This window comes from Artibeus jamaicensis, unplaced genomic scaffold (genome assembly GCF_021234435.1).
Source record: "Artibeus jamaicensis isolate MK-2021 breed Jamaican fruit bat unplaced genomic scaffold, CSHL_Jam_final scaffold_614, whole genome shotgun sequence".
Classification (NCBI taxonomy): Eukaryota; Metazoa; Chordata; class Mammalia; order Chiroptera; family Phyllostomidae; genus Artibeus; species Artibeus jamaicensis.
The window spans coordinates 6182494-6319255 of NW_026522050.1; the positions used below are offsets into that span (position 1 = coordinate 6182494).

At 52.4% G+C, this 136762-nt stretch overlaps 7 protein-coding genes, 1 long non-coding RNA gene and 2 pseudogenes across 26 annotated transcripts; 6 read left to right on the forward strand and 4 right to left on the reverse strand.

The window, feature by feature from the left end:
• Positions 1-2723: 2723 nt before the first annotated feature.
• On the reverse strand, positions 2724-12700 carry SERPING1 (serpin family G member 1). The gene is made up of 8 exons (XM_037163298.2): positions 12595-12700; positions 12013-12090; positions 9715-10273; positions 7934-8068; positions 6350-6550; positions 6072-6211; positions 4340-4559; positions 2724-3238 (listed from the first exon to the last, which is right to left on the reverse strand). Exons 2-8 carry the CDS (start codon positions 12064-12066, stop codon positions 2985-2987), a joined length of 1563 nt encoding a protein of 520 aa, XP_037019193.2. The 5' UTR covers positions 12067-12090; positions 12595-12700; the 3' UTR covers positions 2724-2984.
• Positions 12701-12805: 105 nt separating this feature from the next.
• LOC119062336 (uncharacterized) lies at positions 12806-17149 on the forward strand. The gene is made up of 3 exons (XR_005084964.2): positions 12806-13024; positions 15747-15939; positions 16617-17149. It is a non-coding gene; the product is annotated as an uncharacterized LOC119062336 (long non-coding RNA).
• A 13062-nt stretch (positions 17150-30211) lies between these two features.
• LOC128626511 (translation initiation factor IF-2-like) lies at positions 30212-33092 on the reverse strand. Of its 5 annotated transcripts, none has more exons than XM_053659134.1 (3): positions 32446-33092; positions 32206-32333; positions 30212-30837 (listed from the first exon to the last, which is right to left on the reverse strand). In XM_053659134.1, exons 1-3 carry the CDS (start codon positions 32877-32879, stop codon positions 30797-30799), a joined length of 603 nt encoding a protein of 200 aa, XP_053515109.1. In that variant the 5' UTR covers positions 32880-33092; the 3' UTR covers positions 30212-30796. The 5 variants fall into 5 exon arrangements, 4 of the variants coding, with proteins under 4 accessions (XP_053515109.1, XP_053515108.1, XP_053515106.1 ...); XR_008390475.1 differs by lacking the exon at positions 30212-30837 and adding an exon at positions 31284-31884 and having other exon boundaries at positions 31991-32333; positions 32446-32534; XM_053659131.1 differs by lacking the exon at positions 30212-30837 and adding an exon at positions 31284-31884.
• UBE2L6 (ubiquitin conjugating enzyme E2 L6) lies at positions 32693-42744 on the forward strand. Of its 7 annotated transcripts, none has more exons than XM_053659137.1 (7): positions 32700-32781; positions 33824-33962; positions 35253-35366; positions 35543-35638; positions 36006-36258; positions 40416-40602; positions 41922-42744. In XM_053659137.1, exons 4-7 carry the CDS (start codon positions 35622-35624, stop codon positions 42071-42073), a joined length of 609 nt encoding a protein of 202 aa, XP_053515112.1. In that variant the 5' UTR covers positions 32700-32781; positions 33824-33962; positions 35253-35366; positions 35543-35621; the 3' UTR covers positions 42074-42744. The 7 variants fall into 7 exon arrangements, with proteins under 7 accessions (XP_053515110.1, XP_037019198.2, XP_053515112.1 ...); XM_053659136.1 differs by having other exon boundaries at positions 35278-35366; XM_053659138.1 differs by lacking the exon at positions 35253-35366.
• A 1393-nt stretch (positions 42745-44137) lies between these two features.
• Positions 44138-69253, reverse strand: SMTNL1 (smoothelin like 1). 3 transcript variants are annotated; one of them, XM_053659130.1, is made up of 8 exons: positions 68511-69253; positions 49672-50282; positions 49309-49441; positions 49154-49205; positions 48248-48406; positions 47934-48048; positions 47631-47782; positions 44138-44282 (listed from the first exon to the last, which is right to left on the reverse strand). In XM_053659130.1, exons 2-8 carry the CDS (start codon positions 50278-50280, stop codon positions 44138-44140), a joined length of 1365 nt encoding a protein of 454 aa, XP_053515105.1. In that variant the 5' UTR covers positions 50281-50282; positions 68511-69253. The 3 variants fall into 3 exon arrangements, with proteins under 3 accessions (XP_053515105.1, XP_053515104.1, XP_037019197.2); XM_053659129.1 differs by lacking the exon at positions 68511-69253 and adding an exon at positions 53559-53636; XM_037163302.2 differs by lacking the exon at positions 68511-69253 and adding an exon at positions 53232-53316.
• Positions 59442-62053, forward strand: TIMM10 (translocase of inner mitochondrial membrane 10). 2 transcript variants are annotated; one of them, XM_053659142.1, is made up of 3 exons: positions 59442-59465; positions 60105-60217; positions 61623-62053. In XM_053659142.1, exons 2-3 carry the CDS (start codon positions 60147-60149, stop codon positions 61822-61824), a joined length of 273 nt encoding a protein of 90 aa, XP_053515117.1. In that variant the 5' UTR covers positions 59442-59465; positions 60105-60146; the 3' UTR covers positions 61825-62053. The 2 variants fall into 2 exon arrangements, with proteins under 2 accessions (XP_053515117.1, XP_053515116.1); XM_053659141.1 differs by lacking the exon at positions 59442-59465 and adding an exon at positions 59577-59823.
• LOC128625772 (transcription factor Dp-2-like) lies at positions 61967-63916 on the forward strand (annotated as a pseudogene).
• Positions 63911-64584, forward strand: LOC119062341 (transcription factor Dp-2-like; annotated as a pseudogene).
• Positions 69254-73606: 4353 nt separating the features above from the next.
• Positions 73607-96511, forward strand: SLC43A1 (solute carrier family 43 member 1). Of its 6 annotated transcripts, XM_053659092.1 has the most exons (16): positions 74001-74291; positions 75287-75453; positions 82394-82571; positions 82688-82743; positions 82874-82950; positions 85845-85937; positions 87605-87738; positions 88652-88821; positions 89947-90093; positions 90185-90220; positions 90431-90569; positions 92473-92614; positions 92868-92941; positions 94624-94747; positions 95505-95667; positions 95821-95911. In XM_053659092.1, exons 2-15 carry the CDS (start codon positions 75300-75302, stop codon positions 95637-95639), a joined length of 1659 nt encoding a protein of 552 aa, XP_053515067.1. In that variant the 5' UTR covers positions 74001-74291; positions 75287-75299; the 3' UTR covers positions 95640-95667; positions 95821-95911. The 6 variants fall into 6 exon arrangements, with proteins under 6 accessions (XP_037019177.2, XP_037019178.2, XP_053515067.1 ...); XM_037163282.2 differs by lacking the exons at positions 74001-74291; positions 95505-95667 and adding an exon at positions 73607-73992 and having other exon boundaries at positions 95821-96511; XM_037163280.2 differs by lacking the exon at positions 95505-95667 and having other exon boundaries at positions 74002-74291; positions 95821-96511.
• Positions 96512-103470: 6959 nt separating this feature from the next.
• RTN4RL2 (reticulon 4 receptor like 2) lies at positions 103471-118074 on the reverse strand. The gene is made up of 3 exons (XM_037163317.2): positions 117742-118074; positions 111727-112208; positions 103471-104355 (listed from the first exon to the last, which is right to left on the reverse strand). The coding sequence occupies exons 1-3, from the start codon at positions 117770-117772 to the stop codon at positions 103606-103608; spliced, it is 1263 nt and encodes a 420-aa protein (XP_037019212.1). The 5' UTR covers positions 117773-118074; the 3' UTR covers positions 103471-103605.
• Positions 118075-136762: the final 18688 nt, after the last annotated feature.

Genomic DNA, 136762 nt, shown 5'->3' on the forward strand with positions numbered 1-136762 from the left:
GATCCAAGGCCAAAGATCCGTGGAAGAGGCTGTACAGGCTCAGCAAAGCCAAGACTCATCACACCTTCCAGCTAATCAATCTTCCAGCTGAACCTGCCAGGCCCACACCAACTCAGTGACTAACGAGCTAAATCAATGTTTATTGTTTTAAACAAACAAACCAAACCAAACCAAATCAAAACACAGTGACACATGCCTTCTTACAAGAAAAAGCCTCAGAACAGAAAATTTACTTCACTTCCAGATTTTCTACTCACATGAATAAGAATCTCTTTCCCCTACCTGGATGTGATGATTCATTCATTCAATCATTCATTCCCTCAATAGATTTTTTTTTTTTCAGTGTCAGGCACTTTGTTAGGCTCGATGCGGGTACATGGTTCAGGGCACAGGAAAACACAGACCTGATTTACAACCTGGTTTGGGCAGAAAGGAAACTGTCCCAGCCAAATCAGCCACTGAAGAGTACATTGGAATTCAGACCTGGGATCACTTTACAGCTGTGTGACCTTTGGACAGTTCCTTAACCTTTCTGAATTTTCCTTTCCTTATCTCACAAACAGGGAAAATAACTGGCTCTGAGCATGGGGGAAGGGTCAAAGATTGGTAAAGCACTGTGCCCATGGGTCAGAATCATGTCCCACCCCCTGCCTTTGCTCAGTCACATCTCATCACACCAGGATCTCCCCCAGGAGGGAGCAGTTTTCCTGAATTTGGGAGGTGCCTTTGCTTTCAACATTTCCTCAACAGGAATTTGGCATCTTTCAGCAGAGATTGACATCAGGGGCACTGAGAAGGGCAGGGCATGCAGAGACCAGTGTGCCAGTCCAGCCTGATGTGAACTGGGGATCTCTCTGTGCCCCCAGAGCTACAGGTCAAGTCTGGGTAACTCTCGTTTGGTTCTCAACCTTGGCTGGGACAGTGAGCTGCAAGAAAGGCCTCAGACCCAAGACATGGCAGGCTGAGGTATCGCCCACATGGGCGAAAGTGGAAAGCAGGTTGACAGTAGATGACTGGGCAGGGGATAAGCTGCAAATAAGCCTCAAACCCCGTCTTCTTTTTCCCCCTCTCGGAAACCCCTGACCTCCACCAGAGCATGCAAAAACTAGAAAGAGCACACTGGGAGCCTGGGTCGCCTCCCATCTCGCACTTCGAGAAGCTGCACCCAGCCCAGGACGTAGAGAAGGGGACCAGCCCCTACGGTGGCCGCGAGCTGCCAGCCCAGCTGCAGTTGCCAGCCAGGCCACTGACTGCACTGCCCCGTGCCTCGCTTTCTCCTTATCAGCAGGCTATTCTGTGAGAAGGGGGTGGGGAAGCCAGATTCTGCTGGGTGCAGCAGGGGTGTGAACACATACCCTGGTGGCGGTGATTGTGGGCGGTGATAGCTTTAAGGGAAACACTCACCCCATAGAAACACTGGGCAGAACTAGCTTGACCCAAGATGAGACCCTCTATGGTAGATGCTTGAGAAGTGGCTGTGGACTGGCGGCCAAATCCCTATTGCCATCCTAGGGTGCACATGTTCCTCTAGTGCTGTTCGTGGTTGTGAACCTGAAGGTCTGGGTGTGTGAGAGCAGGGTGGGGGGGGGAGCAGTGGGGAGGGGAGCAGGGATGACAGGAACTGCAGCAGCAGGGGCTGAACCCAGAAATCCCAGTCAGCGTGTTTGGGTGGACAACCCTGTACCCAGGAGAGGGGAAGGGAGGGAGAGTACACAGACACAGTGGAGGATGAAGAAAAAGAATGACAGGGGATGGACAAAAAGATGGGATTAGGAGGGAGAAAGGGAAAGCAGGAGACAGCAGGGCTAAGGGCTGGAGCATCAGTAAGTCTATGAGGATAAGCTAGAAACGAGAAAAACACAGTAAGAGGCATCTTCAGAGGCAGGAAGAACACCGTGTGCTAAAATCTATCTTCCTATCCATCTCCCTCATCAAGCTGTAGGTTTTCAAGGTAGGCACTAGCTTACCTCATCTTTATGCCTTCTGTGCTTAGCACACGGTAGACATAAAGGCACTGTACTTGCTGGACAAATAAAGAAAATATTAGGAAAAAGCCAGGATTCTAAGATAGAAGGGCAGAGACAGATGGGGGCTCTGAGCTTAGACTTAAGAGCCATAGAGATGTGCTTTTGAACCCCAAGCCTGCCCTTTTCTAACTGCATGCCTTAGAGCAAGATTCAGCCCCTTCGATTGGAGAGTTTACCATATAAAGTTGTTGAGGATGAATGTCTGCAGAGATCTCAGCAGACTGCCTGGGTCAGCTGCCGGCAATGTCAGTTACTGACATCACTGCTGTCACAGACAGATAAGTGAGACAGAGACAGGAACAAGGGAACTGCACAAAAAGCCTCCAGTTAATGACTTTGCCCAGGAACTCTAGTGCCTGTTTGCTCCCACTCCAGGTCTGGCCATGGGACTCTCTTGCTTTGGCGGATGGGACAATGATAACCTTGACACCAGTAGAGATGCGGAGCTTCCATGAAAAAGCTTGTTTCTGACTCCTTTCTTGGGAGTCATCCAACCTGCCAACTATCACAGATGTAAAATTGAGCCCAGGGTAGCTCAGCCAGGTCCAGCCCACTCAGCCAACCCTGAGGCCTAGTTGAAAAAATAAATGGTTGTTGTTTTAAGCCACTAGTTTGGAGTGACCTGTTACAAGGCAAAAGCTAGCTGATACAAGGGCATGGTGACCCTTGGCCTTTAAAACTGAAAGGCAAATGAAGTCGTGGTTTGCCAATTTTTATTTTGTAGAGTCTAGTGAACTTGAACCAGAGAAAGCTGCAAAAAAGCATTTTGGAGAGTCACAGGGAAGGGATGCTAGAAGGCAGTCCCTTTACCAGACTCTGAAGGTGCCCTTCAGGTGGAGGACAGAGGTCACCAGAGGTGGGACGTGGCTGGAGACCAGTTCAGGCAGGCAGCAGGGGGTGGCAGGGGTGGGGGGCTGCGACCGGGTACAGCTGGCCCTGGACTGGCCCCTGCAGGTCTCAGATGCTGGGGTCATACACCCGCCCCATGAAGATGGGGAACCTGTGCTGCTGGTCCCAGAGCAGGAAGAGGAAGGGCTGCTGCACCTCAAAGACCATCAAAGAGCGGGCCACCGAGACAGCCGAGGCTGCAGCAGCCTCCACTCCAGCCTCCGTCAGCTCCAACGCCGCCTGGTGCTGCATCGCAGAAACCTGAAGGTCTGGGTCCTCCGTCAGCCTGCACATGTTGAGCTCATAGGAAAAGTCGTAGAATTCTAGGGTATAACCAGAGAAAATCACAGTTAAAGGCCAGCACAAAACCCTCAGCTGTTGGGAACATTCGTCCTGAATTTTCTGGGTTGGTCCCAATACTCTCTTCCTCCTCCTTGCTTATCAAAATGTGTATCATACCTTCCGGTCCACTTTCTGGGCTCCTCTGCCAGTGGGGCCATCTTCACTCCAACCACCGCTCGAAAGTGGTGAGAGGCCCTGTCCCCACCCCCCCAAAATCCTGAAAAATGATGTCCCTGCTTCCTTGTCAACAAAGACTTTGGAAGTGAGGTACTATATAAAAAAGAGGTAATATGTTATCAAATAAGGTCATATACAAGGGTGTGATGTCATATACTAGGAAACAAAGTTGTCTATTGGGAAGGTCAAGGTCTTTAACAGAAAATGAAGTGATCTAGCTGCAAGTGAGGTGGAAGGGCAAGAAATAGAGTCTCTGTTCCCTCTCCTAAACTCAGAAGCCTCTAATCACCTCTTATTCTGAGTGCTTTTTGCATAGTCCATGGGGTGGTGCATGTTATGAAATGTCTCTGGGGGAGGAGCATCCACGGCCCACCTTAGTCACCTGTCCCAATGTCACAGTGAACCACGATGCAAATAATCGAGAGAGGTGGACCTGGTTTCATGTTCTGATTCACTTATAACTGGCTCAAGGGACCTTGGCTAAGTCATGTAAACATTCTGGGTCATTTCCTCAATGATGTGACGAGATAACAGTGCCTGTCCTGCTAACACAGGACTGAGGGACAACCTGAGATTATAGATGTAAAAAATACTCTAGAGAGCCCTGGCTGGTGTGGCTCAATGGATTGAGCACTGGACTGTGAACCAGAGGGTCACCAGTTTGATTCCCAGTCAGGGCACATGCCTGAGTTGCTGGGTGGGTCCCCAGTGTGTAGGGGGCACCTGAGAGGCAACCACATCGATGTTTCTCTCCCTCTCTTTCTCCCTTCTTCCCCCTCTCTAAAAATAAATAAACAAAATCTTTTAAAAAATACTCTAGAGAGCACTAAATGCATTTTAGAGATGACCCCACACCCATTCCTCCTTTGATGGTCTGGGAGCAACTCTGAGCTGCCAGGGCTCACCCAGGCTCTCCATGATTGTCAGCATGTTCTGGTTGCTACTGAGTTTTAATCTGGGCATCGTCACATAAGTGGACTGGAACTTGGTCATCTCCAGCCTATTCATGATGGCCTTGAAGACAGCGGGGCTGAGGGCCTTTTCCACATCTTTGAGACTGTGCCTCATGGTCTGGGGTATCAGGATCACCATACTCAGGTTGTTGGACAGCTGCAGTTGCCCCACCTGGAGAAAAAGAGATGCATCTAATCACTGGGTCCCCAAGGCCGATCGTCAGTCTGCTACTCCGATCTGTACCATTTCAGCCAGCAACAGCCAGATTCTGACCAGTGTGGCTCAGCTGCTTGGAGTGTTGCCCTGATACACCAAGATTGCAAGTTCGATCCCCACCCAGACAGGGAACATACAAGAAGCAACCAATGCATAAGTATAACAACAAATTAATATCTGTCAGTCTGTGTCACTCCCCACTTTCTGTCTAAAATAAAAAAATCATTCTTTAAAAAACAAAAAAGGACCTCCTGTTGATACCTCCCAACCATACACTCTGAGTGAGAGCGATGACCTGAACGTGCCATATGTATTCACTCTTCTCTGCCTTAGACATGCTGTTCTGGGTTTGTTAAGTAGTTATGAATGGTCATATTCACTGAATGGGGAGGAAAGGGTGGAAAAGTGCATGAATGGTCAAAAGCAACCTCCTCTGTGAAGTCTTCCCAGACACACATACTAGCACCCTCTATGGAATTCATTCAACCATTCAGCAAACAGGCCATGCACACTTATTATAGGTGGCAGTGTTCTAGGCACAGGAGACGCTCTAGGCAACAAGACAGGGACGGCCTCTGTCCCCCAGGAGAAAGACAGACAATACTGTAATCAAATGAGCAAATAACATAATTTCAGATAGTGGTAAATACTATGAATATAATAAAATGGTCATGTTGCGGGGTGAGGAGGGGACCACTCCAAGGAAGGGGAAGGCCCCTCCACCAAGGCCATCTTTGAGCTGGCACCTGGGTGAGCAGAGGAACAAGGTGTGTGAAAATCTCAGTGAAGAAGGGTGTAGGCAGCGGGAAAGCTAAGGGTGGCTCCCAAGGTGGACACGAGCCTGGTGTGCTGCACGACACATCCTTCACTTCTCAGCCTGGAACGAAGTCACTGGGTGTCTCCCACTGTTTTCTGTCTCACAGGTCTGGCTCTTGCCCGGCTCAAAGGCAGAACTATCTGATCACTGGGCGTGAGACGCCTGACGAACGAGAATCTTCTGGTTTCCCGTATGGTCTTCCCTCCCTTCCGATCCACTGAAATAATACTGTTCGATTTCTGCTAAGGAACTTGAGCCATTAAACACACGTGCACCACACGTGTGTGCATGCACCACATGCACGCACACATAAGATATACCTATACATGTGTGTATGTGCATGCATGCTGTACATGCATGCCTATATCAGATGAAGAGAATAGAAACATGACTCACTTCTTGCCATTTGATGGAGTAGAGATGAATGAAGAAACTAGAATCCTGCTTTCCAGCCTAAAACTTTATAATGCGTACCTTGGCCAAGGCTGGAGAAGACAGAAAGAGAAGAGAACAGGGTGGAAATACAGAGGGGAGGAGTAGAAATTAGTAAGGGTGCGCCCCAAACCAATGGGGCTGTTCAAACCATAGCAGAAAAGAATCAGGACACGCAAGAGGCGAGTAAACAGGGGTGAGAAGAGTCGAGCACTGACCTTGGCCTTCAACGTCGGGTCAGTGAAATGGGCCACTGGGTACTTCTTGCTGATCATCATGGGCACTTTTATCACAGAGGATTTTAAGTGAAAGGGCTCCTTCTTGGTTTTTCTGTGTTCAAATGGTATCTTCCACTTGGCTAGAGGAAAGACAGAGGGGAAAGGATGTAGAGCTCACTGCCTGTTAGCAAGGGGTGGGACAGGTCATGTACAGTGGGGTGCAGTCATGAAACTTGGGGCCAGGTGGGCTTCAAAGGGGGGAGGGAGGACCCCCTTACCACTCAGGTAGACGGTATTGAGGAGGATCAGGCGGGTGTCGGAGGGAAGGCTGTCTAGCAGCTGCTTGATCTTGTGATTGGTCTTCTCCGCCACCCAGGCGTTGATGAGGTCCAGGTTGGCATCACTGTCATTTCCCAGAACTCCGGGGCTGCCATACACATTCTGAGAGGCATTCATAAAGGCATCCCTTATGGCCAGGTCTGTGGCGGGGGGAGCAGATCAAGAGAAGTGGGCATGAGTCCCCTGGACAATCCCCTGCCCCACCTTCCAAGAGCAGGCTTTGAGAGGGGGTGTGTTTCCCACCACTCTTCGGGCGCACTTCACTGCACGCTGGAGCAGGGGTCCGGGCCACTCCCCTAACAGACAGGACAGTGAGGCCCAAGAAGGCAAACCCTAACCTTGGAGCAGACCTCATCCTAGGCTGCACCAGCCTCTGCCTGCTGCACGAGCACGGCTGGGGGTGGGGGCAGGAAACTCGGAACGTCCGTTTGTCTGTCTTTCCCCCCCTTACTTTTCTTAATTCAAGAGGCAACAGAGTCTGCTTGCTGGCCTCAGCGTAAGTTTAAAATAAGACTCCTCGGCTTTTGCTCTCCAGAGCCCAGGTCCACTAAAGAGAACAGCGTTTGAAAGAGAAATGCTCCCTGGATTAAATAACTGATACGGAATGCAGTTGTATTTCCCACCAACCCGGCAAGGCAGAGGATAAGGTGGATTCCTAGCAAATAAGTAAATGTGACGCTGCTCAAACACCTCTGAGCCGCATTTTCCCATCCCTAAAAAGAGGTTTTTTTTTCACTTTGTGTTTTGGTATTTTCTCAGTTTCTACAATGAATACGTATGGCTTTCATCAGTTAAAAACAGACAAGAAAACATTTTCCCCCTTTATTTAAAGAGAGGGCCAAACTAGATCTGTAGTTTCCAAATCTTTTCCAAGAGCGGAGAACTGTGTTTCAAACCTGGTCATGTCTGAAGCCCACACTATGAAGGTCTTTGGTTGAGCCTGGGCGGCAGCTCGAACGGTTGACTCCACCTTCCCTCTGTCAGGACGGGTGCCCCCTCCCCACTCTGCGCCCCCCCCCCCCATGCCCACCCGCACCATGACTTCTGAAGCAGCTCTGCTGAAACCCAGGGCTCTGTGTACCAGACTTTGAGGAGAACTGCATTCCATCCTTTTGGAAGCTTATTGCCATTATTACCTGCTTAACAATCTAACACGTGTAAAGGACAACAAATGTGTATAATACAAAAAAAAGTACATAGACTAGGAGGCCCAAGACACTCCCGACCCAGATTAGCAGACATTTTTTTTGCCTATTTTATGTCTCTAGCTCTTATTCACGAACTATTCATAAACTCTTATTCTGAACAGAGTTGATGAATACGAAGAACTTGCCCAAAATCTCATGGGCTCTCTGGTGTCCCTGTATGTCTGCTGAGGCCACCCCCTGTTCTGCAGTCCATCCTGGGTATTTTAGCTCTGACATTCCCTCTGTCCTTCCCCCCCGTGCTGGGTCCCCCTCAGACTCCCCCCAGGACAGGACCCCACTCAGCAGTGGCCTCCCCGTCCCTGTCCCAGCACTCACCTGCGCTGCGGAAGATCTGAGAGGCTGAAGTGAAGCCTTTGGATGGGTAGGCCTTCAGCGCCTGGTGGACGCAGGCAAAATCCTCGGGGTAGGAGAGGATGGTCTCCAGGTTTTTCTTGGTGTTGCCCCCAGCCCCTACAACAAAGGGAGGAGATGAGGGCCAACTGCAGGAGATGTGGGGGACCCACCATCAGGACCACTTTTGAGGGACCAGGCTGGAATGGGGTGGGGAATCACATAACACCAGGGCCGGAAGCGTAGTTCTGGGAGATAGTGCGTATATGAGAGAGAGAGGGGGGTGGGAGGGATTATGAACATGGCAGTGAGGCTTTTCCAGGCCTTCAGACGCTCCCCTTCCCTATTTTTCTACCTAATACTCATTCCACTCATCAGTCAAAGCCTGGTCCAACCAGTGCCTGTTCCACATGAACTATATTATTTAGTTAGTTTAGGTTTACCCAGGTTCACCCTACAGGCAGGGCCACTAGATCACCATTAAGAGGAGACATCACAGAATCGTCAAAGAGAACGGATGTTCACTATCCTGTCAGTTATTCATTATTAAATATTCACCACACACACTTTCTGCGCAGTAACACTTCCTGGGTGGCACACACTGTAAGTGCTTTTCCCACAGTATCTCGTTGAATCATAACCACCCTTATACATAAGGACGATCATTAGCCTTATTGTGCAGATGAGGAAACAGAGGTTTGAAAGGTTAAGTGATCTACTTCATTTAAGATCACAGAGTTCAGCCCTGGCTGGTGTGGCTCAGTAGACTGAGTGTCGGCCTGTGACCAAAAGTGTTGCCGGTTCAATTCCCAGTCAGGGCACATGCCTGGATTGTGGGCCAGGTCCCCAGTAGGGGATGCATGAAAGGCAACCGCACATTGATGTTTATCTCTGTTATCTTCTCCTTCCCCTCCCCTCTCTCTAAAAATAAATAAAATAAAATCTTTAAAACACATCACAGAGTTCCTAAGTAGAGGCTGGAGACAGGATTCAAGCTGTATCTTTTGGGCAATAAAGAAATTAACTGAAACCAATAAACTGCACTGGCAATGTCTGAAGATACTTCGCTCGTCATAACTGCGGGGATGCTACCGGCATCTAGGGGGCAGAGGTTAGGGGTACGAGGGTTCTGGGCCTCCAGAGGAGCAGCTCTGACACAGGCTCACTTTGTTGTCTCCAACAGCCTTCCTGGAATTTCCCTCCTAGTGATCGTTCTGTCTCTGTTGCTTGTAGCAACTTGTTTGTGTCATTCCTAGAGCACTCGAGAGTGACCCCTCAGGAAGGGAGGGGGATTACCGTTTTCCGACCTCCCATCAAGCCAGGCACTGGACTATCTGCTTAATTTTCTGAGGTAAGTAAAACCACCTCCACTTTCTAAGGGAGGACTCGGGCTCAGAGATGTTAAGTGATCGGCTTGAGGCCACACAGCTCAAAAGCAGCAGCCTCACAATATTATTCTCCTTCTACCTCTTTCAGTTTCATCTCCCTTATCATCTGAACTCAGGCCATGGTTGGCGGGTGGGACCCTGTTTCATACGTTCTTGCACAGTCCATCTGGTTTTATAAGCGAGAGTGCCTGTTAAATCATTGTGGCAGGAAGGAATACAGAAAAGTTCAAGAATAAAAAGATTACATCTCCCCTCCCCTCAAATATAGCCCATTTGTATAGCTTCCTCACCGAGGCACAGCTCTGTAGGTATCTGGGTTGGGGACCCTCCTGGGAGGGTCCGACATACAAGCTGGACAGGACTCAATCAGGGTCTTACCAAGCAGGACCTGTGTGAGCAGGCTGGCAACGCTGAAAGGTGAGAAGACCATGTTGCTCTCGGGCTTCTTCACGGACGAGAAGGCATGGTAGAGTTTCAGGGAGAAATCTACCAAAGCCTGCTGCAGCGTGGTCCTTACTGAAGGGTCCTCCGAGTTAGGACAGTAGGTGTCAGGCTCCGGGCAGAGGGGCCCAGTAGTGGGCTGGGTAGTTGGGAGGGTAGGTTCAGTGGTTGACTCAATGCCGGGCTGAGAGGTGCTTTGCAAAGTGCTATTGGCTATGAGGATGGCTGAGTTGGTTGTTGGTGTGGGAGAAGAGCCCACGGTGGGTTGAATGGGTTGATTCTCAGGAACCTCTTCCTCTAAGATTTCTTTGCCCCCGGTGGGTTGAATGGGTTGATTCTCAGGAACCTCTTCCTTTATTTCTTTGCCCCCGGTGGGTTGAATGGGTTGATTCTCGGGGATCCCTTTCTTTAAGGTGTTTCTTTTGCCTTCCTCTGGCAGGCTCTCTGCATCTGCAGGGCCATGGTCAGTATCCTTCAGGTCTGAGGAGGCTCTGCCCTGTAGTTCAAGAAACTGTGTTTCATTTTTCTATGAGGCACAGGACCCTCCAAGACTCAAAACAGGAAGAGAAGGTGGGGATGTGGACAATGTCCTGTACCCAAGATAATTTCCAAAAAGGCCTGGTGGGTGAGGGGCCTGCTCTGGAGTCATGGCCACAAATTCCTTCAGAACAGGGGTCAAGGCAGAATATGGGTGGGGGAGGGGGTTGGGACATTCTCGGCAGAAGATGAGGAGTAGTGGGCAAGGACTCTGCTGACCACTTACTGCTAGCTGTTTCCCACACTTGGGAGCTGAGTGTTAACAGGCACTTATCTGTGTTCTTGCAGTCTAAAAAAGAAAATATCTGGCCCTGACTCAGTGGGTTAGGTGTCGTCCTGCGGAGCAAATGGTCTCCTGTTTGAGTCCCAGTCAGGGCACACGCCCAGGCTGCAGTTCCACTCCCAGTCGGGATGCATAGGAGAGGCAGTTTATCGATGTTTCTCTCTCACATCAATGTGTCTCTTCCTCTTTTCTTCCCGCCTCCCTCCCTGAATAAAGACAGAAAGAAAAGGAAGGAAGGAAAAGAAGGAAATGAAAGGAAGGAAGGAAGAAAGACTTTAAAAAAGGAAATACCTTCCTGCCCACTATAGACATTTGAGCTTGTGGCCTTTGCTTTAGCACGAGTGGATTCTCATATTGTGGGCTGCAACCCATTAGTGGGTGTTGAAGACAACGGGCATCCCAAAAGTAAGGAAGAAAGGAAGGATGGAGGGAAAGAAGGGGAGGAGGCGAAGGAAGAAAGAAGGAGAGGGGGAAGGAAGGAATGGTATTGACCAGTGGCACTCAGTCACAGTTTTGACCCCGAGGATGTGTGGCCATGTCTAGGTGCATGTTTGGCTGTCATAAGGGAGAGAAGGGGGGTGGGCAGAGATGCTACTGGAATGTAGTGGGTGGAGGCCAGGGATACAGCAAAACTTCCTGTAACACACAGGACAGCCACTCACACTGAGGAATTATCCGGCTCCAAATGCTGAGTGTTCTGGGTCGAGAAACCATGCATTTACCCCCATTTCACTGATAAAAGAAACTGATGCTGAGTCATACTAAGAAACCGGCCCACAGTCTCGCAGAAGCTGGAGGAAAACTAAGAGTGCAACCTCCGTCTCAGTCCAGGTCCCTGCTCATCACGGCATCACCGGTTGAGTCTCGAAGGGCACTGCTCGAGCCACCTTCCACACACATGAACACACATGAACACACAGGCCAGGGCAGCCATCCACCTCGCTCCTGTTCAGCCCTCACCCCTGCCCTCCCGGGCCACCGGGACCTCTCACTGTCGTTGATACCCACCCAGCCCCAGGTGTGATTGCTCCTCGGTTTCCACTGAGGAGAACCTGTGTTTCAGCTGCCAGCCTCCACCCAGCTCAGTGTGCACAACAACCCTTGCTTTTATATCGCAAAGGGCTGTCCAGCTCCTTGCCCTGTGTGGTCTTTCTCCTTCATTTTCCACTTGATGAATCAGAACAGTTAGGCTCGAAGCACCAACCTGCTGAGGGCCATCACGGCTGGTGCCTGGCAGGTCGGACCCAAACCTGCATTCGTCTGGGTCCCCGGCTCTTCCCAGGCCCCCTAACAATGGGGCAGCAAGGACCACACTACACTGGCTGATCCTAAGAGGACCTCTCCTCATTCTCCGGGGCCTGAAGGGTTAATCCCAAACACACACCCCTGCCCCCTCCCTTGAAGGGGCCACTCACCCCAGCCAGAAGCAACAGCAGCAGGAGGGTCAGCGAGGTCAGCCTGGAGGCCATCTGGGAGGCAACGTCAATGCGGACCTGCGCAGCCAGCCAGCGTTGGAGCCAGCTTGGAGGACCCCGGGCCCACCCCAGGGGGGCCCACCCTGGGGCCCGCCTCATTCCATTCCGGCCCTAGCCCCTCTCAGCAACGCCCTCAGCCGCCCTCTCCCGGCCACTTTCTCCCAGGCTCCTCCCTCGGTTTTGTTTTCCCAAAACTGCTCCCCTTTCCCGGCACTGGCTGGCTCTGCCTCCCCCCCCCCCCCGCCCCCCACAGGCCCGGGTCTCAGTCCATCTGTTCCTTCCTGGGGGTCCTGCTTTAGCCAAACAATGAGGCCAGAAGCAGGGGGAGGAGGGGAGGTCCAGAGGGGGCCAGGCACCAGGCACCACGACCCAGGAGGGCAGGGAGGGGGTGGGGGAGGCAGAAGTCTCCAGCGGAGGCAAGTCTGTACAGACTGCAGAGATAACAGGGGGGCAGGGAAAATGGGGGAGGGAAATAGGGAGATGAGAAGACCCCCTCCCCATTTCCCCTCGAAAGAACCAAACCTGCTTCCAACTCCCGGTGACTGGGTTGCTTCAGTGCAGACCGAGTGGATAGTCCCACGGGATCAGGGAGGGTGGGGTGTATGTGTGTGTTGGGGGGGGTCGGTCTTCGCTATTGGCTGGCCCAGGACACTGCCCAGTTACAAATTAAAGATGATTGATTGTGGCGTGAGTTCCCGTAAATCCGATGGGAGGCACCCCTTGGTGGGCTTTGGGGGCCAGAGCAGGGATTTAGCCCAAAGTTCCTTGGGAGCTTGGGTGCAGCTCCCAGCTCTTCTTAGCAAGAAAGTTTAGCACATTCATGGTTCATGATAAACATAGCCACAGAAGTGGCTCCACAATCCATGGGCAACTGGGTTTTCAGAAATCGGTAATCGGAGCTGATCTTCAAAGAAACCCTTTCAAAACAGACCCCTCTGTGCCCACTTGATAGGTAAGAGACTGAACCTCGGGGCCTTTAGTGTCTGGCCCAAGGGCGCCTCACTGGGAGATCAGCCTGGACTGGGCCTACAGCTCCGGACTGGTCCCTGCTCTTCTGTGCTGGGGGAGTGTGCTGCTTCCCTTCTCTGAGACCTGGGATCAGTGACCCTTCTCATGTGACACAGTCAAGGAATGCGGACACTCGGCCCAGCTAGCCTTAAGTAAAAAACGGAAAGCTGGGTGTACGCTGGGGACAGGGGATGTTTGCAGTGGCCTGGGAACCAGCGGACCCGGCTGGGAGACCTGGCCTCCCTCTCAGCCCCTCCCCTCTCAGGGTTGCCAAATAAAACACAGGAAGCCCAGTTACATTTGAATTTCAGATACACAAACAAAAAAAATTTTTTTCAACCATGGTCCACACAATATTGGGACATAATTATACTAAGTTCCTTTTTGTCATTTACCTGAGATTCAAATTGAACTGGGCATTCTGTATCTTATTTGCTTCATCTGGCAACCCCACCCCGTTTGAAAAACAAGGCGGTCGGTCTCTGGTGGCCCGAGACAGCTCCAATGTTCTGTGATTGTCTCACTGCTGGGCTTGTCCACTTTGGCACATTCCAGAAAGTTGGCTGTTAGCACCAGAAGGGCTACGCACAGGGACTGACCTGGGATGGAAATGAGAGAGGCTATTTGTATGTCTCCTTGCGGGTCCTTGGAAATGACCCATAAACACTCTGCACCTGCTTGGCTGGAGTTTCGGTTCCTGAGCCCACTGGGGAACCTCCTACACCTGGGGACGTTCCTGCATGTCCATGCCAGAAATAAGATGGAGGCACTTCAGTCAAGCTGCTGAATTACTAACATCGAGAAGGTTGAAGCCTGAGGAAACAATTCTATTCTTGTTTTAAGTAACCTGGGGACTTGACCTTTGAGTTTGCCAGTCCCATGTCCATGCCTGGTTATGCACCAAACATCCAGATAACCTCTGATTACCTCCCCGCCGAAGGACTCGGGTATCCTGACCAGCTGACATCCAGCTGACATCCATCAACCAGACTGCCTGACATTTGACTGATACCCATCCTGGACCAGTCCTGGGGCTAAGAGTGCAGGACTGATTATTTCCAAGAATGTTCTTTTTACCATAAGAACATTTATCCTTTCTTTAATTTTTTGGGACACTTCTGGGTTTTTGCCTACCTGTGTCGCTGGTATGCAAACTCAAAGACCCTCGAGTAAATCTTTATTATTTATTCCTAGCAGAGCCTCCAGGCTGTTTTTGAGTTCCTCTCACACATAGTTGCGGCAGCGGCACACGTACTACTTCTCTATCCCAGGGCCCAACTGAGGGCCTCGAGGGCACGTTGAGCTTGTGGGTTCCGAGAAACAAACAAAAAGAAGTTGGTGGAAAACAACCTTACTCAACTTCTCCTTAATTCTCCTGACACATAGGAAGTGGGTGCTAATATTAATCCCACCTTAAATGGAAGAAAAAAAAGGAGACTCACAGAAGTTCACTGATTCATTCAACAGAGCTAGTAAGTGACAGAGTAAAAATATGGACCCCGTCTGTTTGACCCTGTATTAACTGTAACAGCGGGGCTGTTATTCATTGTATTAATTGTAACCCTGTATTCATTGTAATCCTGTCCCACCATTTCCTCTGACATTGTTTCTCTAAGTGCTGACTCTAACTAATATGTAGCTTGTCGATGAGTAGCACGTTTGTGTAAGAATCCTAGGAACTAACTTCAAAACACACAGACCCTGACCTTCAGGCATCCCAGCTCTGGGAGATGTGCTGACCTTTCTCTATGGAGCAGGTTGACGTGAAGTCAGGATGACTAAACCAGGATGACGCACGCCAGACCATCGCTGGCCTTATTGGAATGGACCGTGCTCCTCTGCACCAGGAGGACTTTGCAACCCCCTTCCTTGATCTCTTCATTCTCTTCTCCTCTCCCTCCTTACAAAAACCCCTGCCTCCACTGAGATGTGGAGATGGGCTTTGACACATGAGTCCCCCATCTTCCAGATGGCTGGCATCTGAAAATAAACTACTTTCCTTTACATCAGCACCTGCCTCTTCAGTATTGGCTTTCCAAGTGTCCGGCAGCCGGACTTGCATTCGGTTACATTAACCCATATAAATCACTGGCACACACCGGGGCTAGCCTGAAGCAGGCAGCAGACTGAGCCTCCTGGGCCCAGCTGCGGGGTCTGAGGCTCCGTGGACCCAAGTCTCAGGACAGACAAGGCCTGGTGGAGAGGTTTCCCAGCCTGCAGCTCTACCTCCATCAGCCGCCTCAGCTCTGCGGCCGAAGCCGTGCCTGCACTCTGGACATTCAGAGGGTGTGTCTGCTGAGTGGAGACTCTCCAGCCTGAAAACGTGGGAGCTGAAGCCGAAACTCTCCCTGACTAAGGCAGTGGCACTTCCTCCAGCAGAGTGGCTGGAGGTTGACTTAATTGAGGTGTTGGGGGAATTCCTCCCTAGTCTGGGTGTCCAGATAGTTGGTTTAGGGCTGCGCCTTCAGTCCTTCCCAGATCTTCTCCGGCATGAGAACCTTCCCTTCTGATGGGTGAGGACGGGGGAGCCCCCAGGGACTTCTCCTCCCGTGTTTTAGGTGTGCATGGCTTCTCCCCTCTGGTGCTGGATGAGGTTCTGGTTCTCACTGAAGCTCTTTCTGTACTCAGAACATTTTATCATGTTTTTCTCCCACTTCGGTCCTCAGATACTGAAGGTTCAAGTTGCTGTGGGTGAACACTTTCTTCTGAAGAAAAATTGTACAAAACTTGGAAATAAGGCAGAAGAAGCTGGGTCAGTTGACTCTCAGAACACAGAGAATCGTTCGAGTGATAATGTTCTCAGCGCTGGCACAGGCAGGACTTGGCTAGTGCCATCCAGACGCAGAGAGGTGTCGACTGGTGACAAGGATGGCCTTGGGCATCGGGGCTCAATCCTCTTTCCAGGGCCCTGAGCAACCCATTCTAGGGGAATAAAATGTGACTTGTTATTTATTATGGATCCGGGACCGGAGTCTGTCATGTCAGATGTACACCTGCCCAAATGGGGAAGATGCACATTTTCTTGGGGTGGGGGGGGCGGGTCTGGTAAAGACGAGAGTGAAATGGAAACATTTGGAAGAGATGATCATGATCACTCCAAGGCTGTGGCCTTGCTGTCCTGCAGGGCAGTAGCCAGTTTGTAGCTATTTAGCTCTATCTTCTCCTTTTCACCGGGCACACAGGCACACACACACCAGTTTCCCGCATCATTCCTTGAGTCAGCTTTGCCAGCTTGGTGTTCGTCTCATTCAGGTTCTCACCGTGTGTCTGTACAAGACTGTTGCTGCCATTCTGAGAGCTGCGTCTCGGCTTTCCCTTTGGCGGGGTTGTGGACGCTGCTTCACAAGACGGGCTGAGCCTTGTCTTTCATTTCCTGCAGACATAGCCCTCTCTGGGGGGAGGAGCACAGGCTTGGGGGCCAGGAGTGAACGGGCCGTGGGGGTTCCTGCTGCCAGTGCCCCCCCCCCAGACATCTTCGTTCATCCTCTTCCTCACAAGTCTGTCTCACCTGGGCTCTTTCCCATTCACCTTGCCAGGGACCGAGTCTTCCTGGGAACCCACTGGAGAGTGTCCATTCATAGGACCTTCCTGCTGACAACCCTCCTCTCAGGCGTCTGCACTCCCGTGCCTGCACTGTTCACCGGAGCTACAAGGAGGGAACAACCTGGATGACCATCACCAGATGAAGGGTAAAGAGACTGTGACTTGTACGAGCAGAGGAGGGCTACGGAGGCTTCAAAAACAAGGAAATTCTGCAATGTGAGACAGCCTATTGGACCTTGAGGACGTTATGTTATGAAACAAGCCAGACGCAGAAAGACAAATACTATGTGATTCCTAAAATAGTCAAATTTATAAAACCGGGGGTTGCCATGGGGGTTGTTACCAGGGAGTGCGGGGGAGGGCGTTTCTGGGGCGTCATATTGATTGACAGACGTACGGTTTCGGTTAAATAAGATGAACGAATTCAGATCTGCTGAACAGCCTTGTACCTACAGTCCACAACAGTGCACCGTTGACATTTGTTAAGAGGGTAACTCTCATGTTGTGTTCTCATCAAACTAAAATAAAATAGTCCCTCTGCTTTTCGTCTCCCTTCCGTCTTCTGGTAGCAGGCAGGTGGGAATGAGAGACAAAAACAGGAATTAGATCCGAGTAATTGTTCAGACACAAACACCACAAAACCCGCACTCACAATGCATCTGGAGGCCCCAGAAGGCCAAGGGCTACAAAAGTTTCCTGGGTAGCAAGAAACAGGTGATGAGTCTTTACAGGTATTTGAATTGGTCTCATTTCTTTCTTTCTAAGGAAATTTTATATTATTCTGTCAAAGTTATCATGACAATATCATATATATGTTTTGTAAAAATTTCTGGGCTACCGCCCTGGCTGGTACAGCTCAGTGGACTGAGCACGGGCCTGCCAATAAAAGTGTTGCCTGTTCGATTCCTAGTCTGGGCACATGCCTGGGTTGCAGGCCAGGTCCCCAGAACGGAGTGCAATTACACATTGATGTTTCTCTCCCTCTCTTTCTCCTTCCCTTCTCCTCTCTCTAAAAATAAATAAATAAAATACTTTAAAAAATGTCTAGGCTACCTAGACATTTATAAAATAGGAATTTATTCCAGATACAGCTGCTAACAGTTGCAAGCGTGTTCTTCCAGACCCTCCTCTGTGTATAAAATTGTGTGATTTTTTACACCTCTCCCGCACACATGGTTGTTCCTTTCTCACTCCATTGTCAGGGCGGTGTGCCCTCTCGTTCTCCCTAACAGCCACGTCACATCGCACTGCATGGCTGTTGCACACACTTTTTCTTTGGTCCCACACTGAGAGACATTTGGGTCGGCCCCCCAACCCCACAACTGCACGCTGGCTCCCAGAGGCTCCCTGGTGTGGGCCCTTCTCACTCAGCAGCGTGCTCAGGCTCTCTGCCACATTTCCGTCTCTGACCTTCGCCTCCAACGCCCTGTTGCCACCTCTCTGGACAGAAAACCGAGGTCTGGACTATTTACTCAGCTGTGAATTTAGTCCTGTTTGGATTGTAACTTCTGTTTTGAAACTTGTTTTGCTATACCTATCTATTGAGAGATCTCTACACATCCGTATGTAGCCGTGTAGCTACGTATCCATCTGTCAGCTATCTACTGTTGACGTATGTATCCATCTGCAGAGAAAGAGGAAAAGAGAGAGACGAGGCATTTGTTCTAGTAAGGCCTCCAACGGACTGTGTGAGGCCTGCCCACATTATAGAGGGCAATCTGTCCCATTCAGTGCCCACTGACTCATGTGTGTACATATATGTATGTATGTATACACGCACCCATCCTGTTGGTTCTGTTTTTCTGGATAATCCTAAGCTGAAGGCTCAATACTATGTGATGTTTTGACAGCCGGCGAACCCAGGAGAGACATGAATGGCCTCACTGCAAATCCCCTCTCCACTGTGCTTCCTCAGATCAGGTCCTGCAGCCAAATAACCTTCCTTATCAAGGGGACCAGGCAGAGCTCCTGCCTACCTCTGACTCTGAATTTTGGTTCCCTGCCAGCCTGCAGAATTATTCAAACAAGCCAATCACCTACTTCTTCCCAGGGGAGCCAGGGGGCACTGCGCCCTCTTGGTACCAGAAAGCCTGACTCCTGCAGCCCCTGGGTGCTGGCTCTCTTCCCGTGTGCTGCCGGCCTCTGGGTGGCCCTGTGTGGCATTGAAGTCCTCCTGCCTCAGGGTGGAAGCACATGTGATCAATAGCCAGCTGTTGTGTGTCCAATGTCAGGCGTCATGTGTTCAGCCACCCCCCTAATGACAGGGCAGGAATCCCTCCCTCACCAGTGGGATAAGAGGTGTTTCAAACAACAAGCCACTATCCCATCAAATTCTCCCAACTCAGGAGTTGTCATAATCTAAACATTTAGCCAATCTATTAATATCTCATGATGGTCTTAGTTTTTATCTCCTTGAATTACTCGTCAGATTGAGCACTTTTTCATGCTTAGTGTCCATTTGTATTTTTCTCTGTTGAACTATCTTGGGGCAGAAACTGATGTGCCATGTTCATCAAAGTTATTTCCTTTTTCTCCTCCTGGGCACACAGCTAGACTACGTTTCCCACCTCCCCTTGCAGTTCTGTGAGCCCCTGGCTGAGATCTAGCTAATGGAATGGGGGTGGGGGGGTGACAGGAGCCATTTCAAGGCTTGACCTTGAAAATCCTCCTACCCATGAAACTCTCTTTTCTCCTTCATCCGCTTGCTGGTATGTTAATGTCCAGGGTGCCTTTGAGGGCCACATACTGAAGATCCCCACGTGTCTGAGTCCTGGGTGCCTGAGTGACTTTGTGGAGCAGAGCCTCCTCTGGTGGAGAACATCGATTTTGGACTTTACCTGAGCAAAAAAATAAATTTCTACGACTTCTGTTGTAGGTGGCTCTGCTATAGCTGTTAGTCTACCTTAACTGATATTTGCCCATTGCTCAGTTGGGCTTTTCTTTTGTTTCAGAATTCTTTGTGGATACAAGTCTTTTGCCAGTTACACATGTTGGAAATACATTCTATGCTGCAGATGTACTCTTTCTGACATTCTTGAACACACAGTGTATGCACAACCATGTTTCCGGCTTTGCCTGTGCAGAAAGGTCCTGACCTACACATGCCGAGACCAAGTGTGCCTTGATGTTGAGGCACGATTTCCCCTAACGAAGATGGATTTGTTCAGGGACACACTGCTCTGAGGACAATCCCTGGTGTGTCCTTCTCATAAAATCACCTCGGAGCTGTCTTTAGTCTGGCCACTACTGAGCACTTGGACCAGTTTGGTCCCGTAACAAAACCCAGCTGAGTCTTTTTGTTTAGCCAGAAGCTCCCTGGGGCCTTTCTGGGCCATGCTTCAGGCCATGGTGACAGCTCTGAGCTCACAGAAGGACACGTTTGCCTCCCACCACCACTCTAACTTGCCATCCAGATGGCCAGCATGGAAAGCTGGCCCATTGGTGGATTTGGCTCTCCTGCTCGGCCTCCAGACTCTCTCCTCACTCAGCCTCTCCTCCACTGGGCTAAAATGGGAAAGGGAGAGAAAACGAGACCCTGGGGGAATGGGGTGGTCAGCACCCCCTTCTGTTTACCTCAGGGCATGTCCTCTGATGAGGATTTGGTTACTTGGGTGACGGAAGTGCTCGGGCCTTTGAAGAAGCCCCCTAGATAGAATGCTAGTTTATTCTTCTTCAAAGCTTCTTTCTCTCTCTTAACTTTCTTTTCTTTTCCTTTACTTTCTTTTTTCTTTTCTTTCTCCTTCCTTCCTTCCTTCCTTCCTTCCTTCCTTCCTTCCTTCCTTCCTTCCTTCCTTCCTTCCTCTCTCTATCTCTATCTCTTTATCTTTCCTTTCTTTCTCAAGGTGCTGCTGCCTGGATTTAAAGGGACTCTGCTTTCTTGGCCTTTCTGAATGGTTTTTTTAAGATAGTGTTCTGATTAAAACAAAATGCAGCTCTGAAGTCCTTTGGATACTCTCAGGAGGACACTGGGGATGCTGGGACCCCCAGGCCCCAGAGCTTGGCAAGAGCAGGCTGAGGGCTGGGCCCTGCACCCCTGGGCAGGCCTAAGGCCATGGGGAAGGGATCATCCTGTTCCTGGGACTGTGCCAGAGGAGCCCAGGTGTCTCATCACATGATGTCCTGAAGGGCGCAGAATGCCTAGGAATTCCAATCCTGGCTCCACAAGACCTTCTCTTCCTAGACCTCAGTTATCTGCAAAATGCATGGCTTTCATTTTTCCTGCATTCTCAGGCTATTATGTATGTTCATATTTGCTACGGACTGAATTGTGTCCCTCCAAATGCATATTTTGAAGCCCTAATTTTTAGTGGGTTTTTATCTGGAGATAGGGTCTTTAGGAGGTAATTAAGGTTAACTGAGGTTGTGAGGGTGGGGCCTGATGCAATGGAACTGCGGCTTTATAAGCAGAGGAAGAGACACACATTCTCTCTCCCCCCCCTCCCCCCACGAACAGAAGGGGCCATCTGCAAGCCAAGAAGAGGGACCTCCCCAGACGCCTACCATGCTAACATCCTGATCTCAGACTTCCAGTTTCCGTAACTGTAAGAAGATAACTTTCTATTGTTTCAGTAACCCAGTCCATGGCATTTCGTTATGGTGGCCAAGCTGACGAATAGAATAGTGTTTAATGGACTCATTTTGTTTACTTGAACACACTTACATAAAGAAGGAAACTTGACATCTCCCTTGTAAACGGAAAATCGGAGCCCTCACGATTAATAGAATGAATCAGGGCCCAGCAGACACAAGGCCCCAAACCCAGGATGCTTTTATGCATCCTTTAATGAAAATGCTTTAATTTTAATTACTTTTAAAATTTACAGAAGAAAAAAATAAATGTAGTAATGAATCTGATCTGGATGATATTCTTATTTATACCAATGCAATACTAAAATGTAATTTTTAATCTTTTTCATGGAAGGGACCCCCCCCCCAAGGCAAACCCGCCCAGGGCCCTGAAAGTCAGAATGCAGCCCTGTTATGAAGGCGCCTCTAAGAGAAAAGCTGCGAGAGGAGTTTGGTCCCCGGAAAGGAAGCCTCTCTAGGCTTAGGGAATTGAGGTAGAGAAGGGCTCCGACTGAGTAAATTGACAACCGACTTTATCATTTGATTAAATTCTTATTTCAGATGAAACTTGTATTACTTTTCCTGCTTGTGTACTGTTTTCCATAGAGTTGCTTTCATACAGACTATTTAGCAGAGTTCAAATTTCAGAGAACTGGTTTTGCTCTGTGAATTTAGGCTCTGCTGTGTTCCACCTTTTTGTTCAGGAAAGCTTATGACATTATGAAAACAACAACAAAAGAAGCTCTGGCTGGTGTGGCTCAGTGGATTGAGCACCGGCCTGCAAACTGAAAGGTCGTGGGTTTAATTCCTGGTCAGGACTCATGCCTCGGTTGCAGGCCAATGTTTCTCTCCCTCTCTTTCTCCCTCCCTTCTCCTCTCTCAAAAACCTTTGTTCCCCTCTCTGCTGAACCAAGCTATCGGGTGTGAGTTCCACCTCCTAACTTGGTTCTTCTAACACGAGTATTTGATTTGGGGTGGTGGTCCTGGTGCTGCTCCCGCCATGTGTCTCCTGAGCTTTGTGTGGGCTGCTGCCTCAAGGCTACAAACTGAGCAAGCAGGTGACACCTTCTGCTCTGCGTCAGACCACAAAGATGTCCTTTTGGCTATGTCTAAAGGGCAAGACCCACTTCCAGTTCCTCAAGGAGCCTGCTACAGGAAGCTGGGGACGCTGCTGTCGTGTGAGCAGCCCTTCTGTAGATGTGCAGCCTCTTCAATACCAAGGGCATCCCTGCTGGGTGAGAACCACATGGGGCCTTCTCAGCCAATGGGAGCACAGGAGTCCTCTGCAGAGAGATTCTGGAGGAGTCCTTTCCTGGAGTCATGGTCGACCCAAAGAAAAAACATACGTGCAGACATTAACCTAAATATATATGTGGATCTATCTCCCAATACTTGGGAGATTGTCCTAGTGTAAATCAGGGACAGCCTTCTCTTTTGGACGATTCCACGATAAAACTCAGGAACCAAAACAAAAGGAATTGGCTTTCAGACATCTGAGCCTTGCTGCCTATACAAGTGTTGATTCATTTTCATGTTCTTCATGATTTCCACATTGGCAGAACTTTTCACACTCTCCATGTTTTTTTGAAACGACTCGATTTTTTATTATTAAAAATAGCACATTTGAGCACATTTAGAAAAATAAAAATGGTAGAAATTGCCATTAACCTTGTGCATTGAATATGCAAGCAATGGCATCCCAGTCATTTCCTTGATTATTAATGAGGTTAAATATTTGTGTTTTTTTGACTACCTTTGTTTCCTCTTTGTTCAAATGTTCGTGTCCTTCGCCTTTGTAGTACTTACTGGAGTTGTTTTCATATCAGGTTATGAAATCTCTTCATATAATAAATATAATTTAACTGGCAATAAAAAAAGGAAGAAATGTCATGCAAAGAGAATGATGTTACTAGTTTCTAGCTGACTCCGCCTGCTGAAATCCTGGTACCTCCTCATTCCTTGTTGAAAAAGGAAATTTACATGTGATAGGCATGAAAGATGGACCAAGGCCAAACTGATACTCTGCCCTTGGGAAACCAAAAAAGTCACAAGAAACTGAAAAGGGAAAAGCTCTCTCAGTCTGTGCTTTATTATGATTTAGTGCCCTCAACTTGCCTGACACCTCCTCAGTGGTTTCACCCAGTACTTGGGGGCTACACCGGGTTTGATGGCGATGCTGGTGATGAAGATGAAAATGGTAATTATTACATTAGTGTGGTCCAGGGTTGTGAGTGCTCATGGTACAATGAGCCCTGGGCTAAAAATTTGCAAATTAAACACATAATCCTCACAATAACATTAGGAAAAAGGTATTATTATCTCTATTTTGTGGATACACTAAAGGTTAGAGAGGTTAAATAATTTTCCCAAAACAACTTAGAAAATGTCAGAGCTTTAAATCCAAATGTGATTGACCCTAAATCCCATGTTCTTCATGGCTAGGTTACACTTGTTACTTTTTGGTCCGTCTTTTCAATTCATTTTCTTTAAAAAAACATATTGCATTTGTTTATAGCTTTGAACAGATAGTTATTCACATGGTGGCAAATTTTAAAAGTACAAAACAGTTGAAAGAAATTTGGTATCCTTCCCTCCTCATCCCAGGATACCCAGTTTCCCTCACCAAATGGATAGGGAAAACTCAGCAGTTTTTTTAAAGTATATGTTATTGATTATGCTATTACAGTTGGTCCACTTTTTTCCCCTTCTCTCCCCTCTGCCTGGTACCCCTTTCCCTCCAGCAATCCCCCTCTTAGTTCACATCCATGGGTCATGCATATAAGTTCTTTGGCTTCTCCGTTTCCTATATTATCCTCCTCCTCTCTATTTTGTACCTACCATTTATGCTTCTCAAGCCCTGCATCTTTCCCCCCATTCTCTCCTTCCCCTTCCCAGCTGATAACCCTCCAAATAATTTTAATACCTGTGATTCTGTTCCTGTTCTTGTTGTTCACTTAGTTTGTTTTAGATTCAGTTGTTAATAGTTGTGAATGTGTTGACTTTTTAATGTTCATAATTTTGATTTTTTTTTACATAAGTCGCTATAGCATTTCATATAATAAGGGCTTGGTGGTGATGAACTCCTTTAGCTTTACCTTGTCTGGGAAGCACTCTATCTTCCTTTCCATTCTAAATGAGAGCTTTGCTGGATAGAGTAATCTTGGTTGTAGGTCCTTGCTTTTCATCACTTTGAATACATCTTGCCAATCCCTTGTAGCCTGCAAAGTTTCTTTTGAGAAATCAGCTGATAGTCTTATGGGAACTCCCCCATGGGTAATTATCTGCTTTTTTCTTGCTACTTTTAAGATTCTGTTTATCCCTAAACTTTGGCATTTAAATTATGCTGTGTCTTGGTGTGGTTCTCTTTGGGTCCAACTTGTTTGGAACTCTCTGCTTCCAGGATTTGTATGTCTATTTCCTTCACCAAATTAGGAAAGATTTTTATTATTATTATTTTTAAATAAGTTTTCAATTTCTTGCTTTTCCTCTTCTCCTTCTAGAATCTCTATGATTCGGATGTTGGCACTTTTGGAGATGCCCCAGAATCTTATTCTCTCCTCATTTTTTTGAATTCTTGTTTCTTCGTTCTGTTCTGGTTGACTGTTTATTTCTTCCTTATGTTCCAAATCGCTGATCTGAACCTCCACTTTCTTCCCTTCACTGTTGGTTCCCTGTGGTGTTTTCTTCATTTCAGTTAGTATAGCCTTCATTTCTTCCCTTATTTTGTTGCCACACTCAGTGAGTTTCTTGACCTGATGACCAGTGTTTTGAACTCCACATCTGATAGGTTGGCTATCTCTGTTTTCTTTTCTTTTTTTTAAATAAAGGATGAGGGTGTGGGTTATTTATTAATTTTTTTATTAATGTGTGGTTTCCTCTTGTACATCCCCTGCTGTACAAGACCCAGGCATGTGCCCTGACTGGGAATCGAACTGCGATCCCTTTATTAGCAGGCCAGGGTTATCTCCGTTTTCTTTATTTTTTTTCTGGGGTTTTATTCTGTTCTTTCATCTGGGTAATATTTTTTTGTCTCCTCAATTTGGCAGCCTCCCTGTATTTGTTTCTATGTATTAGGAAGGACTGCTCTGACTCCCTGTCTTAGCACACCTGTTAAGTTATATGGGGTGGAGCCTGAGGTATTCACAGGGGTAGGGCACCTGCTTCACTGTTTTGTGACTCTGTATGAGGGGGAAGCGTCGGAGAGGGGACAATGCCACTGCCTAGCTGCTGGAGGTTTGCTTGGCACTTGTCCCCCTACCCAGTCACTTCACCTACTTCCTGTATGCAACTGGCACCCCTCTTTGTCACTTTTATCAGGGCTGTTACCCTGGTGCTGGTTCCCAAAGTGGGTGGGGTTGTGAACATTCTGGGACCAGGCGGGCCCTTTAAATGGACTCTCTTGCGAGACTGGAAGCTTTTCTGCTGACCCCAACCCCCACTGATTTTTACAGCCAGAAGTTATGAGGCTTTATTTCCCCAGTGCTGGAACCCTGGGCTGTGCAGTCTGGCCTGGGTCTGGGATTACTCTCTCCCCAGGTAGCTCTCCTGATTTTTATCCCCCATCTGTGCACATGGGACTGCTTGTCCTGCAGGCCACTGCCACCGCCTTGCCCCAGCTGCTCGCTGCCACCACACTGTGTCCTCTCCACCCTGGCCCCCCATCCCCACCCCGCCTACCCATCTGGATGAACGACTTCTATAAATCCTTGGTTGTCAGTCTTCTAAAAGTTCGATTTTCTGGCAGTTCTGGGTGTTTTTTGTTTTGATTCTTGTTGGTTGTGATTCTTCTTATGGTTGTGCAAGAAGGTGAAGCATGTCTACCTATACCTCCACCTTGACTGGAAGTCCTCATCAGTCTCTTAATCAGCCTTACATGTTAGTCTACAATCATTAAAGATAATTCTCAGAAAAAAGGCAAAATCATGACTCTTGTACACATATCAAGTGGACATGAAATTTCCTTTTGCTCATTAATCAGTGAGGGAGCCAGGCAGATGTTAGGGTCAAGGGACTCTGCCCTGACCAGTGTGGTTCAGTTGGTTGAGCACCGCCCTGCAAAGCAAAAGGTTACTGGTTCGATTTCTGGTCAGGGCATATGCCTGGGTTGCAGGTTTGGTTCCCCACTGTGGCACAAGCGTGAGAGGTGATGTTTCTCTCTCACACAGATGTTTCTCTCCCTCTCTTTCTCCTTCCCTTCCCCTCTCTCTAAAGTAAGTAAATAAATATTAAAAAAGGAATCAAGGGACTCTGCAACAGACATATTTATAGATAGAGAATTAACATGAATATGTAAATGGAAGCAAAACTGTGTTTTCCATGGGGTGGGAGGGAAGTAGGTCAATTAAACCTCCACTAGAAAGAATTTGCATGTCCATATGAATTATTTTGCCAAGGGAAACAAAGGAAAAAATAAGCAAATGGGATTATAGCAAAGGAAACCACTAACAAAATGAAAATATAACCAATAAATGGAAGAACATATTTGCCAATGATACATATGATAAAGGGTTAATATCCAAAATTTATAAAGGACTTATACAACTCAGCACCAAAACTCCCAAATAATCCAATGAAAAAATGGACAGAAACATCTGAATAGACATTTCTCCAAAGAGGACATACGGGTGGCCAATAGACATATGAAAAGATACTCAACATCACTAATCATCAGAGAAATGCAAATTAAAACCACAATGAGATATCACCTCACATCTGCCAGTATGGCTGTCATCAATAAGTCTACAAACAACGAGTATTGGTGAGGATGTGGAGAAAAGGAGACCCTCGTGTAGTGTTGGTGGGATTGCAGACTGGTGCAGCCACTGTGGAAAATACTGTAGAGTTTCCTGAAAAAAATTAAAAATGGACCTGCCTCATGACCCAGTGATTCCACCTCTGGAAATTTATCTGAATAAATTCAAAACACTAATCTGAAAGAATATATGTACCCCTAAGTTCATTGCAGTGTTGTTTACAATAGCCAAAATTTGGAAGCCACCCAAGTGTCCATCAGGAGATAAGTGGATAAAAAAGCTGTGGAATACTACTCAGTCATAAAGAATAAGGAAATTTTACCTTTTGTGACAGCATAGATGGACCTGGAGAGTAGTATTCTAAGTGAGATAAGCCAGGCAGTGAAAGATAAACACCATATGATTTTGCTTATAAGTGGAATCTAATGAACAAAACAAACAAAATAGAAACAGATTCATCGATACAGAGAACAGAGGGACCACTGTGGGAGAGGATGGGGGCTGGGAGCACAGGTGAAACAGGTATATGATTATCTAACCACTATGCTGTACACCTGAAAATTAATACGAAGTAATACTGCATGTAGACTGTAATTAAATGATACAATTTAAAGTTCGTTTTAAAAAGAGAATTGTTTTGCACGCTGTCAGTTACTACAACCTATAGAGTTGTAAAATAAGACAAAGACAAGGAAGGGCAGAAGGGGACTCAGCTCCGTGCTCACCTGGGCTTCCTGGGCCTGGAGAGCTCACCTGAGTGTGGCCCCCGCCCTTCCCCCACCCCGGGTGCAGCTTGGAGACCGGCTTTCTCGGGGCAGCTGCTGCTGCAGAGGAGGAGAATGCTCGTGGTGAGCTGACGATGCCTTCCACGTGCCAAGCAGGGAGCTAGATCCTGAAGCTACAACTGTTAACATGACTTTACAGCTCTTCTTGATTATCGTATGTATGACAGATTCCATAACGAATGCTTGTGAGTTACTATTAAAAAAAAAAGGCAGACAGTCTGGAAAGGATGTGTGTAGACTGAGGCGGGACAGTAAGAAGCTAGGAAAATTTCTTGGTAAGTGGAATGAGGAAACTGAGACAAGACAATTAAACAAGGTGAAATAATCTGAACAATTTACAGCCAGCTAGTAACCGCATCTTCCCTAACCAAGAACACGTGAGAGCAAATGGTTTGCATCCCTCCTCCCTGACCAGAGAATACACAGTGTAAAGCACCCTGGTTGGGGAGATAGAGAGCAGAAACCAAATTAGTGCGTTTCTGCCAGCCAACCCCAAGGACAAATGGGCTCACGGAGGAGAAAAAATAACAAAAACCTGATTAGAGCCAGACCGAGCCAAAATAAAAGCAGGGCAGTGAGGCTGACCAGAGAATGATCCCATACTCCCCCGTGAGCTCATTTAGATGAGTCAACATGTTGAAGGATACACCTGGAAAACTAGTGAATATTCTGGTAAGACCCCTCCCCAAAACCTCCCCTAGGATTCCCGCCTGCAGAAGAGAGATAAAAAATTCTTGATGGCCCTGGCTGGTGTAGCTCAGTGGATTGAGCGCGGGCCTGCGAACCAGACAATAGCGGTTCGATTCCCAGTCAGGCCACATGCCTGGGTTGCAGACCAGGTCCCTGCAGGCCAGTTCCCAGCAGGGGACGCACGAAAGGCAACCATACATTGATGTTTCTCTCCCTCTCTCCTTCCCTTCCCCTCTAAAGATAAATAAATAAAATATTAAAAAAATAAAAATACTTCTATTAAAAAAAAATTCTTGAGACAAAGGATGCCAGCGTGGGCTCTCTCTGGAGCACACCCACGCCTTTTTTTTGGACATGAACTTTTTACTTTGTTTCTCCTAAACTCTTGGGGTCCCCAAGAGACTTGCAACCAGGGCAGCAAGGACCAGTGGGCAGCAGCAGCTCCTCCTGGGCTTACTCCCTGCATCTGCCTGCAAGGCCCCTTTTCCCCGACTTCCCAGGGAGCTCACGGCAGCCCCACTTGGCTCCCTTCTGTCACTGTGGCTTTTACTTCTCAGTGAGTTCATGCAGCCCGGTGTGGGCCACTCCTTTCCTACCACATTTCTAGGGAGACAAAGCAGAGCAAGGCCTGTTGCTTCTTTTACCCTATGCTCTTCCTTCGTTCCACTGTCCCCGGCTTTAATAAATATACTCTCAGAATCAGCTGGGCTTGGGCTGTGAAATTTTTCCTGCACCAAGGCAGGAACTCATGCACTACAGGCCAGCCTGAGGCAGGCCTGCTCTGGTTCTGGCCTGTTTTGGGTGGCATAAACAACTATTTTTTCCTCCCAAACTGATAACTACTCTATCAGGTTCTTAAGTATCCTCCAGGTTTGTCTCTAACATGCAAACATAAATGTATGTACTGTCATCTTTAAACATACTACTGAGGTGTCATACGGCCCCTAGTGTCTGAAGCGTATGCCCCCACGCCGACTCTTTCAGGTGGTCTCTGTGACATCCTGGCAATGACAGAGCTGCCAGAAAGAAACTTCCTGCCTCATCCAAAGGCTGAAGATGACACTGTTCCCTGTGAAGTCCCTGGAAGGGTCCTGGGAACCAGGCATAGTCACACCTTCCAGACAGGTACACATCTATGACTGCAACGTCCACAGCCATCAAGGGGCCTGGAAAACCCGGACCCAGGGGGAAGGAAGAAAAAGAGAGGTCCAAGAGATAGGAAGTTAGCAAGTGCAAAGACACTGAAGAGCAGGGGCTCCTTACAGGGCTAGGTGGCTAAAACAGCTGGTGAGGCTGGCCAGGCCAGAAGAAACTTGGAAACCTGGAGAGGCGAGGCCTGCAGGGCAGTGAGGCCTGCAGGGCAGCTCGACCTGCCCTCTTGCTCTACGGCAGCAGCTCAGACTTTGCTCCAGGCAGGCTCTGCCGCGAGGGATGGTGGGCCTGGTATCGCAAAGCCCTCATTTTTCAAGAATAAAAATGTCAGCCCTGGCTGGCTTAGCTCAGTGGATTGAGCACGGGCTGCAAACCTGAGGGTTGCCAGTTTGATTCCCAGTCAGGACACATAACTGGGTTGCAGGCCAGGTCCCCAGTGGGGGCCATGTGAGAGGCAACCACACACTGATGTTTCTCTCCCTCTCTTTCTTCTTCCCTTCCCCTCTCTCTAACAATTAAAAAAAAAACTATTTTAAATAAATAAATACAAACAAAATATTCAAAAAAAGAATAAAAATGGTAATGTAAAAAACCTTTTAATTTTAAAAAGAGAATATTGTTAAATGTAAATGTTCTCTGGTTTTGAAGAGGTAGTTTATTCACATTGTTCAAAGATTTAAAAGGAAATGGGGTTCATAGTGAGCAGTTTTCCTTCCCTTGCTATACTCAGTCGCCTAGTCGCCCTCCCCAGGGACTCAGGGGATGTTGAATCCCTCCAGACCTGCTGCAGGCACACGAAGGCGAATATTCCAGCATGATTATAACTATCACATATTGTCCAAAATCAATTCCTTACTCCATCCACTACCATTAGCCCCATTTTATAGATGAAGAAATGGAGGCACAGACAGGCTAAGGTTATTCAGACAATAACGGTAGAGCTGAGGTTGAATCCTGGTCATTGATACATGGGAGCTACAATTTTCAACGTTCTCCACTTCTGTGAGCTTAGCCTCCCAGCAATCCTGGGAAGCAGGTGGGAGGTTCCATGGCTCGCCCAAGGCCATGCCGCCCTGGGGACAGATGTGGAAGTGAAGTTCAGGGCTCCTCAGGGCTCATCCTGCCACACACTCAAAGGTCTGCATTGTGTCAGGACGAGAAGGCGGTGCACATGGGTCTCCCAGTTGTGTGGGCAGTTAGGGTCCATCCCAGGACAGGGAGGCTGGGCTAAATCCATGACTCTGAAATCATGTCACTTAGCAGGGTTTCTGGAAGAGGAAGGAAGGAGAGTCACAAAACTTTGGACAGACTAGGCTCCGCATATGGAGCTACTTTCCGGTTCCATGTGTACCGACCACCTCTACACCTTTGCTCACAGTTCCCTCGTCTGGGAACACTCTCGTCCCCAGTTCTTACTCCAGCTAACTCACCATGCTTTGCAATGCACCTGGGTTTTTATCTCTTCCAGGAAACCTTGCTCCTTTCTGAGGCTGCATCCGGTGACCCTCCAGGCTCTCCCTACATCCTCAAGCTTAGCACTTGGTACTAGAAATGCAGGGGCTGCCCTGGCTGGGTAGCTCAGTTGGTTGGAGCGTCACCCTCATGGTCACGGTGCTAAGGTAGCGGGTCCCATCCCTGGTCAGAGCACATACAGGAATCAACCAATGAATGCATAAATGAGTGGAGGAGCACATCTCTTACTCTCCCTTCCTCTTTCGCAAATCAATACATAAAGAAATAAATAAAATAAAAATGTAAGGCTGTGTTCTTACCCTCCTCAAGGGCAGGATGGGACCCCTCACTCTCATTGTGCTAATTCCCTGAAAGTTAGTGCCTGACACTCCACAGTACACAAAACGCATGTGAACTGAGGTGAGTGACCAGGGGTAGGGTCAAACACCTCGATTCCCTCATCACTACCTAGATTAAGGGACTGTGGACAGTGTGCTATTCATTCCTGGCATACAGAGGGTGCCTGGTTAAAGTTTATCGGCTTGAATTAAACAACTAATCGTTCTGCAAATACATCGCACATCTGAGCAGAGAAGTCATTCGATTTCAGATTCCACGAAACTTAGATAAAAACTACATGAGATAGTGAGCGCAGAACTCAAAATAGGGGCTCAAAACATGCCGAATTCTTTTCTCATCTGGACCGAACGAAAGCGCTGGGGGTGAGGAAGACGGGTTCAATCCTCCCAGTAGTCTCGTTATTACTAGGATATTCCTCCGCGAATGTTGCTCGGGGCTCAGGGGCTGCTCTTCCACTGTGGCCTCAGATCCTGGCTGGGGCAGGGGTCTCTGCCCTAGAGCCCCTGCAGGGTGTGAAAGACCGATGGTGAAATAGGGAGGCTCCTGAAGTCTGTCGTGGGGCTGCCCCCACCCAACTGTTTTCCCAGTTGGCACCTAGTAGGCACTTACTAAATATTAAACCTAATAAAGGACCCAAACCTCAAAGATTGAGGATGGGTCCAACAGCGTCCCCTCGCGGTGCTGTGCACAATCCAGCCGTCGCCTGGGAGAAATGACCCTGCAATTTGCCACTGAAGACTGGACCGCACAAACTGCAAGGGGGAGGGGCCCTTGGGGGGCATATAGCCTACATCGCCCCCCACCCGTTTTTGGAGGTGGGGTACGGGGCCCAGATGGGGGAAATGACTCGTCCAAGGGGCTCCGGGAGCTGGCTGGGGGAGCTCTCTGCGGCGATTTGAGGGTGGAGACGGCCGAGCGATCTGTCGCGAGCTGCGCGTGTGGAGCCAGCGTCCTGCAAAGACAGGCGAGTGAGTGTCTGGGGAGGCGGGAGATGGGGGGCTCCGAGCGCGGCCCTTGGCGACAGAGTGGAACCAGAACCCAGATGGGCGGACACCAGCGCGCACCTCCGAGCGCTCGCCGCTTGGTGCACGGCGCCCCCCAGCGGGACGCCCGGGCCCGGCCACGCTGCGTGCCCGACGGAGAGCGCGAGTGGCGGGGGCCCGAGCCCACCGCGCCAGAGAGCGGGCCGGGCCCAGTCGTCCCCCGCCCTCCGCGGCTTCCCGAGATCAGCGGAGAAGGACGGAGCGGGTTCCCTCGCCCCCGCGTGCGCGCGGGCGGGGTTTCCGGAGGTGGGGTGCTCGGGGCGGGGCGCGCCGGGCCGCGGGCGGGCGTACACCGCCGCTGAGTCGCCGGAGCGCACACTCGGACCCGAGATGACGGCGAGCAAGCGGGCGGCGAAGGTAACGAACTGCCTGTACACTGACCCTTTTCTCAAGGCTCCCCTCGCCCTCCCCAGTTCCTCCTCCCTCCATCCTTCCCCCGGGCTCTCCGACAGCATTTGTTTGTCCGGGTTCCGGGGCTGGCTGAACCCTCTTATCTCCTCCCTCTCCCGGTGGGTCTGCGAGTGGGGCCAGAGCAGGAGTTTTGGGGGTGTCTAGTGGCATATCGGGCGGAGGTGTCACTGGCTCCCTGAGCAGTAATGAAGATGGGGATGAGCCAGCTTCCTCCAGCTGGTTTTGGTTTCCCTTCACCTGCTAGAAACTTGTGATAACAATTGCTTGCGTCTCGGGTACTGAAGGGTTCCTCGGGTGAGGTAGGTGGGGTGGCGTGGATTATGAACCAGGACAAGGTCCTTGCCTTGGAATAGCCCGGGACCCGCCCTCTAACTTGGCACCTACATTACCGAGAATACCGAGGCGAAGTCCGGGGTGCTGAGTAGGAGTCAGGAGCATTGTTCCCTGGGTATTCTGGGGAGAAAAAGATGCCAAGGTGGACCTGGAAGGAGTCCTGGAGTAGGTGGCATGCATCCATTTGTTGTACAAATGTTGAATGCCTGCTGTGTGCTACCTCCTGTTCAGAGAGGAGCACACAAATCCTGCCTTCGCAGAATTCTCCAGAATTAGAGGTTCATAGCAAAACAGGTCAGAGGGTCATTCCAGCCAAGTGGGAAAGAGCAAGGTGTTATTTGGTATTGACCCCACTGGCACCATTAAGTGCCAAGCAGTTTACATTAGTTATTTCTTCTGATTCTCACAGAACCCTGTGAGGTAAGTCATAGACCCCCATTTTACAGATGAGGAAATTGAGGCTCAGACGGAACCACTCAGTTGTCAGGGTCACCCAGTAGGGAGTGAAGGGGTGGGATTTGAGTCCAGGGGGCTGGGGTTCCCACCTGCAGGTTCCTTCAGTGGTCTCTCGACTTTCATTTTCTGTTCCTCTGAGCAGGTGATTCCCCAACAGGCCTTACAAAAGAGCTGTGTGTCTTTGTTTGGATTTCCACAGTCTCGGGCCTGGGGAAAGTTTTGGCAGAACTCATCTATAGCAGATAAAGTCCAAGTGTGCCCAGTGTTAGTAAGTCAGGAAATGTCCATGCCACAGCTTCTCCATTCATCCCTGGCCTTCACTGCTGCCAGAGTCACAGGTAATGTTGGAACTAGAACTTGGAGTAGCAGGTGCTTCCCAGATAAGTGAGGTAAAAGGTAAGTGAGGATCATAGACTCTGGGCAGAAGCAGTTTGTTGGCATGAATAGAGATAGAGTATGTGCTGAATGGGGAACAGGGGTGTGCTTATACATTGGGGGGCAGGTAAAGTTCAGGTAGTCCACAGTGTTAAGGGACCCCTCTCCAACTGTGGATGGGCTTTGGGTAGCTTTCTCTCTGCCTTTGTTTACACTAGGGTGTCTCAACCTTGTCACCGCTGACATTTGGGGCCAGATCATTTTTTGTAGGATGTTCATGAGCATCCCTGGCCTCTCCCCGCTAAATGCCAGTAGCATCCCCATTCATGACAACCAAAATTGGATGTAGACCTTGCCACGTGTCCTCTGTGGGGAGGGGAGGATGGCTAAAGATGCCCTTAGTGTAGAACCAGAGGTTATACCCATTCTAGAGGATATGACCTGCCCTTGAATGTCTTTGAATCTTTAAATTGTCTCCCACCAAAAAATGTCTGTTGTCCCACAGGATGGCCCCTGAAAGGGAGAGGGTTCCGTGATCAAAATGCATTTTGAGAAGTACTGCATGCTGTGGGCTCCCATCCTGGAGATTCAGGGCCCACAGCAGCATATTAAAGACTTGGGAGTCCTGCCGTAGAGAAGTCTGTTTAGCCTAGTGTTTCCCAGTGCATTCGACCATGGGACCCTTTTCCTGTAGGTCACCACTGACCTTGCCTGAGACACACGTACACATTTGCTCTGATGGGGCCCTCTGCCTTGGGGCCTCTCCCTTCTCTGAAGGGAAGGGTTCCTTTTATTCTGCATGGCCCGGCTCAATGTCACCTTCCGTGAAGGTGTCCCCTCTTCTCCTTCCCCACTGTGTCTGCGCACATTGGCCACATAGTCACACCCTTAGTTCCTCCATTGCTTCAATGACGTTCTTGAGGATTGGGCCCTGTCTTGGTCAGGTGTTAATAATAGAGGGTGCTCTGGAGAGGGCTGCTGGGAGAACTCAGTGATGTCCAGGTGACTGGGCCACTTTTCTAGGAAGGCGAGTCCCTCCTGTCCCCTGGTTTCTCTGATGGTTGTGAGACTTCTGCTTTGCTGCGGTCTGTCTGAGCCTTCTCCCTTCCCTCGCCCTGGGGTGGAGGGATCTGACAGGCACAGGGTGATGTCTCTGTTGCCATGAGCCCGGTGGGGACACACCGTCCTGCTGGACCCTCAGTGGATGCGATGGAGGGAGGGGGGCAGGGTGTTGGAGCCTTGTGACTCTCTAGGAAAAGAACTGGAGAATGCTTTCAGGACAAAGGACTCCTAAGAGAGCTGACTCCCAAGTTGTAGCACCTGGAGGCAGTGACCTTCATCATCCCTCCATCTAGCCACCGACATTGGTGCGTGAGGCTCATACCCGATAAGTCACTTAAAGCACCAAGCACCAGGCCTGATGCATGCTGAGTGCTCAGTAAATGGGGGCTCCACCTTTGGGACTCAGGGCAGCTGTGCTGGGGTGGGGGAGGCAGCCGGAGTAGGGGAGCCTAGGCCCACTGCCCCTCGCTCTGTCCCTCAGGAGCTGGAGGACCTTCAGAAGGATCTTCCCTGCTTCCTGAGGAACCTGTTCAGTGAAGACACCGACGTCCTGGTGTGGCATGCACTTCTCCTGCCCGTGAGTGTCCCTGGGATGGGTGACGTAGGCCAGGGTCCTGGGTGGGGATGGGTAGGACTGGGCAAGAATTTTTTCTGCCTTAGAGTCCTTTTTTTTACTGCCTTTCACATTTGGTAGAGGGGGTCTTTCTCTGGATTGATTGTGTTCCAGTTTGAGGCAGAAGAAGCTAAAAGAATTTTGGACTTAGGAGGAGACCCCTTCCTTAAACCAGGAGCCATCAAGCTCACCACAGAAATTTCAGCAAAGAAACAGCATCCCCCCCAAAAAATCTCTTTTTTTGTAGCTAAATTTATTTGTTTTTAAAATGTATGTATTTATTAACTATATTTTTCAAAAACAGTTTACACACAGTATTACTTTGTATTAGTTTTAGGTGTACGGCATGGTGGTTAGATGAGAAGATCACAGGCTTTACAAAGGGCTCCCCCCGGGGTATTCCCAGCGCCCACCTGGCCCCACCCACAGTCACTACAACGTCACTGACTGTGTTTCCTACGCTGCACCTTCCCTCCCGTGACTCTTCAGTAATTGCCCACTTGCGCTCCTCGATCCCTTCACCATTCTCACCCAGCCCCTCAACCCCCTGCTCCTTGGCAACCATCCATCTGTTCTCTGGATCTGTGAGTGTGTTTCAATTTTGTTTGTTTGTTTTGTTTATTAGATTCCACTTATAAGTGAAATCGTATGGTATTTGTCTTTGTCTGACTTATTTCACTTAGCATAATGCCTTCTAGCTCGTCCATGCTATTGTAAATGGTGAGATTTTATTCTTAAAAAAAAAAAAGAAGCCCTGACCAGTGTGGTTCTCTTGGTCAGACACATACCACAAAATGAAAGGTCACCAGTTTGGTTCCTGGTCAGGGCACATGCCTGGGTTTCGGGGTCAGTCCCCGGTCGGGGTGCGTACAAGAGGAGGAAGATCAATGTTTCTCTCTCAGGCTGATGTTTCTCTTCCTCTCTTTCTTCCTCTCTTCCCCTCTCTCTAAACATACATAAATAAAATCTAAAAAAAAAGAATTCTTGGACCTTTCTTAAGGGATAGGGGTGAACTTCCTGTTTCCCTTGATTGGCGGTGGGTAGTTTCCCAATTTACGTGGACCTCCAAGTGTTCTGCAGGGGTTTGTTACAGCGAGACCGTCAGTGAAGCTGACATCTTATACGCAAGAGGCTGTCAGATTAAAGCACATTTCATCCGATATCCTGAAGGGGTCAGGGATAATGGACACAAAGATGCCCATTAATTATATTGGAGTAGTGTTGTTCAGATTTTGAAGTTCACAGAGAGGATGCCACAGTCCTCCTTCCATGAGGCCTCACCCTTGGCCTTGTTGGTGCCTGCCAGGTCCCAGCCCCATCTTGTTATCAAGAACACAAAAGCTGACACATTCCATCTGCCCAGTAGTCACCCCTGCCGCTGACTTCAGACACACCCAAGACAGCCGCTATGGCTTCGGTTTCACCTTCTGCTAAGGAGGAGGAGCTCTCTTAAAGCCTCGACTCTACTTAAGAATGTATGCTGTTCTGGCAGTCTCTGCCCTGTCTCCTCTCTCACTAAGGTCCTGAAAAGGTCTGGAGCTTGGCACCAGCCTGGAACGGGGCACCAGCTCCGTGCTGGGGTCATCCAAGCTCTGGGGTTCCTCTGTCTTGGGGTGTAGAGTGGTGTCCGTGTGTGGAGATGCAGAGTCAACAGTGCTGGGTTCCCGTCCCGGCACTGCCAGTGTGGCCCTGGGCAGGTTACTTACCTCTACTGAACTGGAGCTTCCTCACCTGGAAATGGAGGTGCTGACGGTCAGGAGTTTGCATAATACTTATCCTGATAGCTAACACATATGTAGTGCTTGCTGTGTGCCAGGCCCTGCCCTAAGCCCTCAGCATGAATTAACTCATTTAATCTTCACATAAGCCCTATGAAGAAGTAGTAGTATTCCCATATGGAAGCACAGAGAGGTTAAGTTACTTACCTAAGGTCACACAGCCTGTGAGTAGCAGAGCCAAGATTCACACCCAGGCCACATGGCTCCAGAGCCCATGTGACCCCTGCACTCTGCTGCACGGGCTAATGCGTGTCATGCCCTCCACACAGGGCAGCACAGAGTAGGTGCTCAGGCAAGCCTTTAGTTTGCTTAGACTCTGGAGGGTTTCCTGCTGGGGCCTAGCAGCCTCCAGCCCTTGGTCCCTCAGACCCTGCATGATTTAAAGCATTTCTTAATGTTTTAAATCATGGTAAATACCCATAACAGCATTTACCATCTTAACCGTTTTTATATGTTTGGTTCAGTGGCACTAAGTGCATCACATTCGTGTGTAGCCATCACCCCGTCCACCTCCTGAACTCTCTCATCTTCCCAAAACTCTGCACCCGTGAGATTCCCCATTCCTCATTCCTTCCTCCCCATTCCTTCCTCCCTCTCGTCCCTGGTAACTAGTTTTCCAGTTCCTGTCTACGCATTTGACTATTCTAGGTACCTCACAAAAGTGGGATCATTCAAAATGTGGTTTTGTGGGGGGGTCCAGCTTATTTCACTCAGCATAATGTCTTCAGGGTTCGTCCATGCTGTGGCCTTGTCAGATTTTCTTTCCTTTTTATATATTTTTTAAGATTTTATTTATTTTTACAGAGGAGATGAGAGGAAGAAAGAGAGGGAGAGAAACATCAATGTGTGGTTGCCTCTTAAGCACCCCCTACCGGGGGCCTGGCCCACACCCCAGGCATGTACCCTGACTGGTAATCAAACTGGTGACCCTTTGGTTCACAGGCCAGTGCTCAATCCACTGAGCCACACCAGCCAGGGCTAGAATTTCCTTCTTTTTTAAAGCTGAATAACATCCCATTGTGTACCCATGCCCTGCATTGCTTGTGTGTTCATTCACAGATGGGTGGGTTGTTTCAACTGCTTGCTGCTGTGAATCGTGCTGCTGGGCTCGTGGGTGTGTGAATAATACCTGTTTGAGTCCCTGCTTTCAATTCTGAGTGTATGCCCGGAGATGGAGTTGCGAGGTCATGTGGCAGTTCTGCTTAATTGTTTGAGGAATCTCCGTACAGTTTCCTACAGTGGCTTCCCTGGTTTACATCCCCAGCGCCCTGAATTCTTATGGTCCCCTCACTCTCCCTGTTTCCTTGCCCCAATGATGGTGTTCTCCTGTGCTTGCTAACAGAGGGAGTCCTGACACATGTCCTTCTCCTCCTCCATGGATGGGCCTTGAAGGCAGACGGGTAAAGACCAATAGTGTATGATCTCAGTTACACGAGGAGTCTGAAAACAAAGAACAAAAGACCCCAGACTCCCAGGAGAAGCGGTCAGACTTGGGTTACCAGAGGCAGAAGGCGGAGGGAGGGGGGAATGAACGGTCAAAACATACAAATGTCCAGGTATAAGATGGAAGTAAGTCCTAGGGACGCAACGCATGACATAATGTCTGGAGTCAACACTGCTGTGTGAGGTACAGAGAGTCATTACGGGAGTACAGTTCTCATCGCAAGGAGAACACACTTTTTCTTTTTTCTTCTTTTCTTTTTATTGTATCTATATGAGAAGATGTGTGTTTGTGGGGGCGACTTTCCTCGCAAGTCCCCCCAGTTGCCACGGATGAGAGTAAATATGACCGAGACAGGACGTGATCTGCTTGGGGAGGAGAAGTGAGCAGTGGCCAGTTTCTCCGAGGAGAAAAAGGCCCTGAGCCCCCTTCTCCAGGGCCTTTATTGGGTTCTAATACACAGGAATACAGGGTGGCAAGGATCAAACAGTAGATAACATTTCAAAGAAATCTGAGGGCTTACTATGAGTCAGAGTCTGTCAGGAACAGAGTTTTAGGATTTCTCACTTGAACCCTTAACATATGAATGAAAGCAGAGCAGATTTCACAGGTTTATCAGGCAGTCTTTGTGACGCCAGATTTTTCCCCAGGACACACTCTAGCAAGGCAAGGAGCTGCACCTCTCCCCAACAGGTATTCAGGCTTAGTTAAGGGGATTAGAGCCAGGAAGCACTTCTTCCAGACAACATGGGGGCTATGTTAAAGCAGGGAGCGGGGCGGGAGAGTCTATTGCTCTTTCTTTGTTGCAGCTCCCCCCCCCCCCAGTCCTTCCATGAAGGCCTCCCAAGTGATCAAATCTGGCTTAGGTTGTCCCCCGCTGTGAGGGGTCTTACCTGTCATTGACTTCCAACCAAGTTTTGGGGGTAGGGAGAGGAAACTGAGGCAGCGTTTGCTACCAGAGACAAGCTTTGTCTTCTGTGGCTGGCACGCCAAAGGTCGTCCCTTGCCCTAAGCCACAAGGGGTTGAGATACAATTCCTAGAACCAGGCAGAGTGGTCTACAACATGTGTTAGCTGAACCTGTTATGGTAATTATTTCACAATATATGTAAATCAAACCATATGCCGTGTGCCTTAAACTTATACAGTGATTCAATTATTTCTCAATAAAACTGGGGAAAAGTTAATTACCAATAAAAAAAAAGCTGAGGTGGTCATTGGAGCTCATCTACTCAAATTTTACCCATTTTTCAAATGAGGAAACTGAGGCCTAGAGGTGAGAGGCCCTGGCCTGGGTTACACAGCAAAAGTCAGGATTAGACTTTTGGGACTCCTCCCCCGCCTAGTTCTTTTCTGATTCCAGTCTCCCACTAATCCCTGAATGCAGGCATGGAGTAGGGGAGGCCTGGGACCCTGGGGTTGGAGCAGGAAAGGGGGAAACCTGACCAAGTCTCCGGGAGAAAAACATCCTCCTGGGCAGCCCTGCCTCGGAACAGAACATCTTCACCTTTTTTCTTGTGCAGGAGTTGCCACCCTACAACCTCAAGGCCTTCAACCTGCGCATCAATTTCCCCAGGGAATATCCGTTAAGGCCGCCCACAGTGATATTCACAACCCCAATCTACCACCCCAACGTGGACCTTGAAGGTCGGGTGTGCCTGCCCATCATCAGCAACCAGCACTGGAATCCCCGAACGAAGGCCTCCCGAGGTGGGCGGGGCCGTGCCTGTCACGAGGCCTTATCATGCGGGAGGGGTTACGGGACTGGAGATAGAAAAGTTTGAGAGAGAGGAGGTTAAATGTATGGGTCTCAGAGGAGTGGGGGCATCAGATAGGAGGGATGTACCCTGAGACCCCTGCTCCCGCCTCTGGTCTCACACCTGGGCAGGTGTGTCAGCACGTGGGTTGGGAGAGAGAAGCAGTGGGGCCACTGGGGGCAGGGCTTCGAAAGGAAGGCCACTGCTGCGTGTGTGGGCCTTGGCGACGACTCCGCTCCTTCTCAGGGCTCTGCGCCCTAAATGGCCGTTCAGGGGATTGCCCAGTGATGAGAATCCATTTCACTTAATTAAGCCCTTATGCCTTCACCCCCCCTGACTTCATTTAGTACCCCGAGCAACCCCACCAGATGGTGCTCCCATTCGCCCCACTCAGTAGCTGAGCACAGAGGGGTGAAGCACTTCCTACTTTCCCTGTAGCTGGTGGGGGGCAGCACGGGATGCAGAGCAGGCTTGGCTGATGGGCGAGCGTGGTGCTAGCCAGCAGGACCCCTGGCTGTGGTGTTGTGTGGCTGCACTGTCCTCTCCCATCAGGGACTTTCAGTGCTTAGCCACACGTGGCTTTTGAACACTTAAAATGTGGACAATTCGACCAAGGAACTGAGTTCCTAATTGTAGTTAATTTTAATTAATTTAAATTTAGGTAACTGTCTGTGGCTGGTGGCTTCAGTTGGTGTACCTCTGCACCAGCTCAGGAGTCCTTAGCCGCGGCAACAAGGACCCTGGGCTGGGGGTCAGGGTGGGAGGTGCTCCTTGGATGGCCTTCAAGGTCAGACCTCACAGGGTCTGTGAGGCTCCCATCTCAGAACTGTGTGCCTGTGCACGTGCCTGGGGAGCCGCCTTGTCCACACCAGGTTCCCAAAGGCGTCTGTGAAAGATTGGGAGCCATGGGCCAGTAGCGGTTTCCAGTCTTTAGCCTCAGAACCCTTTTGCCCAAATTAAGTTTATTTGGAATCTTAATATCAAGCAGGAAAGCGAGGGGTTCCTATTGAAAAGGGAGTGGGACCAAGACACCCCACCAGGGAACACAGTTTGAAAGCCACTGGTAGAGCCAGTCAGGGCTTTTGGCATCTTCAGCCAGGACAGTGAGAGGCATTTGACTTGGTTGTAGTCATCCTGAGAGATGGAACCTCCTTGGGGGTCCCCCAAGCAGTGCGCATAGAGTTTCAGGGGGATCTGGGGCTGGGCAGTCATCAGCTTCTTCCCAGAATTTTTCTCTCCATCCTGATGTCCTGACCTGGCCTCTCTCCCCAGTCCTGGAAGACCTCAACTTGCTGGTGAACCGCCTGGACCTGAACGAGCCCATGCGCCTGGAGCTTGCTCAACAGCTGAAGCAGACCCCGGAGCTGTTCTACAGGAGGGCCGAAGAGCACACCCTCGAGTTTGGAGAGCATCGGCCCTCCTAGCTCTGGTCTGCCCCACTGTGGGCATGATGGATGGACACACCACATGGCCTGGGGACAGAGCCCCTTGGTGGCCCATTCCCTGCTGTTTTTAAGGGCTTTTTTTCTCCTTAGGTTGTTACTCATTAGTCGTGTGTGGTATGTGCCGACCCAGTTCTAGTTTCACCTGGCCACAGGTGTGCTTTCCCACTCCCTGTCTCTGCCCCAGAGCTGGGCTCTTTAGGTTTGCAGAATCACAGGCCAGCTCTCCAGTGTTCTCTGACGTGGGGATCCTGGTCTTACTAGTTGCTCTATCTTGAGCTCACCTTCCAGGCCAGCTCACAGGAAATCAGCCCAGCAGCCAATACCCCTGGGGGCCTGAGGGGAGTGGGGGGGGGCAGGGCTGGGAGGCAGGGCCCATGGCGGGAGTCATTTGCAATTGGGTGATTGTTGATTACATGATTGAAATCAGCCAGGCTGCTGTTAAACCTTTTCCACTGATCATCACTAAGCGAAGAATCTGATCTCCGTGCTGGAAGTCTGACTACTTGGTTTTCCAAGCCACTTGGAATCTCATTAGGTTGCCCCTCCCTGGGGGCCGGGCCTCAGGGGGGACGCAGTGGCACCTCCAGCTTCCAGTCCAGGGGGCTCACAGAAATCACATGTTAGTCCAGCCATTAAAGCCACAGACAAGCTGCGAAGTCTGGCTCAGTGTTCGTGGACAGGGTGGGGGTAGGGGGAGAGGGGAGTGGTTTCATCGGAGATGACCCAGCTTCTCGTGAACTGACGGCCTCCAGCCTCGGGTAACCCCAGCTCTTGTGGGGCCACGAGGGACTAGGCCATCCTGGCCAGAGGGGCAGTCAACATCCACCCAGGGGTAATGTCCCCATTTTACAGATGAGGCACTGGAGGTACCGGGCCAGCAGTGGACCACCAGGTCACCTCCTGCCTCAGCACCATGCCTGCTGGTTTTTGTTTTTGTGTTTTTCCTGGGCTGTTCTTATCAGCACAACATTCTCCGAATGGCTGATAAAGCCAGACAGGATTATTAGCAGGACCTTATAATCAGCTCAGTATTGGGCAATGAGAGAACAAAAACAAGCCACACCTTCCTTTGGAGTTGGAAGGATTAACTCCACCTGAAGGAAGAGCTTTCTGGGGGCAATGGTTCTGAGCCACTGGGAGACCACCTGCATTTATTTATTCACTTATGTATTTATTTAGAGAGGAGAAGCGGGGAGAAAGAGGGAGAGAAATGTGGGTGAGAGAAGCATCGATTGGTGGCCTTTTGTATACGCCCCGACCAGAGACTGAACCTGCAACCCAGGCATGTGCCCTGACTGGGAATTGAACCTAACCAGGTGACCTTCCGCTTTGTGGGTGACACCCAACCATCTGAGCCACACTGGTCAGAGCCCACTTGCTTTTAAGAGTCAGAAATGGGGGGTATCTTGGAGTCAAGTTCGGGTGAGATTTCTAAAGCATGTTCTACTCCAGCCCCTGCCCCGCGATCTCTAACTTGGGACGAGTGTGGAAAGAGGGAATAGAATTGAGAAAAATGCCACCAATAGCTCAAAATGTAAGATTTGTCTTTACTTTTGGCCACTGCTTATTGAACACGTATGCAACAGGTACCAGGCAAGACTTTTTGCTCATTTTATTAGTTCATTTAACGCTCACAGCATCTCCATGAGGTCTGAACTCCTTTTATCACAATCAGATGGTAAATAGGTTCAGAGAGGTGAACTCACTGGCCTAAGGTCACACAGCTGGTTAGTGGTGGGAGCCAGGCCATTGTTCTTCCCAGATGCCTTTCATGCTGTAGAAAAGATTGTGTCAGGTGAGGAAATGCCAGGTGAGGAATCCTGGCGGCTATGGTTTATTATCCCAGAGTAAGAGGTTCCTGGGTGGGCGAGGGAAGTCGCCAGACAGGATTTTGCAGAAATACTTTCAATGCAGTTAAGACTGATGCCATCTGCCTCTGCCCAGGGCCCGGCTCTCTTGTCTCTGGTATAGAAGGGAGCTTCAGGGCCGTGGCTGGTCAGTTGGGCACCCTGGCCACCTCTGCCCGCGGGGCCAGTCAGCTCCTCATTTCTTCTTGGTCTTCACCAATCCCTTCTGCACGAGGCTGCGATACAGCTCTTGGATGTAGGTGTAGACGCACTTGGAGTCGGGCACTGCCAGCCGCACCATGTCCTCCACCTCCAGCAACTGCGCACAGTCGGCCAGTTTCCTGAGAGGCAGAGGTGGGGCGGGGTGAGGAGCTGAGCGGAGGTGAAGAACATGGGCGCTGGGGGAGGGGGTGGGGGCAGCCCTGCCAGGACAAACTGTGTGTGTTGGAGACGGGAGGTCATCTAGGTCAACTATCCCATTGCACAGACAAGGAAACTGAGGCTCTGACAGAGTCAGAACTCACCCTTGGCTGATTCCAAAGCCCACGTTTTCATTGCATTGTGGACTCATGTGGAGCGGGCCCCTTTGGTCTCTCTCTAGCTCCACCTTAACCCACCCCTCCCACGAGCTCCTCTTGTATCTGTCCTTTGGAAGGCCAGGCCCCTCAGCAAGAGTTGAAAGGACAGAACTGCCATCCTAGCCAGAGTGTTGGCTTATGGCTGCACCATCTCCATTTTCATTAGGCCTCTGTGTATTTACGGAAGGAACCCAGGCTTCCCTGCTCTCATGTCACTGACATTCTCGTGGCAGCAGACAGACAGTAATGAAAGAGACGGTCAGGTGGTGAGAGGCACGATGGAGGAAAATAAGGCAGAGGAGGGAGGCAGGGTACGTTCCTGTGTTAGCAGCATTTTAAAGACGGTGCTCCAGGAAGGAGGTCTCCCAGAGAGTGAACTGTGCACATGTCTGGGGAAGAGGATTCCAGGCAGCAGAAATAATGCCTGCAAAGGCCCCGAGGCTGGCACGTTTGATGTGTTTGGGGAGCAGCATGGAGGTCAGCTGTAGGTCCTCTTTTTCTAGCTTCTCAGCTGCTCTGCAGGGCAGTGTGCCACTCCTGGCTTTGCTAACGCTGATAATCCAAGCTACCCACTGTCGGGGACTTGCCACTGGGTGCCAAGTGCTTTATTGAGTGTTTCCCTTTAAATGGTCTCATTTACAACACTCCCACCCCCATCCTCAACCAGCAGAAGAGGAACTGGAGGCTCAGAGCATTTTGGTGACTTGCCCAAGGTCAAAGTAAGTGAGTGACATAGCTGGGACTCAACCCCAGGCTGGCCAGGTGCCTCTGGCATCTTTGTCCTGCAGCCAGGCCTCAGCAGCCCCAGCCTGCCAAACTGACGCAGGTGCTGGCAGGAGGAGAAACCAGGGTCCCAGTGGAAATCCTCTCTTGGGGCTGAGACAACTGGCCTGAAACCCAACTCAGATTGGCCTGGGTGCTGGGGGAGGAGCGCAGACTGGAGGATTTTGAAGAATGGGACAGGCTCCGGCGCAGTGACCTCAGTTCTGGGTGTGGGTCCTGCGAGCCTACACAGGAGAAGGGGCCAGGCTCCTCTAGACCCACTGGGGATCTAGTCCACTGGGGCGCCAGCACGGGCAGCTCCCCTCTGCCATCCCAGGACTCCACTGGAGTCAGAGGAGAGTTCTAGAGTGAACTGATAACCTTACTCGGCACACTGAATCTTCGCCCTAACCCATCAGGGTGGCTAAGTCAGCTGTTGAAGGTCACAGAGCTAAGGAGGAAGGAGGCAGCATTCGAATTCAGCACCTCAACTTCTGTTCTCCACCCTCCATCCTCCACCCCCATGGTCCCCACCGAGTCCCCTGTTTTTCACTGCTGCCTGATGCTTCCTGTCAGCCCGTCATCATCATCGTCATCATTGATTAGTCCTCCTGCTTTCCTGTGGCTCAGCCTGGCTTAGAGGAGGACACTGGCCCATGCCCCACGGGCCGGGGACAGAGCGGCATGCCCTTCTGATGTTCGCTCGGAGCTCCCAGTCCTGACTAGGGGCTCACTTTCAGGTCCCAGTTCTGCCACAGCCCTCCTGTGCGACCCTCAGGTGTCAAGGACCATCTCTACCTGTGTCCACACTCTGGGGTTGCTGCAAGGGTTAAATGGGATAAGCCAAGGAAAGCACTGGGCAGAATGGTAACCACCCTCAGTTCCTGTGGCTCGTCATCGTCCCCAGAGGTGCTCCGGAGCGCCCCCTCCAGGGCACTCATCCCTTCCCTTGGCAGGCTAATGCGAAACTGGAAGGGATCTTCCGGAACGTCATCTGGTGGTTCTCCAATGTCACTCTTGGTGCCCTGGGGCCCGGCAGATGTGCCGCAGGGACCTTCTTGGGAAGAGTGGTTGGGTGCTAAGCTCCAGGAACCCCCCCAATCTAAAAAGATCCCCCTTTAATCTGTTTTCTATGTTGGGCACTCAACATTTTGTTTTAGGAATCTGCCACAGCGGGAAAAACCCGCCCATTTGAAAAGCACAGATCAATACCCAGTTCTCTCGTTTTGCCAATGGGAACACACAGGCCCAGAGAGGGGAAGGTTGTCCCAGGCTTCCCGACAAGTTGGTGGCCAGGCCTGGACAGGACCAGAGGGCTCAGCCTCCCAGGCCAAGTGCTGCTAACACCCCCAGTGACTTCTCTGACCAGGGCTCTAGAAACGCCCCCAGAGTTGCCCTCACGGCCGCACCCTCGACACATCTCTTTCTCCACCAGGTGGCCCGGGAGCCTCTCCCTGGGGCCAGAGAGAACAGGCACTCCTGGCACGAGCTCTTCAGGAGCCCCGAGGCCAGAAGGGATTCAGGGTTGGTGGGTATCGACGGGGGAGTCTGGCTGAGGCTGGCTTTCCTGCTTCTGTGGAGGCAGGGCCTCCCCCTCCCCCACACAGCAGTCATGTCCTTGCCTCTCAGGTTCTTCTTGGGCCACACTGTTCCTCACACCCTTCCTGCCCTTCTAGTACCATACACTTTTCCATTACACTGCCACGGAGCTGTGTGCGTCTCAGCAATAAAACCCTCAGGTTCCAAAGTGAATAATTATGAACAGTTGTGATATCGTTCATCAAAATAAAGGCGCAGCAGCTAAGACTCTTTTGAAGTTTTTTTCTGCAGGTTAGGCACTCTTATAGGGGCCTTACTTAGTTATTTACTTAATTCTCACAACAGCCTGTAGAAGAGGAAACCTCATGCCCCGTTTAAAGATTGGAACATGGAGGCTCAGGCAGGCAGAGAAGCCTGCCCAAGATCACACAGCCAAACAAGTGGCTGAGTAAGAATCTGACCCCAAATCTCTGTGCCACCCCATCCAAAGCAGCAGACTGACCCTCCTCCCCTCTGTCCCTCACCCTGCAGGTATCAGCATCATCTTTATGGCACCCAACCCCCTGGCTCAATATTTGGTATAGGTGCGTGTTGACGATCTCTCTCCCTCTGGAGTGTAAGCCAAGCACACGCAGGGCTTTTGCTGATTCACCCACTGGTTTGTCCTGAAATCGTTTCTGGCCATCACAATCTGTCTGTTGGCTACACCAACATGTGGCCACACGTTCTGCGACCCCTGTGGGGGCGGCCTTCACCTTTGGGACCTGCGCCCCGGGCCCCTGTGACTCTGCTGTCCGGGCTGGGGCTTACTCTGCAGTGGAGAAGGCCAAGGTGAAGTTGTGCCGGCGCTTCGTGGGGTCCAGCTCAGCGTAGTCAAAGGCGTCTGGGAAGAACTTGTGGATGAGGGCGCAGAAGGCCATGCCGCTGCTCCAGCTTGACGAGAAATTCTGAATGTCCACATGCTGCGGGCCATTGGGGGAGGGGGCGGCCTCAGTGAGCCTCTGGCCGTGGGGCCTGGACTTGGCCCCCTGAGCCTCCCACCCTCTGAGTTTTGCACCACTCAGACCCTCCCCCGCACTGCTGCCCTGGGAAGGGTCCCTGTCCCCTGCCCACCTCGTAGTTTCTCGTCATGGCCCGGCACCACTCCAAGAGCATGTTCTTGACACTGCCGATGGCAGCCCCGGCAGCCTTAGTGTTCCGGAACAGAGCTGTGGGGCCCGAGGCTGCCCTGTGAAGGGAGGGGAGGAGAAAGCCAGGCCAGAGAGGTGGGAGGCCACTGAGGGTCCCACTGGGGAGGAGCCCCAGCCCCTTTGTCTGTCGGCGCTCCCACCTAGGCCTGGGCCGATCCCACCCTCTCAGGCCTCCGTCCCGCAGACCCGTGTTCCCTGGGAAAGCCCAGCCCAGCCGGCTTGGTGCCTGCATCCTACCCGCCAAACTTGTCCACGATGGCTTTGCGGTTCTGCGCGTGGACCCCCCGGGGCCGGGCAGGGGCTGACACCCTGCGTTCCGGTGCCTTCTCCTTCTTCTTCTCCTGTGAGGGAGGGGGCTCCGTGGGACTCGAGGGCACCTCACTGGGTGAAGACTCACTACATGGAAAGGTTCAGAGACCAGTGAGGGCCTGGGACCAGCCAGTACAGGGTTCAGGGTGGCTGGGGCTGGCGGGGGGTGGGGCCCCTGCAGTCGGAAGGCGTGCACAGTCAGGGCGCCCGCTCTCAGCAGGCGTGTCCCCTGTGCCTGCACTGGGAGGGGCTGGAAGGAATAATGAGGCTCAGTCTAACTTGGGGAGCCAGGGGTCTGGAGGGATGTGAGGATAGAACTACGGCAAGTCTGAGGTCTGACCTGAGTGTGAATCCTGGCTTTGCCTCTCATTTGCTGTGCGACCAGGCACTGTGCTAAGTGCCTTACACACAGCACACCCCAGCCTCACCATAATTCTACGAGGGAGTCACGGTTACAGTATCCGCTTCACAGAAGGGGGGGCGGCGCAGTGACATGGCCAAGTTCACACAGCTGGTAAGAGAGTCATTGTCTAAACTCAGGCTTTCTGCTCTATGGACGGTGTTGGCACCATGGAAACATGCGGAGTGGGAAGAGGAGGGCCTCTGTAAGACCTGTCGGGGAGGCCTGGAGGCCAGTGATGGAGGGAGGGAGGGGGACCAGGTGTGCTGCACGCTCCCTTGGCCCAGGATCTGGCTCTTTCAGTTTCCTGGGCTCTGCCTTGGGAAGGGGCCGAATGCCAGGAATCCTGGGATTCTTGAGATCAGGTGAGGGTAGGCTTTGAAGGGGGCAGGTGTTAGGGGAGGTGGAGCCAGGGCCCCAGGGTTGGACATTACCTGGCTGAGGGGCTGGTCTCTCCCGAAGTTGTGGTGTCTGGGCCCAACCCATCTGTAGGAAAGGAGCAGGAGGAGAGAAGTGGGGGGGCTGCTGTGACTGCACGCCCCTCAGGGGAGCCCCTGCAGCAGCCCCTGGGCTCCTGGCTCTCACTCACCTGGGCTGAGGCCTTGACCCTCCTCCGTGGGGCTCTCGGGCCACTCCTCGGGGGAGCTGGGGGTCACCTCTGCCCCTTCCTCCAACTCTCTGTCCATACCCTGGTCCTGCTCTTCCCTGGGACCACCCGAGTCCTGGAACCGACACGATCCGAGCTCACAGTCACACAAGCGCCTGCCCAAGGCTTTGGGAGGACTCAGCCTGGGATGGGGAGTGTGGCAGCACCCACCCCGGCTCTGGATATCTGTGGGAGGAAGACTGGACTTTTCCCAGGAGATAGAGCAGAGGGGCCTTGCCTCCCCAGGGGCAGGGGACTCCAGAGCACTGATGGGGCCTCCTCCCTCCTCTCCTCCGCCTCACTCACCGCCTCCTCCTTCCTGTCTCTCTCCTGTGGTGCAGCCTTCTCCTCAGAGTCCGACTTGGCCTCTGGGGCGCTGGCTTTTGCCTGAGCTTCAGCCTCAGGCTCCTCTGGCTGGTTCTCCTCCTGAGTGGCCCTTGTGGGCTCCTGGGCCCCACCAGCCTGCTTCAGCTCAGCCTTGGCCTCGTCCTCCCTGTCGGCTTTCTCCCCGGATTCGGGCTTGGCTGCTTTCTCCTCGGCCCTCTGCTTCTCTTTTCCCTTTGCCTCCTTGTGTTCAGATTTGGTCTCTTCTTTCCCATCAGTCGTCTCCTGAGGAGCCTCTTTGGTCTCTTCCTTCCCACCGCCCTCCTTTGGAAGTTCAGCCTCCACTTTGGACTCCACCTTGACCTCATCCGACCCACTGGCTTCCTCCTGGAGTTCTGCTGAAATGCCATCCTCCGCTGCGGCTCCTCCCTGCCTTCCTGACGCAGATGGAGGCCCCTCTGTGACGATGCTCTCCTCCGTGACTTTGGCCCCCATGTCTGCCGAGGCTTCACCCACCGGCGTCCCCGGGGTCCCTGCATCTGGGGAGACGGTGTTCCCATCCTCAGAGGGCTTCCCTTCCTTGTGCTCCATCTCTGGGGAGAGAAGACAAGCAGGCCTGGTCATGCCCCTTCCTGCACGAGGTGACGGCCCATCCTCAGACAGCGGGGCCCAGAGTCTGGAGGCCTGGGGTTCAGTCCTGGACCCTTCCTACTTGGACATGTGACTGGCGCACTCACTCCCCTGGCGAGTGAGGGAGGGGCAGAACTCTCTTCCTCAGAGGTGCCCTGCGGGCCCTTCGGCCTCGATGCTGGGTGGTCTTCACCTACCCTCCCTCTGCAGGCTGTGGCTTGGGCTTTAATGAGTGTTAGGTCACATAATACCTTTTTGGTGATTTTTGCCTTTTTTCTGATTAATCTGTGGCATGGTATGATTCCATACGAGCATTCTGCAGCACGGTTGGGAGAGCTGGCCTTGGGTGCAGAGCCCGGAGCAGGCAGGGGCACACAGACAGAATTTAATAATGCCTCTATTAGAGATTTAGTATATCTCTAATAGTGATAGAACATAAAAAGAAGCACTTATTGAATTGAAAAATAAGTTAATTCAGAGGAAGACATTCGGGAAAGCGGAACGCAGATGGTACAGAGGAAGCTACATCGCAGAGGTGGAGTGGAAAGCCTGAGCACTGGGAATCCCCGGCCGGTCAGTCCCCGGGCCTCCGCCAGCTCACGGAAGGTGGGCCTGGGCACGGAGGAGCTTCCTTTGGTGGAGAGTGGAAACGACTCTCTCTAACCTCCGCAGGAAAACCCGATCCTCCAGCTGCCTGGGGTCGGTGAGGAGACTGGGGTTTCCTGGTCGAGTACCGTCTATACTCTGGGACCTACAATGACAGACAGGTGGGTGGGGGGTGCAGGGCCAGCTCCTTCAGCTCCCTGCCCCTCTTGGGGGTCTGTTTACCAAGAAAACAGTCCCCAAATAGTGTTCAGGGCATGACTCAGGCGCCAAGAAAAGCAGACTCCCCTGTCACTGGCTAAAAATACCTCCTGCCCTTCGAGTGCCACGTTCTGGGTGATTGTACCCAGGGCACTTGGGCAACTGGAACAGAGGCAGGAAAACAGGCAGGAAAGGGCCAGGACTCTGTTCCTGGGTTTTCCTGCCTCCAGACCAGGGTCCTGAGGTCTCTGGAGTTTGTGCCCTGGATTTGGGGCATGTGCAAGAAGCAACCAGTTGATGTTTCTCTTTCACATAGATGATTCTTTCCCTCTCTTTCTCCCTCTCTTCCCCTCTCTCTAGAAATAAATAAATAAATAAAATATACAATGTCATTAGCACTTCGATACTCCAATTAAAGAGACTTTAACATTGCTTAGCCTTATTTAACTCAGTTTTCCCCAAACCTCTTTGGCCGTGGATTTTTTTTTCTTTCTTTCTTTCTTTTTTGCTGTTTTTCCTGAGGAGCCGCTGCCTCCCCCTTGAGCAATGCCATGTTTAGCAGAAGGATGTATGGACGATGCTGGTGTGAGGGACCTACACGCCCCTTCCTGCCCTGTGCTCTTGTTGGGAAGGTGGTGAAGTGTTGAAGGTCATGGATTCAGGGGTCTTCCTGTGCTGGAATCCCAGCTCCCACTGTGCACTCCTGCATGACCTGGAGCAAGCAGCCTGCCTTCCCAGTGTTTTAACTTTGGGAGGTGAAAATAGGTCCCGTACAGGGACAGTGGAGGGTTAGGGAAGGCAATGCATAGGAAGCAGTGTGAGGCCCACCTGGTGTGGAGGGAACACTCAGTACACATCGGCTCATTCGGTGTAGGTTGGCCTCTGCCCAGCCTTGTGCCAGATTAAAGCCCTTGCCCGGCCACGAGAGCTTTTAGTTGGACAGACAAGGCAAAGAGAACTGACGCTGGTAAGTTGATAACAAGCCCTTTTTAACCTCAAAGTGTCGTAGCAATTGGCCAAGACATAGCAAAGTGCTGCAACCATTTTCCCTTTGTCGACATGCTACACACTTAGGGGGGTGGAGGGGAAGGACAGGTGTGTACACACACCCACACACACATGCACACACCTCAGCTTCCCACCTTCCAGGCGTGTCATAAGTAGACAAGGAGTGAGGAAACTCAGAATGCTCAGAAACCAGGATAACACCTCTGACCCCCAGCAGTAACATCTCGAGCGGCTCACAGCTCACGTAATGCCTCGCTTTACCTTGCTTGCTTGTCCCCCACTCTGTAACCCTTGGGAGCCTGTGTGATTGTTCCCAGTGGGCGCATTAAAAACTTGAAGCTGGGGGCGTTGACCGAAATTGTAGGACAGTGAAATGTCCAAACTGTACCTAGAACCCAAGTCTCCTGACAGCTAGCCTGGAGCCTGTGTCAAAGATGCTACTGCCACTGATCCACAGCCAGTGCCCTTCCAAAGGCTCCAGCCCAGAGGAAGGGGCGAGAACAGTCAGGCATGGCTGAGGAGTTCAGACCTCTTTCTTTCCCTCCTTCCTCTCCACTTTCCTTCCCCCTTCCTTCCCCAGAAGCCTCACATCATCCTGGTCTTGTGTCTGAAACAGCACTGCAGACAGCTCCTCTGTCCTCCCAGGAGCCCAGATCCGAGCCCCAAATTGTGTAGATGACATTTGACGGGTCTGCTGATGCCTCCAGACCCACTGTCACCCATCTGCTTTCCCGTGCTCGAGGCTTGCACCGCCCCCCCATCCCAGCCAGGCACCAGCCTGTGGAGAGGCCGCTTGACTGCTTAGATAATCTGCCTCCCCACCCAATCCACTTGGTGAGCCTCTCTGCTCCACCAGGCCCCCTGCATGGGTGGCCACCCGCAGGCTTGTCTAGGTAAATCTCGGGTTGCCCAACCCCCAGAGGCTGAGCCCCTGAGCTCTGGAATCTAAAGAGAGTTGACACAGTGATAGTGAAAATTAGAAAGAAGCCTGGATTTCTCCAACTCTGGGGTCCTGCTTGGAGGTTCCCATCCTTGGAAGGTGGGAGAGGAGTTGACAGGCAGAGGGAGGCCCTTAGACAGGGACCCAGGGCTTGTCTTACCTGTGGGGCCGTTGCCTGGGGGGTTTGAGAGTTGTCTCCTTCTTCCAGCGGAGTGGCCTCACTCCTGAGCAGCCTCTAGCCCCCAGCAATTCTGTCCTTGCCCCCCCTCCACCTTCCTCTCTCCTTCCACCCCACCCCCATTTCAAGAGCCTTGGGTCCCTGAAGAGCATTGTTTACTGCCTGTTGGTACAACACTTTCCCCTGCCTGGGAGGCTCGGATTTCCCGTGGAGATCTGACAGGTGGCACCTTTCAATCACAGCGGGTCCCTCCTACTCTGACCCCAGTAGTGTGCATCCTGTGGTCATCTCGCTTCCCAGTGTACTTGCCTGGCCCTGGTGACCTGGAAAACCATCTGCAGGCCCATTTGGATGGTCACCAGCCCTCTGGCCTCCTCTGTTCATACAGAGCCCATACGAGGCCTCCTGTGCACCGCCCTCCCCTATGTCTTTAAATAGTCCGTTTACGCTTCCTCGGACAGAAGCAGCTGCTGAAGGGTGGGCTACGGAGAGAGAGAGAGTGGGACAGCTGCCCATGGGACCTCGGGGAGGATGTGTCCAGGCTCACACTGGACAGATTCGGAGGGAGAAGGGGAGAAGATTCAGGGGCCAAGGTGATGGATCACTGGGCTTGGAGTCTAGAAAATAGAAAGCTGAGTTCTATTTTGAGTGAAGTGAGTGGTACACAGAAGGCTCTGTACACATTTTTGTACTGAATTGAGGTTTTGCTCAGAAAAACCAAACACACCTCTACCTTCTCTATGTGTGTCCTGTGAGCTCAATAAGAAAGACACTACTTTTTGGAGAATGTGTGCTGGGGACCCCCACCCCCATTACCGAGGAAGCTCGGACTCCTTCAGCCTTCGCCCCTGGTCCCCAGCACTTCAGCCACACTGGCCTCCTTCCTGTTCCTGAAATTGATTCCTTGCCACACTCACACTCAGGACTGTAACCTCTTTGCTTTTGCTCTTTGCAGGATGAGCTCCTTCTCATTCTTTTGCACTCAGCTCAAATTTCATTTCCACAGAGAGGCCTCTGTGACCTTCAGTTCCGTGCCATCGTTCTAGCTTGTTTTATTTTCTTCTTACTATTTATCAGGATCCAAAATTACCTTACTATCGGACTCTCTCACTAGACTCTACGCTGCACGAGGCAGAGACTTTATGTACTCCGCTCATGGCTGTGTGCCCAGGAGCTAGCAAATGGCCTGGTTTGTATGAGCTGCTCAATAAATATACATTGAATACATAAATTAATTACTTAGTGAATAGAAATATGGAATTGGAGCTGGGGGGAAGCTGTGCTTGGGATGATCCGAGAGCGAGGTCTGGGCACCTAACAGTGGTTGAACGGTTCACCATCGGCCGTCGCTGGCTGCCTCTGGAGCTCACATGTCTCCTTCTCCCATCTAGAGTTTGCCTGCCCAAGATCGGTGAGGCTTTTCATGTATCTCTCTGGCCTGCTGCCCTTTTTAAAAATTAACACTAATTTCTCGTCCTACTCTACTGTCCTTAGGGATTGAAAACCACAAAAATATAAGATCAGCGTATCACCCATTAAAACTTCTCTTAGACAATTTCATGCATTCATTGATCAGTTTGTGTTTCAACACCTTGTATGTGCCAGGGATACAGCAATGAACACAAGGAAAAATAGGCAAAGCCAGATCGCAGAGCTGGTATTTTAGTGTGAGAAGAGGCAGCAGGCAGATCAATACACAGGGTATGTTACATTAGGTGGTGGTAGATTCCACAGGGGGACCTGTGGCAGAGAAGAGGATAAGGATGTGTTTTATTTTGGCGGGGGAGGGTGGGTGATACCCTTAGAGTGGTCAAGGAAGCCATCACTGAGAACACGGCATTGAAGTAAAGACAGGAATGAAGTGAGGGGGGCAGCATGCAGCTACCTGGGGAGAAAACGGTCCAGGCAGAGGCAAGAGCAAGGGGAAAGGTGGGCATGTGCTTGGCGTGTTTGATGAATAGAAAGGAGGCCTGCGTGGCTGGGCAGACGCCGGGTCACATGGGGCCTTAGAGGCCCTCGTAAGGACTTTGTCTTTGGCTTTGTGATTGGAAGCCATTGGAGTGTTTAAGGTTGTGAAGCGACATGATCTAACTTTACTTTTTGACAAGGTCACTCCGGCTGCTGTTTTGGGAACGGCTTGAAGGGGAAGCATGCATCAAGTGAGCAGACCAGTGAGGAGAGTGCTATGATAATGTAAGATGGAGGCTGGCGGCTTGGACCAGCTTGTCGTCAGCAGTGGGGCGAGAAGTGGCGAGGAACAGTGACCGCGGATGACAACAATTAAGACTGCGCAGGCTTTTTCTTCGAGCTTGTAGAACGACCACCCCGTTCTGGCCCTTGGCATTCCTATTCTCTTAGCTCCTGCTCGTCTCAGGGGAGTTCAGCTAGGTGTCCTTGTGCTCTCTCTACACCTCTCATGGTGGCCAGGGCCCATGTGGGGGGATCCTGGGTGACAACCCTTCCTCGCTTCCTCGGGGCGGAGGTGTCTCATCCGAGAGGAAAATACTGACCATGGTGAGTAACAAATAACCAACTCCCCTTGGGAGGCTGGGAGGCTGGGAAGGGGTGGACCACAGGACAGAGGGAGGGGCCAGAGCATCAGCGTGGTGCTGCGGGAGATCAGCAGTTTGGGATAATGCATCTGGATTCCCGAGGCCTTGGAAGGCTGGGGCTGTATAAACTGTCTTTTACAACATAAAACTTAGCAGGGACCATTTGAGATTACTACCTTTGGGTCCTCAAATCCACAACTAGAAAAGTGTAGGGAGGAAAAGATGCAGTAGTCTGTAACAACGTCATCATCAATCAGAACAGTGATTTCCCTGGTACGGGGGGAGGGGGAAATGTGGGGTTGCTGTGCAACGGGTATAAAGTTTCAGTTATTCAAGATGAATAAGTCTAGATAAGATCTGTACAACATTGTACATCTACTTAACACTACTGTATTGTGCACTTGAAACTTTGTTAAGAGGGTAGACCTCACATTGTTTTTGTTTTTTAAGACACATTACTTAAAAAAAAAGATTTTATTTATTTCTTTTTTTAGAGAGGGGAAGGGCGGGAGAAAGAGAGGGAGAGAAACACCAGTGTGTGGTTGTCGCTCATGCGCCCCCTACTGGGGACCTGGACAGCAACCAACCAGTCACTGCCCTGACTGGGAATGGAACTGGCAACCCTTATGATTCACAGGCCAGTGCTCAACCACTGAGCCACACCAACCAGGGCTCACATTGCTTTTTTTTTTTTTTGCTACTATAAAGACACTTTTCAGAAATTGGGGGAAATTGAATATATGCATTAGATGACATTAAGAAATTACTATAATTTTAAGGGTATGAAGATACTACTATGGAGAAAATACTTTATCTGTTAGGAATAAAGAGTAGATGAAGAGAACATAGTTAAATGTTAACAGTTGTTAAATCCTGGTGATGGGTATATGGAAGTTCAGTATCTTCTGCTCTCTACATTTCTGTGTATTTTAAATTTGCCTTCATAAAAGTCTAAAAATTAAAGAAAAGTTCAAACAACAATTTTTTATTATTGAGCATCTGCCATGGACTAAATGTTTTAATTACACTATCTTTTTTGTAACAATTTTGAAAAACTTTATTTTGAAATAATTATAGTTTACAGGAAGTTGCATAAATAGTACAGAGAGATCCTTGTGTGCGCTTCCCTGAACTTCCACTAAAGGTTAACTCTTACATAACTATATGCAATATCAAAACCAGGAAACTGATGTTGGTACAATGGTGTGCACAGTTCTGTGACGTGTGTGGATTTGCGTAACCACCTCCACTGTCAGCACACAGGACCATTCCATCACCACAAAGATCTCCTTTGTGCTGCACCTTTACAGGCACCCCTCCCCTTCCCCGTCCCCCCACCAACTTTAACCCTGGGCAACCATTAACGTCTTCTCCATTTCTGTAATTTTGTCATTTGGAGACTGTTATTTAAATGGAATCATACAGTATTTGACCTTTCATTACACCTAAAAAAAACAATCTTGTAAGAGCTCCTCTCCTTTTTCCATACAATTTCTTAACATTCTATAACATGTTGACTGTATTTTCAAAAGCAAAAAACTAGGGCAACATATGTCCACTAAAACACATGGACAATTATGTTCATAGAAGCATTATTCTACTAGCCCAAAACTGGAAACGACCTCCAAGTCCACCAACAGAAGAATGAATAAATGAATTGTGGCTTATTCATACAGTCAAATGCTAGACAGTAATAAAAAGAATGAATAACATACACAGAGCAATATGGATGTAACCTGGCAGACACTACGGTGAGCTAAAGAAGTCAGGCACAAAACAGAAAATAATGTGTAATTCCATTTACATGAAGCTCAGTGATAGGCAAAACTAAGAAGTCAGGATAGTGATTAACTGCAGGAGAGGGGGCATTGCCTGGCAAGGAACATGAAATAACATTTTAGGGTGCTGGAAGTACTTTGTGTCTTGATCTCAGTGGTGGTTATAGGAATGAATATATATTATAAGAATAAGCTTAAGATCTGTGTGTTTTATACACTTTACTGAATGAATATCACACTTCAGTGTTAAAATGTTAGGGCACAGGGTTTGATAAAGATGAGTCCTGAGAGCAGCAGTGAAGCTCAGTGTTGAAAATCTGGCCTTTCTGGGACAATCAGGGAGGCATCTGGTGACCAGCCATATAAAGTGTCCTGTGAGACACTTCTCCAACAGGAAGTGTACCCATGCATCATATCTTCTAAAGTTCATTTACTGGGAAATCCCTGGAAAAATCAAGGAATTGAGGTGGGTTTTTTTGCTGGAGGGTGGTGGTGGGAAAAACTAAGTCTTGAAAGATAAAGAGTTCACAAGTACCCTCCTTCTCCCATGACTAAATGCACTGGGTTAGCTCAAAATTGCTTTGTTTTCATGGCCCAGTGCGTCTAGCAGAAGTTGAATAAAACGTAAGTACACCTGTTTTGTCTTTCTGTGAGCAGAAACCATGCCTCCCCTTATCTTTGTAACCCCAGAGAAAGCTTAGAGACCTGTAGACTCGCAGCTGTATTCAGTTTCTTGGAGCACTGGTTCCCCAACTTAGTGGCACAAAGGAATTTATGTACTATTTATGAAACTTCCTGTAAACCTATAATTATGTCAAAAATCAATTAAAAAAATCATTACGAACAAGAAAAACAAGTGAAATAGATAATGTAATTAAAGCACTGAGTCCATGGCAGGTGCTCGATTAAAACCATTGTTCTTGCCCTGATGGGTGTGGCTCCGTTGGTTGGGCATCGTCTTGCAAAGCGAAAGGTTGCCCGTTCCTTTCCTGCCAGGGCATGTGCCTGGCTGCTGGCCAGTCCCTGGTGGGCGCCTGTGTAAGAAGCCACTAATCCATGATTCTATCCCTCTCTTTCTCTCAAAGAATAAATAAATAAAATCGTTAAAAAAATCATTGTTCGTATGTCTTTAATTTTTAGACTTTCATTATGGCAAATTTAAAACATACAGAAAAGTGGAGAGCACAGTATATTGAACTTCCATATACCTATCACCTGGATTTAACAATTATTAACATTTAGTTATATTCTCTTCATCTATTTGTATCTCTAACAGGTTTTTTTTTTCCACAGTGCCATTTTCAAACCCTCAAAATTACAGTAATTTCTTAATGTCATCTAATGCACATTAATGTACCTCTACTTCACCTGGGGAATTTAAAAGTTTACTGATATCCGGGTTCTACTCACTCACAAAGATTCTGGTATCACTGGTATGAGGTGAGGCCTGGGCATCGGGATTTTTAAAAGCGTCCCTGGTGACCTTAACGTGCAGCATGCACTGAGAACTGCTGTTTGAGGCAGTTCTTCCTCCCGCACGTCAGATCTGTGCTCACACACTAGCTCTCGGGGCGAGGTAGGGGCATGGAGGCGAGGTTCCTTGAGCTCTGTAGTCCAGCCACTTCTCACATAACCACTAAAGTCTAACCTCTGCGAGACCACAGCTGGGACTAGACTTCCAGGCTGCAGGCGCTCTGCACTCGGCCGGACCCTCTATGGTGTTTGGGCGACCTCTCTCGCATTGGCAAATCACCTTCGCCTTCAGCCAGGGCCCGCAGCTCCCTCTCTATGGTAGCCTAGTTCCCAGAGCTGCCTCGTTGGGGGAGGCGGGACTTCCTCCCGGAAGTGGCCCCACGTGCTTCCGCCTGTACCTACCTGTGTTCAGGGTAGGTTTTTAGCGGTAGCCCGAAGTTGGGCATTGTGACCGGCTCCAGGCCGTGGTGAGTGACCTCTGACCTCAGCATGACTCTGTTGGCACTGCCATTTCAGGGGTGCAACCCTGGGCGCGTTAATTTCGCACGTGATCGAATTCCACGGCCCCGGGCCGTTCAGACCAGCGGTTTAGTGGGTTCTCTTTCCGGTCTCGAAATTTGGGGCGAAGGTGACCTGGAGACGCTGGGCGTCAGCACCCCCGGGGCTCGATTTCCAGCCTCACTGTTGACGTGCGGTGTGACCTTGGGCTAGGCAGTGTTCCCCTTCGGGGCCTCAGTTTCTACATCTTTGAAATGGGATGGTTGAACTCAGGTTAGTCGCCCCGGTCTGATGCCCTATGAATGCCCTCTGCATTCTTCTTCTTCCTTTTTTTTTTTAAAGAGAGAAAGAAAGGGAGAGAAACATCAATGCGTGGTTGCCTCTCACCCAGGCATGCATGTGCCCTAGACTGGGAATCGAACCGGTGACCCTTTGGTTTGCAGCCCGCCCTCAATCCACTGAGCTGCACCAGCCAGGGCCCCTCTGCATTTTCAACCCCTGGGTTGGGAAAGTGAATGGGAGAGGTGGATGCTGACAGTAATACCTGCTTTCAGGACTAGGAGTCTGGAAGGAGGTCTCCACGGTGCAGGGCTGAGATGGATCCACTCAGGGCCCAGCAGCTGGCGGCGGAACTGGAGGTAGAAATGATGGCTGACATGTACAACAGGTAAGAGGCAATTCTGTGCTACCTTGTCTTAGGGAATGATCCTAGATCACTTTCCTAGGGTTGAGGTACATGACTTATGAAAAATGCCTTATTCAATTTAGGGGAGTCTGAGGCCTGTGCTTACCCTCCTCGTGTACCCCCAATCACTAATTCCCCAGCCCCAATGGTTAAAGCTAATGCTGACTGAGTATGGGGTCCCTAGAATAAGTTGGGCATTTAGATTGGCAGGGAATTGGTGATGAAGGAGCGGAGCAGGAGAGAAGCGTCAGTCCAGAGTCTGGTTGGGTTCGAAGACAGTTACTTGAACATTTTGACAGATGGGATCTATCCCATTTAATTAACATTTCTTAAACTCTTTGATTTACCTCAGGCACTTGCTAAGCATTTTACATGTGTTATCTTTTTTAATGTACAAAATAATCCAGTGGGTTAATTTTATTGTGAGGACAGGGAGGCTTCCAGAGGTTAAATAACATTCTCAGGGTCCACAGCTAGTCTCTAGTAATGTCAGGTCAGTACTTTGGCAAATTCGGGAACAATTCTTAGCTCCACCAATCACTGGTAGTATGGTCTTGGGCAAGTTACTTGGACTATTTGACCAGTGGTTTCCCTATCTGTCAGATGGAGGTAATACTACTCACGTCATTAAATGTTAAAACATTGACAAGCTCTTAGCATCAAGCCCAATACATAGTAAACAATTAACAAATGTCTGCTATTTTTTTTTTATTTTGGGTTTTATTTTTAGAAAGAGGGGAAGGGAGGGAGAGAGAGGGAGAGAAACATCAATTTGTGGTTGCCTCTTGCACACTGCCTACTGAGGACTTGGCCTGCAACCCGGACATGTGCCTTGACTGGAAATCAAACTGGCAAGCTTTTGACTCACAGGTCGGCAGTCAGTCCACTGAGCCACACCAGCCAGGGCAAATGGCTGCTACTTTTATTGGCTTAAGCTCTCTGGTGTCCTGTCTTGATGGGTTGGTTTGTTGGAGGCTATATGTCAGAATATTTCTTAAATGTAGGCTCTGAAGTTGGACTACCTGGGTTCATATCTCAGCTCTTTGTGGTCCTGAGGCTTTCTGTGCCTTATTTTCCTTATCTGTAAAAAGGGGATAATGATCATGCCTAACTCATAGGGTTATCATAAGAATCATGTCAGGTACTTAGCATGATGCCTGAACATAGCCATCACTCAATTAATCGTTTCTATTTAATTAATTATAAACATGGGCTTAGGCAAGGTGCCTGTTCTCAAGGACCTTCTAAGATAGTTGAGGTGACACTGAGGATTTACACTGCCTGCCTGGGAGGTGAAATCAGTAGCAGGTCAGGAATGGTTGAGCGTTTCTGGTATGCCACAAGGTGCTGCTGACCTGACCTTGACCTTGAGCTTTCTTCGCCTCAGAATGACAAGTGCCTGCCACCGGAAATGCGTGCCTCCTCACTACAAGGAAGCAGAACTGTCCAAGGGCGAGTCTGTGTGCCTGGACCGGTGTGTCTCCAAGTACCTGGACATCCATGAGCGGATGGGCAAAAAGTTGACAGAGTTGTCTATGCAGGATGAAGAACTGATGAAGAGGATGCAGCAGAGCTCTGGGCCTGCATGAGGCCCCAGACGGGATCCACCTCGAAGTGCACCCTGCCCCTTCCCACTTTAATTAAAGTGCCCCCATAAGGTGTCATCTGTGAAGACTGCCAGACCTAGGTGAAGGGTTTCCAGGAGTCTGGGGGCTTTCTCCCAGTCCAAGAATGGGTATGTGTCACATTGGAATGTGACTATATGTGTATGTATATATAAAAATATATATATATATAAAAAGTTTGTTGTTACCCTAGTGTGTGCAAAACACTGTGCCTGGCACATTGGAGTAGAGTCGAATGCAATGTTGAAAACTGTAGTCTGGTGTAATGACTCACGTCTGCACTCTGAGTCAGCCACTTGATGTATGACCCTGAACATGTCATTTCACTGTGCTTTAGCTTTGTGGTAAAATGGGGATAATCATACGGTTGTTGTGAAGGTTAAATGAGTTCAATGAGTGTGAAATATGGGGCATAGGATGTACTCAATAAATATTAGCCATATACATGGCTATATGTATTATATACTTAAATATACATATTTAAATAACAATATAGGCTGGGCAGTGTGTGGGCCAGAGAAGGCCTCCAGTGCTTCTGCCTGTGCCTGATGCCACTGCTGGGCACTCAGGGTGCATCCCGACCCTTCCACTTTGGGCAGGCTTGAGGGTGCGTGCACAGGCGGTGTCCAAGGCCTTCACTGGACAGGCTGTGAATCTCTGTCCCTGCCCCGAGTGTGAGTCTGCAGGGACCGCCGAGCACAGGTGCCCCAGGCTCATAAGAACAGCTAGCTCAGTGCAGCTACCTAGTCCTCTGCAGTTGAGTGGAGATGAAGAAATTGAGGCATAGAATAAAGACATTAAGGGTTTTTTTTTTTTTTTGTTTTTTAAGAATTATTGAAGACAGCCCTGGCTGGCAAATCTCAGTGGATTGAGCACGGGCTGCAATCCAAAGGGTTGCCTGTTCTATTCCCAGTCAGGGCACATGCCTGGGTTGCAGGCCAGAGTCCCAGTGGGGGCCATGTGAGAACTAACCACACATTGATGTTTCTCTTCTCTTTCTCCCTCCCTTCCCCTCTCTAAAAAAAAAAAAAAAGAATTATTGAAGACAGAGTTTTCTTAGTTTTGCTTTTTTAACGGCTTATTTTAAATCAAATACAATTTGACATGATGGCAAAAAAATATTGGTTTGACTTCCACAAATGCAGAACTAAGAGGATTTATGTAGATCAGACTCAGCCCAAGAAAATATGTTGTGTTTTTTACATTGAAGGCAAGACTCTTCAGCAGAAAGATTACAGCTCACTTCACTGCAATACTCTTGTGATTTGGACCTGAACCCTCAATATCTCTGAGATAACACTTAATTTGTTGCATTTTCAGTTTGTTGGTAAAATCTTTACCAACAAAGATTTTACCAAAAACCTTAGCACCAGTAAAAATGTGAAGGGTGGACCCCCAAGTGATTGTAAGCATAGCACAGAGACCAACTGGTTATGAAAGTGTTCTGACTGGGAGTCCGCAGCAGCCCCTGCACCAGCGGGGGTTACTCGGGCACACAGAGCAGAAGCTAGTGGATGGGTCCAGGTGGTAGAAAATGGGCCAGTGAATTTATAGGCTCCAATTTTTCAGACAGTAAACAGAGCCAAAGAGATAAACATGGAAAAGGCTTGAGACATTCTTCGTGAGGAGGTTCAGCAGAAAGGTACAATGCCATATAATGAAGTAGCTGATGAGCTGGTGTCAGAGTTCAGCATTTCAAATAACCTTTTGGTAGCTGATTCGGCTTATGCCCAGAAAAACACTAGGCAAAGAGTTTGTGGTGTTTTAAATGTGCTAATGGCAGTGAACATTATTTCGAAGGAAAAAAATCAAGTGGATTGGCCTGCCGATTCTGCTCAGGAGTGTCAAAACCTGGAGAAAGAGGCCCTGGCTGGTGTCGCTCGGTGGATTGAGTGTCAGCCTACAAACCAAAGGATCCGGTCAGGGCACACGCCTGGGTTGTGAGCCAGGTCCCCAGTTGGTGGAGCACAAGTGGCAACCACACATTGATGTTTCTTTCCCTCTCTTTCTCCCCTTCTCTAAAAATAAATAAAATCTTTATTAAAAAAAGAAAAACCTGGAGAAAAAGACGGAGAGGCGGACAGAACGGATGAAGAGGCAGTGGGCCCAGGGGCAAGAGCTTCTGCAGCCAATGGCTTTGGAAAAGCTGGTACAGAGAAATGGGCCAAACGAACTGCAGACCCAGGGCCCTCCGGCTCCAAACTCACCATTCACCTGTGTGTATAATCGCCACTATAAGCAAGAGAACAGTCATAAACTTGCATCTCCAGGGCCAAGTTTGGATATCTTTTCAGTTTCAACAGCACCTTCGAGATCCATGATGACACACAAATGCTGCAGCGGAGGGGACTGTCCTTTGGCCTGGAGTCAGGCAAACCCTCTCTGGAGGCCCGGAAACTCGCTGCATCAGTGGGTGCCAAAGGCTTTAGCAGGCTGTGTCACAGATACGTCCACAGGATCTGGGTCAAATCCGACTACGTTTGACCTCTACCCTGAGTTTCACATTTAGACCTGACCACTGGTGCCACCTGGTCTCAATCAAGTATAAACCAGGGAATTAGTCTTGGATGCTGAAGTGGCCTAAACAACAGTTCCTTGCCCCAAACAGTCACCCTTCCAGCAGTGCGGCCTCTCACGGAGTCACCAGATGGTGAGACCCCTCCCTGCTCATTCAATGACAAAGACGGGGAAGAGGAGGCGGGTTCCTCCTCCTCCCCAGAATAGAGAGAGGATATACTGAGTCCAGCACAAATAATGCCCCCTTTTTAAATTATACAATCTTTTATTACAAGATTATAAGTATGTAATTCTGTGAGAACAGTACCACCCTGAGGCACACTATATGACATTTTAGGTGAAGTGTTCAAATTAAAATGAACTACACTCATATTGCCTCACCAACCACACTCAAGCAGGCTGGACCCTGTATGTGCTGTTATGTATAAATATATTTAATATTATATGATTTATAAAATATGCTCTTATGTTTATATTAAATGTGTAGCTATAAGTGATTAATATAATTATTGATAACAAATATTTAAATAACAAAACTAAGTGGAGGCAGGCATTACAAACGATATAAAAAAGTATTTAGAGCCATGGCTGGCATAGCTTAGTGGATTGAGTGCCAACCTGCAAGCCAAAAGGTCACTGGTTTGATTCCCAGTCAGGGTACATGCCTGAGTTGTGGGCCAGGTCCCCCAGATGGGTGTGTGTGAGAGGCAACCAATGGATGTTTTCTCCCTGTTTTCATCCCTTCCCCTCTCTCTAAAATAAATAAAAAATTTAAAAAGTATTTAGAGGAGCCAGTGAAAGGTAGACTGACTAGATTTAAGAAGGAAGCAGCCAACCTTCTGAGGCCACACGGCAATACCAAGCAGGTGAAGGGACCCGACTTGGCCCATGATCCAGAGAGGACAAGTGATCACCATTGCCATTCAGCGTCCCCCTGAATCAGGGACAGAGCTCCGCACTCTCCGTACAGTATCCACCCAATCTGATCCACCCAGCTGGGCTAGGGGTCCTCTTAGGAGCAGGCAGCCCAGAGGAGCGGCTGCTTGCTGGGGTCACGAGCAGAGCAGAGCCGTGGACTGACAGCGGCATTTGCTGCCGCGCGGAGGAGGGGCTGCCACCACAGCTAGTCCCTGTCCTGAGGAATGCCCCTGGAGAGGTGTGCAGCCTCCAGAATGTGGGGGGCACTCACTGCACGTGGGATTTCGGTTGACACCAAAGCCACTGTGACAGTAGTCTCTCTGCAGTGGGCCATCTTGGTAGAGGGAGGTGTCTGGGATGTAGCCTCACCAGGTCACCCGGTGGGGAGCAAAGGAGACAGAGGCAGTGAGTTTCAGGCTTAAAGGTGCAGGTTCAAGCCAGACCGCCCGAGGTGACATTCGTAGCAGTGCGACGTTGGGTGAGGCATTCAACTGCCCTGTGCCTCAGTTGCTCCATCTACAAAATAGCAATAAAAGTACCTAACTCATTGGTTGTAAAAATTAAATGTGTTAATTACAGAAGCATTTAGGAGAGTGCCTAGCTCTCTCACACTAAGCACACAATAATCTTGGCTTTTAAATTTTTTTTTCTAAGTTTTGTATGGATAGAACCCCACCAGAAAACTTCAAAACTGTTGTCCACCACCGACATTAGTGGTGGGCAGAGAGCAGCGGTGGGCTTCTTTCTAGGTACTGGAGTTCAAGTGTGGTTCACCAGGTGGCGCTGTGTGCTCATGGGATTGATGGGCACTGCTGAGGCCAAGCCTACCATTATGTATTATTCGTTTATTCTATGCGGGCGTTGTGCTAGGAAGAGGGGAGAGGTGAGGAAAATGAGTACTGGGCTTGCTTTCAGGTTTAGCAAGGTACATCAGAAATCCTCTGAGCGCATAGCTGGAACCCCTAGAAGGGGAGGTAGTTGTGGAGACAAGAGCACTTGTTTTGAAGTGGCGGAAAGTGTGGAGGGTCCAGGAAGCGAAGCTTGGGTGTGCCTGGAGTGCGGAGTGTGCAGGAGGGTGGCAGTGAGGGATGGGGCTGGAAGGCTGGGCAGGCGCAGGTCCAAGAGAGCCTGGTGAGCTGCTAAAAGCGTTCGGATTTTCTCTTACTAAGGGGATCAGCAAACTGCTCAAGGATGTAAGCCGGGGCAGTGACGCTCCCAAATCTCTCACTTTAGAGGCTCCCTCTAGCTGCCAGCCAGGTGGATAGTGGTAGATGCTGGTTTAATCAGATTAAGCCAGGAGGAAAGAAGGGGCCTGATGTAAGTACGAACAGCTATTGAGTTGCTACAATGTGCTAATAAGTATATTTATTACAGTTAATCCCTACAATGACTGGGAAGCAGGCACAATTATTCTCATTTCATAGATGAAGAAACTGAGCCTCCAAACAGTTTGTAACTTGCTAAAGGTCACACAGTAAATGAGTAGCAGAGCCAGGATTACAATGTATTCAGACACCAATACCACGTTTTAACCAGTCTTCTGGAATTGGGGTGGGGTGGGGGAGCTCCTCAAAGGGACAGCGATTTCATATTCCATTCAATGATATTAATTGTTGGCCTGTTACTTGCAAAGGAGTACAGAACATGCCCCAAATGAACCAGCTGGGTCCCTCCCTCAGTGAATGAGGGCAGGGGGTGGGAGGGGTGGGTACAGGAGAGATGGAACAGACATGCAAAGGGTATTAGAATAGCTTGGGCTCTTTGTGCCATAGAGGAGAGTCCAAAACTAATCCTCAGACGTATTTTGCTAGATTAGCACAGTTTTAAAAATCAGGAAATATCTCATGAAAACCTGGACCGTCACTGCTTTTGAACACTTAGAAGATCTGACAAGTCAGCCTGCATTCCTGCTTTTGCAGCAGCCTGCTGGGGGCTGGGCAGTGGCTGGGCTGTCCACCACACCTCCTGCCCCTTGTTTCTTCTCTCATCGTTGTCTGCTCGACCTGCAGGCGTTGGGCCTGCGCCTTCTGCTCTGGGTGGCCGGATGAGCTGGACACTCTGTGGGAAAATGTGTTGCAGGCTGTGTCTAAGGGGGCCCTTCCTGCCCTGCCCACTGCTGTTCACCCCTCATATAACTCCTTTCCCTTCATGCCTCAAGGCCTTAGAGATTTGCTTCTAACAACACAGCAAAGGGGAGGGATACCACTTCTGAGGTTAAGACACAGGATTGTAGTGGCCATCTTGTTAGTGCTCTCTCTCTCTTTCTCTTTTTCCTCTTACTCTGGTGAAGCAAGCTCCCAACTGGGGAGCTGCACTGTGAAGAGGTCCAGGTGGTAAGGAATCGAGGGGTAGGTTCCAGCCAGGGAGGAGCCGAATCCTGCCCACAACCGCCTGAGAGAGCTCGGAAGCAGATCCCCTCCAGTCAAGCTTTCAGGTGACGGCAGCCTGGGCCAATACTTTGCAGCTTCGTGAGAGACCCTGGAGCCCAGGGAAGCTGCACCCTGACTCCTAATCTAGAGAAACTAAGATGACAAATGTTAAACTGTCACATTTGGGGGTAATTTGCTATGTAGCCATCAGTGACGCACACACGTACAGTTCTCACAGCTGTTACAACTGTCCATTCAACACATGCAGGACCGGCCAGGCACCATTCCAGGCATTTCGGACACATCAGTGGACAAAACAGATAAGGAACCTTGCCCTCTCGGAGCCCATGTTGGAGTGGGGGTGGTGTCACACAGTGGAGGTCGGGGCTGGGAGTGCTGTTCTGAAGGAAAGGCCACGTCCTTCAGCTCCCGGGGAGAGGTCCTTAATCTCCGTCTGGTCCTAGTCACGTCTGGAACTCCACACAAGCCACGGACTGTTTTTTAGAAAAATGTCCATGCACATACACTTTTACAGGCAAATTTAGGGGTTTTTGTAAGAATTCTTGTTGTCTGACCTGAGAGGAGTCTTGTGATAAGCATTGCTATAGGTGCTGGGACCAAGAGAGACAAGGTGGACACTGTAAAGGGGGGACATCAAACTCAGTGGCTTGTGCAGTCGTGCTAAGTCCACGAGGGATGTCCAGGGAGCTGAGCGGCTATGTGGCGAGACGTGCCCCCAGGTCTGCGTGCTCGGGGGAGGCTGTAAGTCACAGGCAAGTGAGATTTGAAGGACGAGTAGGAATTTGCTAGGTGGGGGTGGGGGGCACGGTGGGGGCGTCGTGTTACCTTGTGGAAGGAGAGCGGCGAGGAAGGTAGGCACAGGTCCCTGCCCTCTGGCCCATGTAGTCCATCAGAGGAAGCAGACACACTGTGGTGAGTTTTATCAAAGGGAAGTCCAGTTGTTCTGTAGATCAAAGGGATATATTGCTGGAGTCAGGCAAGGAGCTTTCCCTAAGGAAGTCACTGTTAAGTCAAAATCTGAATGAGTGGATAGGCCAGGGCAAGGGACTGTTCCATGGCCAGGAGGGACTTCAGGTGGAAGAGGTCACCAAGGCACAAGTATAGACAGCAGGGAGGCCAGAGGGAGGCTGGAGGCAGTCAGTGAAGCCCGGACAGAATCATGGGCATCGTTGGGACCTTGTACATTTCTCCAACTGTCATGAGGCACTCTCAAGGGTAGTGGCCTGGTGGACTCTGGGCTTTCAGTAGATGGTTCTGACTGGGTGGAGGGATCCTGTGCACAGGTGGAGTCAGAAAGGGCAGGTGGAAGGGGTTGCAGGAATCCAGCTGGGAGCAGATGATGACCTGGGCTTGAGGAACAGCAGGGGACGGAGATGAGAGGTCTTTAACCACAGAAACCACAGGTTTGAGTGTGAAAGGTGCAGCTGGGAGTAAGAGCTAGAATAACTCCAATTTTGTGGCGCAAGCAGCTGGCGGAGGCACCCACAGAGAAGGAGCGAGCCAGGGAGGAGGAAGGTCATTTCCGTCATTATCGAGCACTTCTTACTGTTTTAGAAGATCCAATACGATTGCTCTGTATCTACTTTTCCAGCTGCAAACTCACAGCAGCACCCCCCCCCCCCCGCCCTTGCTTCTGTGGGTGTCATCCACTCTCTGGTTCATTTCCCCCAATGTCTCAGGCATTCTCCTGTGGGGGAGCCCCTGCCTGTGCTGGGTCTTTGTCTCAGGGGACGATAAGTAACTGATTCAGACATGGAAAGCTTCAGGTTTAAGTGCAAGCAGCATCCTTAAGAAGTCCTCCCTGACCTCCAGTCTAGATCGCCCGGCCCCCTCACCCTTCATTCTCAAGGCACCACACCTATCCCCTCCACGGTGCTTCCTTTAGGAGCAATTGCACTTCACCGGTGACCACTCCACCCAGCTAAGCCTCTCTGCCACGGACTCTTTGTTCTCTGAGGGGAGAGTCTGTGACTTATTCACCATGGAATCCCTAGGGCCTGACACGCAGAAGTTTAAAATTTTAAAAAATCAAGATATAACTCACATGTCATAAAATGTCACTCTTGCAAAGTGTGAAATTCAGTGGATTTTAGTATATCCACAAAGTGGTACAACCATCACCACCATCCCATGGCACACCGTTCTCATTTCCCCTGGAAGAAGCCTCATACCCGTTGGCAATCTCATCCCATTTTCCCCTCGCTCAGTTCACGGCAATCACTAGTGTGCTGCACCTGCCTGTTCTGGGCGAGTCACGCAGTATGTGGGCTTTCTGGGGTCCGGCTTTTTTCACTGAGCATCATGTTTTCAAGGTTCACCTATCTTGTAACATGTATCCGTCCTTCACTCTTTTTTTTTAATGACCAAATGATATGCTGTGTATTATCATTCACATCTTTTGTTTACTCATCAGCGGACGGAAGGGTGGGTTGTTTGCATTTTTAGGCTGCTATAAATAATGTGGCTATGCATATTTGTGTCTAGGATTTGTGTTGCTGTGTGTTCTCCATTCTCTCTGGTATATACCTAGGAGTGGAATTGCTGGGTCAGAATGACTCTATGTTTAATTATCTGGGGGAACAGCCAAACTTTTCCAAAGCAGTCTGTCCATTCTTTTTACATTCCTCATGCAAAGGTGCATAACAACTATTTGTTAGGCTGAATAAATAATGTCTTGCATAGTAAATGGGCTGATATTTGAGATATTGTAAGAATATCTCAAATATGCGTGGTCATTCAGATGACCAAACTATATTTCCCAGCATATTTGGTCTTCATCCACAGTTCCTGGCTCACGGCAAGCCCAGACCACTGGGATTTCCTAAGTGTTGAGAATGAAACAGGTGTCTCCTGCCATGTGAATGAGGTGAATTCCATTCCGCAGTTCTGCAGGATGGGGGCTGTTTGCCAGGAGGAACAACCAGGTGATTCGAGGGTTGGAAGTTTTGGTTCCACCCTCCTTCCTCCTCTGACCTGACTCCTGATTCCTGGAGAGGGGAGAGAGGCTAGAGGTTGAATCAATTGCCTATGTTTAACGATTTAATCAATCATTTCTATGTAATGAGGCCTCCGTAAAAAAGAGGACGGGGTTCAGGGAGCTTCTGGGTGGTGACCACATGAAGACCTGGGCAGAGCAGCAGGTCTGGAGGGGGCGTGAACACTTCACGCCCTTTTCCACTTACCTTACCTACCCATCTCTTCCATCTGGCTGTTCCTGAGTTATAGCGCAACAAACTAGTGATCTAGCAAGGAACATGTTTTTCTAAATTCTGTGAATTGTTTGAACAAAGTAATAGAAGCCAGGGAGGGGGATGTACAACCTATGATGTACAGCCAGTCGGGTCAGAGGCACAGGTGACAACCCAGACTTGCGACTGGCATTCTGAGTTGGAGGAGGTCACCGGCACCTCCGGGCTATAGCCAGTTGGTCAGACGCCCCGAGAGCCTGGGCTTAGGGCTGGCGTCTGAAGTCTGTGTTTGGAGCCGGGAGATCTTGTAGGACTGAACCTTTAACCTGTGGAATCTGATGTTATCTCTGGGTAGATAATGTCAGAATTGAGTTGAATTCTTCTACGGCCTGCTGGTGTCTGAGAATTGTTTGTTGGTGCGGGGGTCCCCCCCAATGTTGGAATGGGGTCCAGGAACCCAGTTCACTATTATTTTTGGCACTTAACAGACCAGAAGAGGGTGGCTCTGGACGCCAGTGCCTTGGGTAGAATTGCTCAACTAATCAGCTGCAGAGCCGGGACCGGCCCGCGTCACCCCTGAGCTAGTGCTGTTGTGCACTGGGCCTCGAAGCAGCTGCGAGCCAGGAGCCCGCAGGAGATCCAAGGCGATAAGGCCTTTCTCCTCAGACTGCGGGTGGTGTCAGGGGACTCAGAGTCTCTCCTTTCCAACGTCCCGTCCCCCATTCATTAAACACACAAGCCCAGCTGTGTCTATCTCCTTCCTTAAAAACAAACGGAGCCAAAGAAAACAAGAAAACAAAATCCAAGATCACCTGTCTCACAGTATTGGGAGTCCTTGGCCTCATACAGGTCATTCCAAACTGACCTCAGCCTGCTTTTTCAGCTCTACTTCCCACCACTCTGTTGTATTTGTTTAACAAATGTTTGCCATGGCTTGTGACACACAAGGTCCTGTGAAAGAGTCACAAACACCTACGATGTGGTTCCTGCCCCTGAGAGACTTACGTATCATGGGAAGGGCAGCAGGCAAGTAAACTGATGGTTCTTCATCAGAGTGAGTGAGGGCTCCAGTAGAGTTGAGGAGTGTTTGGGGGCAGGGTCCCTAAGCCAGTCTTAGAGATCAGGCAAACTCCAGAAAGAGGTAAAACTTGAGCTGAGTTGTAAAGGATGAGGACCTTAGAAATGAAGAAGGGTCTCTGTCATCCCTGTAGGAAGAACAGGTGCAAAGGCAAGGAGGTGTGAAACCAGGAGGCTCCACACTCCATTCCACAGGTGCTCACTGGGTGCCTCCTGGATGCCAAGCGCTGTTCTAGGAGCTGGAGACACGGCAGTGAACACAACAGACCAGGCCCTTGCCCTCAGGGAGCTGACAGTCCACAGGGAACGCTGACCTGTGGGTCGGGGAAGGTCGAGTGTGATGGCCCTAGGGGGTCCATGGACTCCCGGAGCCTGTGGAAGACGAAATCTGAGTGGAAGAGTGTATGTGTGCTCAAGTTCACACATAACATTTTATTTTCTTCTCCAAGGGATCCATGACCACCTTGGGTTAGAACCCTTATTCTAGGGCCCCTTGTGCTAAGCTAAGGAGTTTGACCTCGATCTGGAAGTTCAGGGAGCCAGCAATGAATTTTAAGAATTGAAACCGTCAGAGCCTGACCCTGTGCTCTTGCTAGGGAGAACTCCTTGTGCCTTTTCCACTTCGAGGCCTTAGCTTTCGTCACCCTCCCGACCTGGAGGAGTGGCAAGGGCCACACACAGAAGCCGCACAGGTCTGAGTCTGCATCCTGCCTTTGCCCACCACGTTCCACCTGCCAGCCACCAGTCTTCTCCATCTGCAAAAGGCTGTGAGGTTTCAATGAGACCATGATGTTTTGAGATTTAATGACAATGTTTGTTTGGGAGGTGCCCAGTGTAATAGTAGTCACTCAGCAAATCTGAGTTCCTCTCTTGGCTCGGTGATTCAGCTGTTCAGAGATGCCCTCTTGTCTGACGTCTTCTTGGAACATCCTGGGCAGTCGCTCACATGGCCAAGAGCTCTGTGGCTATCACCAGTGTTGCTTTCGACACGCTGCATGAAGCTTAGCTCTCTATTGATTTGCCTCTGTTATCTCATCAATCCACACGCCAGTCCAGGTAGTGACAGCTTCCCTTTCACAGATGAGGAAACAGGCCCAGGAAGTTGAGAAATTTATTAGGAATCAATCAGTTAATCAGTGTCTAGAAGCATCCTATCACCAGGTCTTCTGAAAAATTATAATGATAGCAGCAGCAGCGACAATGAACATTTTTTATGCTTACTAGGTACCCAGCGCTGTGCTGAGCATTTCTGTACCAGAACCCCCAATTCCATCTGCCATTTTCCCGCAGGTAGGCAGGTAGGCAGGCAGTACTACGTTGTTATTCGAATTTACAGAGGACGAACCCAAGGCTCAGAGACAGGTAAAGCAAGTGGCCCAAGGTAACCCAGGCCAATCAGTTTCCAAACTCAGACCTCCATCTAATTCCAAAGAAACCGCTGTCGTTCTGCATCTTGAAAAACAAGACTTCCAGCTGCACAGTTAAAAGCCCCACCCAAGCCTGTCCAGCGTTCCCGGCCTGTCTGCTTCAGCCAAACCTCTGGTTGTTTTGATCAAGGATAGAGAGGGCGCCGCCTGATTGGTCTGGGGGCGGGGGGCGAGGGGGGGAGGTGGCCGTGTAAATTTTAGGTGCCGGGGACCAGAGCGCGAGTCACGTGTGTGTGAAACTCGACCTAGGAGGAGGGGAAGGGAAGGGAGCCCCCGCCCCTACCTCGGGGTGCAGCCCCGGACGGGTATAAATACAAGTATCAACGCTGCGGCTCCACTTCGTCCCTGCCCCACTTCGCAGACCTGTGTCGGACGAGGGCACCCAGCTCCCAGCTCCGCCACTGGTTCCGAGAGGGCAGAGCGGGTGAGCGCGCCGAGCTGCGGGGCTGAGCCCCCGAGGCGGCGGGGTCCCGGCAGGCTGAGAAGCGAGGGGCGCTCTGCAGGTCCCGGCTGGGCCCGCCGGACACGGGACCCCGAGAGCGTGCGCGCGCCGCCAAGGCGCTGCGCCCCACGGGCGTCCGCGGCTGCAGGAGGGGCGTTTGCCCCCCACCTGAGGTGAGCAGCGGGGAGGGCTCCGGGGTCCCCGGCCGTGCGTCCTCCGAGAGCCACCGTGGGCTGCCGCCGGCGCTTCCGGGCTCCCCCAGAAAAGCCCGTTACCTGAGAGCCCTCGGGTCCCGCGGCGCGTCGCCGGGTCTCCGCCGGCGCGTCCCGCCCCCCGTCCGCTCGGCTCCCTCCCGTCGCCCTCTGCCTCCGCGCCCCCTCCGGCCGCACTTCCTCTGCCCCTAGCGACTCTCTTGGGGATTGAACGGATCTGCCTGGGCGCCCGGACCTACAGTCCCATTTCTCGGATGAAGGTACTGAGGCGCCCAGAGACGCGACTGGTGCCCCCCCCCCCCGCCTTTCCCTGTCCCACTTCTCTCCGCTGCCCCCGGTCCGACCCCGCTGGCCGTTCCCGCCCCCGCGCCGCCCGAGTCCCGTCTCCTCCCGCGGTGGCAGCCGCGGCCGAGGAGGGGGGAGCTCGGGCTTCTTCCCTTCCTTTGGTAAACACGCCCGCAAGCCCGCCCGCCAGCCCATCAGCCGCCACTGCCCTTATAAAGTCAGCCGTCGCCGGACTTCCTGCCGGAGCCGAGCCCCCTCCCCGGGCAGGAGCCGGAGGGCGGTTTCCGAGGCGCGGTGCGTGGGGCTCCGAGCCCCGAGTGAGAGAGGGGCGCCCCAGGGCGCCAAGGGCGCAGTTGGGCCCGCCCTAGGTCTTGGTCCACGTGGCAGCTGTTGGCTTGGTCTGAGAGACTGGAGGGACGCGATCGCCTGGTGCGGGGCACGGGAGGGCTCGCTGTCGCCCCGTCCCCGAGGAGAGGAATGGTCTCACAGGGGCAACAGGAAGAGGGGTGTCTTCGGCCAGCTGCAGACTTCCCCTTCCTCCTCCCGCTGCTTCTGGGGGTCCTTCCTAGCGCGGGAGGCCGGATACTGGCCACTGGTGGCTTCGGAGTGCGCTCTGCCTCTTGCTGACCCGTGGGGACTTGGGATAGTGAGGGCTCGGCCCCTGGGAGCGGAGCGTCCTGTCCTGGGTGGAAGAGCCTGGCAGCGCGCCAGGAAGCTGTTGCGCGCAGACAGGACCTTTCTTGTTTCCGATAGTGGCCTGGCGGGAGCTCAGTGCCGCGCGCGCCCCTGGCACTGCCAGCGCGTCCAGAGCCAGCTCGGCCGTCCCCTCTGAGAAGCTCAGGGATCTATGGGGCCTCCCTGAAGGCCCCCTCGTGGGCTGGCTCGGGGGGGTCTCGGGAGCCACCACGATGGAGGACCCTAGCCAGGGGCCGCTGGGGGGCCCTTCACTCAGCGCTCTGTTCCTGTGCAGGCTCGCGGCCAGCATGGCCCCCACGCTGCAGCAGGCGTACCGGAGGCGCTGGTGGATGGCCTGCACGGCTGTGCTGGAGAATCTCTTCTTCTCTGCCGTCCTCCTGGGTTGGGGCTCCCTGCTGATCATGCTCAAGAACGAGGGATTTTATTCCATCCTGTGCGGAGGTATGCCCAAGAAGGGGCCGGTGGGGCTGGGAGAGCAGCAGAGGGGAGATAGTGGACACTGGAGAAGGACAGGTGGCTGAGTGGACAGAAAGCAGGGCTCCTTAAACTGGAGCACTGAACAGCAAACTGGACCGGCTGCCTCCTGACCTCTTCAAACTTCATCTAGAGAATGGGTGGCATTCTGCCACTCTGCCCGGTGCATCGAATCCCGGTTTTACTGAATGCCAGTACCCTGCTGGGCATCCAGCTCTTGGACTGACTGGCAGAGTCCTGGGTGTTTAGCAGCCTCAGGTCTAGAGCAACATGGAGCCGTTTAGAAGGGGAAGTGCTGTGGCCAACTGGCAGGGACTTCTGACCAGGGCTGTTGCGAGGCCAAGTAGGCACTGGGGAGCCTGCAGAGCGGAGCAACCTTAAAGGACCTGCTCTCCTTTTTTAGGACCTTTGAGCCCCCAGGTCTTCAAATCACCTATTTGTACAAAGTTAAGAATAGCCTTATTTCCTCTGGGCAAGGCATTGTGGATCATTCCTATTTTCCATTTCAATCACCTTGACTTTGTGTGACTGGAGAGTAAGGAATTCGAACATTCTGTTTCTAAGAAAACCACTGGAAGGGCATCTTCCTTTTCTGAGAAGGAGGGCTGTGCCCCAGGAGCTCCACAGAAGGACCTGGATGCACCTGGAGTCTGGCCCTTCCCCTCATTCTCTCCCTCCAGCCTCCATGTTGTGAAACAGGCTCTTGGAGGAAGACCAGCTTGGGTTTGAATTCCAGCTTCTACCACTTTACCATCTGGGTGACATCAGCGAGTTCCTTAAAACACTGAGGTTCAATGACCTGGTCCGAAATATGGGAAGAATCGTAATATTTATCCCACGGGAGTGCTGTGAGAGTCCGTGGTGCTTTATAAATGTTTGTGTCTTCTTGGCTTTACTTGGCCCCTCAATTCAGTTCCTTCTGGGCACCAGACTTGACTGTGGGAGTGAGCTGAGGTCTTGGGGTGGCACTGGGGAGGTCTTGACTCTGCTCTGGGCAGCCCAGGCTCTACCAGGGGCTGCTCCACCCCTGCCGTGGTTATCTGTAAGAAAGCAGCAGGTGGCATGAAGGCATGGCCCCAGTTACATGGCGTTGGCGCTGGAGGAGTGGAGATTAGAGCTGGCTCGGTTTCTTCCCCTTGCGATTAATGCTTTGTTGTGTGGGTCTGCCACTTCTTCCTTATCCTGATCCGGTCATCGGCTGATGGCCTTGTGGGTGGTTTCCACCTTCCCGCTTTTATGAATAATGCTCCTGTTTGTGTACAAGTTTTTGTTCGGACTTATGCTTTCATTCCCCTTAGGTGTACACCTAGGAGTGGAATCGCTGGGCTGTTGGGTAACTCTGTGTTGAACCTTTTGAGGACTCGCTAGACAGTTTTTCAGAGTGGCTGCAGGAGCTTACATTCCCAACCAGTGGTGTGTGAGGGTTTCAGTCCTCCACGTCCTCACTGCTTGCTACTGCTCATCTTTTCTGGTGGACGTGAAGTGTTACTGTTTGTGGTTTTGACCTGCATTTCCTTGGTGGCAGGTGGTGCTGGGAAATTTTTTGTGTGCTTCCTGGTCATGGGCAGATCTTTGGAGAAACATCTATTCAGATCCTTTGCCCATTTTTAACCGCATCATCTGCCTTTTTATTATCGAGTGGAAAGAGTCCTTTGTGTTCCAGAGACAAGTCCTCTATGAGATCGTGGTTTGCAAAATTTCCCTCCCACTGTGTGTCATCCCCACGCTTTCGTGGCGTCCTTTGGAGCACAGAAGTTTTCAATATTGATGAAGTTCAATCCATGTAGTTTTTCTTTTGCCATTTGTGTTCTGGGGTCACATTTAAGAAACCGTTGCCTGATCTGAGGTCACAAAGATTTACACCTGTGTTTCCTCCAAAGCGTTTTATAGTTTAAGCACTCACATGTAGATCCGTGGCCCAATCAGAGGTAGTTTCTGTGTGCGGTGCGAGATGTCTGCCTGGTGTTTTGGGTTGCCCAGAGTGAGTGTGCATCTGAGCCTGGTTATTTGGGGTCACCGGAGGTGACCAGAGTGAACCCTCCTCTTAGTCTCAGAACTTATTTGTCTGCTCTCTGAAGGCCCGGCCCATGTCCCTCAACCCTCACCCGTCTTTCATTCCAGGGGCTCCAGACTCAGTCTTTGAGACGTCAGACTGGGGGAGCTGTATCCTCTTTGGCCTTAGATGTGCTGCCCTATGAGAAATGCCTGTTTTCTGCTCCTTGAAGCCACATTCACTGTGGTCTGAGCCTCTCCCTCCACAGGGTCCTGAGAACACAGAATCAGCCCAGGAATCTGCGTCCCCATGGTGTGTGGAAACAGGCAGGTGGCTTCACTTCCAGCTCTGCTCTGGGCTGGTTGGCTGATGTGAGTCAGTTACCTAATTTCTTCATACCTCAGCCACTCCATCTGTAAGAAGCCACCGACACTCCTTATTCTAGGGCTGTTGTGAAAATGAAATGAGAGCAGGATTGCAAAATTCAAGACAACCAGTGGGGGGTTGTTACTCTGTTCTGGACCCCAATTGGCCAGCATTTGCTGTGTGACCTTAGGCAAGTCACCTACCCTCTCTGGATCTCCGAGTCTAAGTCTGTGTAATGATGTGAACACTAGAGGATGTCATTTAACTGACATCGGTCTCCAATCTTTTTGGCACCAGGAACCGGTTTCGTGGAAGACAGTTTTTCCGTGGACCGGAGGATTAGGGGGATGGTTTCAGGAAGAATCAAGCGCATTACATTCACGCTCACCCCCTGCTGTGCGGCCCGGTTCCTCACAGGCCCAGACCAGTACCGGTCTGTGGCCCGGAGGTTGGGGACCTGCTTTAACGAATGTGGAGCTCATTACTGAGGTTTTCATTAGTGTTGGCTTTGGGGTTCCCTGCACACGCCCTCTGTCTTCTCAGTGCTTTCTGCTGTCCCTCTGTTGAGGTGTACCCTGCGGTTGACCCACCTGTACGTGTGTCACAGCCAAAGAGGATTTTTTTTGCTCAGAATTTAGGCAGCAGTTCAGTTACGGCTACTTCATATCCTGCCTAAATGCCCAGATAAGAGAACAATGGCTGAAGTTCACCAGGCAATTAATATTTGCTAGTTAGATCATTAGTCCTCACAACAAATCTGTGATGTAAGTATATGGTGTGATGTGTTATTAATCCCATTTACAGAAGAGACAACCGAAGCTCAGAGATGCTAAGTAACTTGCCTGAGGTCACACAGCTAATACTAAGCAGAGTGAGGATTCAGTCCTAGATCTGACTCCGGAACCTTTATCCTAGACACGTGTCCCTGACCACCTTCAGTTTCGAGTCCAGCAGAAGTCCAGACATAGACATGACGGCCTGTTAGAGCCCAGTCCTGTAGGAGTTTTGGAGAAAGTGTCTGTCAGCTGCAGGACAGTGAAGCCGCAGAGCAGAAAGGGCTCACTGCCTGGGAGACAAAGAAAAGGGGATCATTTTGTGGGTGTTTGTGTGCACGGCAGTCCTCAGAGCCAGCCTCTCCGGAGGCTGCCGCCATCACCTGCCTTTCCCAGGTGGGACACCACAGCCTCTGGGTTTCAGCAGTGCCGCTAGTGGAGCCTGGACTGAGCTCTGCTCTTGACTCCAGCGCAGAATGCTTAACCTTGATCCCGTTTTTCCAGTGTTTCTCAGATCTAGTCATTTGTAGCTCACCTTCATGGTTTTACTGATTCTGGGTGCCAGCGGTGCTGTTATTTACTTAATATACTTCCTTTTAAATCAACCCACTTAAAAAAGTAACTAGCCTCATTTTCAAGTGTACTATCCTTGGAATCTTGGGTTTGGTATTACATACATGCCCACACACATGTTACACACATATATGTTTTAAACACATGCATGCATACAAGTGTTTCTAGTAGACCTCTATATATATATATGTTCCTGTATGTGCATATGCACATATATTTGTATGTATACGTGTGTGTTTGGTACCTGTTTAAATAGCTTCCATGTGCCTCTTAAATCCACCATGAGCACCCCATGGTGCTATGCACGCCACACTTGGGGAGACACTGCTTTCCCTGGCTTCTAAGCCCAACTTCATGACTAACTTAGTGGGTATGTTTTCCCTGGCCCACTCCCCATGCCTCACTTGACTTGTCCAGAAAAGTGGGCAGCTGAGTTAGACTTCGAAGACCTCTCCTGTCGTCTTGCCATGGATAGAGGTGTTTGAGGTCCTTTGCATCTTGGCCTGCTTCCCGCTTGCTTCGAAGTCTGGCTTTCTCCAACCACGCAGAGTGATCAGGTCTCAGGAACTAGCTCGTATTAGTCAAACTCACAAGAGGCTGATCGATAAACCAGAGAAACGAATGCATGAATTGACCTGGAACTGTTAGCCACCCACGGGGCTGGAACTCTGCACCAGTGGAATAATGCCCCTACTTGGCAGCAGGTGCTTGGGCCGGGCAGACTAACTGAGCTGCCCTCTTCAGGACACAGAGGCCCTGCTGTGCAGTGGGAAAGCGCTGGCTCTGGGGGTCGTCTTCACTTTCACGCTGAGCCTGCCTGGGAGAAGCTGTGAGGCTGTAAGTTGCTTTGCTTCTCGGACCCTCATCATCTGTAAAATGGGGTTCATATACTCACTTTTTTATGGTGGTTGTAAGGATTAAATGAAACACTATATGAGCCCTGGTTGGTGTGGCTCAGTGGACTGAGTGCTGGCCTGCGAGCCGAAGAGTCACTGGTTCGATTCCCAGTCAGGGCACACGCCTGGGTTGCAGGCCAGGTCCCCAGTTGGGGATGCGTGAGAGATAACCACACATTGATATTTCTCTCCCTCTTTTTCTCCCTCACTTCCCCTCTTTAAAAAAATAAATAAAGTCTTAAAAAAGAAATACTACGTGAAAAAGCCTGGCACAAAGTTGGTGTTAATTAATGTAGAGCCAGTGGGAGAAAGTGCCTTTTCGTTGTCAAAGACTTAGCAGCAGGGACAGTGTCAAATGCCAACAGAGGGCAGCCGGTTGATAATCAGCAAGTCAGGGCAGGAGTAAGAGGGCTAATGTTTAGGAGCTGAAAGTGGGATGAGCACCTGGGCGACTGAGGGCAAGGACTTGGGGCCGAGTGGACCTGGGCAGGGGGTGGCCTCTGTCTGGCCCCAGCAGTGGCCGGGTCTTCTGACTTCTTACGGAGAAGCCAGAATTTGGGGTTTTTATGTGATAACTCCTGATGTTAAACTGGCACTCACTCCCCCAGCCAAGCAAAACTTGTGTGTGGGCCACTGCTGGTCCCCGGTCGGCAGTCTCCAGCCTAAATTCCCATTGCATTCACCCGCTGTCCCAACAGAGTGCCTGTCATTCAGCTGTCCCATGAGTGCAGATTGAATAAATGGTTGCCGACAAAGCTGGTGGAGAAACGAACAGTGATCGTAAAAAAATCACTAAATTGTGGGGTCAGCCTGAACCCCAAAAGCTATATGGTCTAAACCCCTAACCGGTTCTTGCAGGGGCCTGAGCACCCTCCCCAGCTTCCCCGGCAGCAGGTACCTACCGATGAGAAACCCCCCAAGGTCCAAGGTGCTTCCTGGCCTGTCTGGCCAGCACTGATGGTCTGACAATTCTTGACGTGCTTCCTTATGTTAGTACTCAGATCACTTCACCCTTCTGCCACCTGCAAGCCCGTCAGATACCTGAAGTCAGGGGTCCTTGTCACCACTGAGAGCAGGTACTTCCCCCACCCCTGCCCCCTGCGTTCAGGCACTATCACATCCTCTTGTCGCAGCACCTGCCACTCTTTAAGTCAGCATTCTCTAGTTCATTATCTAATGCAAGCCCCAGGAGAGCTGAGAACTTCCTGTTTTATTCACCGTGGGAGCCACCTAGAGAAGAGGCTGACCACATGGGGACTCTCCCGGGAGTGGGGGCATCGTTCCCCTTTCATCAGCTATTTCAGGAGCATCTTCTGTGCCCCCAGCCCTGTGCATTGGTCCCGTTCATCTTCTCCAACCGAGTCTCCTAAGGAGCCTATGGCCTAGGCATTCCCTGTCCCCTTTTAACAGGCAAGGGGCCTGAGGCCCAAAGACAGGCAGTAACTTGTCTAAGGTTGCACAGCTGAGCAAGGAGGGTGGTGGGAATTCAGACCCTGGTCTGTCTGCCTTCCAGGTGTACCATGAGTTTGCCCTTGGCAATGATGCCTAAGTAACAAGTAGGCCGGGGAGCTGCCACCTCCTGGCTCACTGAGCACTGAATGTAGTGAAGTCACCCTCCTTCCCCCACCACAAGCACTACAAGCCTTTTTTCATAACTTTTCACAACTCCAGGCTGGCCATTCACCTGGGGGACAAGTCCTTCAGGTAAACTTCCAAAGGGTGTAGGGAGGGCAGTGCCATGGTCCAGGGTCTGCGCCTCAGTTTTATCATCTGGAGAATAGAGATACTTTATTAGTTGACTTGTGGGGGCCGCATTGGGTTAATTCAGGGGCTGTTGAGGACAATGCCTAGAACATAGTTAAGTGTTCTATAAATATTGGCTATTATTTTTTATCAGAATGTCATTTATGGGGAAAGCTTCCTCTGCGTTTTACGTGAATTCTTGTTACATCAGCTAAGCATCACTTACTGACTTTGTCCCCAGATTTGGGGGTGCTTCCTGTTGGGGGTCTGCGCACCCTCAGGTTGGACATTGAGCGAATCTTACAACTTGGTAAATAACTTGATGTCTGTGATCATGTTTGAACTAGTTGAGGCCTCCGGTTAGGTGTGCGACTCTCCCTTTGGGTGAGGTACTAGCTGCTGCCATTCATGGAATCCCTTCCCTGACAGCATGGATACGACTCCGGGCTGCCCCAAGGTCGCCTGGCTGGCAGTAAACCAGAGGCATGGGACTTGAGCATGGGGCCCCTGGTCCCAGGCTGCTCCCGCTATCATGTGCTGAGCCCTCCCTTCCTCCTCCTCAGCCAAGAACACCACTAACACCACTCAAGGCGTGCAGTTCGGGTGGCCCAGCTGTGACGACCAGGAAGAGATGCTCATCCTGGGCTTCACCATCGGCTCCTTCGTGCTCAGCGCCACCACTCTGCCGCTGGGGATCCTCATGGACCGCTTCGGGCCCCGGCCCACACGCCTGGTGGGCAGGTGAGGTGGTCGGGCCAGGCCTCGGGGAGCCGGAGGGCGGGGGCTGGTGCAGCAGCGGGAGGGGAGGCTCGGTCTGCACGGTCACCGCCCCCCTCTTCCCCTGTCAATGTCCACAGTGCCAGCTTTGCCGCATCCTGCACCCTCATGGCGCTGGCCTCTCGGGACAGCAGAGGTGAGAGGTCTAGTTTCTTGTGCCCCCATGAGAAAGAATGAGTGGGGTGAAGGTGGATGTTTACCCCGCCTTCTGCCCTTGGCCTCCCACAGCTCCCAGAGGCCCTCATTCAACCCTTTCCCCTTCCCAGTTCTGTCTCCATTGATATTCCTGGCGCTGTCCCTGAACGGCTTTGGTGGCATCTGCCTAACGTTCTCTTCACTCACGGTGAGTATGACAGGCTCTGGCTTGGCAGCAGGGCACCCAGGGGAGGGTGGGGGTAGGAGTGAGTGAAGGGGAGAGTGGAGAGTGGTCAGTGGACACAGGTCAAGTATGTGTGTCTGGAGCCCATGTGGTCTATTGAGCTCGGGTCTAGGCACTGCGGCTGCAGCTCAAACAGAACTGAACTTCCTCAGCTTCCTGGAGCTTGCAGGGGGGGTGGAGGGGGTGTTGGGGGAACAGGCAACCCCCAAACAAGGAAACTAACACGTTTTGTCTGTAGTCATAAGTGCCGGAAAATGCAACTAGGTAATGCGATAGTGACAGAGGAGGGACAGCTTGGGACAAGCGGGTGTTTGCCTCATCGTGTGCTCGGGGCCTGTCCTTGGGAGAGGGTGTGAGAAGGCCCAGGTATTCGCGCGTGTGTTTGAACTGTATGGAACTGCCCGCACTCGACTTGTACTCGACCTACAGAAACGGCCCCATCACGTGTGTGTGAGTTTCGCTTGTGTTACTTTAAGTGTATATGTTTATGTATGTGGGTGAGCTGGCATAAGGGTTCAAGGCATACGACTGTGTGGAGAGGGGAGCGGTTTCTGGCAGCAGCTGGCTGTTTATCTCGGATGAGAGCTGCCTGACCACCAAACTGGGTGTTTTTGGCCGAATTTCACCTCAGCCTGGGACATTTCACAATTCTCTAAGGAAGCAAAATCTCTTCCTCCCCGCTCCCCTTCGCACCCTTTCTCCACTCTGTGCATCTTGGCTCAGGGCCCTAAATCCCTTTTCTGCTGCCCTGCTGCAGCATGGCGCGGCGGGGATCCTAACCTTGGGCCCCGTCCTGGCCCACTAGGGGGTGCAGGCTTTCGGGGGCTGTGCCTGCGGACCTCCCAGAGCTCCTCCCCCGGCCCGGCTATCCGTAATCTCCAGCCAATGGCAGGCCCGCCCCCAGCGCGGCCCACCCCGCCCCCCGGGCTTCCGCTCGAGCTCTGATCCCGCCAGGACAGATCTCAGCCCAGGACATCCAGTGCCGCCCAGCCTGTCGGGCCAGCCGGGGTTAGCGGGGCTGGCCTTGGGCCGTGCTGGGTGGAGACTGCGCCCTGGGACCCTTGGGTTTGGGGGCGGCGCCAAGGGCCTAGCCGGTCCTGGCACTTTCCCTGGTGGCCTTGGCAGCATGCCTTGCAGATACAGGTAGGTGCCAGGGAGTAGGGGTCGGCCTGGCCCCACACCCCTTTCATAGGTACTTGGAGGTTGGTGGGGGACTCCATTCACCTTCCTTTCTAGAGCTATTTCAGGTTGCCTTCTGGGCTTTGTTTTCCCCCTCTGTTGAGAGGGTTTAAGCCTTTAAGGCCCTTCCCAGCTGTGGGATCTGTTGACCTGGGGAGGGTGGTGGGGCCAGAGGGGGGTGCGACTTCGCTTTCCTTTACCCTGAGGGCCTGGCTGAGGCCAGTGAGCAGACAGAGACTGTCAGTTAATTCTCTACTGGTGGGAGTTTTGACACCTGGCTGCCATAGTCCCACCCTCCCCTCCCTAGCCCCTCCCATGACTCCTCCTGGCTCCGCAGAAACTGTGGACTCGGCCCCAAAGGCCGCTGGGAAGGCTTGGGGGCACCGGCTCACGACAGAGGGCTGGAATGAACAGAACCAGAGTGGCCAGACAGGAGACTGTCATTAACTTGCTCTGTGAACTTGAGATTCTTTGCCTCTCTGGGCTTCAGTTTTCTCGTCTGTCAAATAAGTTGCATTAAATCATTGTCTCTTTCTTTCCTTAAAAAAAATCTGGGGTGGCTCACTGGATTGAGTGCCGGCCTGAGAACTGAAAAATTGATGGTTCGATTCCTGGTCAGGGCACATCCCTGGGTAGCTGGGCAGGTTCCACTTGCAGGTGTGTGAGAGACAACCGACCATGTGGCTCTTGCACACTCCTCTTTCTCTCCCTCTTTCTCGCTTCCTGTTCCTCTCTTTAAAAAGTCTCTTTATTTATCTTTAGAGGGGAAAGGAAGGAGGGAGGGAGAGGAATATCAGTGTATGGTTGCCTCTCATGCATCCCCTGCTGGGAACTGGCCTGCAACCCAGGCATGTGCCCTGACTGGGAATCGAACCGCGGTTGTTTGGTTCGCAGGCCTGCGCTCAATCCTCTGAGCTACACCAGCCAGGGCCTAAATAAAATCTTTGGAAAAGTTCATTTTTTAAAAATTACAGTTGACATAACAAATTTTCTTCCAATTACAGTTGGCATATTACATTAGTTTCAGATGTACAACATAGTGATTTGACATTTATATAACTTAGGAAGTAGATGAGTGTTTCTTTTTTATTTTATTTATTTACTTTTATTTTTTAAAAGATTTTATGTATTTGTTTTAGAGGGGAAGGAAGGGAGAAAGAGAGGGAGAGAAACATTGATCTGTTGCCTCTTGCACTCGTCCTACTGGGGACCTGGCCTGTGCCCTGGCACGTGCCCTGCCTGGGAATTGAACTGGCCACCCTTTGGTTCGCAGGCTGGTGCTCACCAGCCACAGCAGTCAGGGCATGAAGTAGATCAGTGTTTCTTAAACATTCATTCCATGAGTTAAGAGGCATCACAGGATAAAGGGGCTTCATAAGGAACTAACTTGGGAAACCCTGGGATTAAACAAAATTGACAGCATTTCTCCTGAGGGTGCTTTTGGGAGGCTTTTAGATGCTAAAGTGCTTTGGGAGCATGTGGGAGAGGGTTAGAGCAGTTTCCGACATCGAGTTGCCTTGGAGCTTGTCTGCGGCCGTCCCAGGGGGCTAGTGTTCTTGGAGCTTACTGTGAGGACGCTGGGCTGGATGCTTCCCGGTTTCTCAGGCGGGGCTGGGAAGGGGGCGGCCGGCGCGGCTGTCAGGATCTCCCCTCTCACTGGCACTGGGCTTCTCTTGCAGCTGCCCAACATGTTTGGGAACCTGCGCTCCACCATCATGGCCCTCATGATCGGCTCCTACGCCTCTTCTGCCATCACATTCCCAGGAATCAAGGTTTGGAACTGTCTGGGGGGACAGTGAGGTCACTGTTTTCTTTTTGCCATTGCACAAGAATTGGGTGGGGCTGGGGACATAGTGGCATCTGGTGACCCAGTTCCTGCCAGTCAGAGGTCAGTTCCCACCACCTCTGGGAAAAGCACAGAAGCATAATGGGAAGAGGTCAGGTGCTCTTGCCCACCAGTGGGTCTGATTTCTTTTCTCTCCTCTTTCTCTTTACCATTGTCCCAGTCCAGGCCATCATCCTCTCTCCTAGGCCATTATAGGCTTTCTCAGCTGGTCCCCTTGCCTGTGATTGTCTTCCGCTACCATCTGTCATTCACATGACCTACAGAATGATCTTAGATAGAGAACTCACTCACACACCCACTTGGCTTTGCCTGCAGAATCAAGTCCAACCTGTTCACATGCATTCAAAGCTCTTGGTTCTCTGCCCTCACCCAATCTTTCCAGCCACATCTCCTTCCCCTGCCCTGGAGAGTCTGGGTGACTTGGAGTCAAGGTCAGAAAGCTAATCTATGCCAGGCCAGATCCTAGACAGGTCAGCAAGGTAGACCTAGAGTCAGAAGGCCTGAGTTCTGGTTCTGGGCAAGCTTGGGGCCTCATTTCTTCCTCTGATATCAAATGGTAACAAAGCACCCCTTCAAATGGGCCACAGTATGCCCCTCAGATTCTGCCTTAGGCAGTTAATTAATTTGTTAGTTTAGAAGGCATCTAAACTTGCTCAGCATGCCCAAAGGAATTTGAAAGTGCCCATTGGTGAGGCGGCCGCCAGTTGGTCAGGTAGCAGCAGGCATGGAGGTGGTGGTTCTCCCTTCTCTTCAACTACGGCAGTGGGTTCTGAGGAGCCAGATCTTATCTCCACCCATTGGGAATTTGGCCCTTTGAAGCTCTGTCCAGCCCTCAGGGAAGAAGGAGCTCCCAGGTCCAGGACTCCAGCAGCAGCAGCTTTTCTGGGCAGCAGTGGAGCCCGAGGGTGGGGAGGGCAGAGGTTCGCAATTCCAGGCAGAGGGTGGCTGGCAGAACCAGAGGAGTGACACCTCTCGCACACCCGGCCTCCCCAGTAGAGGGGCTGACACATTGGCACAGAATCCCAGTCCATTCAAAACCTACTTGTCCTGGGTTAGGAGGCCTTGGGCAGGGCCCTTGCACACCACCCCTCTCGCTCATTGTTGGCACCTGGGACTACCAGTGAAAGGTGAGATAAGAGTTATCAGCTTGGGTTTGTTTTTCCCCTGGGGAGCAGGCCAGGAAGGGGCGGGATAAACGTGGTTAGTTAGGCCTTGTAAATCTAGAGCCTTAATTCTACTTTTTTTGTACATGCAATGAAATGGCAGTTTTGTGTAAAACAAAGATGAATGGAGTCATTGGCAAGATGTGTGTCTTTTTAAGATAATAATTGAGATTTCAAAGACACTCCGAGCTGTGGGCAGCAGCTTGAGCACTTTGTGGGAACCACTGCACCCCACTCTAGGGTGAAGCGGTGAGAAAGGGATGGAGGGTGACTCTTCTCTAGGACTCTCAGCTTCCAGGCTTGGCTCCCTCATCTTCAAATTGGACCCTGGGAACGGGGTAGAAGAGACCTTCTCTGAGGCCTCTGAGCCTGGAAGAGCGGGGTCTGGGGCCGGGCGGCTTCCCCATGAGTCGTCCTCCTTCTCCCACAGCTGATCTATGATACTGGTGTGTCCTTTATGGTGATCATGTTTACCTGGTCGGGCCTGGCCTGCCTCATCTTTCTGAACTGTGCCCTCAACTGGCCCAGCGAGCCCTTTCCCGCTCCTGAGGAAGGCAGCTATACGTGAGTGGCTCTGTGGGGGTGCTGGGTGGGGGGGCACCTCCTGCCTGCAGAGGGGGAGGCCAGGGGTGTGGTGGTGTGATGGATAGAGTGAGCTTTGGAGTCAGAGAGACCTGGGTTTGCAAGCCACCGGAGCTGTCCGACTCTGCTTTCTCATCCTTACTGTGGGCCTGGTTCCACACACCCACAAGTGTTTGGAATAGACCTGGCGCATAACGGGCAGTCAGAACCTGGTGGCTGTTATTATTAGTATCCCTTCTTGGCTTGGAGGACAGGATCAGAGTAGGGGGGATCCCAGCGATAGCCATGAAGACCCAGGAAGGGACACAAAGGAATCAAATATACCGCCCTTTGTGTGCAGCCTGAATGCCAGCTTTTCCCAGCTCCCTGTGAGTTCACCAGGGGATCGGTGTGTGTGTGTGTGTGTGTGTGTGTGTGTGTGGTGTTCCACAAGCACATAGGGTGCCCATCAAACAGCTGGGACATATTGAGTGCCTCCTAAGCCAGGCACTGTGCTTAGCTCTCAGACCATTATCATACAGCCCTTAACTCCATCAGTAACAAAGGTGGAGGGAATAAAGTGACTTTCCCAAGGTCTTACCTTCGAAAGGGGGGCGGGGATTGTGAACCAGGCTTTCTGACTCCAGTTTGAATGCTTAATGCAGCCTCCATGGCAACAGCCCCAGTGGAAAACCACCCGTCTAATCTTTATTTACTGGGTGCTACTACACTGGTCCCTGGGCCAGGCTCTGAGGAACTCGGGAGTGCGCTCTGCACTCTGGAGCTCATCAAGGGGCATGTTAGTGCCGGGCAGAGGGGTGCTCAGCACTCCAAGGATGACTGGGACCTGGAGGCAGGGTGTTGGGGTGGGCTCTGCAAGGCTGGTTCCTATTTGCTCCGGCCTGGCTGCCGGCAGGAAGAAGATCAAGCTTACTGGGCTGGCCCTGGATCACAAGGTGACAGGTGACCGCTTCTACACCCATGTGACTATCGTGGGCCAGAAGCTGAGCCAGAGGACCTCCAGCCTGGAGGGGGATGACATCTCCTCTCCGGACGCTCTTGGCAGCTCAGAAAACCCTCATGAGAGTGAGTGTCTGCGCAAGGTGCCAGCCTGGGGGATTGGGGAAGGCGGGTCCACATGCTCAGCAAGCACTGATGCCCAAGGGCCCCTCTCTCCTCTCTTCTCTCTTCAATTCTCACAACACCCCATGATGCAGGTGGGCAATCCCCATATACAGAATGGGAAGGAGCAGGAATCAGAGCTCAGAGAATTCCATCAAGTTCAGATTTGGGGGTACTCTGCTGGATTCCTGGGGGTTGGAGAGAATGGGGCAGGGTCTCCAGGCCTGTAGGGCAACTGGTCTCCCTGGTTTCATCAGGGCTCCCTGCAACCTCCGAGCCTTTTGCATCAGGTGAGCTGGGTCCTCCAACACCTGGCTGGCTGACGCCCCCTGCTGGCTTCAGGAGGAGCAGCAACCCGCCTTCTGCCTGGGCCACTCCCCAACCTGTCAGCTCAGATTAGTGGCAGGATGACCGGCCTTGAGTCAGGAGATGGGGGTTTGAGTCCCGCTCCCCGAATACACGCCTGACTTGGGTTAGATCACTTAGCCCTGCTCTCGCTTTTCTGTCTCTTACACTGGCACTGATAATACCCATTTCTCAGGGAAGTCGAAGTTAGTTGTGAGGATTGAATGAAGCCATGGATGCAGAAGCCCTTTGTAAAATGCAGAACACTGCAGTTATCAGGGTGGGATCCCCACTGCTCGTTCTCCCATGGCCGAGTTTTGGGCGTGGCTGAGTCTGGCTGGCCGGCAGCTCCCAGCCCTGTGAGCTCAGTGGACTCCCTGAGCTGCAGGCTTCCCCATCTATCACATGTGGCAAAGATAAGGCTGTGGTCCAGTTGGATTAAATAGGATAATATGTGTTGAGTGTGCAGCATGTAGCAGCTGTTTAATAAATAGCAGTTAGAGTTATTACCACACCAACCATAAGGTTTTACATCCAGAGATCACCTAAAAATGTTCTGTTGAGATAGTTACAGAGCTGGGCGAGAACTTGGAGGCCAGTGGGTCTGAACCCTTGTTTTTGAAGAAACTAGTTTCTCTCCAAAGTCACAGAGTGTCAGAGCCTTCCCTGGAACTGCATGGGCTGGGACAGTCAGAGGGAAATGGAAGATCTGGGGCTCAGGGGCGCCCCCTGCTGTCTCCCCAGAGTCCGTCCCCTTCCGCAAGAGTCTCTGCTCCCCCATTTTCCTGTGGAGCCTTCTCACCATGGGCATAACCCAGCTTCGGGTCATCTTTTACATGGCTGCTATGAACAAGATGCTGGAGTTCCTTGTGACCGGTGGCCAGGAGCATGGTGAGGTGCTGCTGAGGTCACTGGGGGGCACAGGAGGGTCCCCCTGGTCGAGCGCCTCTCACCCGGCTTCTCCTCCTGCTACCCCCAACAGAGACGGCTGACCTGAAACAAAGGGCAAAAGAGACAGGTAAGTGGGTGAAAGCCAGGACCCTGGCCTGCACCCACCCCTCCACTGCCCACTTGGCAGGGAGCCTGGGCCTACCCCGTCACCCCGGGCACTGGGGAGGTCTGAGAATGTGGGGTCAAGGGGAGGCCATGTTGGCAGTCCCTCTTGTCCGCTGGGCAGCTGGCGTCCCTGCTGCCAGCTCCTGACCCCCCTTCCTTCCTGCCCTGCCAGTGGAGTTCTACTCCTCCATCTTCGGGGCCATGCAGCTGCTGTGTCTTCTCACCTGCCCTCTCATTGGCTACATCATGGACTGGCGGATCAAGGACTGCGTGGACGCCCCCGCTGAGGGCCTCGCCCTGGGAGACGCCAGGTGAGCCGCACAGGGATGGGGACAGACAGCAGTCAGGTGGTGCTTTTCCTTCTCCAGGTGCTTTCACATCCAGCATCCTCTTTCATTTTCCCAAGAGCCCTGAGAGAGCAAGGTACCTCCTTAGTTCTACAGTTGAGGCAACTGAGGCTATGCGGGGACAGGGCCTGCCTGGTCAGTAGAGCTGCTGACTGTGCACGAGGCACTGTCTTAGTCCTGCAGCAGGTCTCTGAGGTAGGTACGTCATCCTCGTTTCACAGGGGAGGAAGCTGAGACACAGAAAGGTTAAGTAGCTTACCCAGGGTAACACAGCTCTTTGAGCCCACGCAGCGGGCTCCAGAACCTATGTTATAAAGACTGGTTCTATTAGTTACCTATATTGCTGGATAATAGATTACCTCCAAACTTGGCATCTATAAACGAGAAACATTTACCTCATATAGTTTCCGAGAGTCAGGAATCTAGGAGTGACTTAGCTGAGTGGTTCTCAGAGTCTCTCTGAGTCTGTTCCGGCTGCCGTAACAAAATCCCGCAGACTAGGCAGTTTATGAAAAACAAATTTCATTTTTACAGATCTCGAGGCTGGAAGCCCGAGATCAGGGTGTCAGCATGGTTGAGTGAGGCCCCTCTTCTGGGCTGTAGATTTCCCGCTGTGTCCTCACACGGCAGAAGGAACTAGAGCTCGGTGGGGCCTTTCCTGAGGGCACTGATGCTATCAGGTCTCTGCCCTCGTGACCTCATCAGCTCCCAGAGGCCCCACCTCCTAATATCGTCTTGTTGGGCACTATGATTTCAATGTGTGAATTTTAGAGGGAAACAAACGTTCAGACTCATAAGCTTGCAGGCAAGCTGTCAGCCAGGCCTGCAGTCGTCTGAAGGGTTTACTGGGGCTGGAGAGTCTGCTCCTACACTCACCCATGTGCTGTTGGGCGCAGGACTCCCTCCCCTACCAGGGGGCTTCTCCACAGGGCTGCCCACGACAGGGCCACTGGCTTCCCCAGAGCAAGGTCTGAGTCCGGGGAGACCAAGAGAGAAGCTAGAGCGTCGTTCGTAATGTGATCTCAGAGGTGCCCTGCCATCATTCCTGTCACGTCCTACTGGTCACACAGAGGACCTCGGGTGCAGTGTGGAAGGGCTCCGGGGGGGTGAATACCAGGAGGTGGGGGTTTTGGGGGCCGTTGTTGGCTGGAGACCACTGTTGGGGTCTTGAACTGAGGGCTTCTGACTGCTGCACTCTTGGCTTTAAGGCAATAGTCCCTGTTTGTCCTTCGAGGCTGGGAGAGGGCGGTATCTAAGGAGGGAAGGTATCTAAGGAGCAATCCAGTGGCTTCCCTCCCCACCAGTGGTGCCCTGGGCCCGGCATCAGCCCTCCTGCTGGCCTCTGCTCCTGGTAGCCAGGGCTCATCAGGAGGGCCCTTCCGTCTCGGCCCAATGCCAGCCCGCCCTCATCCCAACTTACTCCTCCTGTGGGCCAGCCTTGGAGCCCTGACCCTGCCACAGAGGGGGACTTGCTGGGCAGTCACCTTTGTCCAGGCTGGTGGGCAGAGACACCTTCCTGATGAGAGAGGTTGTGAGGGCTCCCCATTCTCCACTTTCCTTCCCATCCTCGAATCTCAGACTTCAGTGTACATGTGAAATACCCGGAGTCTCTGTCCAAATGCAGGTTCCTGGCCCCCACTCCCAAGAGTCTGAGGTCTGGGCCCGGGCCCTGGACCCTGCATTTCAGGAAGGGCCCTACAGTTCAGCATTCCCCCGGTAATGCTGGTGCAGTCAGTGGGGAAGCCACACTATGAGAAACCAGGGCCAGAGCAGCAAAGACACAGCAGAAGGGGCTGGGCTGAGCCCCAGAGAGCTTCAGGGGAGGTGGAGGCAGCCACAGTAGCCAGTGACACTCTGTCCTCATCAGGGACGGGGTTGCCACCAAGTCCGCCAGACCACGCTACCGCAAGATCCAGAAGCTCACCAACGCCATCAATGCCTTCACCCTGACCAACATTCTGCTTGTGGCTTTTGGCATCACCTGCCTGATCCACAACTTGCACCTCCAGGTAACTCCCTCCACTCTCCCTGCCGCCCGGGACCCCTCCAAAGGGACCGTTCTGGACTGGTCCCCTGGCCCCTGCCTTCTAGGAGACAAGGTTGTCGTCCTCTGGGTCTATTTTCTGGGTCTTCCAGGGAGACCCTCTAGGTGGTTGGGTGGTGGAGAAGGTCGGCGTGTGTAAGTGGGCCCAGTGCGGCTCCCTCTTCCCGTCACTGCTTTCGTTGTGCTCTTAACCTGTCCCCTCTCCCTTTTGGTTTCAGTTTGCGACCTTTGTCCTGCACACCGTGATTCGAGGTTTCTACCACTCGGCCTGTGGCGGCCTCTACGCTGCTGTGTGAGTCAGCCTGGGCTGGACCGCCTTCCTGAGCTTCCCCCCCCCCCCATCCCCAGAGGATCCCAGAGCAGAGACAAAAGGGCCCTAGGCACCCCTTAAGGCACCCCTCCCAGCCCCGGTAGGCAGGCATGGCTCCCCAGCCTGCCTGCCATGGCGGCATCTCCGAGAATGGGATGGATGGAGCGGGTTGGTCCACTGTCCCTTCTGAGCCCCTCTAGTGACGGGGAGCTCACTCCCTCAGAGGCAGCCCACCCCACTGCAGGGCAAGCCCACCATCAGAAGGTCCTCTCTCACAGGAGCTGAAATGCTTGGTTGGACGACACCTGGGTCCCACATCTTATCTCTGGAATGGTTTCCCAAGTGGCCTCTATCCCCGTGTCAGCCCCGTAGAAACTTCCAGACTGCAGCCTTGTTTACCTTTTACTTTTCCAGTTTCCTTTTGAATAGCTTCTGGGTCCCGTCCTTCTCTTCTGATTCCCACTGCCAGGCACTGCCGAGCGACCCCTGTGCCTGTGTGATGCAGTGATACAGGGCGCTACAGTGGTGGTGGCGGAATCGTAACCGTTACTGAGTCCGCGTATCCACGGCAGGCGCACTGTGGGCCACTGGACCAGCACTCCCTAGCTGGGACCTCCCCGCTGCCACCTCAGCTCTGTTTCCTTCTTCATTGTTTTAGGCCACAGCTGGGGGGGTCACTCTTGGTTCTTCACTTCCTCACACCCCACATCCCATCCAGCAACCATCCTGCCCCTCCACATCCAGTCCTCACTGCCCCCACCCCCAACCACTGCCACTCCCGTCCTGGCTGCCCTCAGGCTATTTTTAACTCGAGCGGCAGACACCTGTTGGGACATAAGTCTCTTCATGGCACTGCATGGCTTCCCATCTTGTCTCACTAAGATAAAAAGCTGAAGGCTTTATTATGGCTCAAAAGGCCCCACAAGATCTGGCCCTGGGACCTCTCTGCCATCCTCCTTCCCCTCCCCTGCTTGTGCACATGTCCCCCCCCCCCCCCCCCCATGATCTCATAAACCCCGGTGCCTCATAAACTCCAACCATGTTTCCTCCTCCCAGAACATTCTTCCTCCAAGGCTCACCGCTGTCTCACTTTCTCCAGGTCTTTTTACCTAGCTGTCCGCTTCTCAGGCACATATTCCCTGGCCATCCTATCTACAGCACAACCCCCTCCACGCCCTCCTCTGCCTCCCTGCTTAACTTTTCACCTTGGCTCTTACTACTGGCTAACACGCCGTGCCATATCTTGCTTACTGGTTGACTACCCCCCACCTCCGCCGCAGGAATTGGCTTGGTTCATGGCTGAACCAAGACTGGCCTAGACTGGCAGCTGGCACATAGTAGGAGCTCAATAAGTAGGTGTTAAAAGAATAATGAACATCCCAGGGAGGTTAGGGCCAGCCTTGTTTCCAGTGGAGGAAGTCAGGTTCAGAGAACTTGAGTTACTTGCTGTTATCACCTGGACAGGAGGTGTCAGAAGCCAGTTTGGTGGCCCTGAAGTCACGGCATACACCCTCCAGGTCAAGAACCAAAGAGCACACACAGAGCCTGAACTCAGGCTCTCCGCTGCCTGGAAAGCAGAGGGCGGTGTCAGGGAAGGGGACTGGCAGGGTGCCTGGCAGGAGAAGGCCACGGGCCCTTCATGCTCGGCCCTGTCTCCTCCACAGGTTCCCATCCAACCACTTTGGGACGCTGACGGGTCTGCAGTCCCTCATCAGCGCCCTGTTTGCCCTCCTGCAGCAGCTGCTCTTCATGGCCATGGTGAAACCCTTGAAAGGGGACCCCTTCTGGGTGAGAACTGGAGGCCATGGGGGAAGCAGGAGCCCCCTTCCTGGGTGCAGCCCAGGAGTTGGGGGTGATGGGCTTGTATGTGATAGAGTCCCTCCCTCCTCCTCTCACCTCTGCCAGGAAGTACCTTGGAAGTCTCTGATCTGGGTGTCCCTAAGCTGGCTACCTGTCAGAACCCCTCACAGAGAGTTAAGAACACACAGTCCCCAGCGTACGAATCAGAGGCGCTCGGCCTGGGCCCAGGAGCCTGCTTTTAATAACCTTCCGGGTGCTGTATGAAATGGCCTAGCCCTGATCCTGTCCAGTTCTACCCAGTGCAGGGCCCCTTGAAACCTCTCAGCGACAGGTGACACTCCTGCACGAGGCAGCCACTGGGACTGTGGGACGGGCTTTTCCTTACCTTGAACTGATACCTGCCTCCTGCAAGCTGGTCTCCTTGGCCCATGTGCCACAAGAATGATGATGAAGTGACAGCTACCATGTACGAGCACACTCTAGGTGCTACACACACCGCGTGCTTTTTCATTGCTTCATCTCTGCCACGGCAGCGCTGAGAAGGTGGCGCGTGAGGGTCGACATGACTTGCCCAGAGTCAAATGCCCACAGTAATGCAGAGTGGGACGTGAATGGCATCCAAGCCTGCAGGAGGCCGCAGTGCTGGGCCTCCTGAGCCTTCCGTCCTTCAGGCTGTGCACCCCAGCTCCTTTGGCTGCCTGGGAGCCTCTTACCACCCCAAATGTTCTCACTGTCTTGTCCTCAGAGGTTCAGGAGCACCCTGGCCAAGTGCTGCCCTTCCTCATGTCCACCTGAAGGGCACCAGACCCTGTGGGCGCTGGGGTTAGCCAGGACTCACACCAAGCTCTGCTCTGTTACAAGGCCACTCAGCATTAAATGAGATACTGCTAGAACAGTGAGTCAACACAGTAAGTGCTGGCTATATTTGTCATCCTGGCCCAGGACCTGGAGCAAAATGGCTGCCTTCTTCTCCCTTTATGGAGGCTGTGGTGGGTGGGTCCCTGAGGAAGGTGAGGGAGAATGGGAACCTCCTTGACTCTGTCTCTCTCTTCACCCTCAAGGTGAATCTGGGCCTCTTGCTCTTCTCACTCCTGGGATTCCTGCTACCTTCCTACCTCTTCTACTACCGAGCTCGGCTCCGGAGGGAGTATGCCACCGGCTGGGAGGGCCCACTGAAGGCGCTGGGCAGCTCCGAGGTGACAGCATAGACCTCTGAGGCCAAGGGACCTGTGTGTTGGGCCACCAAGGCCTGAGCAACCAAAGGGAATGCCTCATAGCTTTTCTACCTGTAATCCGCACAGAGCCAGGGGATGTGGATTTATAAATACCAAGAGAAGTTCTATTTTTGTAGGGACTTGCTAAAAGAAAAAAAATCCCTAAAAAATTTCCCCAAAGCAATGCACCCTTGACTGAAGACAGCCCCTGTGCTAGAAGGATGGGGTGTCTTCCTTCTACATCGGAGGAGACAAGGGTGTGGAGCTGCCCTTTCTCTGGGCCTTTAGCCTCCTGGTGCCTCCAGGGGCTTATGGGATTAGCAAACAAGCCCCAGCTGTGCAGGGCTCCGAGCGTGCATGCAAGTGTGTGCACGTGTGTGTGTGTGTATGAACCAACCTTTCCCTAGAGGAAAGGGGCCTGAGGTGCTGGCTGTGTCGGGGGTGTGGGGGTAAGCCCCTTTCGGGGGTTGGAGGGCGGGTTCCCTCCCTGGTGCTGCTTTTTGCAGATCTCAGAGGAAATAAAAAGGGAAGTGAGAGACTGGCTGGTGTGTGCCTGTGTCTTCCCACACCCCCACCCACCCTCCTCACTCAGGTTTTGCTGGGCATTAAGTAGGACACCCAAGGTGCCAGTTTGTCCACCACCAGCTGGCTGGCTGGCTCCCTTCCCTGTCCTTGGTCATGCCCTGTCCTTAGAGTCTGGATCCAGACCCTGCCCTCTGCTCCTACCCCCACTTCCCAACGTTTGGGGTACATCTGGGAGGCTGGTCTTTCTCCCTACAGGAGTCAGGGCAGGATGTTTTGGAAACAGTGGAAGGCGCTCACCCTTTCCCCGCCAAAGCATCCCTGGGGGCCTGTTGAAAGTAACTTTTTTGATAGTCTGCTAAAATGTCATGCAAATTTTGAGCTTTATTTTACACTATATTTATATTTACTCTTAGCATTAAAGTGAAGCTTTAAAATTACCTGCGCCAAGGGAAGGCATGGTCTTTGAGGACATGTGATATTCCAGAAGACACAACTTATTTATTCCCCTAGTTACACCTGTTTGGGTTCCTGGGACGCAAGTCTCAGAGGCTAGAGTTAATTCACAGAATGGAGGCAGGGGGCAGGAAGGGGCACTGCCATTTGTTGAGGGTATGCCTGTCTGCACAGGTGTCTCTTGTCATCCTAACTATACAGCCCAAGAGGTCCTCAACGTCACGCTGAAAGTTCAGGGCACAAAACCAAAGGGCACAGGTGGTGGAGCTGAGCCTGGAACTCTGGGCAGTCTGGCTGCTGAGTCCCAACCACAGGCCTGCCAGGGCCGTCAGCGGCAGAAGGGAGGTCTCAAGCTTCCCAGCCCAGCTCCCCAGCTGCCCGCTCAGGGCGGAGAGTGACCTTAAAGGCCTTACCCACGTCCCCTCCCCCAGCAAACCTTGGAGAACCCCTATGTTGGAACCTAGCAGACTGTATTACAGATAAGCCATCCCTTTGTCGTCTTCAGACATTCATGGAAAAGACTCACCCACCCATTTTACAGATGAGAAAACGTCCAGAGGGGTCTGGAGACTTGGCAAAATCGCATAGCAGATCTGAACCCAGCCTCCTGGATTCCAACACTGCCCTTTTGGCAAAATACCAAATCAGAATTGGACAGCCCCCCCCCCCCCCCCCCCCCCAGCGGGTGCCGTGGGATCCCAGAGGGCCTTCTCGGGTCTCGCTACACTTTCTGTCCCGGGAGAGTCTGGGACATTCGCCGGAGTCTGGTGGAGGCTGATGCTGGAGCAGTGGGATCCCACTGGCCTCCGGCGGGCGGAGGAAGCCGGCGTGTGCGCCGGTACGCGCGGTGCCCGGCAGGTGGCGCTGCGTGGCTGCAGCTGGGACGGGATGGGGGAGGGGGCGGGGTTAGCGAGCCGGGAACGGAGCCGCCGCGCCCCTGCACCCGCACACCCTGCCCACGAGTCAGTTGCGCCCCTGCACCACGAGTCTGTTCCCCCGCGGTCTCGACATCCAGCCCCTACCCTGGCTGGCTTGGCCCTCCTTTGAGATCTCCCCGCCCCCTGCCTGATCCCCGCTCTTTCGAGCGGTACCTCCAGTCCCACCGACCCTCGAGACAGGAGGAGGGGGCCTGCGCGCTGGCCCCCGACGGCCCGGGGCTTGGGGCCCGGTGGGCAGAACAGGCAGAATGACCTCGGCCTCCCGGGGGAGGGCGTCTTCTCACTCCCCCCAACCCGGGTGGGGAGCTTGGGGAGGGGGCTGGGCAGGGGCGGAAGCGAGCTGGAGCCGTGTTTGTCGCGGCGCTGCCGAGTGGAACAGATGGCTCGGGAAGGGAGAGGGTACGTGGCAGGAGGAGGAGGGGTGCGGGGGCCGGCGGATGAGGAACCAAGAATTTCGACGCCCCGAGTCTCCCAGGAGAAGCCCCCCTCCCCATCTCTTCCCAGAAAGAGGGGGGACAGCAGCACCTGTCTTTTTCCCGGAGAGCGTGGCCTCTGGCCTGTGGCAGACCCCGCTGTGCAGCCGCTCGCCCGGGCGCGCCCCTGATTCCCTAAGACCCCCAACCCCCCGCCCGCGGCGCTGGCCAGGCCAGCGGGGTCAAGGCCGCGGGGAGCGGCTGGGTCGCGTGGGTTAATGGGGCGGCAATCCGGGAGGCACGGGGAGGCAGGAAGAGGGCTCCTGAGCCTGGAGCGTGTTCAGGGATTGTATCTACAAGCTGTAGGAGATTCAAGTGTTAATTGGAACTTTATGCAGATGAGCTGGGATCTGGGGCTGGGGACAGAGGGAGGAGGTGAGACCCGTGCCGCACCCGAGCCAGTTCGAGTGGAGGACTCGAGGGTCCCGGCCCAAGAGTGGCAGGTGTGCCTCCGTTCATCCGTGCGCTGAACTTCCAGCGAGGGCGCGGGTACTTGTGGTTGGGAGGTCCCCTCCCTGACACTCCGCCCAGAAACGAAGTGTGGGGCTCTTCCAGGGTCTCCACCTCCCGGGGCCGGAAGTGCAGTCTCGCAGGGGAGGAGGGGGTGCACCCTGCAAGCCTGTTCCCTCCGTGGATGCTTACCCTGGGTGTCGCCTTCTCTGTGTCCCCCACCCCCTTTCTGTCTCCGTGGCCTCTCCACCTCTCCATTCTCTCTTCCCCATCACTGACACCACCTCGCCACGCAGGAGTATTGTTTGTAACTTCCCAAGAAGTCTGCGTGGAGGTGGGGCGGCATCTAACATTTCTTCCTTTGCTTTCTCCTGTCTACCCCCACCCCCACCCCCACCCGGCCATGGACCACCTACATTTAAGGAGATATTTCTGTCTTTAATGCTTTGTAACCCACCCCCACTTGTTAAAATGCACTTTCCAGGGTCCCCCTTGGAGGTGGGATTCAGCAGGTCTGAGGGGCTCAGGAACCTGTATTTAGCAGCTTCCCACCTCAGTCAGAAGGAAAAGGCTCTCGCTCTGTGAAGCATGGTGCAGGGAACTGGCAGGCTGGAAAGACTGGGCACACTTCCTTGGACAGCCCTGCCCCCAACTCCCTACCCTTCCTCCATGCATCTTCGCCTCTGCCCGGAGTGGCCGTCTCTGCTTCCGGTGTGATAGGACAAGCCCTGGAGAAGTTGCCAGGAAGGAGGGAAGGAAGGGAGGAGAGGAAGGGAGGAGAGAGAGAGTCTGCACCTGGCTCTTGTTTCTCCGAGCAGGGTCTTACCCTTCCTCAGTCTTACTGCCTGCTTCCTTGCCCTTGGCCTCAGCTTTTCCATCTTCCTCTCTCATTCCACTAGCCTTGCTTCTCTTCACATGCCTTCCTCCTCCTCATCATCCAAAGCTTCTAACAAGGCCAAAGGACCTCAACACTAGTAGTTTGGATCTTAGCACAGAATGGCAGAGCCAACCAAAGACCCCATCTCCAAAAGAAAGGGGCAGAGGCACCCCTGGGGTTGGGGGGAAAAAACAAAAGGAGGGAGGCAGGAGGGAAAGATAGTAACAGCAAACATGTAGGTCACCTTAGTTAACACAGCAACTCAATTTAGACAGGCACTATTGCCCCCAGGTTACAAATTAAAAAACACAAGTGATGTTCAGAGAGGTTCAGTAACTTGTCCAAGGTCACACAGTAAATGGGAGAATAACTAGGTCATTCATCTTTTTGCTTCCCCTGAATCATTTCCCCAGAGGCCACTGGGTAAGCTGTCCCAAGCCTGCCCTCCCTGACCCTCCCCAGGGGCAATGGATGGAGAAGGGCATCACGTACAGAGATGAAAGGAGATGCTCAGGTTTCGGAACATCTGACAGGTCTGGCTGGAAGCATTAAAAATTCATGTAGAAACTTGACCCCAGCTGGACCTTGGGCCTGCCACCTGGACTGTTGCTGGCCTCGTGGCCTCTCAGAGCCTGGTGGGTGAGTTTCCCTTCTGCAGTGCCCCTGGGGGCCCCTAGTCTTTGTATTCCACAGGAGAGGGGCTCTCCTGGCTCAGGGAGCTTAAATCAGGAGCCAGTAGCTCAGAAAGCAGCGCTGAGAGCCCTCCTCCCACTCCTAGTGTGAGAACCTTAGAGGCTTAAGGGCTTATAAACCTTGTCATCTCGAGTCCCTGTATTCATCTCCCCACCTCGATGGATGCTCACTCTCCGGTTAGGATGGCTGAAGCCGGGCTGCGATTCCCAAGGTGGCCAGTGGGAGGCAGCCTGAGCATGAGCCTGTACCTGCACCTTGAAGGACCGTGAAAGAATCCCTATTGATAAGGTTAGAGAGATGCAGTGTTGGCCTTGGGGAAGGGCTCTGGAGACTGCCATCTGAGGAGAGTGGGAGAGGGTTCCTAGTTTGGGGGAGAGTGAAGGACTTAAGGGAGAGTTCAAGGTAAGTTACAGGTTTTAAGTGCGTAATAACAGACGGTCACCATGGTACAATCGTTCTAGCTGGAGTGGAGCTTTGGGAGGTTTGGGACACGGCCATGAGAGAAAAAACAATAAAGCTCATTGACACCAAACTCTGAAGGATCGCCGATGCTTTGCTTTGGTGTTTTATCTTTAACCTTGTAGGCAACAGGGGGCAGTGGCGGGTTCCTGTGTGAGGAACCGACATAAATGCAAGTGTTGGTGAGTCTGAATCCGGCCACCATGGGCAGGCTGGGTGGGAGGGAAAGACTGAATGTAGGAAAGCTGGAGAGGAGGTTAGTGCTATTTTCTCCTGCATTCTAGACATGAGGTAATGGGAAGAGGGAGCAGGGAGGTGGCAGGGTAGTGGAGAGGAAGGGATGGGCAGGGGCTGCAGAGGGACCCAGGGAGGAGACACGAGGGACCAGAGAAGGGAGGAGTTCATCGCATTCAGGCCGGCAGGAGAATGCAGACCGTGGGCACACCCACAGAATGCGGGGGGTGGGTGTTTTGTTTCTGTCGTGGGTGGGGTGTCTTGGGCAAGGCCCCTTCCCTCTCTGGGCCTCAGTTTCCCCATCAGAGCATTAGACTGGATGGCCTTGAAAGTCCCTCCCATTTCAGGGTGTGTGGCTGAAGGCTGTGAATCTGGGTGGTTTGGAGAGGCCGGGGATGGCGTGTGTGAGAGATTCCTGTGGGTGGGTGGTCTCTGTGCGGGTCCTGTTCGAGCAGCTGTGTGTGCATGTCAGTCTCGGGGGCGCGTCTGCCCCTTTGTAGAACCTGTGGGCGCTGGCGTGCCTGCACGTGCTCTGTAGCTCCACTTTGTGGGAATGTGTGTGAAAGAGCGTGCAAACGTGGGTGTGCACGTGATAGGCGTCCATCGGTCTGTCTGGGCTGGTGGGGGTGGGGGCTGGGGGAAGTGGCATTGCTGTAGGCTTCTTCCTGAGGCTCACACACTCCTCTTGCTTTCACTGTTCTGAAATAGCATCTGGACCGAAGGCCCATGAATATTTCACAACGATAATTCTGTGACCTGGACAGCCTGCTGCTGATTTACCAGCATCTTCCCTCCCCTGCCCAGGACCCAGCAGCCCCTCCTCCACCAGAGCTCTCCCGGGCTGGCTCCTTAGTCCCACCCATTAGCCTCACCAAGCGAGACTGACACAGGTCCCCGTTGAGACCCCAGTCTCAGACCCCCCTGCGTCCTGACTAGCTGGTTGCTGTCAGTATCCCCATACCCATCCCACACCCGTCCCCAGAGTCCACCTGCCTCAGGCCTTGGATGTTAACACCTTCTGTTTCTGCCTCCTTCTCATCATCCTCTGACCTGCCTGGGAGAAGTCACAGAATCTCCGCATCCCCCCTCCACGAGCCCTGGCACCCAGGTCCCCTCTCTTTTCATTCCTACCTCCCCAGTTAGATTCCTAACCCTAAATTTAAACCACCAAACCTCTCCCAACAGCTTCTGTCTGACGAGACTCACTCCTCACCTCCACCCTAGGTCCTTCTTAGCCCAGGCTCTCCCGGGCCAGCCTCTCCTCCACACGCTGGAAAGACAAAGCTTCTGATCACACTCCGAGCCAGCAAGGCACCCCAACATGGGAGTCTTGTCTCTCTGGTCACCCCGGCCCCTTGCTCTCTCCTCTAGCGGGAAGAACTGTTTCTCTGACGTGGTCCATCGCTGATTCCACCTCACAGGAGCCAAGGTTGTGGTGTTCAGCTGAGCAGCAAGTGGGAGCTGAAACCCAGCCTTGGGCTCTGCTTGCTGAGTGTTTGCTCTGGTGTAGGGCTGGGCTCCCCCGAGGAAGAGCTGCCTTTTCCGGATTTGCTCAAAGCCGTGTTTGGGCTGGCTGTGACCAGGGATGGCAGCGGGACTGCTCCCTGCAGGGGAAGGTGGGAAGTGGGAGGGAGTCAGCTGCAGGCCTCGCCCTGGCTTCGCTCCTGGGGTGCCAGACAACTCAGGGTCGGCTGTAGCCGCCCCTCCTGGACAAACGAGGAGCTCAGGTGCTCTCCTCGGCACTGCTGGGGACCCCTGTCTGGGCCTGTTGCATCCCTCTTCCTCAGGCTGCACTTCTTATCCTAGGGCGAGCAAGAAGCGCTTCAATGGCACAGTTGACCTCCCTTTCTCTGACCCTCCTGGCCCTGAAATCTGGATGGTTCTAAGCCCTCCTCCCACTTCTAAGTCCTGAGCCAACAAACCTTACAGAAAAAGATAAAATAATAGAATTTTTAATAAATCTGTTTCCCAAACAACTTCTGTTGATCTTCACCACACAGGGGCCATGGTGGAGAGGCAAGTTCTCTCCAGGCACCTTAAAAAGTGTCCAGGGTAGACTTAGGAGAAAGTATTCCTCCAGTGTCGGGAGGCTGAGGGGGGCGGAGAGAAGCAGGGGCCGAGGGTCAGCCGGGCCCTCCGCAGGGCTGCTTGGTGGGGCTTCCTTCCCCGAGCTTCCGAAGGCTCTGCTGGTGGAAGATGCTTTGCAGACAAAAGCTCCTTTCGAGTAGTCCGCCGTGGGCACTGGGAGAAGGGGTCAGCGCCTGCCTGGGGTGCCCCACCCCAGCCTTGGGATGGGAAGGACTTAATGGCCAAAGTTGGGGAGAATCGGGCTGAGCCACCACACACAGCCTCTTGGGGCTGGTCTTAAGCCAGCATCCCAGGAGGCAGGGAGAGGTGGCCTGGTCCTAGGGCAGAGAGGAGCAGGGGGTGGAAAGACAGACAGCAAGGCCGGGGGCGGGGACTAGGCCAGAGCCACAGCTGAGGGCTGGGGCGGGGGGCCACCCCAGCCTCTGCAGTTTCAGCACCGCAGTCAGAGGTGGTGGGGCGCCAAGAGCAGGAGACAAAGCAGAGGGGTGGGGAGCCCGGCCGAGAGCGCGGGGCCGCGGGAGTCCGGGGGCACCTGGCAGGCCGCGCCCGGGCACGTCTGCTCCCCACGCTGGTCCTCTCCCCCGTAACCCCCCCAGTAGTCGTCCTCGGTGGGTGAGTCCCCGCCCTGGCGTCCCCGCGGGTCTTCGGCAGGCAGGTCTCGGTAGAGGGTGGAGGGGTCGGCGGGGGGCGCCCCAGCCTCCGCCACCCCGTACAGGTGGTTGGAAGAGCTGTTGCCGCGGGCGCGGCTGCCCGGCCGCGTGGGCGCCGCGGGCGGGCAGGACTGGAAGTCGGCCTCTCGGAGCGCGCGCAGGTCCCGGCCCTGGCGCTCCGGCGGGGTGGCGCAGGTCACGTCGGAGCTGGACACGCGAGCGCGCTGGAACCAGGCCCAGAGCGGCCGCGCGCGGCAGTCGCACGCCCAGGGGTTGGCGTTGAGCCGCAGGAACTCGAGCGCCGGCAGGTCGGCCAGCGCCTCGCCGGGCAGTGAGGCCAGGCTGTTGTTGAACAGGTAGAGGATGGTGAGGCGGCTGAGGCCACGGAAGGCCGCTCGGTGCACGCCCTGCAGCCGGTTTCCGTGCAGCAGCAGCCGGTCCAGGCCGCCCAGGCCGCGGAACACGTGCTCCGTCAGCAGCCGCAGGCGGTTCCCGTGCAGGAAGAGGTGGCTCAAGTTGGCCAGGTCCGCAAACAGGTCATCCTGTGGGTTAGGAGTGGAGAAGAAGTCAGTGGTCCTGAGACAGGTGGGGATTTCTCCCCGGGGCCTGGAGGAGGGGAAGGAAGGGGAGCACCATGGGAAAGAATTTGACCTTTCCTTTCGGAGTCCTGCGTTTGAATCCTGACTCCTCTGAGCTGGATAGAGGTTAACGTGGGAAAATGATACAGTTGACGCCGGTGGTTCTTAAACTCTTGGGTGCATCAGAATCCCTGTGGGTCCCGAGAGGCTGCCCCCAGAGTTTGTGATTTAGCCCATACGGCCTGGCCTGAAAATCTGCCTATCTTCACAAGTTCCCAGGGGGCCCTCACGCTGCAGGTCAGAAGATCACACTCGGAGAATAAGAAGCACTGGTTAAGCATTCAGACTGGGGGCCCGATTTCCTGACTTCGAACCCCATATCTATCATTAACTTGACTGCGCTACCTCGGGCAAACCGCAGGATCTCTGTGCCTCAGTTTCTTCATCGGTATGATGTGGAGATTAAATCGAGCTGGGTGTATTAAGGTGCTTAGAACAAGGCTTCCCTGTGGAAGGCATTCTACAAGGCGGCCATTATTGTTATTTGCCATGCCAGTAATCTCTGGAAGCCCGTTGCCTCATCTGTAAAGAGGGGTTGAAGGTACCCCCTCATGGCTTTGTTCTGAGGATTACAGATGACCCACATAAAGCGTAGATGGTGAGGTGCTGGGTACCCAGTCCGCTGACGCAGCCCACAGGCTCAGAAGTCCTGGCTCCTGGCGCCAACGTGGCTTGCGCTCTTCCCAGCTATGTGACTTCGGGTGACTTACTCAGACGCACGGAGCCTCTGTTTCCTCAGTCTGTGAAGCCGGGATAACAGCCCCCTCCCCAAACTGGAGGGAGAGCTGGATGAGATCATGCTTTAAGGGTACAGCACCTGGTAGGCACATGGACCACCATCAAGAACGGATGGTCCTTGTGATCATAGGGGCTCAGTTAGATAACTGACGTCCCTTTCGTGCTAACAGAGGAGCTCTCTGGGGTCCAGGGGTCTGCCAAGAGGCCAAGGTATTAAGGGGACCACTTGTCAGCCTCCCCATCCCCACAGGCAGCAGGGGGGGGGAAGGGAGGCTACTGCCTGATGCCCTGCATCGCTGCCCCCCTTAGAGGGGCTGTCCTGCTTGTCCGGGCCGGAGGTGCCCAAGCAGGCCATGTTCCTGTTGGGGGGAATCTTAGGACTGTGGTTCAGAATGAATGGGGGTGTGGCTGTGGGGAGTGGATATGCTCCATGGGTGGGAGGTGGGAAGGGGCCAGGGCTTGATTCTGCATTTTAACCAGCTCACTAAGGTATCGGTGATGATCAGCTCCAGGGTCCACCAGCCCAGCCTGCTTGTTACAGGGAAGACACCCAGGGAGATGGAAGGCTTGCCAGAGCAGGGACCAGGCCCTGGGGACTGAGGTCCTCCCTGAGTGATGCAGGGCATCACTGTGGCCGGCAGGTCCAGGAGGCCTGGCTCGCAGGCACCCGGCATCCTCTATGCACAGGTCGGCGCACCCTGGGGGGCCTGTTTCTGGGCTGTGGCTCTCCCACCCTTCCCTGTCTGGGGAGATGATCCCCCCCCCCCAGGAGTCTGGTCACAGGCTCTCAGGTGGGGGGAGGGCATTGACTCCCAGCCCACACCCACAGCCTCCACCTTCCTGTGCTCCTGCGTGTTCTCGCCCCCTCCCATCTGGCTTCCGCCCTCTCCGCTGCAGGAACTGAGCTTGCCAAGAACCCTTCTCTTGGCCACACTGAGATCCGTCCCCCTCAACCTTCTTGGCTGCCTGTGACTTGAGCGTTCTTCACCCCCTGTGCCACCGTCCATGCTCAGGTCAGGCCTCCAGCAGGCTCCCTGAACCTCTGTGGCCTCGGGCTGGCCCTACTGGGCCGGGTACCCTGGTCTTCTTTCTGGCCCACCAGGGAGTGGGCTCTGAGTCCCTTCCCCTCAAACACCTGATCAGGGAGTGTCAGTGAGAGTGGGACATGCCCTGAGATACCTGGTCAGAGGATCAGTGTATGTGTGTAGGAGGCGGGTAGAGGGCGCACAGGTAATGGACCTCTGGGACGTGGGGAGGTCAGGAAGGGATGACCGAAGGTTCAGGGCCCCCAGGGAATTCAGGCCCCTTTGGCCCATAGTCCTAATTTTTAGGCTACAAAGTTCCTTGATTCCAACCACCTCTCTTTCCCATTTTACCATTTGCAAAAGCCCTGCCCCTTCCCTCTCTGAGCCTCAGCCAGGGGGTCCATTTCCCCTCCCCCCATCCAAGCTGTTGCCAAATCCCGCGGCAGCTCTCAAATCCGGTCCTCCTCTCTCCATCGTTAAAACCGTTCTCTGTGCATTAATAAGCTCTTGACTTTCACAGCCCTCGCCCTCCCCCACCACCCTCCCTATCGCCCCGCCCCACCCTGGGCTGAGAGCGGCTGCTAAAGTCATCTTCCATTTCCAAAACCACATTTCCTTCACCTCCCCCAGCCAGTTCACAGCTCTCTGCATCCATATGGAATCTCAACGCAGCGTCCCTGCCCCCCCCCCTCTGGACAGCAGCCTGTTCTTAACCTTGCCTTCTTCCAGCCTTCCAGGCTCCAGTCTTTGGCACTAGTGGCTGAGCTGTGTAACCTTGGGCCATTCCAGGTACCTCTCTGAGTCTCAGTTGGGTTTTTTTTTTATCTGTGAAACAAGGGACTTGAGATAGATGATCATTAAGATCCATCCTCATCTGATATTAATGAGTGAGTGAGTCCTGGAATGCACCTCATTCATTCAGCAAAACTGTACTGAGTGTCTGCACTGTGCCAGGCACCCCCCTCCCCGTGCTCACCAGTCGACGCCTGGCGTCACTGTCTGGGCAAGCAGCTGAGCTTCAACTATGAGCCAACCTCAGTGCTGCACACGTGCCATGGAGTGACCCGCACAACCCTGTGAAGCAGGTGATGTTATTATCCCTCCCACACCTTTCAGAGATCAGCAAAGAGGGGTTCAGAGGAGGCAAGCGACTTGCCTGGGGTTCAACAGCTATGGGGGGGTGGAATGCAGATGTGAACTCTGTAGACAGGGCTCTGAAGAGCTGCTCTCGAGTCAGGCCTGGGTCAGTTCTAGGCTGTGCCCTTTACTAGCTGAGTTACCTTGGACCAGCACCTTGATTTCACTGAGTCCCAGCGTCCTTCGCTATTAAATGGGGGAAATGATGCTTGCTCTGCCCACATGTAGTGCTGAGTCCTTTTCCAGTAGCCTCTCCTTTAATCCTCACCAGAAACCCCTGAGGTGGACGTATTTCCCCTGTGTTGCAGATGGGTCCATTCAGGATTAAAGTGGTGAAGCAATTTGCTCAAAGCCACAGAGTGAGTCGGAGGTGGGGCTGGCATTCAAACCCAGATTTGCTTGAGTACAGAGGCTGCTCTTATACACCATGTAGGCTGCTGCGATGATTAAGAGAGAATGGATGTCCTTATCATCTGGTTCCATTGAAGTAGGAACCACACTCCAGGCATGCAGGGACACTACTGCTGTTCCCTCCTGAATCTCTGGCGCCCAGAACACTGCCTGGCGTGTCCTAGGTGCTCAGCACACACCCACTGATGAATGAACCCACCTGGCACAGTACCTGGCATGCAGAAGACAGTCTTTGAGAACCTCTAACCCAACCCATTTCCATTCCCACCTTCCTCATCTTTAAAAGCTGTGGTCCTCTCGCCTCCTCCAAAGCTTGTCTCCTGGGGCAGACCCAGCCTCATCTTGGGCCATACCTGCATTCTGTGGATGTCACCCCCGCCCACATTTCCTCACCCCTCTGTGGCCCCTCCCAGCCTGGTTCCTCCCAGCATTTCACAGGCAGGGCTGTCTCTTCTGTACAGACCAGAGATGGTCTTTATAGACCATATGGTCTGGACCTTTCTTCCCTATAAAGGACCAGATATGAAGGTGCCTCTTGCCCAGGGTGCCCGCACCATTCATGCCGGGGACGTGCAAAACAAACACTTCCCGTTTCATGAGATCCCAGTGTCCACTCCAAAGCCCCTTTGTCCGGGTCCTTCCCAGGACCTATCATCCCCGGCTCCTGGCCTGGGAGGCAATGGAGGACTGGGTTCTAATGATGTGATTTATTCAGCACCGAACTACGTGCCGTGTATACAGTAACTCATTTATTCTCTACGGCCATTCTTTGTGGAAGGTATTCTTTTTATTATTTCCACTTCAAAAGTAAGGAAACTGAGGTCCAGAGAGGAGAGGCCTCATGCCTAAAGTTAAATACGTCAGAAAGTAGCAGAGCAGGGATTCAAACTCAGGCCCTCTGACCCCAGATTTCTTGTTGTGAACAGCCGATAAATATGGAGAAGGCGGCCAGGGTTTCAGTGGTAGTACCTGAGTGTGGCCCTGTGCTAAAGCTCTCACGATTGCCACTTTACAGATGAGGAATGGGGACTGAGAGGGGGTTAGTAATCTCTCCAAAGTCCTAGGAGCCAGGATCCGAACCCGCATCTGGTAGACTCCTTCAAGAAGGAGTCCACACTGCTGTAGTTCAGGGCACCCACCCCTGCATCCACACAGGCAGACCCTGGTGGAGACTTGTACGTGATGAAAGTGGCCTGAAACGTGGTCTGCCCATGTAGGCTCAAGCATCGCCAGCTCTGCCTGGCTTGGCAGCCTCCGGAACTTCATTCCACGGCCCTCTACTGCCCCTCCCTGTCCCTGCTGCCAGGCTGTTGTGAGGTGAAGCACGCTGGTGAGAACCCGTGAGCCCCAATCAAACAGACAGTGGTTTCAGGGACTTCATGTGTAGAGGCCTGATATCTACAAAGTCTTGGGGCCCTGGGCCTCAGCTTCCTCACCTGTGAGGAGGTGTAAATATCTCCCAAAAGGGCTGTAAAAACGAGATGAGGTGGCTGAGCATGCTTTGGAAACTGTGAGGTGCTAGGCAAATTGAGGATGGAAAGAAAAGAGAGGTGTGTTCTGGGACCCACCGTGGCCTCCGTGTCATGCTTGAAGTTGACCCACATCTCCAGGATGAGGTCCAAGATGGGCCATTTCTCCAAGATCAATGAGGCTTGTCACTCTTTTAAAATAGTATTTTAACAAGCAGTTGTATAGTGCTTATCATATGCCAAACACTATTCTAAGTGCTTTACAAATTATTCATGCACTTACATTCATGAAATCCCTAGGACATCAGTGCTGGTACTCCCTCCATTTTGCAGATAGAAAAGCTGAGGCTTAGAGGGATTAAAACATGTCATACACTTGCAGACTGCAGAGTTAATACCCATAAAGTCTTTCACACAGCACGCCGTGCATAGTGTGTCTGCTAAATAATAGGGGCTGCCATTATCATCGTTGATGCAATCACAATAACCACAACAGCCCTGGCTGGTGTGGCTCAGTGGACTGAGTGACAGCCTGGGAACCAAAGGGTCACTGGTTCAATTCCCAGTCAGGGCACCTGCCTGGGTTGCTGTCCAGGTCCCCAGTAGGGGTTGCGTGAGAGACAACCACACACTGATGTTTCTCTCCTTCGCTTTCTCCTTCCCTTCCTCTCTCTCTAAAAATAAATAAGTAAGCTCTTAAAAAATAACCACAACATATTTTTTCCAATGTGCTGCACAGAGCAGTCTTCACCCCTCATCCCGACTATTGACTTTTCTTTCCGTGCTTTCAGTTACGCACGGTCAACCATGGTCAACCACGGTCCAAAAATACGAAATAGAAAATTCCAGAAACACACTATTCCATAATTTTAAATCCCGTGCTGTTCTAATTAGCGTGGTGGAACGTCTAACCCAGCTGCCCAGATGTGAGTCAGCCCTTTGTCCAGAATCTCCTCCCTGCCTTGGTTTCCTACCCGCCACTCACTCAGTAGCCGCCACGCTGGTCAGAGCAAGTCTGGCGGGCGGTACCACCAAGCTTGTGGTCAAGTCACCCTTACTTTACTTAATTATGGCCCCAAAGCCACTCACGTAACTGTTATTACAGTATATTGTTATAACTGTTCTATTATTAGTTACTGTTGTTAGTGTTTTATTGTGCCTATTTTTTAAATGAACCTTAGCATAGGTGTGTATGTAGCGGCCAAAACTTAGTATGTGTAAGGTTCGGTATCTCTCCCAGAAAAGTGGGGGTGGGCCGAGGGGGGGTACTGTGTTTTTCTGTCTCTCTCCCCCACCTAGAATGCAATCTCTGTGAAGGCCGGGGAGAGCTGTCTGCTCTGCTAAATGCTGTCCTCTCTGCCCTTTGCACACAGTGGGTGCACAATACTTGGTCAAATTATTATTGCTTCTGTTATTATCTTTATCAGCATCAACCTGACTTGACTTTTAAATCAGCACACTGGTGACCAGTTAGGTGCCAAGCTGGGTGGGAGGAGGACCTGCCTTTCAGGTGTGCCGGCGCGGGGTGGGGGGGGGAGGACGGGGACGGGGACGGGACACTTGGATATTCTTGCCCCTTCCAGCCAGGGGCTGTGGCGCCCAGGGAGGGTTTCCTCCCGGAGTGGTTTGGAGGGCGTGTTATTACTTCCTGGGGAAATAGAATGGGAGGATTTGACTGTCAAACAGTCAGCTTAACAACAACAATAAACAATATTTAGATCAATAATAATAACAATAAATAGCAATTACTGTTATTCCTTCCGTTTTCAGAGCATCCATCTTTCAGCTACTTAACGGCTCTTTACCCTTTTTCCCCCTTCTTCCCTTTCAGCGAGGCAGAAGGCTTGGTGACGGGAATCTAGACAGGGTGGTGGAGTTTCCCCTTGTCCCACCACCCAGTGTGTTGCAAGGAGGTGGGACTTCTGTGGGACACCGAGGCGGTGGGAAGGGCTGGGGGTGGGGAGAAAGGCAGCCAGGGAGACCTTCGGGCCTGGTGCCAGGGGAAAGGCAGCCCCTGCCCAAGGCAAACAAGGGGGAAAGGGGAGATCAGGGAAAGAGACGCATCACCCAGACGGACATGGGCGTGCGTGCGGAGTGGGCGTGTGAAGGAAGACAGAAGACACAGAAGACAGATGGGGGAGGCGAGTTAGAGAGGCAGAGAGGGGCAGAAAGGGACAGACAGAAAGGCACAGGCAGAGGGGGACGCACGTGGTGGGGGTGGTAAGAGGAGTGAGAGAGTGGGGGGTACCAAGGGAACCAAACAGGCTAGACAGACAGGCGGACCAACGGAGATGACATGCAGAATAGCCCCTGGAGAAAGTGAGAGGGTCCCACTTAGAAAAGGAACAGACATGGGGAGAGATGCTGAGATGCCCAGGCAGGAAGGGTGTCCTGGGGAGAGAGCAGGGACACACACAGGGACAGAGGAGCAGAGGGGGAAACATGAGCGTGCGCGCGTGCGCGCGTGCCTGCGCGCGCTGGGTGGGGCGGCTTACCTGGAGGTGGAGCAGGCTGTTTTCCTGGAGGTAGAGGTACTGCAGGCTGACCAGGCCGCGGAAGATGTTGCCGGGTAGGCTGCTGAGCTGGCAGCGGTACAGGTGCAGCGACTGCAGCCGCTCCAGGCCTTGGAAGGTGTCGGGCTCCAGAGAGCGCAGGTGCCGGTTGTCACCAAGGTCCAGCTCCTCCAGGGCCTGCAGGTGGCGGAAGGTGCCCGGGTAGATGGTGGAGAGGTTGTTGGAGAAGAGCCACAGGGTGAGCAGGTTGGGCCCGAAGGTGCCCGGCCGCAGCGTGCGGATGAGGTTGTTCTGGAGGAAGAGTCGCTGGGTGCTGGGCGGCAGGGACAGCGGCACCGAGGAGAAGTTGTTGGCCTGGCAGCTCACGGTGGGCGGGGACGCGTAGCAGGTGCAGAGCATGGGGCAGCTGGGGGCCGCTGGGGGCAGGGCCAGGAGCATCAGCAGGAGGCAGGCCGAGGCGGGACCTGCAGGGAGAGGGGGGCAGGCTCTTCTGGGCAGGCTGTGAGGGCAGGAGTGCCTGCCAGGAGCCAGCCCACCCACCCCTAATGGCGAGGAGCCTGCCGCTCCCAGGTGGGAGGGTTCCGGGAGCAAGTAACCGAGTTGCCAGAGGCCCTGGCCACTCCCACTTTTTGAGACCCCTGGTATATTAAAAAAATAATAAAGAAATGAAGAAATGCCGAGAGGACCCTTCAGAAAGCACGGTGCTCTGTTGAGAGTTGTTTCCTGAGTGGTCGTCTTTTCCATCCTTGTTTCACTGTGGTGGGTCTGAGCGGTTACCTGTCAAGCTTCGTAACCTCAGTGTTGAGAGTAGGGCCGACTGCTCTTTGTTGTGGGGGACAGTCCCGTGTGGTGTCCTATTTAGGGTGTTTAGCAGCATCCCCGTCCTCTACCCACTAGATGCCAGTAACACCTTCCCCCTGATTATGACAACCAAAATGCCTCCAGACATCACCAAATGTCCCCTGAGGAGCAAAGTCGCCCCCACTGGAGACTGGCTGGGACTAAATTGAGGTCTCCTGTGAGTCTCAGGCTGGCGGAAAAGGGCTCTCTGGCTGCCCTAAGGGGCTGGCCTTGCTGAGCCCACTGGTGGCCACAGCCCCGACCTTCCTGCAGCTTTCACCTTGGAAGAACCTGAGTCTCTTCCTGTGGGAAGGGCCTTAGGGACCAGGGGCAATGGGTCTATAACTGGGGGCACCAGCCACCTGCCAGGGAATCAGCGGGAGGTTCGGAAAGAGTGCAGCTTCCTTGGCCTGCCTGTGCAGAATCAGGATTTCTGGGTGAGATCCAGGGAGTCTACATTTCACACCCAGGCTCTTTTCATTTAAAGTCGCTTACATTTTTTTTTTCAAAATAACTTTTGAAGGTTGGATACGGTCCACCCTTCTTAAGATGCAGATGGAGAAGCAAGTCTAGGGAGGCTCCAAGGCCTGGGGGCTAATGGGGTGTGTCTAAGCCCCAGCGCCTCTGTGCTGGCTTGGGGAGCTCAGCCACTTCCGCCCTCACCGTAGCTGATCAAGGTCTGGGCCAGGACTGGCTTGACCTCTGCTCTTTATCACGACTTCCCCCTGACTCCTGGGATTTTCTGCTGGGAGGTTTGCCTGGGGAGAAGGGGAGCCAGCGCCCCAAAAGCTGGAAAGTCATTCCCCGGGCACACGTCCAGCGGGCACTGCCTGCCCCAGCCACTGTGCTAGGCCCACCAGGGCTGAGGGGAGGGCGTCGGGGCCTGGGACCCAAAGCCCTCGTCTCTGTCTCCGGGCCTCTCTGGGGCTCGGAGGCCCTGGGGAGGACCGATGCCCGGTGCCCCGTGAGTGCTGTGTGCGAGTGTCTGTGTCGGAGTCGAGCGCACAGGAAGAGGTGTGGAGCCTCAGGGCTCGCGTGGCCCCCACAGGCCCCCAGTGTGGTGCAGACATACGCAGGGGCGGGGGACCCCACCTCAGGCATCCCCACCCCTCCCTGCGGCCACCGTGCAGGGCGCGCGTGTGAGACCGTGTGCTGGCTGTCCTCACATGCGTGTGTGTGTGTGTGTGTGTGTGAGTGCCAGCCCCCTGCGTGTGTGGGCTGGGTGTGATGTAATACTCAGTGACACAGCGCGGCTGTGCCACTCGTTCACACCACCTCCGCGTTTCTCGGCCCTTCTCACCCCTCCCCCGTGCGGCGTTTCACGATTACTTTCTCCTCCTGAGTTTCTCAGAGCCACGTGGGATGGAGGAGCATGTCTCTCACCCCTCGTCTGAACCCGGCAGGGAACCTTGGGCAGGTCTCTCAGCCAGGGCTCAGGTTCGGGGCTTAGAACAGGAGACTGCAGAGTCAGAAAGATTTTCCAGGTTCATCTGGTTCAAGTTCTTGTTTGGCTGAGGTCGCAATCAATCGGGGTTCAGGGAAGGCAAGCGACTTGCCCAAGGTCACACAGCAAAGTGGTTGGCAGGGTAAGAGCCAGAAAGGAGTCTCCTGATGCCTGGCCAGGGCGCTTCCCTTCCTGGCAGAGTCAGTCACCTTCTAAGCTTGCTTCCCCAAGGACTTGACACCAGAGAAAGCCAAATCCTTCTCTGGTCCCTTAATCCCACCGCTTATCTATCTACAAACTCACAGGAATGTGAGCTCTGAGGCCGCCACTCCTGGGGAGGAGGAGAGCTCTTGCCCCAGCCTCTAGGGCTGACTGGTACCCAGGGCAGACGGAGGGAAGGGTGTGCCATCCCAGAGCCAGGGGGTCCCTCCCTGGTTTCCAGGGTCTCTTCCTCCCTGGAGGCTGCTCAGCCCCTCAGCAGGGCCCGCCTCCCTCTACTCACAACTGGCTCCCTACCTGTCCCCATGAGGGGCTCCTCTCTTCTTTCCCTACACCCCCTCCCTCTCGTCCCCATATCGCCCCCATCCTGGCCCACCTCCCCAAGCCCGAGACCTGCTCCTGGCAGCTCTCTGAGGAGGGGCCCTGAGCACGGGCCCCTCCATGACAGCTGCTGCGTAACAGTGACTCTGTTGCCATTTCTGGCCCTCACAGCCATGCAAAGCAGCTGTAACCCAAGGAGCCTCATCCATAATTCAGGCTGCAGCTCTCACTGGAGGCCAGGAGGAGGGGAAGGTGGGGGGCACTGGGTTTCTCTGCCCCCAGGCCTGGCTGGATGCTCCCTGGCTGAGGCAGTGGGGGCTGGTGAGCCATGCCTCTCTCTCCCTCCTCCACTCTCGACCTCTGCCGGTCCCTGCCGGGCATGTGCCCTTTTCCTTCTCCCCACAGTCCCCTTCCTACCCTCTGCTTCCCACGGCTCTTCACTGTCACTCCTTCCCTCCTGGCCTGTGTCCTCCTCTCTCTCCGGGACCACAGTCCCACTTCCGGCCCTTGTTTTGTGAATGCCTGGCAAAGACAGGCCAGATGCACAGGGTGTCACAGCTGGAAGGGGGGCACTTCAGACACCACCCGAGCAAACTCCCTATTTCCCAGGCAACACGACGGAAGGCTGAAGAGGAGAAGGCTCAGTTTCTGAGTGAGCTGCCCGGGTCTCCTGACCAGAATCTCCGACAGTCTGCCTCCTGCACCTTTCACGAAGACTTCCTGTCATCTCTCTCCTCTTATAGGGGCCAAGGAAAGCCCTTTCTAACAGCATCCCCACCCTCTCCACTCACCCCATCCTTCTCTTTCCTCCTAAAGTTAGCAAGTAATGGCGAGAGTTGCAGGAGAGTGTAAAGCAAGGATGGGCAGAAAGCATATGTTATTAAGCACCTACTGTGTGCCAGGCCCTGGATCTGTACATGTCTTTATTCACATACCATGCAACACGACCCTGTGAGATCCATATTACGGCTGGGTTTGCGGGAAAGGGGCAGGAGGCTCAGAAACATGAAGTGAGCAGCCTCAGGTCCCACAGTGAGTACAGGAAGGACCCAGAATGGACAAGGACACGTACAAAGGGATTTCTGGTTTTTCTTTGGGAGATTTCATGTCATCTAAGGAAAGCACCCCTGAGTGTGAGAGACACTGCCCTGCAGGTAAAGGGAGGGAAGAAGTTGTGCCCAGGTGCACAGGGCTGGGCCAACACTGATCCTGGGTCTGTCTGGCTGTTCAGGGTCAAGGCAAAGAAGGAGCCCAGGCTCTCTCTGCAACTTCCCTCTCCTGGGCTCTGGGTTGGGGCTACTCTAGGGGGACACTGTTGGGAGTCAAGGAGAGATGACCAGTGTCTAGGAGATATGGCCAGAACTGACCAGGGGAGGGATGGAGAGAGGCCAGAACATGGCATCGATCCTGGAAGGCGGAGGTGCCCAGAGCCAAAAGTATCCATTCACTGAGGGACCACTGTCAAGGACTCTGGGCCATCACCCTGGAGCACCAAGCTCAGAAACAAATTCTCACCCCCGGAGCCACCGTGTGGTTCAGAGGCCCCAGAAGAGGAGGCTGATGGACCCCTAGGCTAGAGGGCTGGGGCCAGGGTGCCAACCCACAGGGCGCAGCAGCCCCAGCAAAGGGGGGTCAAGGTCCTTGACTCTGAAGAAAGGTCCCAAGGTCCCAGGTGAGAAGCAACAGCTCCACAGCCAAAAGGCTGGGGGCCCGAAGGTGCAGGGGCGTAGGAGGGGGTGGCGATGCCAGTGACGCGGGGCCTGGGGAGGCACTGACGGTTATGGAGGTTTAGACTTCTGCAAGCAGCTTCTCACTCTGCCAGAATGTGACACCCAAAATAAGCAGTCACCGCGGCAGCGGCGGCGGCTGCAGGATCCGACGTGAGGCCTGCAGATATAAATGGCAGCCAGGAAGCCCACCCTCGGAGGCTGCCACTCGGTGAAAATGTCCTCCCTGCTCTTCCTCACAGCCGTCCCTCGAAGCCCTGAGCCCCGAGCTCCGGGCCTGCCCCACGGACCACTCCCTGAGAGAAGAGATGTGACAGGCCCGTTGGGAAGGGAGGGCTTCCCACGTGGAAGTGGTTACCAGAAGCGTCTTTGTCTCGTCTCTGGCAACTTTCCCCACCCCCACCCCATCCCTCTCTTCCTCCCCCTCCTTCCTTTCCAGCCCCCACCCCCACCCTGGCGTCAACTCCTAGCCCCTCTTCCATCCATGGCTCCCTGGCTCCAACCCTGGTGCTCATCCTGGACCCCCTCTCTCCCCGGTTCCTGAGACTCCATCTCTATCCCCCAGCCTCGTCCTCAGGTTTCTGATCTTCCCCCTCCCCCTCCCTTCCAGGTCCCGAAGGCCCCGGGCTCATTCCCGTGACGCCCACCCCCAGATTCCGGGTGCTCATCCCGAGTCTTCTCTTCACCCTTCCCTTCATCTGGGGTCCTTTCTCCTTCCCTCTTCCTCGGTCCTACCCTGGGTCCCACTTCCCTCCATGCTTCCCCGTCTAACCTTTATTCCTCCTCCTCCTCCTCTTCCTCCTGCTGGTCTCCCTCCTCCCCTAACCACTTTCTCGGGTCGATAACAGCCCCCTCGCATCCTCCTGCCCCCCCTCCCCCGCCCCTCCCCCGCCCCCGGTCTCTGGCCCACACCCTTGGCTGTCACTCAATCCTTGGAACTATCCCCTCTCCAGCGCCCTCCATCTGCCCTACGTGGGGTGGGGGGGAGGCACTTGGATTTCCCTCTGCACCCCCACCCTCGCAGACCGCCCCCTGCCCACATCCCTCGTCCTCTCGGGTGACTGCAAAGTGCTGAGGCACGGGGCACGAGAAGTTGCTGAGTCGGCGCTTCCCCAGCCGGCCCGAGTCCTCAGCGTCCCCAGGAGCAGGTGGAGCTGGGACAGCGGAACCTGAGCCTCCCTCCCTCCCTCCCCGCAGGCCGGTCCGCCTGGCCCCTGCGTCCCCCTACGGTCACGAGGTCCCCACACAGCCGGGCAGTCTCCGAGTCCGGCGCGCTCCTCCAGCCCGCAGCCTTGGGGGCGGGGGCGGGGCCCGGGATGAAGCCCTTTTCTTCCTCGCCGGCCGCCCCCACCTTCCGCAACTGCCCCACCCTCGAGCCCTGAGGGCGGGGGTGCCCCGCTCCCCTCCTCCGGACGGCCTCCGCTCCCCAGCGGGCTGGGTCCCTACCTTGCAGCAAGCACCTGAGCCCGGGCAGCATCTTGTCTCGACGCTCGGGGGAGGGGGCGGCGGTGGGGGGCGCTCCCACTCGCTCCCTGAGCCCGCCGGACGGACGGCGGGGACTCCGCGGGGCTCCGGGAGGGCCCGGGAGTCCCGGGACCGCGAGGCCAGGCCGAAGCACTCTACCCTGCGCCCCCCGGGCTGCGGGCCTCGGGAGGAGCCATGGGCCCCGACGGGACGGGGCGGGGCGCGACTGGGCGGGGAGGCCGGAGCTGGCCGTCTGCGCCGGGCGCCGGCGCCCCCAGCAGCGCGGGCGGCGTGCGGGTCCGTCAGTCCTCGGGTCCGCGCGCCCCGGCTGCGAGCCGAGGGAGAGTGGGGACGGCGAGGATGCTCTTCCCAACCACCCCCACTCCTTCCCGCACTCGCTGGCTCCTCCCTCGCTTCTTAGCTTGCCGATTTAACCCTTTCGTGGCCACTAGGAGGCGGGAGCGGCTCTGCAGCCCCCTCCCTCCCGGACCCGTCCCCTCCCTGGAGGACCCGGAGGAGCGTGTTCGATTGCCTTCGCGGCGCGGAGCTTCCAGGGAAATCCCTTACAGAGGGGGTGCGGTGGTGTGTGGGAACCCCGCGGACTTGCCCGGCTCCCCCCTCCCAGTTATCCGGAGGAGATGGGCCGGGCTCCCTGGTCACCCCCACCTCCTCGCGGCGTCCCTAGTGCCGAGGTCCAGGCCTCCAAAATGTCTCTTCCCTGGGAGCGCGTCAAGGCTCCTATTCCCTTCGTTTCTTGGACCCCGAGCCCTGGGAGTGTGCACCTGTGTGTAAGAATAGTATAGGCAAGAGTTTGTGTGCTGCTCGGTGGAGCGCAGGGGAACGTGCAGGCGCGCACGCAGACGCCGGTGCAGGTGCGATTCTTGAGTGCTCGCACGCTACATTTTTTATGGGCTCAGGGAAGCGGGGGGCACGAGAGTGTGCCCACGGGTGAGCCGTTGAGTGCCCGCCCGCGAGCGTGTCCGCGCTGGCTGTGAGGCTGTGCGAGAGTTCGGCGGAGCGAACTTGGGGATGGGCGGCCGGGGTGCATGTGTCCGGGAGTGTGCGTGTCTCTTGATACAGTTCGCGAGCCGGTGCAAGTTTGGGTGCGCGTGTGACTGTGTGCATTGTTTGTGTATGTTAGTGTGTGCGGAAGGGGATATCTCATTTCCCGCGGGGGACAGGAGAGGGCTCAGGGGTGGGGAGGGACCGCTGGCTTCGCGCAAGCTGCTTCTGCTTCCTTTTAGAGACGTGCGTTCTGATCTCATGGGGGTCCCTTATGCCTTCGGAGGCCGCGTTCCGGGCGATACCAGCCAGCCAGTGACCTGACCTAACATTTCCTGACAAAGGCGGCGTTGTCCACCGTCCCGGCTCTGACCCGGCCCAGAGGGCCCGGCATCCGGCCCTTGGCAGCCTTCCCGGTACGGGATAGGCGTGGGGGCGTGTGTGGGGGGGGGAATCGTGGCCAAAGGGCGCTGGCGGGGCTGGGGCTGCCGGAGCGGCGCGTAGGGCCGGGGCCGGAGCCATCTGCGCGCGGCCCAGCCCGGCTGGCGGACGCGCGGGAGCCCCGGCGGCTCCTCCCGGCGACGGAGGAAGGAGCCCCTCGCCCTGCCCCCGTGTCCGCCCCTGGCCCGCCCGTGTCCGACTGCCTCGCAGCTCCCGGCAAACAGTCGGCGCTGTGTAAATGCTGGTCTCGTTCCCCCATTCACGCTCTTCTCCATCCACAGTCTCATTCTCCCCTCCTTCTCGTTCCATTTTCCCCATTCCTCCCCCCCACTCTTATTCCTATTTTATGGTCTCCGTCTCTTTCTGTTCCCTCCTCCCCGCCCTCCGTGTCATTGCCTCCCTTTATGCATCTGTCCCTCTGTCGTTCTGTCTCTCTCATTGTCTCCCCGTGGCTCCGTCACTCCCCTCCGGTCCTTGCGGCTCCCTGCCTCTCCGTCTCTCCATCCCCGGGTCTCCTGTGCCTCCGTCTGGCCCGCGGTCTCCTTCCCAGCCCAGTTCTTCAGCAAGCTCCCGGCCCACTTGCACCTCGACGCTCTGGCGCCCCCTGCTGGCTCCATCCTCTGCTCTTCCCGGGCTCCCAGGCCCTCTGGGCACCTAATTTCCTCTCCTGCCCTCCCTCGATCGGGTCGCGTAGGAGCAGAAAGGGGGGATCTCTGGGGCTCTGCTCCGCCTCCCACCTCTAGAAGGACTAGGCGCCTGCGTTTCCCGGGACCCACCCAGCGGAGGGCCCGCGCCGGGGAAGAGGGCCCGGAGAGGGAGGCGGGGAGGGAGTGTTGGGGGTAGCAGGGTGGGATTTGGCGTCCTTCCCCGGTATGAGCCGCGGCACAATCTGTCGCTGGGTTTGTTTGCCGAGCTGCCTCCGGAGCGCAGTGGGGCTGGCTCCCGGGGAGCGAAATACCACAAGATGCGTAGACAGACGCTGAGGGGCGGGTGGGCGGAGGGCTGACTCAGGTGCGCCGTCATCAGCACCCCGGCCCGCTCTCCCTTGAGAGGAGCGAGGGGACCCCGGGCCCCCAACACAGGTGGGAACCAGAGGCCGGGAGGGGAGCCCCCATCCCCGGTGAGCTTCAGGGATAGGGGTGCGCCCGCCAACAGTCCTTGACTCTAGGCCTCTCCTTCAGGCCTCGGTGCCCCTGGGGACACCCCAGCTCGAGTATGCTGCTGACCGTTGTCAACCCCCTGCTCATATACCATTATACAGGCATCGGTTTTCTGTAGTTATCTGCTGACTCTCCACTGTGTCCCCAGCGGGGGCTCAATGCCTACTTGGGATTGATGGTGGCTGAGTGGCTGGCTGGCTGGTCCGTCCACAGGAAATACCACAATGCACTTGGCCTTCCTGGTAGGATATTCTGAGCCCTCGTTCCTCTTTCTACCCACATTTTCAGCGCCCCCCTCCTCACCCCCACCTCCCAACAGGCAGGGGATTGGAACCGGCTCTCCCTGGAGTCTGAAGACCAGGGTTCTGTCTGTTACCCCAGACAAGTCACTCCCCTTCCCGATGAGTTCCTCAGTTCCCTGATCTGTTAGTGCGAATATGCCGCTCACTCATAAGGCTTTGATGAGTCTCCAGTCACTCGAAGTATGAGAAGGTGCTCAGTAAAATGAAGTTCTGACCAGTGTCTGTGGTGGGGGCTGTTGTCATGACTTTTTTGATGTTGACGCTTAAGATCCTTATCCCTGTAGAACCAGACACCATGTCTGAACACGAGGTGAACTTCAGTTAGACGTTTTGAGTCCTGAGGGAGTAAGATGATGGCAAAGTGTAACGAAAGGCCCTGCTGTAGGGCATCTAGGTCCATCCCCCGCTGGACACTTTGCCACGTCCTGAGGAGTACTGGGTCCTTAAGACTTGGCCACAGATCTGGCCCGCCCTCTGGTGGCAATAGGTGGATCTGCAGCCCCACGGAAAGCCAAGGATCTCCAGAAGTGGGCTGACTGATGGACAGATTTTCCCTGAGAAGGGGGAGGAGCTGCTGCGTGGAGAGCGGTGGAAAGAGAGTCATGTAGGAGAAGCAGGATATTGGCACAAAGTAGAAGAGTCTAGTCCTCTCAGGGGAGGACTTATTAACAAGAGTTTCCACTTATTAACGGGAACCCTGCTCTCGGTGAGACACCCGAGGTCCCTCTTCCCTCTGGGGACTCCACCTAGTGAGTCCACAGGACTCTCCTGGCCCTTTTCTCCACCTATTTGGAAACCCCACTGTGCAGGACACTTGGCAGTTAGTGTGCGAGGTGGGGTGGCTCAAAGGTCAAGAGCAGAGCCTCTGATGGCTTCATGCCCTGACTCCGCTGCTCACTAACTAGATGACCCTGGGCCAGGTGTTTAACTTTTCTGAGGCCCAACTTTCTCATCCAGGAAATGGGAGGCAGGCCATACTAGTTCCCACCCCACAGAGTTGCTTGAGGATTAAATGAGGTAAAACATGAGAGAACCCAACAGAATGCCTGACCCCGTGCCCAATAAACACTAATAATAATATTACTAATTTTCTCCTCTAGCCCAACAGCACCCACAGAAATAGACGTTGCAGTTCGGGGGAAGAAAGCACAGTTATGACCTGAGAGTTCGTGAGCCGTGAGTGGCAGAGCCAGGTCTGGGAGTCAGTTCCTAGTCACAACCTCCCACCCTCTGTGCCTCTGACCCCTTCGCTGGACTCACTTCTCTGCCTTCCCCTGGCTCAGAGCAGGCTGACCAGTGTGATGGAAGCAATCTCCACCAGAATTAGGAGTCTTGAGTTTCAGCCTGGACTCTGCCTTTGAATGGCTGGGTAACCTGGGGCAGATCCCTGCCTTCTCTGGGTTTCAGCCTCCCCCTAATTGAAAGGAACACCTTGGACTAGATGCTCTTGAAAGTCTCCTAAAACCATGACTTTGTGATATCCTTGTTTCTCTGCCAGTCCAGAACTGCAGGCTACCAAAAATGGAGCCTCTCAGCCAGATGCCATGTCCCTACCTTCCCGGCTCTGACAGTGTGGTGAGAGTTCTCCAGGGAGATCAGAATTTCTAGGGATCTCCTATACCACCCTCTGGGTTCCACAGCCCTCCTGGTGCCCCCCAGACATACCCCTGAGCTTGTCAGTGGCCCCTACTCTGGGGGAAAGGCCTGTCCTTGTCACCCGGAACCCTTCCCTCAGTGAGTTCCATGTCCTACTTTGCCCAGCCTGATGGGAACATGGATCCTTTCCAGGTAATTTCTAAAACAGGGAAGCAAACCTAAATCTAGATTAGTTTAAAGGTCAGGGATGTCAGAAACGTCTTCTCTTGGCATGGTTTCTAGGTCTCTGTCCATTTATATTCTTTACAATAATAACTGACATTCGTTAACTACTTACTTCATGTCGTGAACTTATGTGTGTTGACTCGTTTAACAAAGCAGCTCTGTGGAGGAAGGTCTATTCATATCCCCTTTTTACAGATGGAGAGACAAACTCGGAGAGGTATTTCTATGCTTAGATTTGGACAAGGAGGGTCTTGGCCTGGGTCCCATGCTGGAGGGTTTTGCTCTGATCCCCCATCAGCCAGCCTCCCCCCATGGGGTGTGAGAGGTCCCTGAGACCAAGGGGATGTGCCCTCCGGGGATCTGCATTCTCCTTTTAGACCACACTTGGGGTAGGCAGGTCATGGAAATCTCCAGCTCAGATGGCCCAAGTCTACTTGCAGGACCTGTGTGGGCATCATCAACCAGTGTGTGCACCCCTGGCCAAAGGGTGGTGGAAGGGCAGCTGTTTGGAGAGGGTGTAGCTGAAGCTTGGACACGGCGGTGAGCTATTCCCATGCATGTACATGAGACCCCCTGCTGTTTGGAATGGAGCTGCGTTTGTCAAGAGAAGAGGAGGTGGCTGCATTTCTGTAGAGAACTCCAAGGAGTACGACCACAGTACAACTGAACCTACCTCTGCAGTGTCAGGTTTCTCTGAGGAGTACAAAAGAGCAATGCAGGGGTGGTAGGCAGTGAGGGGCCCCCTGTGGCCTGGTGGGGTGAGGGGGAACCTCCCAGCCTACGGTACCAGCACCTCGGTTTGCACTCCAGCCATGCGGGTGACTTCATCACAGGGGATGTGACCAGGAGGCTGCAGAGCCTGGCTCTGAGTCCAGGTCTCTGTGAATAGTTCCTTCTTTTATGAGGGTCCATGACGGTGTTGACCAAAGGTCAGCACTGTGCCTCCCTGGAGGTCTGTTGGTGAGAAAGCTGGGTCTCATTGTGCGTGCTCCAGTCCCCTTCCCGGAGAAGAGAGCTTTCGTTTCTTCAAAGACTATGAGTTCACTGAGTACAGAGCCCATATTTTCTTTGACTTTTTTGTTTGTTTGTTTTACGCACCTGGTCCAGCCTTGACCCAGAGTAGGCACTTGGCAAATGATGCTCACTTATTGGACCCGTGGTCTACAAAGGAAGATGCTACTCAAACAATCGTGGCGCCAGGTGCTGGGGTCGTGTCGATGTCCAACAGATGAGGAAAGTCTGAACTGAGGGGTGGGTGTGCAGAAGTATTGGGAAGCATTGCCCGTGGGTGCCTGTTAAACGAGCTGCCTTTGACCCTATTCATTTGGGGACCCATTTTACGGGGTTGTAAGATGCAGAATGAGTCGCCCCAAGATGTGCCTCAGGGGCATGCAGATTATTATTATTATTTGAAAATCCTCACCTGAGGGTATACTTACTAATTTCCAAGAGAGAAGAAGGGAGAGGAGAGAGAGAAACATCAGTGTAAGAGGGTGTAACATCAGTGTAAAACATCAATCAGTTACTTCCTGCACACACCTCAGCTGGGGACAGAACCCACAACCCAGGCATGTGTCCTGACCAGGAATGGAACCCACGCCCCTTTTGTTGTACAGGCTGAGGTTCCAACCAACTGAGCCACCCAGCCAGGGCTAAACAACGGTTTCTGAAGCTCTCCTGTATGTGGAGTTCCCATATGTGCATATGTAACTAAACTTGTTATTGTCCCCTAGCAATCGGTCTCTTGTACATTTAGTTATTAGATGAGACAAAAGATCCTTGAGGAGGAAAGTTTCTCCCTCTCCCACCGAGTGAAGGACCGATGACTCACCCTTTGCTGCCGCACTAATTCTCCAACCCCCAGATGAAGAAGTACCCAGGTAAAGTCCCTCAGGTGAAGAGGGGGTACTTGTGGCAGCCCCTCATGGCATGACCCTTTACGGGCAGTGTTCCTTTCACGCCTATAGTGAATTAACAGGAGAAAAGAATCCCTTTCCCCTCAAAGTCCATGGACTGAATGAAGCCACCGAGTCTGCACGGGAGAGAGAACTTGCGTGAGGGGCATGGTGGAGAATAGCAAGCTCTGTTTCAGGGGACATGGACCCTCCTGCCTGTTCCCACCACCACTGTATGATTCAGACCCTACCAGGGGACCAGTCACAGTGGCCTACTGACAGATTTCTGTCTCTCAGCCCATTTTCCTTAATTAATCTCAAAATTAATCTTCCCAAGGTGTAGTTTTGATCACGTGCCTTCTTGCTCCCAAGGCTCCGATGGCCGAATCTGGCTGGCAAATGGTCGGTATTTGCCGGCTCTGAAGGGCTCGCTCAGACTGAAGAGGAGCCTAAAGACTTCGACAGACACACAGGCGCAGGCCGTGGACAGGCACTTCCCTCAGCAGGATGACCGGAGGGTCAGCACACACCCGGAAAATGCCTCAACAGAAAGCCAGGTAAGAGATGTGGGCAACCACTTTGCCTGGGAGGACAAGCAGAGAGTCAACAGATACTTGGAAAAGAGTTCTCCCCACGCATGATCAAGGAGACAGACGTGTCAGCAGTATGGGGCTAGCGGTTCATACTTACTACATTAGCAGGATTCGTCAACACCGTCACCCCGCGCTGGCAAGGCGGGGTGAAATCTGTGCTCGGTACATCTCTGGAAGCGATGTGTAAACCATCTAGGGCAGAGTAACAAGAGACTTGAAAATATTACCTTTTCATCTCTTAATCTCACTTCCAGGAATTGATCACAAGAACATGATTCAATACGAGAAAAGCCTCAGGGGTGCTGCTGGTGTGCTCCTTCTACATGTCCCCCGCAGCAAGGTGGTTACAGCGTCCGTGGCTACTCTAGTCAATGCAGTATTACGCTGCCACATGGAAAAGCATGCAAACTGTGCATCGCGTCACGTTTGTGGAGAAAGGGCAGAACACAACATCGTGTGAATACTGTCATTGCAACCACGAACAGTGACGTGTTCGCGTTAACCAAGTCTCGAGGAGAATATGCAAAAATGAAAAGTATTGGAAGTTGGGAGAAGGATGAGTGGGCCCCCTTTTTGTTCAAGAATCTTCCGTGCGAGTGTTGTTGAAGTATTATTTTCATGATAGAACGAGTTCTATAAAAACAAAGCTTCTTTTATTGTCTGTGGGATCTAGTCAACCGCCCCCCCCCCAGCCTGTGTTTGCTAGATAGTTACGGTGACTGCATTGGTAAGTGTTCTTGCTTTCTATGCAGTGAGATGGGTCACATACAGACACGATCTCACTGGATCTTCGTGACAAACGACGCTGGGAGGAAAAACTCGTGTTGCACTCATTCTACGAATTAGGGATCTGAGACCCCGCCAGGTTAGCCCCCTTTTTTGGAAATGACCTGCAACTGTCCCTGTACACAGACACCGGTAGATGGATGGTCCAAGCGGCCTTGTTCATGGCAGCACGTGACGCATTACGCACAACGTAGACATCGTCAGTGGGGGTGGTTACGCGAATGTCAGCACATCCATGCACAACCATCGGAAAGGATGCTGGTCTGTGTGTTCTCACATGGACAATCTCAAAGCCACTAAGAAAGCAAAGCAAGACACACACAGAACAGGGGAATAGTATGTTACCATTTGTGTCAAAAACCTGTGAGGTTATATATATATATATATATATATATATATATATATATACACACACAATCACACACAGACACAGATAACTTGCATATAGACTCTCTGAAAGGACATAAGCAAATAGGCAACAGTAGCTGCCCAGAATTTTGGGTTGAAAAGACTCTGGACTCTGCCACAGGGTTTGTCCACCCAGCAGACTGTACTCCAGTCTCAGGGTAATTTGATGGGTTTGGGGGTGTGAGTGACAGAGATTTCCCTACCTTCGTGCCCCCAACAGCCACCCCAGACTCTGCCCCAGATCCTGGGAGACTTATTTTCACTCTGTAACCTTTTATACTGTTTATTTAAAAACTAAAGCCCTATGTATGCATTACCTCTTTAATAATTTAACACTTAAAATTAAAAAGAGGAATGTCCTGCCCGAGGCAAAACCCACCTAAAGAATGGGGGCTGTCCAGCCTGCAGGTGGACCCAGGTGGAGGCGCTGTGATGTCAGGGCCTGGCGGCCTCTCCCGAGGGACCTGGGGACCCTCTCTCGTCTCTTGGTCTCTTAAGCAGAAGCTCTTATCCTCTCCTTTCCCCATCCATGGCTGGTGATGGCTTCGGAGGCAGGTTTTTGGTCTAGGTATGGTTCAGTAGCCTCATGGAGCTCGAGTGTCCTTCTGCTCTAGGACTGTGTTTCCTTGTCTGTGAGATGGGGAGGCAGGTACCACCCAGGGTGGCTGGGACAGCGGAGGAGCCGGTGGTAGGTGGCAGGCGCATAGAGATAGGAGAGGCCAGGGCAGGGGGGCCTCTAGGACCTTGGGGAAAAGGGAGAAGTTGACCCATGAGAGGCCAAACCAACACACAGTGGGAGTGGGAGGGATGCCCCCAGCAGTTACAGCATTCTGGGTGCAAGTTACAGAAACCCTCACCCAGACTGGCCTAAGCATGCCTCTGTGTCCATCTTCAGGAGAAGGCTGGCCTCCCCAGTCTTGGGGTGAAAAAGTCTTCTCCTTCCCTCTGGGAAATCTGAGGTCAGATCCCACTTGAGAGAGACAAATCATTGTCACCTAGAGGAAAACATACCCTGATCAACTTAAGTGGGGGGTTCACAAGTCAGTCTGGCAAGACCGTGATAGCTCCCTGATTCTATCAGACTCATCAGGGCAGCCCTGCGGGTGGGATCAGATCAGATGGGAGCCACATTGCTGCTGAACAGGGGGCAGGGCCAACCACAATGACCACCCCAGCCCCCTAGGTCTAGGTAATGGTATCTTAGCTGCACATCAAACATAGCTAAAAAAAGACCATCCATCCATCCATCCATCCATTTATCTCTTTAGTAATTAAAAAATATTTTATTGATTATGCCATTACAGTTGTTCTATTCCCCCCTCTAGTTTATATCTATGTGTCACAAGTTCTTCAGATTCTATATTTCCCATACTATTCTTGCCCTCCCCCCTGTCTATTTTCTACCTACCATCTATGCTACTTATTCTCTGGACCTTCTCCCCCCTTCTCCCACTCCCCTGTTGCTAACCCTCCATGTGATCTTCATTTCTATGTTTCTGCTCCTAATCTAGCTGTCCTCTTAGTTTGCTTTTGTTTTAGGTGTGGTTCTTAATAACTGTGAGTTTGCTGTCCTTTCACTGTTCATCTTTTTTATCTTCTTTTTCACCTTCTTTTTCTTAGGTAAGTCCCTTTAACATTTCATATAATAAGGGCTTGGTGATGATGAACCCCTTGAATTTGATCTTATCTGAGAAGCACTTTATCTGTCCTTCCATTCTAAATGAAAGCTTTGCTGGATAGAGCAATCTTGATTGTAGGTCTTTGGATTTCATGACTTGGAATACTTCTTTCCAGCCCCTTCTTGCCTGTAAGGTCTCTTTTGAGAAATCAGCTGACAGTCTGATGGGAACTCCTTTGTAGGCGACTGTCCCCTTATCTCTTGCTGCTTCTAGGATTCTCTCCTTCATTTTAATCTTGGCTAATGTAATGATGATGTGCCTTGGTGTGTTCCTTCTTGGGTCCAACTTCTTTGGGACTCTCTGAGCTTCCTGGATTTCATTTGCCAGATTGGGGAAGTTCTCCTTTATTATTTGTTCAAATAAGTTTTCCACTGGTGGCTGTTCCTCTTCCCCTTCTGGTACCCCTATAATTCAGATGTTGGAATGTTTAAAGATGTCCTGAAGGTTCCTAAGCCTCTCCTCCTTTTTTTCGAACTCTTGTTTCTTCATCCTTTTCTGTTTGGTCATTTTTTCCCTCCTTCTGGTCCACTCCTTTGATTTGAGTCCCAGTTTCCTTTCCATCACTATTGGTTTCCTGTGTGTTTTCCTTCATTTCAATTAGTTTATCCTTCACATGTTCCTCTAATTTGTGGCTAAAGTCAACCAGCTCTGTGAGCATCCTGATCACCAGTGTTTTGAACTGTGCATTTGAAAGTTTGGCTATTTCTTCATCACTTAGATTTATGTGCTCTGGGGCTCTGAGTTGTTCTTGAGCCATGTTTTGATCTGTTTGTGCCTATTAAGTATGAGGAGCAGAACCTTAAGTGTTCACCAGGGCGGGGCCACCCAGGTCGCTGGTTTGTGACGCCATATGTGGGGGCGGGGTCAGAGAGGGACAATGGTGGTCCCCTCTGCTGCTTCCTGTTGCTGGGGCCTGCGCTGTCTGACTCACTGCTCGCTCCTTCGAGGTTTATCTGCGCCTGAATGTGTGACGGAGGTCAGCCCTCAGTGGGTCTGCCCGCTGCTCCACACCTGGGATCCACCCACAGCTGCTGGCGCACCTGGGTGGCACACCCGGGTTGGTCCAGTGGATCTTTCCTGCCCGACCCCGCTCTGCTGCTGGCTCTGCCCCTCTTACTGGTTTGGCTGAAGGGTTCGTTGTTGTCAGACTTCCATGTAGTTCAATTTTCTGTGGTTTGGCTGTGAAACTTTTTGTTGCTAAAACTTTGTTGTTTTTAAACTTGGTTGTGTGAGAAGGCACAGTGCTTCCACCTATGCTTCCATCTTGGTGGAAGTCTCAGTAATTTTTAAAAAAATTTTATTTATTTACTATTAGAGAGGGGAAGGGAGGGAGAAAGAAAGGGAGAGAAACATCATTATGTGAGAGATATATTGATGGATTGCCTCTCACACACCCCCAACTGGGGACCTGGCCTGCAATTCAGACATGTGTCCTGACTGGGAATCGAACTGGCAACCTTTCAGTTTGTAGGCCAGCGCTAAATCCACTGAGCCGCAACAGCCAGGACTCTTTGGTAATTTATTAAAATGACTGCTGGGTGCCATGCACGGGGCCGGGGGCTGGAGGTTTGGCAGCGACTGCAGCTCTCTGCCAGAGGCCTGTTCCTTCGGTGTGTTGCTCTGCCCCCTATTTCCTTGAGGCCTACCTGCTGCCCTGCACCTCATGATCTCATTTGCTCTCCTGTCTTCCCACACTCAGTTCTATTTTTTTCTTTTTCCCCAAAGCACTCACCATCTTCCAACACCCTATGTGAGTTACTTATTTATTCTGTTTATTGTTGATTGTCTGTCTCTCCCCACCAGATAGAAAGTAGACTCCAAGAGAACAGGGATTTTTGTCATTTTATTCACAGGTGTATCTGTAGCCCCTGGAGCAGTTTCTAGCCCCCAGCAGTCACTCAATAAATGGTTGTTGGATGAGTAACTACAAAGGTCCCTGCCCCCACCCTGTGCCTTTGAGTGTTTACATGTGTGTGGTGGGAAGGGAGAGAACTCAGACATCAAGTAATCCCAAACACAAATATGTAGGTACAAGCAGGGATAAATTCTATGATGAAAGAGTGTGGGCCATGATGAGAGAACTTACACCAATCCTGGGGGTTGGGGACAGTGTCCTTCAGAAAGGGACATTTGAGTCAGGCTCTGAGGGGTGAGTAGGAGTTGGCTGGGAGCAAGGCAGTGAAGGATGGAGCAGGGGACTTCGTGCAGAAGGTGGCTGTACGTGGAGGGCCCAGTGGATTCTCCGGCAGAGTGGTGAGGAGAAGGGGGCCCAGGAGCACTGCCTCCCACCCGAGGTTTCAGATCACTTAAACGAAGGGAGAGTAAATGGGGCCATGGGAGCTCAGCCGTGACACCCAGGCAGCTGTGGGGTGCTGGGCCCAGGCAGCCTGTCTCGGGGCAAAGCAGCTCTCCCTGGCCATGGCCGCTTCCCGGCCCTCTGCACCCCCAGACTCCGGCTGCTCCCAGCCAGCATCCTCGCTCAGCACTGCTGTTCTCGGGCCTGCCTCCCACAGCAATGACGGTGATGATGGATGACGATGGTGATGGAGGGCAATGCTCACACAGCGCTTCGAGGGAGCTCAGTGCATTCTCACCCTCTTCTCTGCTTGAGGAGGGTGCTCAGAGGAGGAAGACTCATTCCAGGACACACAGGGGGAGTGTCTCAGAGCCCAAGGAGGGCTTGTGGATGAGGGGCAGCCATCAGGGGCTTGGACAGATCACAGTGACCTCTGACTCCTAAGCCTCAGTTCTGTAGAATTAGTGGAGACTCTGGGGGAGGAAGGTGTTTTTATGTGCCCTCCTAGGTTCTTCTGGTTGGCCTCATAATTAAATTCACACGAGGCAGATTAACGAGAGAAAATGACCAAACCGAATGACTGATGTATATCTAGGAATCCTTCACACATGAGAGGTTCAGAGACACCAACTTAAAAATTCTGCACTAAGGATGGGTAAGGCGCCTTGGCGCTTCAGAGAGAAGGAAGAGCATTGCAGAACAATAAGAAGAGCAGGGATTCAGTAATTAGATGTTTGCCCTGCTGTATAGATAGGTCATAAGTTATTCCTGGTAGTAACTCATTATGGGCAAGGCGCCAAATTTAAATTCATTAAGGGAGAAGTAAACGTTTCTTATGGGCCTGCAGGGTCTTGATTGCCTTCGGCTTGAATAATCCATGTGACAAGTTGGCACATCCTGGGGAGGCCTGTTCTGAACTCCTCTGGGGCAAGGCCCTGCCAAACACACCTGGTCAGTCTTGGTTCCATCTTCTTCATGATCATTTTAACTCCAGAGTCTTGTGGCCTGACCTGGATTCTTCACAGCTCTGGGCCCATCCAGTCCCTAGTCACAGGAACCCTGCGGACACCCCAGATCCTGACTGGACCCAATCTGTCAGCATGACCAGGTCCAGACTGGGCCACGCGCAGAGCTCAGCGGGGATCAGTCCCCTCCAGTTGCCCTTCCTGGATCCGTTTGCCAGCCCGCTGTCTCGGACCCCATTTATCAGCGTTCCTCCAGGCCCATCACTTGCTTTGGACTGCTCTGTTTCCAGGTTTGACTTGAGGTCTCTCCTTTGTACCTCGATATGACTTAAAGACTGACCCTATATGGGGGGCTTTGATGATCCCTGACTCTGAGGGACACGGGTTGTGGGATGCGGTGTCAGCTACGACTGGCCCCAGCAGCCCCAGTGGATGGAGGGCAGTGTGAGCTGGAGGAAGACAGGGGGGTGAGGTGAGAGTGTGAGAGGCGTCCTTCCTGCCTCATTCTCGGCTCTCTGGCTGCCCTGGCTGCACTGGCTGCCCAGCTGGGGAAGGTGGAAGGGAGGTTCTGTGGCTGACTTGTGGGGGGCAGGGGGAGGTTGCAGAGAAAGCAAACTTAGCCTGGTCTGCTCTTGCAGACGTCTCAGGCCACCAGCTGCAAAATGCAGTCTGGGCATCACCACCCCACCCCCGCTGCTCTCACCTACTCCTATGTTTGGCCTGAGCTTAATCACTTAATCTGAGCCCAGATACCCATCAGGTGTGTGCTGATGAGCAGATGATAGCATCTGCGCAGATACCTCTGGGAGGTATCTTCTTCTTACTGGGGACTGTGAAACCAAACCCTTCCCCAAGATCTCTGCCTGTATCCCTTCTGGCTGGCGGGGCAGGTGCTCGGGGAGGGCCTGGAGAAGTGCTTTGTTTGGCAAGTTGTAGACAGTGGTGTCCATGTGAGTGCATGATTATTCTGTCTCTTTTCCTCTATCAGCAAGCAGCATCCCATGGCCCTTGCTCAGCTACCAAGGGTGGAAACAGGCTGGGAAGGGGAGACAGGGGGGCAGGGTCTTTGAGTCACACTGGTGCCATCATCTCCTCCCCAGGTACGTCTGTGTCCTCAGTGGGAGGAAAGAGAACTATGCTCCTGTTGAGCTGCTCAGGAACTTGGGCCATGTGTGTTCAGGAGCCTTATGACCTTCGAGAGGTTGTCATAGGCTTCCTTCGGCTTAGAGAGCGAGAGACTCCAGTGCCTAACAGACCCAGCCTCTCCCGAGGAGGGTGCTGCCCTGGCCCTGTTCACACAGGAGAGGGTGGCCGAGTGGTGTCTGGGATCTGGGACAGAATTATGAAAACAAAGAAACTCTAATTCCTAACAGTTCCCAGAGGAATGGCCCATGAAAGCGGGGAACCAGGAAGCCACTTGGTATCTTAAAACCAAGGACGATCCAACTTCAGAGACTTTTTTAAAATTTATTTGTTTATCTTTAGAGGGGAAGGGAAGGAGAGAGGGAGAGAAATATCAATGTGTGGTTGCCTCTCATGCGTCCCCTGCTGGGAACTGGCCTGCAGCCCAGGCCCGTGTCCTGACTGGGAATCAAACTGCGGTCCTTCAGTTCGCAGGCCTGCGCTCAACCCACTGAGCCATGCCAGCCAGGGCCAGCTTCAGAGATTTTTAACACACCTCCAACACTGTTACCAAGAAGGAACTTTGTCTAAAGTCCCATGCTGAGGCGACATTTTCACCAGGAATTTTCTTTTTTCAAATCCGGGAGAAGTAGGCTTAAAGCTGGCTGTTCTCTGTCCTAGAAAATGTTGGCTTTGGGGGAAATTCAGAAATGCCTGACTGTACAGATGGGGAGCACATGCAAGAAGAACTTGGGTGCAGGGCAGAGTCCTCCCCAGAGCTTCATCAGAGTCATCAGGTGTGTCTGGCTTGGGCTGGGACCCAAGGAAGCTGCCTCACACCTGGAGAAAAGGGCTTAAACCTTAAGAGTGAATAGTCAGTGAATTTTCACATGTGAATAGAGCTACACAGCCACCCCTGGGATCCAGACAGAGGCCACTTCCCAGTGCCCCTGAGGCCCCACCCGACCTTCTCAATAGGGGCGATTCACTCACCTCTTCCCTTTGGGCGGACATCAGCCACTGTTCTGATTTTTATCACTGTCAGCTCTTTTTGGCTGTTCTTGAACTTCACACAAATAGATTTGTGTTTTATATATACGTAATCGTATATGTGTATATACATATAGGTGTATATATATATATATATATATATATATATATATATATATATATATAATCTTTGTGTCTTGTGAGCAGTAGAGCGAGGAAATAAAATGGAGTCATTTTAGCCAGGCTGCCAAATTACCAGAATCAAGTAGGTTGAGGAGGGAGGAAATAATTCCATCCTCCCCCGCCCACCAATTCTGTTCTAGTTTTCACTAGCCTAGAACTTCAGCCTTTGAACTTTCCAGTCCTGAGCTGATGATGCCTGGATATAGATCAGACCTCCAGATAACCCTCTGGTTACCCCCTGAAGGAATGAGGAAAGAGTGTGCACAGCCAGCCTGCCCGACACGTGTTATCCAGACCATCAGTCATGTAGAAGAAACATCTCAGACCGACCCGGAGGCCAAGGCTGGTTAATTTCTCAGGAACGTGCTTGTTACTCTAAGAACACTCAGCTTTCTTGTTTTCTCTGGAACACTCTGGGTATCGCCCAGTTGTGTTCCTGTTTTGCAACCCTAAGACCCTTGAGTTAATCTTTATTATTTATTCCCATCTAAAGCCTCCTGACTCTTTCTGAGCATGTTCGGCACGTGTATTTTGTTTTGTTGTTTGTTTGTTTGTTTCCTCAACATTGTATCTGTGAAGTTAACTATGTTGTGTGCAGCATTGGTTTGTTCTTGTTTATTGTGGAGCAGTGAATACAGGAGAATTTGCTTATCCATATTCTTACTGGTGGCATTTGAGCTGCTTCCAGTTTTTGGCTGTTACGAATAGAGCTGCTGTGAGTATGTTTGTACACGGGCGCTGGTTCAGAGAGGCACTCACTTCTCTCGGGGAACTATCTAGGGCAGAATCGCCTGATCACAGGGCAGGTGTGGTTGTAGGAATGTGCCCACGGCGCCAGGCTGAATTCCATGTCTTGCCCATTTCTGGTTAGGGTTGGGAGATTCTACCCACGTGGGAGATTCTACCCACGTGGGAATCTCCCACGTGGGAGATTCTGCGGGGTTCGAGGGCAGAAGGGAAGCAGGAAGCTGTGCTGTGGCTTGTACAGGGTGATCTGCTAACCCACACTGTTGGCAGGAAGCAGCAGCTGGTTCATTCCTTCGCTTCTTTTCCTGATGAGCCAGGTGTGTGTTTGTTTTTCTTTAAGGTAAAAAATCCTGGCTTCTGCAAAATGTCCACATTGTCAGTGACAGAGGCCAACAAAACAAAACAAAACACCCAAACAAACAAACCCTGATGCGAATTTCAGGGATTCAGTTTATCCTGGTGACGTTCCAGTTAGGGCTTGTGGGATCCAGCCTGTTCTTTTAATTCTCACCCAACGACATGTTTCCATTGATGAGAGAGAGAGGGGTAGGGGGGAACATCAATGCAAGAGAGCAACATCGATTGGGTGCTTCCCGTACACACCCTAACCAGGGAGGGAAGCTGCAACCTAGATATGTTCTCTGACCGGGATTTGCACCGGCAACCCTTCGGAGCATGGAAAATGCCCCAACCCACTGAGCCACACAGCAAGGGTCAAGCCTATTCTCTGCGTCTCCCATGTTCCGTCCATCTTCTGTTTGAACAGCCTGACCTGTGGAGTTCAAGCTCCAGTATGAGATGCAGAGACGGTGTCCTTGCACGTCTGCGGAATCAGCTCCTGCATCGGGCAGGCTCAGTCCCCACGGCAAACCCACAGGCACAGTGGATCTGCTTCTCTGGGTTGAACCTGGCTGACATTGTAGGTGTTTGTTTAAATCAATTAGAAGCTGCCAAACACATTTCCGAAGTGGCTATTCCTACTTACTGCCTCCAGTTGTTCTGCATCCTTGCCAGACCAACTTATTTTTATCCTTTAAAATTTTACCCATCCCTGGGAGCGGGGGTGGGGTAGCTCCCTTCTTCAACAAGCTCTCCTTTGGATGTCTATGAAGGATCCAGGACAAGGAGCTGGTTCAGGGAAAAAGACCTTGGCACTTGCAGGAAGCCAGTTTAATTTGGAATTATATCTTCACTGCTTGCTGGCTGTGTGATCTTAGTTGACTTTTCATCTTTGTGGGCTTCAGGTTTTTCATCTATAAAATGAATTATTAATCGTTGCTAATAAGCAGTGTGTGCTTACCAGATGCCAGACACTGTTCTAAGCACCGTATGTGTGTTAACTCATTGAATTCTCTCGACCAATGACGAGGTGGGTGCTCATATTATCTTTAATTTAGAGATGGGGACACTGCTTCCTGGGACTGAAACCCAGGCCGCCTGGCTCCCATGGTGCCCTCTGCCTGCCGTTCCTCCTTTGGGAAGCAGCATGAGGATGAAATGATAACATGGGAGAGAAGGCCTTTCACAGGACAGTGCAGCTGGTAAGGTATTGACTCTTCTTTAGCGAGTCTCAATAGGAGATTGCCTTTCAGTCTTATCAACTATGCAGAGATTAATCTGAACAAATAAGCAACTGACAAGTCACCTGTGATTGCAATGCAGGCAGCCGGAAAGGTGGGATCTCCATAGAATCCAGAAGAATCCAGCATCATGCAGAGAAGAAGACACCTGTAGAACTCCCTGCCTGGGATGTGTTGGCCCGTTGGCAGGTAGGAGGCTTTTGGAAGGACGTGTCAGGCTTCACCTAAGTGTCAATCCATCAACTTCCTTCACTCTGACTTTGTGCTCCACCAAGAACTTTCTGGTATTGATTTCCTTTCCCCAAAGTCTATTGTTCCTGAAAGAGATTGTGCTGACCAGTCAACCTCAGGATTCTTGTCTACTGGGTGGTATTTCTCAGTGTCAATAATAAATTGCATTCCAGGTTTATCAGTCAGTCTCTTGTGAGTTTGTTCAGTGTAGGTCATTTCCCTCACACCTAATCACAACAACGAAGCTCTCACAGGAAGACTAGCAGGGAGGCACCAGGGGGGTCGTAGAAGCAAGATGTCTAAAGAATGGTATAAAAAGGTATGTTGTGAGACCAAAACCAAGGATCTTCATGACTTTGATTAAATATAGCTTGAAATCCTAGCTCGAGAGATCATATGTCTTTATATATAGCTCTTAGAGAATTAGCCTTTTCTCTGGACAGTCAGCAGGCAACGAGACAGTAGCCTGGAGCTGACTAAGGGTCACATGGTTGGTACCTCTGGCAGGCTGGGGATAACACCTTTCCCTGCAGTTAGGCTTCAGCTCCTGAGCCTTTAGGTGGAATGGTCCACTGGCTACTTTTCCATGAAACCAGACGGAGAGATGCTGGAACAGACCTTAGTACTGTCCTCAAGACCTGAAGGAAGGATTCATCACCCTCACCTCATCATCGCTCCCGGCACAACCCTAAACGCCTCACCCTCGGTGTTTTGTGATTTAGCCCTATATCATCTGTGACCTACATGCCTAGAGGGGTTCGGGCTTTTGAGCGTTGGCCTCTGTTTTCCTGGGTGGCACCAT

What these genes read in the sequence shown, in the direction of transcription:
- LOC128626511 (XM_053659131.1), bottom strand. Translation starts at nt 32,879, where the DNA reads ATGCTGTCGGAGAGCCCGGGGGAAGGATGGAGGGAGGAGGAACTGGGG. An exon ending in CAAGCGGCGAGCGCTCGGAG is followed by an intron (nt 32,334 to 32,445) that starts GTGCGCGCTGGT and finishes CTGTCTTTGCAG; the next exon opens with GACGCTGGCTCCACACGCGC. An exon ending in ATTTCCCCCATCTGGGCCCC is followed by an intron (nt 31,885 to 32,205) that starts GTACCCCACCTC and finishes CACACCCTGCAG; the next exon opens with GGGCTCTAGGGCAGAGACCC.
- SLC43A1 (XM_037163279.2), top strand. Translation starts at nt 75,225, where the DNA reads ATGGAGGACCCTAGCCAGGGGCCGCTGGGGGGCCCTTCACTCAGCGCT. An exon ending in TTATTCCATCCTGTGCGGAG is followed by an intron (nt 75,454 to 82,393) that starts GTATGCCCAAGA and finishes CCTCCTCCTCAG; the next exon opens with CCAAGAACACCACTAACACC. An exon ending in CCTGAGGAAGGCAGCTATAC is followed by an intron (nt 87,739 to 88,651) that starts GTGAGTGGCTCT and finishes GGCTGCCGGCAG; the next exon opens with GAAGAAGATCAAGCTTACTG.
- UBE2L6 (XM_053659135.1), top strand. An exon ending in TCCATCTGTTCTCTGGATCT is followed by an intron (nt 36,259 to 40,415) that starts GTGAGTGTGTTT and finishes TTTCTTGTGCAG; the next exon opens with GAGTTGCCACCCTACAACCT. An exon ending in CCGAACGAAGGCCTCCCGAG is followed by an intron (nt 40,603 to 41,921) that starts GTGGGCGGGGCC and finishes CTCTCTCCCCAG; the next exon opens with TCCTGGAAGACCTCAACTTG.
- SERPING1 (XM_037163298.2), bottom strand. Translation starts at nt 12,066, where the DNA reads ATGGCCTCCAGGCTGACCTCGCTGACCCTCCTGCTGCTGTTGCTTCTG. An exon ending in GCTCACACAGGTCCTGCTTG is followed by an intron (nt 8,069 to 9,714) that starts GTAAGACCCTGA and finishes CCTTTGTTGTAG; the next exon opens with GGGCTGGGGGCAACACCAAG. An exon ending in ACCCGACGTTGAAGGCCAAG is followed by an intron (nt 4,560 to 6,071) that starts GTCAGTGCTCGA and finishes CTTTTTCTCCAG; the next exon opens with GTGGGGCAACTGCAGCTGTC.
- RTN4RL2 (XM_037163317.2), bottom strand. Translation starts at nt 117,772, where the DNA reads ATGCTGCCCGGGCTCAGGTGCTTGCTGCAAG. An exon ending in GCTCAGGTGCTTGCTGCAAG is followed by an intron (nt 112,209 to 117,741) that starts GTAGGGACCCAG and finishes CTCTCCCTGCAG; the next exon opens with GTCCCGCCTCGGCCTGCCTC. An exon ending in ACAGCCTGCTCCACCTCCAG is followed by an intron (nt 104,356 to 111,726) that starts GTAAGCCGCCCC and finishes CCTAACCCACAG; the next exon opens with GATGACCTGTTTGCGGACCT.
- TIMM10 (XM_053659142.1), top strand. Translation starts at nt 60,147, where the DNA reads ATGGATCCACTCAGGGCCCAGCAGCTGGCGGCGGAACTGGAGGTAGAA. An exon ending in ATGGCTGACATGTACAACAG is followed by an intron (nt 60,218 to 61,622) that starts GTAAGAGGCAAT and finishes TCTTCGCCTCAG; the next exon opens with AATGACAAGTGCCTGCCACC.
- SMTNL1 (XM_053659130.1), bottom strand. Translation starts at nt 50,280, where the DNA reads ATGGAGCACAAGGAAGGGAAGCCCTCTGAGGATGGGAACACCGTCTCC. An exon ending in GAGACAGGAAGGAGGAGGCG is followed by an intron (nt 49,442 to 49,671) that starts GTGAGTGAGGCG and finishes TGTCGGTTCCAG; the next exon opens with GACTCGGGTGGTCCCAGGGA. An exon ending in GGGTCAAGGCCTCAGCCCAG is followed by an intron (nt 49,206 to 49,308) that starts GTGAGTGAGAGC and finishes CCTTTCCTACAG; the next exon opens with ATGGGTTGGGCCCAGACACC.